Source organism: Siphateles boraxobius, unplaced genomic scaffold (genome assembly GCF_051911475.1).
Source record: "Siphateles boraxobius isolate OS27281-9 unplaced genomic scaffold, OSU_SipBor_1 100, whole genome shotgun sequence".
In the NCBI taxonomy this organism is placed as follows: Eukaryota; Metazoa; Chordata; class Actinopteri; order Cypriniformes; family Leuciscidae; genus Siphateles; species Siphateles boraxobius.
In genome coordinates, this window is record NW_027508701.1 from 2,673,963 (window position 1) to 2,798,479 (window position 124,517).

General features: G+C 41.5%; 2 protein-coding genes and 1 pseudogene across 5 annotated transcripts; all 3 read left to right on the forward strand.

Moving 5' to 3' along the window:
- Window positions 1-10,651: 10,651 nt before the first annotated feature.
- Window positions 10,652-13,663, forward strand: LOC143746696 (uncharacterized). Of its 2 annotated transcripts, XM_077238700.1 has the most exons (6): window positions 10,652-10,750; window positions 11,501-11,784; window positions 11,891-12,225; window positions 12,420-12,839; window positions 12,955-13,109; window positions 13,232-13,663. In XM_077238700.1, exons 1-6 carry the CDS (start codon window positions 10,746-10,748, stop codon window positions 13,494-13,496), a joined length of 1,464 nt encoding a protein of 487 aa, XP_077094815.1. In that variant the 5' UTR covers window positions 10,652-10,745; the 3' UTR covers window positions 13,497-13,663. The 2 variants fall into 2 exon arrangements, with proteins under 2 accessions (XP_077094815.1, XP_077094807.1); XM_077238692.1 differs by lacking the exon at window positions 10,652-10,750 and having other exon boundaries at window positions 11,451-11,784.
- Window positions 13,664-41,255: 27,592 nt separating this feature from the next.
- LOC143746838 (uncharacterized) lies at window positions 41,256-62,846 on the forward strand (annotated as a pseudogene). Its single transcript, XR_013206620.1, has 3 exons — window positions 41,256-41,356; window positions 42,855-42,987; window positions 60,757-62,846. The product of XR_013206620.1 is annotated as an uncharacterized LOC143746838 (transcript).
- A 10,299-nt stretch (window positions 62,847-73,145) lies between these two features.
- LOC143746857 (uncharacterized) lies at window positions 73,146-106,704 on the forward strand. 2 transcript variants are annotated; one of them, XM_077239049.1, is made up of 3 exons: window positions 73,146-73,215; window positions 73,873-74,005; window positions 100,362-106,704. In XM_077239049.1, the coding sequence occupies exons 2-3, from the start codon at window positions 73,921-73,923 to the stop codon at window positions 101,336-101,338; spliced, it is 1,062 nt and encodes a 353-aa protein (XP_077095164.1). In that variant the 5' UTR covers window positions 73,146-73,215; window positions 73,873-73,920; the 3' UTR covers window positions 101,339-106,704. The 2 variants fall into 2 exon arrangements, with proteins under 2 accessions (XP_077095164.1, XP_077095173.1); XM_077239058.1 differs by having other exon boundaries at window positions 73,175-73,279.
- The last annotated feature ends 17,813 nt before the right edge of the window (window positions 106,705-124,517 follow it).

Consider the following 124,517-nt stretch of genomic DNA (forward strand, 5'->3'; position numbering starts at 1 on the left):
CCCATAACTTGTACACATAGTTCTGGACACCTCCAGAATGCTTTCGGTGTGATCAATCAGAATACGTACAGTAATATCCAGTAAAATATAGTTTACTATGTTTTCCATCTTTGGAGTGAAAAGAGACCAAAACTAACATCACTGGTGTTCTTAGATAACGGCGTTTACGACCCAAAGGAATGTTCACAGAACTGTGGCCCTCTCTGAATTCTAACCAAGGAGGAGAAATGAATCCTGTATTCATATATATATATGCTATTATATATCCACTTGAGAATTGTATGAACAATGTATCTAAGTTCCCTATTTCATGAGTTGCCTTTTTGTGGTTTGGTCTATGTTTCTCGACAACTCTAATGCGATAATGTTTTAAACTTGGCCAACTAATGTTTAACCAAATCCATTTGTGGCAAGTTTGGTCTCGATAAACTCCAATCTTCATTCCCCATTTATTAATTGACATTACATTTTGCTAAACTTGTGACACATTAGTATTATAAGAATTGTGAAGATTCTGCTCTTAAACACCCTAATTTCGTCGGTTTCAAATGTCTCTCTCTTAGACAAAGAGCAATAAAAACCAAAGTCCCGCCTGTGAAATTCCAACCCTCTAATTGGCCAAGTTAACAGGAAGAGGCCGGATTTCTCCAAGGTGATAAATGACGCTTCCCCCCTCCGCTCGCTCTCTGTTAGTTCGACTGTCTTCGTGTCATAATGTAAAAGTCTCGCCTCCGGGCGAGCTCTTCGCCTTTCTTTTATTTGTTTCTAGTTTAGTTTGTGTTTTTCAGTCTTAGATAAGTCTCCGTGTTTAATTCCAATCGACGTGTGAAAAGAACACCGCGTGACATATCTCTTCAGCGAATCCATCTACAAGGGACCTTTAAACGAGCGCGCCCTCGTTTTGAAGGAGAAACACGCGCACGTGACCACGTGGCGAGAGACGCACACACGCTTCTTCACCAGCCATGCGAAGATGTGACGTTAACTCCGCGTGATTTCCCCGTAGAGATCTTTATTTCTTTTCTTTGTTAGTCAAAGTTTTGTTTTCCGTAGTCGACTCTGTTCACTTCCACAAAGTGAAACGAACTTAGGCGAACTATTTTCCTTTGGTAATGTTACCCCAAAGACTTGGAAACTCCGTTCAACGCGCGCCAAGCAGCACCCAGTGACGCTTCCTAAAGGACTCCGCTCACGCACGCGCAGGAATGCCTCGACACAGAGAGACCCAGAAACTTAAGTATATCTCTTTATAGAGCTTCTAAGAAGCATTAAGATGATGTTTTCGTGTTGTCACAGGCAGGGGACTGTCCGGGGAATGTTGCCAATGCTCTCTCTCTCTCTCTCTCTCTCTCTCTCTCTCTCTCTCTCTCTCTCTCTCTCTCTCTCTCTCCCTTCCCCTCTCACACGTGTTTCCATTGTCCACACTCTATGCATTTCTCGTTCATCGATGCCTTATCGTGTTTTGTTGTTTATTATGTTTGTAAATACATATATCCCATGTAACCGTAGTAAATACATAAGTAGTTCTGCCTTATTATATTCATTTGATTGATGTACTGCCTTTTTGCTCATTTTCAAGTCCCTTAAGTGCCAAAAGATCTTATAGCAACAAGCTTACAAATTAAAGATACTTTAAATCAATGTGTTTATAGGGCAGGAAACCCAATTCTTGTGGCCACAGAATTGCTTTTCCTGAAATCCTATAAAGTAAGATGATATTGTGGATTCCCACAGATATTAGTCTGACAATTGAGCTAATTAATTTAGCCTGTTTTGTAAGACGTGGTCCGTGTAGGTAATTGCAATCAACTTGTGGTTAAGTGCAAGGATACACAGACATGCATGCAGGTAAAATGACATATCATCCCTTATCAGGAGTTTTATTAACATGTAAGACTGATCTAATCCAAACATGTATGAATAATTATTAATTACCAATTATTAATTATGATATGCAAATTCCCCACGGATTAGATCCGCCCCAGAGTCTTTACATAATTGGTGGAGAATAATGCAGGCACATTTTAAACTTGTTTTTGAGCTTTTTCAGTTTCAATCGATGTCTATATTGTGATTTAATATTGTACGCGCGCCTCGAGTGAGCAAACGCAACGCGAACTCACTGGCTGACTGATTAAAGGCACAAAGCCGAGTCCATTTCAGCACATTAACAGCTGCAAAATAATGTCTAACATTCCTTTTGCCATTGTTAATAACTAAAAGTAAAACTACAGTTTCATAGTATTAAATTTGTCCAACAAAAGACGAAGAAACCTCTTTTGAATTGTGACATTTTAATGTTAAACTCCCCTGTCTGAACGAGATTCTTCTGTCAGGGTGAAGACTAGATTTAGTGAAACGATGCTCTTTCACTATTCTTAAGAAAGGCCTGATATTATAATCGTTAGATTAACGATGAACTCCTGGTTAAACATTGACGTAGCTACTCAATTGTAAAAAACCTAAAGCATATTTAATCATAAGTGCTATTTGATAATATGTCATGGGAGACGAATATTTCCTGTTTTATTTTGCACGACGCAGCGAAGCAATCCCGCCAGACGTGTTTGTTAAAATATAGCACCAAAAAAATCCACAACCTAAAAACATTTTTAATCATAAGTGCTATTTGATAAATGTTATTTGGATCCGAACGACAGACGTATAATTCCTGTTGTCCATATTAGTGTGTGGAATCGAAGAAATCCTTCCGTGCACACGTGTGTCGAATAGAAAAAAACCCGCCGAGGTTTAAAATTCATAAGCGAACACGTGTGAATCATAGCGCTAATTGTTGTATGTGGGAATCGAAAAACCGATGCCAAATTCCTGTTGTCCCTATGTGTGTGTGTAGAAAAAATTCCTGCCACGCCGTTTTGTGAAATATAGCCGATAAAAAAAAAGCCCGCTGAGATTTTATTTTGGATAAGTGTGATCTTACAGTAAACAAAGCGTCTGCACGCCCAAATTTGAATCACACATGGAAGCAGGCTGGTTGTTATTCTGCTGACAAACACTAGAGGGCAGCACTGAGGCCTAAGTGCTTGACAGTTCTCGAATTACGCACCGCCCCCTGACTTTACCCTCCATGAGCGAAATAGCGCCATCTCGTGGACACTAGTAACGAGGTCGTCCTCTCCTAAACAATCTCTCTCATCACAATTTCAGATTTTTCCAGTGAATTTCTGAAATTGTGTTTCTAACTTTCAATGCATGTGCAAGTTCCAGTTTTACTAACATGATTTCACTCCTGACCGTGTACACTTATTTTGAATTTGGTTCAAACCACAGTTGAATTTAAAATTTAAAAGTAAGCAGTAGCAGTTTCTGATGACCACTTAGGAGGAATGCGCCCCTTGTGGCCTGCCCCCTCTACGTCAGCTCATCACTTAGTTCCTAACATCATTCTTTTCTGAAGTGGCTTTCTCCCAGTTGGTTTTATTTTGGTTATTATCATTGATACCTCACCGTAGTCGTGATCATCATCAAATATAATGCCAACCTTTAATTTCCTACACTTAATCAAATTTGGTTTGAAACAAACAAATTTCAAGATCAATTTGAATTAAGTCTCCTCTCCTGTTGGGAATGGTTTTATGGCTTTATTTCTATATTTCCTTTTTCAAATTATTTTTAATAATTTTGATTTGATACGTTACGTTATGTATGTGATACGTTATGACAACTGTATCCTTACTATTCTAGAAGTTACTTAACATCTATGCGTACGCTTGATTTGAATTGTATTTAAACCAGTTTGAATGCAATTTAAATCAAGTTCTCTGTCAGCCAGGTTGACCACTAGGAGGAAGTGGCCCAAACCCTTAGTGGCCCAAACACGCCACTACAGCTTGCTTCCTCCTGTGCTCTTCCTGCTGCACTTAATCTCTTCTCTGAATGGAGGCTAGGTTGTTCTGATAATTAACATTGTCATAATTCCCTTTTTGTTTGTACCATAATTTTAGTAAAGCCGTTGCCTTTGATGATTTTTCTACAAAAAATAGACAGTCAATTTGATTTAGATAGAGAGAGCTTTAATTCACGTTGAGGTTCACTTGTCCTTCATCCTGTTTTGTGTTTGTAGGTAGAAATTTCTCTCGTGCTGTGGTGATTTGACAGTCATCTCTGCTTGGGGTCCAGCAGGCTGGTTCGTCTGACCTGCGTCACCAGCGCTGACTGAGCACGGGTCTCGGACTTTCCTGTATTTCTCCGTTGGTGCAGCCCGCAACACGACATCACCAATTTGGCACTGCCGGTTGTGTTCAAGGTCGGGTTGCGTGAGGGCACACATCGGTACAGATATGCGGAAGGGCCCGGGACACTGCTGTCAAGTGTTTGGGGACGACAGAAAGACCAACCAAAATGCTGACTCCAACCCGAATGACCTCAGTTCACCCCAGGGAAACTAGAAAAGGTATTAAATCCATCACTTAGTATTGGCCACAGAATCTAGAGATTCCCCCGGTCATTGAAGTGTTTGGCTCTCTCCTACTCTCCTAGCCACAAATCGCAGGCTTAGGCCTCCTCTTCCCCTGTAACACTTCCTGTGTACTATTAACGCCATTTCATTACAGACCTTTCCATCTTGGATGGTTGCATGTTACTTAAAACTTTGCTATCTTGCCATTGCTCTTTTCTGTTGTGCTCTGTTCCTTTTAGTTCACTTAGAGACAGAACCTATCTGAGACAACAAGGAACGCTGAATAATAGTTTGACAACCAAGCCGTTAGCATCAACAGGTGACCCCTAAGCTACCGCCCCGTTAAAAATCTTTATTCAGGCCCATGCTGACCTACCCAAATTGTCCTACCAAATGATTTAACTGTCGGCATCAGTTAACCAAAATTTTCATACGCGGCATAGCCCGTATTATAGCTTGTTAAACGTAGAACGAACCTGCATACAGATACAGATAGCTTTATTAATCCCCAAGGGGCAATTTAGTTCCATTGGTCTCTCTGTGTGTGTGTTGTGTTCCTCTCGCCCACAGTGAAGCCAGTATGTTCCGGTCCTACAGTCCCACAACCCGCTGGGACAACCTGGAGACATGGCTGAGATTCATGAAACCTCCATTCCTGACCAAGGTCGCCAGTGACTCAGAGCCCCGAGCCAAGAGCATCGTAGACGTGGACAGGCTGATGGCGCACAAACCAAGCCAAAGCTCCCACGACAAAGACCGGTCAGACACGTCAACCTCACTTGCCAGCTCATCGCACAAGTACGTCTCCACGAAAGGAGCCGCATCGCCCTGGAGCACGAAGTTGCAACGCTAAGGATGCAAGCCGAGGATGACAGCGACCCCGAGCTACAGAAGGAAGTGGAAAGACTTCAAACTGCCCTATCTGAACATAGACCAAAGAGTGCAGTCAGAGAAAAGAACCAGAGAGGAACTCAACGAGAAACTCCGACAAAAGTGAAGCCCCTTGCAAAGAGCAGAGACTGAACTTAAAGAGACTCGAAAGCCACGGCCTGCGAAAGAAACTCGCAAGAGGCCCGTGCTACCATCCACAAGCTCGTTCAGCAGAGACAAGATCTCGAACACGAACTTGACACTGTTCACACAGAGTTGAAACCCTCTTATAGACTGCAGAAGGACCGGGAAGGGGAAACGCACACCACAAAGTTTCCCTGACCAGCCAGTCCGCACCTTTCAGCCAAGAACCCAGAGCTGTACAGGGGGTTGAAAGCCCACTGTTCAAAACATCACCAGCCAGCCCACAAGAACCCCCGTCAGCAGCGAGGGGGGAAGAGCCTTTCCAGGAGAGCCCCGCCCACTAACCACGGCATGGCTCCCAAAAGACTTAACAAGCTGGCCAGAAACATCCCTATGTTCACTCCGAACCATGCAGGAGGCCACAACGTGCAGGCCATCCGCAGGACATTGACTTTCACTTACAAACTGTTACCAACGTCACCGCGTGGGACAGATTGTACCTGCTCAGAATCACGTCCAGTCGTGATGCGCGCAGCTTCCTCGACCGTCAACCAGAGACAGTCAAGTCGGACTACCAGCCGCTGCGGCAGGCCTTCACTAAAGAATTCTCTGATCCAGAATCAGACCAAAGACTAATCACAGCCATGGACCTCAATCAGTCCGGCATGGAGGATGATTTCAACTTCAGAACTTTGTCTCTCCGAAATCTGCACCCCACAGTGAGTCATCATCTAGACATCCTGGCCTGACCACATAGCATGACTACTCAACAGCTAAAAGAAGCTTACACAAAGCAAAAGACTGTGTCCGAAAAGACTTTGAAAAACCCCACAATCTACTCTGTCTCTGAGCCCTACTCAGAGCTGCCTCTAGAGGGCGCCCCACAGCACCATAGCCCTGTTTACAGAGAGTCAAGACCGTTCCAGGCCAACAGAGGGCAGCACTACTGCGATGGTGCTCGTCCAAGACACCAGAGCAAGGGCTTTGACAGATTCTGGGACCTGCAACAACCACCCGACCACCCAAAAGGTGGAGCCACATGGGAAACCGACCAATGGCCCAGAAAGAGCCGAGCCCCATCGACCAGACCATCAAGCCCAGACAGCCCAGAGCGGGACCCCTCTCGACATGCCACTGGTAAGCACAAGTCTGAACCCACATCAGAAAAAAAACAGTGCCGCCACATCTGAGACAGCTGAGACCCTGAAGTCGCTGAAAGAGCTTCTTCACAAAAGACTTTCCAAAGGAGACAAGAGGGACAAGACAGACATCCTATGTCTAAGCGTAAGAGCTGAACCAGGCAACCAGAACACTGCTCGTCAGCCTCAGAGCACAGAGATAACTGTCACATCACAAAAATGACAGCATCACCCAACCACCACAGCTGACAGCTGCACAGCCTGAGCGACACAGCACAGTTTCCCACAGCTGGGTCCAAAAGCCCAAAATACCTAGAAATGCTGCTTGTCTGTCTGTCTCCGCAGAGAACTACACAAGACCGGCCCTAACCGCCCATCGATCACCACACCAGCCCCTACGCTAAGACTCCTGGGGAACCTGATCGAAAAGGGGGGGTGGCCCGGAAACTCTACCTAGCCATCACTTTGGAAAATGAGGTGAGCCTGGAAGCCCTGGTAGACACCGGCTCAGACCTCACTTTAATGTCAGCTCAGCCCTTTGAAAGACTCGGCGCTAAAGCTAAGAGCAAAGATCGAACTCTTATACCCCAAACGTGTGAGCTGAACGTGCAGTCGTACAGCCAGAACAACATCCGGCTCGAACAGGTAGCTCCCATTCACCTGACAGTCTGGGCCCAGGTTCAAGAACCCCTCCCCCTCCAGTCACACGGGTCACCAAAGCCAGACTGGCCGGTCACAGAGGTCACGATAACTACAACAAAGCCAGACTTCAAGGTCACAGAGTTCCCAGGAACTCCAGCAGCCATCCATGGGTACACAGTCTCAGCACCCAGTCAAGATTCAAGTTCGCTACCCTGCACCTTCCAGCTCGCCAAAGACCACGCAATAACCACTCAACGATGCGTGACCTAAAGCAGAAGGCCTCTAACACAGAAGGCCTCCTCAGAAAGAATTCCTAAAACCCCAATGATTTTGAACTGCAAAACCAGAAGACACTGCACGAACACAGTGCACGACTCTGCTAAAAAGGTCCCTGGTCAGCATAAAACATAAAACTTTTAAAGTAGATGAATATGTGTGCTCGAAGAGAAGCAAGACTATGCATTAGACAATTTAGAATTTAACTGATTTAAAGAAAATCTTGAATGGACGTGTATGCCTCACCTGCCAACACACTATGCACAACTTTTTCGAAACAAACATTTGCTACATGCTGGTTGAAATGACACTGCTAAACATTAGTTTCCATGACAATAAAGGGTTACAGGAAACACTAGCTCCAAATAAGGCATACGTCACCTTGACGCCATAGTGTAGGAAAACCACCTGAGTTGAAACTACTGTAAACCTACAGGTGTGCATTTGATCATTGCGATCCAAAGGGAACACAACATGCGATAAGCATTTTGATCACTGGTTGCTGGCTTGTCTAAATGCAGATAAAACAATAGCTGGAATTGACATCTCTACTGTAAGTGAAAGAGTCTTAGATTTCCAACTAATATAAGTAAGTTCAGCAGTAAAGCTTAAGTCTGTTTGACAAAAAAAAAAATCTCATCTCAGCAGCTTGTAAACTGTACCGATATCTATCCTGCTTTGGTTAAAGAAATCCAAATTGCAGTATTGCTAAACCTGTTTCTGACAAAGGAAGCTCAGGACAGTGTTATATATACGTAGACCAGGGTGATGCTCCCCTTTCTACAATGTAAAGGCCTTACAAATTATTGTTAGATTGATGTAATTTACCTAAAAATTTTAGCTGCATCTACAGGCAGAGAGCTACCTAGCGATCAAAACTGTTCACTCGCTGAAGAGCCAGCATTTGTGCATGAGAGGGACGTAACTATAGATGCTTAGACAACCTTTGACTTACAGTAAATCTATTTCCTTACTCGGTAAACAAATAGAATAAGTTGTGTAAAGTAAAGAGAAGAGTTACATGAGTAAAACTAGCAAATGCCAAAACACAGTCGCATTTTACTTAATGTAACGTCAAATTCTCAAAAGACTTTAAAGTATAGGCGCCCCCTTATAACCCTTTTAACCCGTTAAAAGGTGCAGACATTCTTCAGGTACTGTCGAATTGTTCTGACATGCTCTGGTTCCCATGACAATGACTTGTCACAGGAAGTGCTAACTCGTGATGCCACTTTGTAAACAAACCAGCCTAGGTGGCTAAGCTAACCTAACCTAGCGTCCATCCAGCTTAGGCTAAGCTAACCTAACCTAGCACCCATCCATCCAGCTTAGGCTAAGCTAACCTAACCTAGCATCCATCCAGCTTAGGCTAGGCTAACCTAACCTAACATCCATCCCGCTTAGGCTAAGCTAAATAATAACTTCTACAGTTAGCAGTTAGCATCATTTACTTTAAGCCTTAATTACAGCTGCTGTTTATACAGCCCAAAGTATTCTAGAATACTTTCTTTAACCCCAGTTAGGGTTTGTAATTCTTCACTTTCCGTACTTTCAATTCTGCTCAGCTAAAGTTCACCTTCACTAGTTTAGGCATAGGCCTTGCTGAGCACTGTAGGCTAAATCGCCAATTAAACTTAAGCTTAAGTACATGTAAAATGTGTAGCTAGAGAAGAATCTGTATAGTAATGAGAATTTTCATCAGCATGTTGACTAAACCTTTGAAGGGACACACAGAGTGGTCGTGAACACGCAACCGCTGTAACCCACCATGGAGTGTTGGTCCAAGCGAATTCAAAGTTTAGTCACTAGTGCTACTGACTATTCTCACATTCAGATCATTCCCGCTGTTTTGACCACTCACCCACGTTTTATTTTTATTTTTACTTTAATAATAATAGCAGTCAGCTATTACCTTGTCTTTTCGGTCATCTATATGATTCAATTCCATTTCCTCTCTTGTTGGAATGTGGTTCCATTTCCCATAGGGCCCAGAAAGGAAACAGAGACACCTTTATTTGTGATTTTGTTTATTTTCAACAAGTGCACTAATTTTTATGACCCTGCAACACAAGTAATTTCAACGATTACTAGGGCATAACTATAGTCCTGAGGATTGATAATAAGCATAATTTGAATAGGAAAGCTGTCCTTTTTCCCCCTATCATTCACTTCGTCAAGCCGTAGTGAACCACTACAAAAGTCCAGAGAAATAATTTAGTCATAAGAACCATCTTAAGTCATTTATTTAATCTCGGATAGGCCCTTTCCAGGAAATACTATCGGAACCAACATATGTGACCCGTCACGGAAAGCAGTGACACAAGTCGGCAGCACAACTTGCGAGCAAAATGAGAAACAAGCGTTTTTTTCCAAAATTGGTGATTTCCGCTTTTTTGCAGAATCTGTTAGTTGAGATCATGAAGAAGCCTCTCCATGTTTGAGATAACAGTATTGGTATATTCAAAAGCGTACATTTTGAGGTTGAAATCGGCTTGTTTTTCGGAGATTCTAGCATGCAGTAGGGGCGTGTCATTGTCTGTGTGTATTTCCATACTGAATAGCCGCCGGCGCTTTTGCCCCCGCCCCCTAACAGCGTGGCTACTTAATTATGCAGCGCTCTAGTCGGCTCTATCTGATATCAAAATTCAATGAAGATGGACGCCGCAAAGAATGTCGCAGACGAGCTGAACCGTGGCCGTTACAACGAAAATGTTTTGAAGTACTACTTCGACAAGCCGGATGCTTATGAACAAGCGTTCACTGATTCTGAAGACGATCTGAGCGACGATGAAAGTGGCATGATAAGACTGAATAATATCCCTAATCTACAACTGAGCGAAGATGAAGACGAGGAAGAATGTATCGGACTGGTGTCAGACGAGTTGGACCGTAAGATATCAGAGGCTATATCGATAGTAACATTTGATGGGGATATAGATAGAGAAATGGGGAAAATCCGTAACTTTGACTGTAAATGTTACATCAGGAGAAAAGAGAACTCTCTGCATGGGAGACAGTCTTGTAGCCAGAAGCTTTCTCCAGACATTATGTACAACATACGGCTGGATTCTTTAGCTGCGGAAAAAGAGTGGCAGGGCATGCGAATTATTGGACATTTAGAGGCAAACAGAAGCACAGTGCAAACTTCGGAGATGGTTACATCCACAAAGAAGACCCCGACAAAGAGAAAGTGTGCCCGAACGACTTATTTCATTGGAGGCAACGAGATCTGCAAGAATACTTTTCTGTTTCTTATGGGGTGAGTTTCCATAAACATCAAAGTTTGTCGTTTTAAGTTCATTCTAAGTTCAGCTCATGTTTAGTCCATGTTTAGACCTTCCAATACCTACCTATTGTTTTTAGCTAGCTCAGGACTGTCGTTTTAATTGTAACGTTAGCTGCTAATCGTTAGCACCATATCACTTGCCAAAACCCCCATTACTATAATGAGCTTTAAGATGGTAATGTGAGCTTCTGCTATTAATTTGAATAATGCTTCAATTGCTTGAATTGACTGGTGTTAATGACTTAACTTAGCCCAGGTAAACCTGCCTGTTAGCATTCTTGAATTGATTGTGATGCTAATAATTTTAGCCAGTGGTGGAGGAAGTACTACTTAATATTCTTACCAAGGATTTACTAACGTAATCGTAAATGTATCAGATTAAATTCCTACATAAGTAAAAGTATAAAGTATACGTAGCCGTAAAATGTGCGTTATAAGTCAAAAGTAAAAGTATTTATGAAGAGTTTAATGTACAGGATTTTTTTAATCCTTTGACTCGAACCAGGTCTAACCACTAACTGTGAGGTCTAAACCAGGACTAAAACAAGAAGTACAGATACAAGCTCTAAAGTAAGTAAAAGTAAAAAGTATTCATCATAAAATTTACTTCAGTAAAGTAAAAGTACCTATAATTTGTACAATACATTTTGATATAGGTGACAAGATGCCTGTTAGCAAGACCATGATGTTAAACGTTTTTTCTTTTTTCCCCCCTTTTTTCAGCATTGGCAGAGACACCCTGGCTGATATAGTCAAACACTATGAGGAGAATGGGGCAAGACCACGTTTGAGGAAGAAGCACTCACTGCCACGTCCACCAGCCAGGTTCATCAGCCCTGAGGATATCAACAGAGTTGTGGACTTCATAAAAAACTATGCAGAAGACAATGCCATCATGCTGCCTGGCCGACAGCCTGGGCATAAGGATTGGCATGTGAAGTTGCTGCCAACTCATGTGTCCAAGGCCTCAGTGTGGCGTCTCTACGTGAAGTCTGCTAAGGAGCTTGGTATGTGTAAACATTGATTTAAAATTGAGTGCTTATAAAGTGAAATAATGCGGAGCACTATTAGCAATTACAATACAATTAACCATAAGCAATATCTGTTTTTCAGGTGAGCGTGCAGTTTGTAAAACCAGCTTCAAAGCACTGTGGAACCGACTTCTCCCACACATCAAAAGTTGCCGGCCACGCACAGATCTCTGCTGGCAGTGCCAAAGCAATACCGAGCAGCTGATACGAAGTGCAAACCTCCCAGATGATAGAAAGTCTGAAGCAGTAAAGAAGCAACAAGATCATCTTTCCCTTGTGCAGAAAGAGAGGGCTGTGTACAACGACATGACTGCTGCCTGCAAAAAGATTTGCTCTGGCTCTAACCTGTCTTTTGGACCATCCCTACCAGCAAGCAAGAAGATTAGGATGCATTACAGTTTTGATTTTGCTCAGCAGGTAATATTTCACACACATTTACTTCACTTTACTTCATTAATGTCCCTTAAAGGGCGATTTGGTGCATGAGAATAAATAGTGCAAATGCAGAATAGCATCAATATAGTAAGTTTTATCTTTATTAGACAATTATGAATAGATGCAAATTTAATTTAATCTAATCCAAGTTCCCTCTCTCCCTCTGTCTCCTACAGTTACACTTTCCCTCAAACCCTCTCCAGCCAGGACCAATGTACTTCCTGACCCCACGGAAATGTGGCCTATTTGGTGTTTCATGTGAAGGGCTGCAGAAACAGGTGAATTACCTGATTGATGAAGGCATGTCATCTACTAAGGGAAGCAATGAAGTCATCAGCTACATGCATCATTTCTTCGGCAACTTTGGAGTTGGAGAAACAGAGGTGGATCTTTATTGTGACAACTGCAGTGGGCAGAACAAGAACAACTTCATGCTCTGGTACCTTGCCTGGCGGGTTGGACACAAGCTTCACGATAAAATTGAAATCCACTTCCTTATTGCTGGCCACACCAAGTTTTCCCCTGACTGTGGCTTTGGACTCATCAAGCAAGCCTACATGAAGACAAGAGTCAACACTTTGGCAGACATCGCTGAGGTACTTTAACTTTACTTTGCTTTAATGACTTCAGTGCTGTTTTCTGTTCTGCTTCAATGAAACATTTAACTGAGGATCTTTTTTTTTCTTCCTCTCTTCTCTTTTTTGTCATCAGGTTGTGGAAAACAGCTCTCCTGTGAGTCGCCTCAATATCCCACAGCTTGTTGGAACGGCAGAGGGCAAAGTTTTAGTCCAGACCTTCGACTGGCAGCAGCATCTGACTCGCCACTTCCGTAGACTCCCACAGATCAAGAGTTATCAGCACTTCAGGTAATTGAAACTTTCACATTGTGTACATACAATATAACATAGCAACAACATACACATGACAGTTTTTTATAAGAAAATACTTTGCCATGTTTAAAATGTCTTATGTGCTTTTTCTGTCACAGCTTTGAAGCCAAGAGACCAGGTGTGGTGCTTGCAAAAAGTCACCGTGATGCACAACCTGTCGAATATCAGCTACTGCGCGACGGAGCAGATCTGCCCCCTGTCGACGGTCTTCCTGTCCTGGCCCCACCTGGACTGAAAATTGACAGGCAGACCTATCTATATGAAAAAATCATGCCATTCGGTGCTGACGAGGCAAGAGACATCACATGCCCAGCGCCAAGGGTCACAACACAGAAGAGTCCACAGAAGAGGATGCGAATGTAATTTCATTGGACTATGTCACAAAGACCTTTTTTCTTGTTTACAACACCTGCAATGTCACTTTATCAACCAACCACCTGAATTTAGTTTTACATTCTTGTATTAAAAGCACTCTAAACAATGTTTGATTGATTTGATTATGGAAAATAAAAAAAGAATATATCAATCAACCAGTTTATTGCTTATTTTTTATCATTAGCAAAAGTTTGTGTTTCATGTTGCATGAGTACACCGAAGAAAATTCCTAGTCTGTAAAACCTTTCATTGACAATGGCAATAAAATCTATTCTGATGCAAACTCCTATACTGTATGTAGGGACGGACGGGGACTAAAAAACAGCCCTGGACTCTGACTAGGCCCGGCCCAAAGCAATCGGCGCGCAGAAACTCGACAACAACAACAATAACGCCTGCCATGAGTGTCACAAGACTTTAATTGTGGCTCATGGTACTATACCATCCAAATTATAGCTAACAGCATATTCTACAATCTATTCCATGCTGTCTTAAAATGAATTTATTACTTAATAATCTTAATTAATTTATGCAGTAATTAATCTTAGCTACTGCACAAATAATAATACCACATCTAAATGAAAATACACCATTACAAATGTAACTTCTGTATTCAAAATCTTCAATGTTTGTAAGCATTAACTGTAACGTTACCAACATTTTTAAAAGTAAAAGCACAACATATTTCTTAATATTAGCTACTGCCCAGCATATATATATATATATATATATATATATATATATATATATATATATATATATATATATATATATATATATATAAAATCACATAGCACATCCTGTTTCTGATTTTAACATTCTCTAGAGTTTATCTTATTTTTTATTCAGTGTACATAAGAGTTGCCTATACAGTTTTATCGGTAGATGCTAAGAGACGTTTATTTATTACCTGTTTGCAAACTTTTTTTTTTCTTTGATGGCACATTTTCCTGACCTTTTTGCTCCCCCCTGTGCTTTACAGCTTTACAGGGGGGAGCTTTACAGGGGGTATGGCTTATCTAAATGAGATGTAAATGAGCCCTATTGTCACTCCCAGCAGCAGAGAGAGGTGAGAACTGCACAATCTTTTGAGGCTGTTTTCTCCCCTTTTAGCTTTTTTGTGTGCCTACCTTCAAATGGCCACAACTTCTCCAAATATTATCAGATTTCCATGTGTTACACATCGTTGGAAAGCTTTGAGACTACACTTTCAGAATCTGTGAATAACTCAAAATGCCCCAAAACCGACTTGTGTCCCTACTTTCCGTGATCGGTCACATATGTCTTAGCCTCCTAACATCCACAGCTAAGATAAGGATACAAGACACACTTCACTAGCTAGATACACGTGAAACGCATAGCTTTATGCTACATTCCTAGCGAACCCATTAAACCTTGGTTCTGAACTTTTAGGGTCATGCATTAGTCTCACCACAAGTGCGACAAAATGTCACAGAGCCTCTGCTTAACCTGACCTTAACGTTCCAGCTTACCAAAGACTATGACAAACAATGGACACTATGAGAAACCACCTCTCATACCCCTCCAACCACCCACGAACGCCGTCTGCACCCACCGACAACCAATGCCCCAGACAACCGACGTCTACCGGCACATGCTGCGTGCACAAGACAACATTCAGCGTTCTGCACCTGATGCCATCACTGCGCCACAGCTTGTGGTGCCACAGTACAAAAAGGGGGGTCATGACAATGTCTGCCCATGACGCACCATGTGCTGCACACCGCAGCACCAGAGACATTTGCAAGACACCGAACCAAGTGGCATACCGGCGTCCTCAAAAGCGGAAAGACTGTCCTAGCCAACCAAGGACGACACTCGCTGAAATTTTTCCTCCCTTTCTCTTTCTCTCTCCCTTTCACTTTTACCAGGATGCTGCTGTGCCTCCAGCCAACCAGAGGGCAGCCGCAATCGGACATCTCACCAGGTCCGGCATCAGGCATCGTCCTAAGGGAACAACCAGGACTCCTTTTCTGCCGGACCCGCACTCAGAAAGTGTATGTGCCACCTGATCCTCGCAACGCCTACAGAACACAATACAGCTGGGTAGGGGCCGATGGACAGAATACGCCCTCACTCACGCTGAGGCCGATGTCGAGCACATGCTCAACGAACTTGAGAAAATGACCATCACACAAGCGGAGTTAGGTGGACACAACCACCGCTCCAAACAGTTCCGGGGAGCTTTGCCCGGAGCCGCCGCCACTCTGTTTAACACTTGTATGTCCAGTGTGAATACAGTGAACCTAGCCATGAGGTGGCATGCAGCCGAAATTCAGACCGAGATTCCACAGATAAAAGAGCAACTCACAACACAGAGTGCATCCCTGCAGACCACCGACAAGACACTAAAGGGAATTGTGGTAATTGTCAACACTCACAGCGTTCTGCTGACCCAGACAGTGAACTCCATGAAACAGCTGTTTACTGTCTTCCAGAATGACTTTCCTCAAACTCAGCTGGTTACAGCCCTGATGACAGACACGCTGCTGGAGGTGAACTCCTCCATTGACAGCCTAGCCATGGGTAGAATTCCACCGCACCTGATACCCTTAAGCCTTGTGCAAACCGTGCTGGCTTCCGCCATCACCACGCCAGCTGACTCTCTACAAATACACCTTGCCTACTCGCTGGGTAGTGCCAGCCCACTCTGCGTCAACCCCAAGCAGAGAGAAGTGGGTTTTGCTCCTGAACTCGCCCATCATAGAGCCAAGCCGAATCTACCGGCTCAAGAACATTGTCAATGTCAGATTTTGAAAAGTAACACTCACATCAAGATCCGCACGCCGGACGTGGTCGACTTCAACGACAGCTACACAAAGCTGTCTTTAGCTCCGAACCCGTACGTATGCGCATTGACCAAAGACACTCACTATCTCTGCCCTAACAAACCCTTCCTCGGAGACAACACTGACGGAATCTGCAGGCCCAGCGAATTGACATTTATCCTATCGACACAGCCCTCCAAACTTTGTCTCAACTGCCCTACTTAACCACCACACCTGCTGTCCAATCCTGGATTGCGGCCGACCCTACGCTGGGTACCCCTATCAACCACACCCAGACGCTCGACAGTCATCCTGCGCAAGAGGCTCAACGAGGCGCGAACATCTACAGCCAAGCCCACGGGACCCTCAGGAAGAGGGTACCACGCTGGAGGCTGCGTCGAACTTAATCAAGCTGAGCCCTCAGCCTCAGCCTGAGAGCACCTGCTACCCGATCATCATGATTCACCTGTCATCCGTCCATTGTGATGATTGTTGTCCGATTAAGTCCACACAGGGACTTCATCAGACAAAAAGGGGGACTGTAGGGACTGGGCTAAGTGGGTGAATCTGAATAACGAAATACATCCGGCTAAAGACCAAAAATCTCTGAATGTAAATTAACCCAAACACACACAAACACACACAAACACACACATTCCCCCACCAGTGAAGACCACACTCAGGACAGAGCGTGGTGTCCGATTACAAGACATTTTATGACTGATTGGAATGTCCCAAAGGAAGTGGGTTCCAAAGCGAAAAGAAACTTCTTTTCTTTAAAAGACATTTAACCAGATATATTCAATGTGTTTTTATGTGTGTCCATTTGCCCATGGCACATTGGAATGACTATGATTTTATCGTAGCTTAAAGTTAATTATAAATACCTTCATTATGCATTTTAAATATAACTGTCTATTCCCATAACTTGTACACATAGTTCTGGACACCTCCAGAATGCTTTCGGTGTGATCAATCAGAATACGTACAGTAATATCCAGTAAAATATAGTTTACTATGTTTTCCATCTTTGGAGTGAAAAGAGACCAAAACTAACATCACTGGTGTTCTTAGATAACGGCGTTTACGACCCAAAGGAATGTTCACAGAACTGCCACCCTCTCTGAATTCTAACCAAGGAGGAGAAATGAATCCTGTATTCATATATATATATGCTATTATATATCCACTTGAGAATTGTATGAACAATGTATCTAAGTTCCCTATTTCATGAGTTGCCTTTTTGTGGTTTGGTCTATGTTTCTCGACAACTCTAATGCGATAATGTTTTAAACTTAGCCAACTAATGTTTAACCAAATCCATTTGTGGAAAGTTTGGTCTCGATAAACTCCAATCTTCATTCCCCATTTGTTAATTGACATTACATTTTGCTAAACTTGTGACACATTAGTATTATAAGAATTGTGAAGATTCTGCTCTTAAACACCCTAATTTCGTCGGTTTCAAATGTCTCTCTCTTAGACAAAGAGCAATAAAAACCAAAGTCCCGCCTGTGAAATTCCAACCCTCTAATTGGCCAAGTCAACAGGAAGAGGCCGGATTTCTCCAAGGTGATAAATGACGCTTCCCCCCTCCGCTCGCTCTCTGTTACTTCGACTGTCTTCGTGTCATAATGTAAAAGTCTCGCCTCCGGGCGAGCTCTTCGCCTTTCTTTTATTTGTTTCTAGTTTAGTTTGTGTTTTTCAGTCTTAGATAAGTCTCCGTGTTTAATTCCAATCGACGAGTGAAAAGAACACCGCGTGACATATCTCTTCAGCGAATCCATCTACAAGGGACCTTTAAACGAGCGCGCCCTCGTTTTGAAGGAGAAACACGCGCACGTGACCACGTGGCGAGAGACGCACACACGCTTCTTCACCAGCCATGCGAGGATGTGACGTTAACTCCGCGTGATTTCCCCGTAGAGATCTTTATTTCTTTTCTTTGTTAGTCAAAGTTTTATTTTCCGTAGTCGACTCTGTTCACTTCCACAAAGTGAAACAAACTTAGCCGAACTATTTTCCTTTGGTAATGTTACCCCAAAGACTTGGAAACTCCGTTCAACGCGCGCCAAGCAGCACCCAGTGACGCTTCCTAAAGGACTCAACTCACGCACGCGCAGGAATGCCTCGACACAGAGAGACCCAGAAACTTAAGTATATCTCTTTATAGAGCTTCTAAGAAGCATTAAGATGATGTTTTCGTGTTGTTACAGGCAGGGGACTGTCAGGGTGAATGTTGCCAATGCTCTCTCTCTCTCTCTCTCTCTCTCTCTCCCTCTTCCCCTCTCACACGTGTTTCCATTGTCCACACTCTACGCATTTCTCGTTCATCGATGCCTTATCGTGTTTTGTTGTTTATTATGTTTGTAAATACATATATCCCATGTAACCGTAGTAAATACATAAGTAGTTCTGCCTTATTAAATTCATTATATTCATTTGATTGATGTACTGCCTTTTTGCTCATTTTCAAGTCCCTTAAGTGCCAAAAGATCTTATAGCAACAAGCTTACAAATTAAAGATACTTTAAATCAATGTGTTTATAGGGCAGGAAACCCAATTCTTGTGGCCACAGAATTGCTTTTCCTGAAATCCTATAAAGTAAGATGATATTGTGGATTCCCACAGATATTAGTCTGACAATTGAGCTAATTAATTTAGCCTGTTTTGTAAGACGTGGTCCGTGTAGGTAATTGCAATCAACTTGTGGTTAAGTGCAAGCATACACAGACATGCATGCAGGTAAAATGACATATCATCCCTTATCAGGAGTTTTATTAACATGTAAGACTGATCTAATCCAAACATGTATGAATAATTATTAATTACCAATTATTAATTATGATATGCAAATTCCCCACGGATTAGATCCGCCCCAGAGTCTTTACACCTGTCATCTACTGTGTGTGATGAGCTCATTTGTTTAATGGGTGAGAAAGTAAAGAGGAGGATCGCATCCGAACTACAGCATGCCAAATATTTTTCAATCATCACGGATTCAACGCCCGACATGTCACATACTGACCAGCTGACATTTATATTTAGATGTGTCAGTGATGAAGGTGAAGTAGTTGAGCGATTTGTTTGTTTCGAGCCTATTTATAGCCACACGGGAGAAAGCCTCGCTGATTGTGTCGTGAAAATGATAAATGATCTTGAGTTAGACCTGTCAAATTGCAGAGGCCAAAGTTACGACAACGCCAGTAACATGTCCGGTAAATACAATGGCCTCCAGGCTCATCTTAAAAAAAGAAATCCCCTGATTCATTATGTGCCCTGTGCTGCACATTCACTCAATCTCGTGGGGGTGAACAGCATAGAGGACAGTTGTCCACATGCAAGAAATTTCTTCGACTTGCTCCAGTCTCTCTATGTGTTTTGTGCTAAGTCCACACACCGCTGGGATAAAATGTTCCACAACACAGATGTGATCAGGACTCTAAAACCCTTATCCAATACCAGGTGGACAAGCAGAGCGGACTCGACCAAGGCATTGAAGGAAAACTACAAGGCCATCAGAGAGGCTTTGGGCAGATTTTCCATCGATCCGGAGGAGAAGGGGGACGCCAGACGTGAGGCCAGATCACTCTGCACTCAACTTGATAAATTGGAGACCGCGATTATGACAAATGTTTGGGATAGCATACTAACCAGGTTCAAGGCCACTACTGAGACTTTGCAAAAGCATGACATAACTTTAGACAATGCAGAACGTCTTTTGGAGTCACTGCGTTCTTATGTGGCATTGCAGAGAGATCAGTTTGAGAAGTACGAAAGTTACTCACCTATATGAGGAGGAGACCAAAAGAGTCAAAAAACAAAAACATTTTCCAGATGAATCAGGACAAAGTGATGCTCTACTAGGCCTGCATGGAAGCCGACGATTCAAAGTGGAAACCTACAATGTCATCTTGGACAAGTTGCTGTCTTGTCTTGCCAAACGCATCGGCGCATACACAGAATTGAACAAACTATTTAGTGTTTTGTTTAACACCGACGCAGACTGTGATAGTGTGCATAAATGCGCTGCTGCCCTCTCCTCCAAATATTCGGATGATCTGGACAAAGACTTTGGAGAAGAGCTCATCCAATTTAAGACGTTCGTCCAGGAAGAAAAAACGCGATCTCCTAAATCAATGCTACAGCTTCTACACAGACATGGCCTCCAAACCACGTTTCCAAGCGTCTTTGTTGCGCTCAGGATATTCCTAACCCTGCCTGTAACAAATGCTGAAGGTGAAAGGTCGTTCTCCCGATTGAAACGAGTGAAGAATGAGCTCAGGACGACAATGACACAGAAGCGATTGACTGCACTCTCCCTGCTTACCATTGAATCGGACTTGGTCAAAGAAATGGACTTTGGGGAAGTAGTTGACACCTTTGCTTCCACAAAATCAAGGAAGAAGCAGTTCTGCTAAAGGTATCTGACAGATTTATTATTATTTTTGGGCAAACGTGAATTGAGGAATGAATTGATGTACATTTTGAATTGAGACATTTGAATATAGTGCTCACTGCTCATATGCCTAGATGTATGTAGTTGGACAAGTTAGGAAATTACATTTGAAAAATCACCTTGATTATGTCTTGTCTTTTTTTTGGGGTGGGGTGGGGGGGCCTTTTGAGGTATAGTGCCCAGGGGCACCACACTGTCTTAATACGGCCCTGTATATATCTATTCATCAATGCAAATTTACTGCAACTTCTGATATGCAAATTGAATAGGATGTGGAAAAAAAAGATTTGTTATATACAATTTTATTACAGTTATATGAATTCATTAATTGTGTATTTATTATATGAATGATTAATATAATTATGCATTTATATAAATAAGGCTGTTCTATTATTATTTGTGAGTTGTACACTAATACATTGGATTATTTTATTTATTACAGTTTTTCTTTCACTTTTGTAAAGTGAAAAGTTAATATAAATTGTATTTTATTGTTTTGATTTAGAGCAGTGAATAACTGCCATTAAAAGATAACAGGGTATCACTGTTTATTGCTGATTTTAAAGCTTACTGAACTTGAAATGATTTGGATACCTACAGTTCTACATAAATACACAACATAAGAATGGCCCTTCTGTAATAATTGTGGCCCCTCTTGTGCCCCCCAGTTGAAAAAATCCTAGAATCGCCCCTGGCGTGTGATATAAAATATTGTATAGGAATTATAAATAAATAACAAAAAGATCAATTTTCATGTTGCAGATCTCATTTTTTTCTACCCCATTACTTATTTATTGCATGTATTGAGTCTCTTTTGAGAAGAACATGAAACATATATGGGAATATTTGTATTTATATGGGAAAAGTACTTTTAGCAAATAGTAAAAGTGAGATTTGTGGTGTAATTTTCTTTTTTTTGCAGTCGGGACCTTGGAGACTCCAAAAAGACACTAAAAAAGCCACTTTGCCTCCCTTTGGTTTCATAGCAATAACTTTTGAAAGCAAAATGTTAGACACATAATTTTTTTTCAGTGTTTGGTGACATCTAGTGGAATCAAATGGAACTTATGATAGGTAGCTGTTGCACACAATACCAGAGTTATACACTTTCAAAGAAAGATTCAAAGAAAAAAAACACAAAAGCGCCTACTTTTTTGTGTGTTTCTTTTGATATTTTAAACACATAGAATAATTTTTATTACATTTGACACTTGATTTTGTTTGTTTAAAGGGTTTCCTATAAAATTACACCAATTATTTGCATTTACTTAACTGTATGTGGGTATGGGGAGCCATCAGATTTCGTTATGTCCAATTTCGTGCGGAATTCCAAAATAAACCAAAGAGAATGACCAAAAATGACAGAGTATTTAAGTCTATTTTCCTGCTATGTGAAAAAAATCTAGCAAAACGCGCCGGTGCGTTTCTCGACCCCAGAGGGTTAATAAACTGGTAAACTGTATATCCGTAAAACAACTCCTATGAACTGTAATAAAGTGCGCGGTCTCACTTTCATTACTGCCATGATCAATAATGTTAGGCCTATCGCTCCAGTAAATAAACAGAGCTATGTGGATTAATACATCCAGCTACACAACACCGACAACGCTTGGGAGACATTCTCGTCAGTGCAGCAATGGCGGATGTGTACAACTCTCAACTCGCTGTGAACTCGATCAGGGCGGCTCTATGTTAGAACAGCAGTGTCTGTCAACACTCGTGGGCGGGGCCTGTGTCTGTCAACACTCGTGGGCGGGGCCTGTGTCTGTCAACACTCGTGGGCAGGGCCTGTGTCTGTCAACACTCGTGGGCGGGGCCTGTGTCTGTCAATACTATTGGGTGGGGCCTGTGTCTATCAACACTCGTGGGCGGAGCCTGTGTCTGTCAACACTCGTGGGCGGGGCCTGTGTCTGTCAACACTCGCGGGCGGGGCCTGTGTCTGTCAACACTCGTGGGCGGGGCCTGTGTCTGTCAACACTCGTGGGCGGGGCCTGTGTCTGTCAACACTCGTGGGCGGTGCCTGTGTCTGTCAACACTCGTGGGCGGGGCCTGTGTCTGTCAACACTCGTGGGCGGGGCCTGTGGCTTAGTGACGTCACTGAAGCCACATTCTGAAAATTCTCCGTTGGGAGACAGTGCTTATGATTTATGGGGATTTTTAAAAAAGGAGTGGCACACACTGCCATCACACATTTATGTCCAAACACCATGCAAAAGTGAATTTTGCATAATAGGTCCCCTTTAATATACATGTAGATAATGAAAAAGATGCATTGGGATTGGCATTTAAAGACATTGTAAACTCAATTGGAGTTAGACAACACGTGTCAGGACCTACGCATTGTCGTAATCATACTCTAGATTTAATATTATCACATGGAATCAATGTTGATGCCGTTGAAATTCTTCAGCAGAGCAATGACATCTCAGATCATTATCTAGTCTTTGCGTAAATTACATTTAGCCAAGGCTGAAAAGCCGACCCCGAGTTATAAATTTGTTAGGCCTATCACATAAATTATAACTATGCAGCCGTCTACTACAGTATTGCATCAGGGAGTGCATTGTAGTCTCCCGGAGGAAAATTTTGATTCATTCATTGCTATAGGAGAGGAAGAATTTTGCAAACTCGTTTAGTTGGACCATATACCAACTAAACTACTTATAGAGATGCTTCCAGAGGTCATAGATCCTCTTCCTAATGTCATTAATTTGTCTTTGTCTCTAGGATACGTACCAAAAACCTCTAAGCTGGCTATGATTAAACCGCTTGTTAAGAATCATTCAACTACAGGAACATTCTCTAATGTAATATTTTTTCAACAGGGAAAACATTATTGTTGACACTGTTACTGAGATTGCAGACATTTCAGAGCAACCGCAGCTAATGTTGTATTACTCCGGATTATTACACCAATTTTGACAGTCTCAGTCTTTTTTGGATAAAGAAGAGACTATTTCAGTTAAGGTAAAGAACACCTCTACAGTAGTCTGATTCACCGGGGCCCTGTTTTATAAAGCAGGTTTAACAGACTAATCTTAAAACACAGGAGTGTGGGAAGGAGTCAATACTTTAAAAGTATAACATTTTATTCAGCGTAGTCCGCACATTCAGCATTTACTAGAGTCAAATTTCCTTAATAAATGATAAAGTGCTGTATATTATACTGTTAGGTAGTAAGTATGTCCTAAACTGTATGTTGGATTATATTTTTTTAATATATGTATTCACCTGTAACCTGACAGGACAAAATGCTAGTTGCCTTTTTAGGGGCTTTCCTCTCAGGGCGAATGAGAGGATGCTTAATTGCTTTTTATCTGACATCTTAGACAGATGCAATGATTAATGCATCCATGGCCAGGATATAATTATAAAATATGACATGATTTTAAAAGTGACCTATGACATCGGCTATGCAATACACTTTAATGTATTTAGTGCTAATAAAATGATTAAGCCTATTTGGAGAGAGAGATGTTTATAATGTGACAAATATGTCAGTCATCATGTAATAACGAAAATATGACTAGGCTGTAAAACTGTTGAACAGGCTGTAAAACGAAACTTTCGTTCAAAAAAGATGTTTTAGCAGAATCACGTGAACAATTCCAGGATATGCTTTTTTTTCATTGATTATTGCGTTAAATCTTACCCAGATACAATAGTGCTATTTTCTGATTGGCTATTTTGTAGCCCCTTCAACATGACATCATGACTTTGCGTAAACATACACGCCACTTTCAAGTCAAGTGGCGTGTTATCTATACGCATTTTGAGTTATCCGCGTGTATGTCCACGCCGAAATCTTTTGCGTGTATGTCTACGCCATTAAATGTCCGAGTGATTCCGCGTGTATGTGTACGCCGTTAAATGTCCGAGCGAAACGAAGCAAAATCTATATCTACATCTGTGGAGCGATCTTTTTTTTCCTAGGATGGTAGGAGAACACTCATAAATGGTATTAACCCCAGTGACGGGTAGGTTTAGGGACGGGGTTGGGGTAGGTCATATATTTATATATACATAATACATTAATATAACGTTAAGTCAAAGGCGTTGATAAACACGCTGAGAAGTGGTTATGCGTGTTGATAGCACGCCAAAAATGGAAATACGAATTGGCGTGTCATACATACGCCATTTCATGAGATCAGTCTGGCCCCTTTATTTATTTATTTTGATTGGGCATGCTCGACTAACTCCAGGGGAGACGCGCTCGATTCCTGCCGGGTCCACAGTTAGAGCGGTGCGGCCAGAGACATTTTGGGCGCTGCAACATATTAAATATATTAAAAGTAGTTTTTCCGCGTGAGAAATACAATGTGTGGCGGGAGTGCGTGACTAAAGACCGAAATGAGTGACTGTCACGCTCAATGCGTGACACTTGAGAGCCCTGTAGTTGCAATAACTGAACTGAACTGATTGAAATGTCATATTCGGACCAAGAAATGATTGGTAATAGAAGGCACGATGGTGCCAACAATAATTCAACAATCTGAGTATATGCTACACTAGTCTACACTTTGTCTGTATTTAAATAATTTAGAGTACTGCTACTGATCAATGACTTTTCTGTTGTCACTCGAAGACATCATTGTCAGTACTGTATTAAGTGAATTATTTGTTTAATGTAAGAGCATTTTCTTTTTCATTACATTAATTTAGCTGACAATTTTATTCAAAGCGACTTACAATTGCTATACATGTCAGAGGTCGCATGCGTCTGGAGCAACTAGGAGACAATTGTCTTCCTCAGGGACACATTGGTGGATGTGTAGCAGAGGCTTTTCCCTGTTAAAATCACTACCTGCATGAGATCTTCACTGTTCCTGAACACATGCCACATTTGCTGTGTATGCCAGACATATTCCTGGCAGTTCGGATGCTGTGGTTGTTCCATCCCTGGAACAACCAAAAATAAATTTGTATGAGACAAACACTGAATACATGGCTTGTCCAACAGTCTTTCACATATACAAAGAAAAATTACATGATTTTGCACAAAGTAGTCATGAATTGTACGAGATGCCAATACAATGTCAGAGACTGTTATTGATCTCGAAATAAGCAGTTTGTGCAAAAGTAACTCTTACACCACATAGTCACTTAAACATTCTTTTTACCAGGTTACATCATTAGGCTTTAAGTCTACTTAATGATGGTTAAAGTCAATATTTTGATAATCTATGTTTAAAAAAAACAGGGCTTTCTGATGAACATTTTCACCAGCCCCATCTACAAATGGCTGTGTTAATGTGCATTTTTTTTTACATGTTGTTGCAATTCGTTCGGTTCACGTGACGTCACTGTAGCTTTGCGCCGCCATCTTGACGACCGGCGGTCTCAGTAATGCCTGCGATATGTTGTGCAGTTGGGCTGCAACAGCAGCCGCAAGAGGAACCCCGAACTGGTATTTTATTCTGTACCAAAAGAAAAGGATAGAAGAAATGTCTCATATTGTATGAATGTCTAATATTGTATCATGTCTCATCTTTCTATGCGCACACACCCGAGCCGAAGCGTGCAGCCATAGACTCCTATACAGCGCGCGAGTAATGAATTGAGCTCTGTTTCGTGCCTGAATGGACAAATACACACAACATTATGTTTAAATGTCCGTTTTGGAGAGTATTCACGTAAAATATGTCGGTTAAGTCTTAAACAGGGTTGTCATCCAGTCTTTTTGGTAGAGAGAGAGAGAGAGAGAGAGAGAGAGAGCATGCAAATGGAAATTATCGCGGCCGGAAAAATTATCGAGCTCATTTTTTTATCGTGCGATTAATTGATTTATTGACTATCACGACAGGCCTAATCCAGATTAATGACAGCTAGCCGTGAGCCGTGGCTAACAGCTGGCAATCTACCAGCTGAGTCACTTAGCAAGCTAACAACTCGCTACCTAGTCAGAGCAAACTACCACCAAAATCATACATTTGATTTTTTTAAAATACCAACATTTCCCATGATTAAATATAAATCCTTGGTGGTCGGGTGCTGCACTTTAACGTTTGTAACCCATCCAGCCACAGCATATTGATACGCGTCTGTACTCTTTGAAAGCCTTCAAGCGATCCCCACTGTATGGGGAGGGGTTATGCACAAGGTAAATATATATATCATGGAAGGCAAATTGGGGTAGCCTAAGTCTGGGGCAGATGATAAAGGACAAAAGAAAACTGGGGGTAACAAAATAAGGATCGGAGCCTAAAATAAAAATGTTATCCATCTATCTCTGTCTTTCTCTCTCATTCCAATGGGCAGTTTGGGCGGCGCCGGGCGAGATCGGTCGTCAATATGGCGGCGTTCTATTTCTAGTGACGTAGGTGGCATCTATGAATACTAGCATTGCCTTCTGATTATACAAGAAAGTGACCTACCCCAACTGTCTTTAAAAACAGTTGAGAATAAACAAGCATGCGTCCATTGTTGAATGGGTGTTTGTTTATGGATAACAAAGATTGTCTTAGCAGTTATAGATTTTGTTTGAGCGGCTGTGGCTCAGGGGGTAGAGTGGTCGTCCACTCATCAGAAGGTCGGTGGTTTGATCTGACTACCCCACTCTGCATGTCGAATTATCCTTTGGTAAGACACTGAACCCCAAATTTCTCCTGATGGCCATGGGTGTGTCAAAGTGTATGAATGAGTTATTTTCCATTTCTGGTGTCCAGTTGGCACCTTAGACTCTGCTCATTGGTGTGTGTGAATATGAGCTGTCGAAAAAAACTAGTAAGGCGCTATACAAATACAGACCATTTACCATACAGCTTTGCAAATTACACAACACTTGCCTGATTAATTTATGATTCCCATCTATGTGCCACAAGTTGTCCGGAGCAGGTACACTATAGCATCTTATTCTCACTGTGTGAAGCCTCAATGAGCGCTCCATTACTGCTTGAGGATCGTTTCTCCTCATGGATCGTTGAACTCGTAGTGCTGAAAGGCAAATGCAAAAAAAAACTTTTAATTTATTTGAGGCTGTAAACAGTGATTTTGGCCTGTAAATAAACCTGAACTTGTTGAAATGCCCACTCCATAACATAGCTATTGGAAAGATGAACAACATTTTTCCTTCCAGAATATCTTTCTCAAATAACTGGCAAAAGTATTTTCTTGCCCCTTCAAACACAAAAATAGGTTCTTACTTTGGATCCTCAGGCCCAGTCCATTTATACCCCTTTTCCACCAAGCCAGAGCTGGTGCTAGTTCGGAGCCAGAGCCTAGTTTCAATTCGGTTCTTTGGTTTTCCACACGCAAAGCACCAGCTCCGAACCAGGAAAAGTGGTTCTTAAGTAGCACCAAATAATTGCTGGTCTAGAACAGAGCCAAGTAAGAACCACTTGCGTCAGGGGCTGGGGGCGGGGTTACCGTGACCAACAAGACGAATAGAAACTTGTGACCGCCATTTTTAAATAGCAGCTAGTCGAGCTAATAGCAGCTCGATTATAAATATCCGTCTATGTAAGTTACGGCGAGCTGCACAAACGCGTTGGACTCCGATGTATTTTGTAAACCCATGAGCATCCATAGTATTGCAACGTCCGTTATTGTTGATGGCTTGTTCGAGATGCATCGGAGCGGCGCGGACCGATCGGAGCTGCGGGAGTGTTTGGAGAACATACGACTCCTTGTGCTTTTAGATCGCTATCGCAGCGCTTTGATGTCATGCGGAGATCGATCTGCGAGAAGCCGATGCATCTCGAACAAGCCTGGCGTACTGTTTGGCGCTACCGCACTAGCGTTGCTGGGCAACATGAGACGTATACAGTGACGTAAGATTTGGCTCTGTTGTGGCTCTCTAGCCGGTGGAAAGGCAAATCGGTTCTTATTAAGCTCGTCAGTCGAACCCACTCTGAACCAGCTTTGGCTCTGGCTCTGAACCAGCACCCGGTTCTTGTTGGTGGAAAAGGGGTATTAGATGTCCTTGAACCATTTTGTAGCCACAGTTGGGGAACATGTGTTGAATGTCACAAATATTCTTATCAAGTTCTGCATCAGTCATGTCAGCATAGAAGTCTGAAATTCTGAAATATTAAGGAATAGAGTTAGTAACACTCAAAGACTGGTTGATTATGTTAGCAACACTGTGAGAAGTAATGTAACTTTGTAACATAAAAACTAGGACACTATGTAACAAAACATATCGATATTTGGTCTGTGAACAATATGGAATTGATAATCATTTTCTAAAACTAAATAAATGAAAGTTTCCTAACTTTATCAAGTGTGAGTGATAAACTTAACATTTGACCTTATCTTGTGACTGTGGAGCTGATGCTCATGTTGGTTGCCACTCTGTGGCTAAGTTTTTACAATAAACTTAGAAAACACCACTCCCCAGCATAATTGTTCATTAACTGCATGTCATTTTGCACCACTAATCCAGCATCTACCTAATTATATATTTCAATTTTGATCTAGCTTACTATGATGTGCTACAACGCCAAGTGACTCATGCCCGCCACAAAGCTATTGCACACGGTACCATGATGATGGGAGTCTTTGATCGTTGCTTGCTTGTCTTAGTTATGACTTTATGTCCAAACTAGTGAACTTCTGACCCAATAACGTTTATCGTGGTGCAACCAAATTAAGTATCTAGTAACATTTACGAAGCAGCTGTAGAGAATATACAAACGTTAGTTGGTGCAACCCAGTGCAGGGACATTAACATTATTAATAACTGTTCCTGAAGCATATTGTTAACGTTATACATACGTTAGAGTTACAACAATTTACTTTAAACTAAATAAATCTCAGATAGTTAAACTTTAAATTACAAACCTTATGTCGTGGTCTCGCATTCTTCTCCATATTGTTTTTCAGACACCCTTAAAGCAGGTGCTATCTTAGTAACCGGGATCTGCAGCTCAAGATACTTGCATATGACATTAATAGATATTGGTATTGCAGGGCGTCCTGGTCCTGTATGTTCGTCCCGTGTCTGACTTCGATACGCGGTTCCACCTTCAGCTGCCGTGGACATTTCAAGGTGGATAGCCTGTCGAACTGATTCCAATGCAGAAACAAACTCTTGAGGAAACGCTGAGTTTGTTAGAGCTGAGACCTGTCCTATCCTTTCCAACAGCCAGTCAACCCGGTACAATATAAAGTCTGTACTAAATATGGCTTGCTCAGTTTGTTCTGTCAGTCCCAGCAGTTGCTGTCTAACATAGTCCACCATTTGAATTTGGTGCATTCTCATAGCATTTTGATTAGCATCCACTCCCGCCCAAACATTAGATCATGCTCCTGCCTGCATGACCCGCCTTACTCTACCTCTGATTGGCTTAGACTGACGATGACGTTTCTTACGTAGCCCTAAAGCCCAATTTATACTTCTGCGTCGAACTTACGCCGTAGCTAAGTCGTAGACTGTGTATAACGTGCACCTCTCCAAAAATGTAACAACGCGTCAATTCTACGCAGACGCAAGCACTGTGATTGGTCTGCTAGAACCCCTCCCTCGGGGTTCACATGCTCCCTCTGCATGTGTAATTGCGCGTCAACGCGGACAACGACGCAGAAGTATAAATGAAAACCAACGCGTAGTGTATAGCGTAGAGGCTCCGGCGTAGGTCCGACGCAGAAGTATAAATCAGCCTTAAGTTATTGCAGTTCTGCAGTCTTCGTCAAATAAGCTAACAATTGTTCAACCATAATCACTTCTTATAAATGTAGTCCACTTGCACTTGTTCATAGTATAGGTAGTAGCAATTCATTCATGACTTTTTAAGTTTTCCCGGCCCTTGTCCATCCCTACGTATTAACCAGTAACTGGAGCACTGAAATTGAGCATACCTGTCTCCCTCCAGGTGGCTTCACTTTCACCTTGCAGGGAAACAACAATTTTGTATTTCACATTCACTTTCAAAATAAAAATTCTCACATACAAAATGAACAAATACATGTTTATTTTATGTTAACTTTTAAGATTAAAGTCTTACATAACATGAACTTTCAAAGTCTCACCTGAGATACTCAGTTTACTCAGTCACGCAAGGGTCCGGTGGTTCAAAGATTTTGAGCTAAATCATTAAAGTCAATAAAAATGTGTCCACCATATTCCACATTGCAGCTATGTGTTGTATCTAAAACAAACTCACTCACATTACTGAATTTCCATATTTTTATTGAAAATATTGACTTTAACCATCTTCATGTGCAGTTAGCAGGTTTTTCTTTCTATCACATACCTTAACATATGACTATATTTAGACAAACAAACTTAAAGGCAGGGTAGGTAGAATTCCCCAAAAATACTTTTTTCCAAATTTATTTAAACTGTCTTTATATATCAATGCATAATTAAAATGTAAGTACTCTGGAAAAGAAATGATAAAAATCGAGTGTCTGTAGTCCTCTCAGGACTGTAATAAACACAGCTCATTATTCCAATCGGGACGAAAGAAATGATTGGCTGGGGCGACTGTCACTCTCCCTCGCTACCATGGATACCACCTCTGCTGATACAGGAGCAGCCCAAATGCGCGCACCCGTTTGAAGAGGCACGGAAGCTAGTTATAACAATTATGGCAGAGAAAGAACAGTCAAAATTCTCAGTACCTGCATATAGAGGCAGCGAAGTCAAACAAGTTAAAAAAAGGAAGACAGTATTTGAAAAGGCCATGAACAAAAAGTCTTTGGATAAATCAAGAAATCATACGAAAGTCAATATCGCCGTGGCTTTTCCAGCGGTGGCGACAACTGAGGGATCTCAAGGGGCTGAAAAGTGACTCCATGATGGCTTTATTTCTGCTGGACAGGTAATCTTGCTGTTTTCATTTTGATGGCATTTATTTTTTCATGAAGCATGTATCACTAGCACACGTAGCTACCTAATATAGCTACCTAACATTACGTAGCATAACTAACGTTACACTGGCTAAGCTATGACAGTGTAACTTTGGTGTCGACTGGTATAACGTTACTGTTAGTGACCCAGGTTTGAGACGATAAATAAGCAATAGGCCTATCTGCAGTTGAAAGCTGTTTTGTTTAATTTCGCCAAATCTAACTTTAGGTTAAAAAGTTAAGGGGATCTATTTTTATACCTAGCTTTACCCTCTGCCTAAACTTTGTTCCTATGTTCACCTTGAACTCTACCTGCTCCGTTTTTTCACGTTTGGTTTGTTGTTATATGCTCTACATATGTTTACCTATGTCTTTATGTTGTATCTGTATGTGTTATACAATATATGTTGTGTGTGTGTGTTATATTATCTTGTGTCTGCAATGCAGTTGTGAGAGTGTTTTTGAGTGTATGTTACTCCGTTTATCTGTAAACAATACATTTAAAAAATGTGGTGATTTAACTGTTATGGTGATTTGCTTGTTTTTATAGTAATGAGAAAGACATATCAACGTCCACGCCGTCAAAAAGTGGATTTACAAGGCCTCCTCTCTGCTCGGCGCTGGTAAACGCGTCCGACTCTTCCAGCTGAGCGAACGGGAATCGCGAACGGGATCGCACGTTCATGTGTTTTGGGGGCGTGGCTTTGGAAGGAGCCGAGAAGGGAGGGGGTGGGAGTTAATGGAATAATGAGCTGTGTTTATTGCAGTCCAGAGAGAACTAAAGACACTCGATTTTTATCATTTCTTTTCCAGATTACTTACATTTTAATTATGCATTGATAAATAAAGACATTTTAAACAAATTTGGAAAGAAGTATTTTTGGGGAATTCTACCTACCCTGCCTTTAAGCTGTAAAGAAGGAACCAATTGGTTAATTTACTTTCTACAGAATGTGCTTGGAATGTTAACCTGCAGACACTTGGAACTCCATGGCACTTGACCCTGATATTATTTTTGAACCTCTTGTTAAACATATGCACAGAAGAGGATAAATAACCTTGGAATATGCCACATCAGTCCTTAAGCTATTCTTAGAACATTTTTAACACATCATTAGTGCTATACATACATAAACAAGAGATTAACAGTGCTGTGCAAACTTTATTTTATAGTACAATCAGTAATCACCTTAAATGAACGTTGTAAGAAGCACTAGGAATGTTAAGAACAGCAATAAATTTCAAAAATATATTAACATTTCTTAAATGTATCAAAGAGAATGGTCTTCTTGACACATTGCTAAAACTGCTAAAACCCTTACGACATAATTTCTTCTGTTTCTGCAACTTATGGGCTAACAATGAAATCATAACTGTAAATATAGCCATGTTTACATAAGTGCATTGGGTTAAAATGAACGTGTCAATATGTAACACTGCTACATAAAAAGTATAAACCACTCCTTGAAAGTAATGCACACACACACACACACACACACACACACACACACACACACACACACACACACACACACACCGTATCCGTTATTATTCATTAATTTGATTGAAAGCGGCACAGATGAGAATTTATACCTGTTAAGCTTGCAGTTTGGTAACCTGTACCTTCTCCCTGAAGGCATCAGCTCATACTCACTCTACAGTACGTGATTTGGGTCGTTTGTGATTTTGAAACCCTGTTTCCTCACTGCCTCCTCAAAGAGCTCCTGAAGAGTAATCGGTGGCATTTGGCCAATTATTTTCCCAGCCCTTTTCATAAATTTTTGGAGCTGTGATTTTAATTTAACGGACAGGTTACCGAACCAAGCCACAATACCATACCGAACAATAGATTCAATGGCTGCATTGTAAAACAGTAACATGATATCCTTGTCCACTCCATGAACTCTAAATCGTCTTAAGAAATATAGACGCTGACATATCTTTGAGCATTCATACTCCACTTGATGGGGCCACTGCAACTGACAATCTAATTTACACCTAAATACTTATATGTTGTTCCCTGCTCAACGAGTACACCTTCAATTTGAAGTCTGCTATGATCTCCTATAGACCTAGGGTCAAAAATTATTTCTTTGGTTTTATTTACATTAAGGACCAAGTTATGCCTGTTGCACCACTTCACTGGAATAATATAATGCAGAGTTTGGATAATGCAGAGTTTGAAAAGGACTATGAGGTCACTGATGAGGAAGACTCTATTTCAGAGACTTGACAGAAGGACTCCTCTGAATCCCAGCCTGGCAGGTCTCCTTCATCCTCACTGGATTCAAGTAAAAGATCCTGGGTCTCTGCAGCACTAAACATCTTTGTCATTGTGCCGCTCCAGAATCAACTGAATTTGTTACTGCCACTGAGGTTTAAGTAGCATGTTGCAGACATATCTTGTTTGGATGCATCAACAAATCTTGCAACAGGACTATGATCTGACTTTGATTCCAGATAAGAAAGAATGTGTCTTTCAGATCTACTGGTAACAAACAATGTTACAAACATTGTTGTTTTTTATTTTGGTTGTTATAACAGCGGAAGGGAGTGGGCGCACATTCTTTTTTTGTGGGGCAAACTCAGTATTGAAAACAAACACAGCGTCACCAAAGTGAACACATGGGTTTGGGTTAGGGTTAGGGTTGGTCCAGCCTCGGTGGAACTTAGCCGCCTCCTCTTTGAGCCTGAAACATCAGGGATCCCAGGGGTCCAGCACTAACTTAGAGAGGAGCCCCTGGCACCAGGGAAACAGGTAGTGCTTAGCTGGGTGGAAGCGCTGCTTCACCTTGTGTTCTGCCTTGGGCTGAGGCTGAGCAGGCGTGGAAGCTGGCTTGGTGTCTTCCTCTTTGGCAGAAAGTGCTGTATCGCCTGCAGCAACTTCTGGGCCGCTGTAAAAATCTCAGCAAAGCTGTTCACCACAGAACCGAACAGACCAGAACGAGAGACAGGGGAGTCAAGGACGGCTGTCTTGTCGAGGTCGTGCCGTAACAGTTCGACTGCGGGGGAAGGAGGTGCTCTAGATGAGGAGCTGAAAAAGACCAGAAAACAGGCTAGTGGGGCGGTTAAGCGCAAAAATCGATCACTTTTCGATAAAAGCATCAAATTTGGGAGGAAGGCTCACAAAGGGGGTCTGATCAGATTTTGGACCGTATGCGCTTGATATTTGACCCCTGGGGGAAAAATGGCCGCCAAATATGGATTTCGTAATGGGAAAATGGATTAAAAGCTGCCAGAAACATAAATTGCAATAACATATTTCACCATAAATACATGTAAATATGGGCACACTTTCACAATGTGTTTAAACCTTAAAATATAAGACATGTTTTAAAATTTGCTCCTGTAATACTAAATATTACTACACATGGGTTAATGAATGTCTGTAAATTCATGTTATGTGATCAAAATTAGACATCACAGTGACAAGTGATTAAGAGCTGATCTTTCTCTGGTCTCTACCAAAGCAATTCACCAATGGTGAGACAAAAGGGTAAACTGTTTTTAAACAGCTGATATGGAAAGAGACACGCAAGCTAATCCACCACGGCAAGGTGCCAGCTCATTAGGATTAAGGCATTTTTTTGTTGTTGTTTTTGTTGTTTTTTGTTTTTGTCTTTTTAATGAAGGCCTGCATAACAAGAAACAGTACAAAGAACCAGTAGTTCAACTCTTCAGCAGTTGAGCTTTGAATATTAACACAAGATTTAATTAATAACATAACAAATAAGATTATAAAATTCCATGCTGAATTCAATGACCACTTTTATCTCGGTCTGTGTGCAATTTCATGTGCTGCAATGTGCCTACAATTCTTCCCTGTTCCAGTTGCAACCCAGAGTTCAGTGTCACCAAGGCTTTGCACCACAGAAACTGCCAGCACTATGACATCTGTATCAACAGTTCGAATCATGATCTTTTGATGGCCATTCTGCGCAGCATGAGATGCATGCAAAATCATCCTGCTATCTGCTTCCTCATGGTTGCATGGAGATAAAGCACATATGTCAGGCAGCTGTGGCTTGCAGAAGATGTTACCTAATGACAAGTTGCTTCTCTCCATGGTCAAATGACTTAATCAAGATGTCTGAAAGGTATTGAAAAAGATCTGTTTTATTTTGATCCACCCTTAGATATTTCTGCCAGTTTGCTGGCAAAGCTGCTTCAGCACATACACGCCTGAGGATCCCTTTACCACGCTTTGCTCTTGCAGTGCCTTTGATGGAGTCGGCAAAGTACCTGTCCCATACCAAGTCAACATGAGTTGATTTTTGATGACACAAGGAAATATAAGGAAGGAACACTTGATGGGGATACTCTGCAAATCTTCTTGAGCCAGTAGGCTTGAGCATTTGTATGATTGCTGCTCCATCAAGGACAACACAGGAGACATTGGGAGCCCCTGACTTGGGAGGACAACCTTCTTCAAGACAAAACTGGAGGTCACTCTTGGTACATTGGCTGAGCTTGCCATTCTCAGAGAAAGCAGGAGGGCAGGGTTGATTTTCATGGCGGAATAATTCCTCAAGATTTCCATCCCTGTTCTGGCAACCTATGTAAAGCCTTAAAAACAGTTCCATATCATTTCTGAGAGTCACTAATCTATGTTGACTGTTGCTGGGAGTTTTCATAGAACTTGTTCGGAAGACCTTCAATTTATTGTGACAAATGGGATCATAAATGGATTTTGTTCCATTCACTAGGCGATCGAGTGTAAATGCCTTGAATTGATCTTGTCCAATTTGATGAACATTCTGCAGAGTCTTTACCACACAAGGGTCAGCTATTTCTTTTGAACCAAGCACAATGATACCCCTGCTCTCCTCTTCAAATGGGTTCCCAAGTTCTTGGATCACCTTTACAAGGCACTGAACATCCCTAGCAAATTTCACTTGGACACTTGGACTTTGATCATGGTGATGCCTAATTCTGTCCTTAGGCCCACTCTGATGTGCATCTTCAAATTCTTGGATAACCCTAGCCACTTCAGGCCCAGCAACCATCCACTGCCGCAGTGCACTAGGATTGTCTAGCAAGCCAAAAGCTGCACCTGTCTGAGTTATGTTTGCTTACTTGCAGTATTAGCCTACACTATTTTTACTGAGTAACAGTGAGAAACACATTCAACTTTGCCTTTATCTCACTTGTAGTCAAGAGTAAAACATCCCACCAGTTCCCTAGATTTTAAAGAGAATAATATTCAACTGTGGCCATCACAAAATGAAACCTACTGACTGAATAAGGAGGAGTCACTGACAAACTACCAAGTAAAAATAATGCGTATTAGTATATGCACACAATTTAATATTAAATATATTTAGCCGCCCCACTAGGCAGAGATGTCAGACATCGGCGATGTCGGACCAGGGTGGAGTAGATGGTGATAGCATCCACGGAGGAGTGGCCGGTGGAAAGGCACTCGAGGACCACCAATCTGGCCATGGCATGACCAATCACTTGGGCCATAGACTTAGTGGCGCCCACGGCGAGGTCGGTCATGCTGCGCAGCTCGTTGAAGGACACCGGGTCAGGACCAGTTTTATCCATGGTGTGGGATCTTGGCCTGGTAGACTTGAAGGACTGCCATTGTATGAAGGGTAGATCCAGCTTGACCATTCGCGCCATACGCTCTAGCCGTGAGGGCAAATGTAGTCCTGCACGGCTTACCCATTATTTACACTGCACACGTCTGCAGCGCATTATGGCTCCAACGCGGCCACCGGAGCTGATTGTGGCCATTCTAGTTAATGCTTGTGTTTATACTGGCCGTTTCAGAAGCGCCCCAGAAGTGGCTCTCCGCGCTGCTTTGCTAAAGAATGGGTGCATGGTCTATTTTCGATGGACTCCACGTCGTAGGTAGCAAGTTAAGCTACAGGAACATGGCAAAACTAGTTTACTACATTTAAGCTATTTTTTTAAATTTCATTTTTATTTTGAACCAACTTCATTCCAAGTCAATGCTATCTCTATCTAAGTGATCAATAAAACTGTCAGTCAAAAAGAGAGGTGGGGGGAGTTGTTGCTATAGTGATAAACAATTTTTTGTGTGTTGTGGGTATTTAGAAAAATGTTTGTTTCGCTTCGTATATTAAATTTAACAGCATTAGGTTGAATAAGTTCAACTGTGTAACTGGACAGTGCGCATATTTTTGACACTTAGGGCCCTTTCACACCTACCCTGTTTGGTTCGGATTTTCGGACTTGACCCGAATCAAAACTACAGGTGTGAACCTCCCCCGGACCACGGCCCGGACCAAACAGATGAAATTTGGTCCGACGAAAAGAAATAGTCTCGGTCCGGATCAAACTGAACAAAGATTTGGTTTGTTTCTAGTGTGAAAGCATTTTCTGTATGGTTCGGACTTTCAGACCATTTACAGGAAGTTCCGGTGGTTCTCGCAGGATTGCTTGCAGTCTCCTCCTTTCCTGCTGGCGACGATAAAATGTTCATACAATGAGGACGTTCATTTGGCGAATTTGAACTAGCCTAGAGTATAGTTGGTGTTGCAGTAATGCACTAATGCCGTAATAATAACAGTATAGTGGCAACGATATGCATCTGGTTCATTCATTCTTGTCAAAGGTTTTTCTATCTTTTTTTTTCATTCTTGTCAAAGTTACCCGCTGAATTGACAACACCAATCAATGTCAAGATGCAGTCCACATAGATGATGACGACAGGCCGCAAGTATGTCTTGTAAAGTTCTTTAGTGCGCTCGCATAATTGCAATGTGAAACCAAACCAAAACTTACCGAATGTATAAAATGTATCAAAACATGAACTTTGGTTTGGACCTTGGTGCGGACTTTCAGGTGTGAAAACGCCCTTAAATTATGTTCTAAATTACGAATGAGTGAAACACTTTGCAGAACAGTCTGAATCCACTCATATTAATTTGGACTGCTCTCTCATTGAATCCTCTGAAGGGATTTATCAGTCAGTAAAACAAACAGACGGCATTGAGAGAACAACCAGCCCTGTTTTTCACTTGTTTTCCTCTCTGAACATGCACTAATTGGATGTCTAGGGTTGGGTATCGCTTGAACCAACGACAATTCCACATTGTTTCATATCACTCTTTTGTGTGATGTTTGTAAAAGGATCATCACCAAGAACTGGTTTTACATCTGCCTCATGCTCATAATCGTCTCTGTCTTCTTAATTCTGACCTTCCTCTGCCTCAATCTCAATTTCTTCCCCTACTACTGGTAGTATTTATATTTATATATATATATATATATATATATATATATATATATATATATATATATATATATACAGGTCCTTCTCAAAAAATTAGCATATTGTGATAAAGTTCATTATTTTCCATAATGTAATGATAAAAATTAAACTTTCATATATTTTAGATTCATTGCACACCAACTGAAATATTTCAGGTCTTTTATTGTTTTAATACTGATGATTTTGGCATACAGCTCATGAAAACCCAAAATTCCTGTCTCAAAAAATTAGCATATTTCATCCGACCAATAAAATAAGGGTTTTAATACAACAACAAAAAAGTCAACCTTCAAATAATTATGTTCAGTTATGCACTCAATAGTCAATACTTGGTCGGGAATCCTTTTGCAGAAATGACTGCTTCAATGCGGCGTGGCATGGAGGCAATCAGCCTGTGGCACTGCTGAGGTGTTATGGAGGCCCAGGATGCTTCGATAGCGGCCTTAAGCTCATCCAGAGTGTTGGGTCTTGCGTCTCTCAACTTTCTCTTCACAATATCCCACAGATTCTCTATGTGGTTCAGGTCAGGAGAGTTGGCAGGCCAATTGAGCACAGTAATACCATGGTCAGTAAACCATTTACCAGTGGTTTTGGCACTGTGAGCAGGTGGCAGGTCGTGCTGAAAAATGAAATCTTCATCTCCATAAAGCTTATCAGCAGATGGAAGCATGAAGTGCTCCAAAATCTCCTGATAGCTAGCTGCATTGACCCTGCCCTTGATAAAACACAGTGGACCAACACCAGCAGCTGACATGGCACCCCAGACCATCACTGACTGTAGGTACTTGACACTGGACTTCAGGCATTTTGGCATTTCCTTCTCCCCAGTCTTCCTCCAGACTCTGGCACCTTGATTTCCGAATGACATGCAAAACTGAGCAACAGTCCAGTGCTGCTTCTCTGTAGCCCAGGTCAGGCGCTTCTGCCGCTGTTTCTGGTTCAAAAGTGGCTTGACCTGGGGAATGCGGCACCTGTAGCCCATTTCCTGCACACGCCTGTGCACGGTGGCTCTGGATGTTTCTACTCCAGACTCAGTCCACTGCTTCCGCAGGTCCCCCATGGTCTGGAATCGGTCCTTCCCCACAATCTTCCTCAGGGTCCGGTCACCTCTTCTCGTTGTGCAGCGTTTTTTGCCACACTTTTTCCTTCCCACAGACTTCCCACTGAGGTGCCTTGATACAGCACTCTGGGAACAGCCTATTTGTTCAGAAATTTCTTTATGTGTCTTACCCTCTTGCTTGAGGGTGTCAATGATGGCCTTCTGGACAGCAGTCAGGTCGGCAGTCTGACCCATGATTGCGGTTTTGAGTAATGAAACAGGCTGGGAGTTTTTAAAAGCCTCAGGAATCTTTTGCAGGTGTTTAGAGTTAATTAGTTGATTCAGATGATTAGGTTAATAGCTCGTTTAGAGAACCTTTTCATGATATGCTAATTTTTTGAGATAGGAATTTTGGGTTTTCATGAGCTGTATGCCAAAATCATCAGTATTAAAACAATAAAAGACCTGAAATATTTCAGTTGGTGTGCAATGAATCTAAAATATTTGAAAGTTTAATTTTTATCATTACATTTTGGAAAATAATGAACTTTATCACAATATGCTAATTTTTTGAGAAGGACCTGTATATATATATATATATATATATATATATATATATATATATATATATATATATATATATATATATATAAGAAATTTCAATCAGCATTACTGGACATGTGATTTCAGAAACAGGTGTTTGAACCCACTGTGCATTCTAATGGACAGACACATTTGAAAAAATCCTGACTTAAAACTTGCAATTCTACAAATTATTTTTAACTTTAATTAATAAATTCAATCCTTCTATTTTTCAGACAAACTATGAAATACTGGCAAACATATAATAAAATGTAAATAAAACCATAGAAAATGTTGCTTACTTCTGTGTTTGAAGAGAAGTGCTGCCATGCTTCTCTTCAATGTAGTGTTTTTTTAAATTACCACATGCAGAGCTTTACTGCCATTTGATTGGATGACAAAAGTCCAATCTCATGGACTGCAGGCTTTAAACTAAGTAAAATGCTCCAGAAGTGGAAAAAAAAGGGCTGACATGTGATGTCCATTGTAACGGATGAAGGGTCCGAATGAGAAGTCATACAATCGTTTTAACAAGTTATTAGTGATTCTTAATCTTTATCATCACATAATTGAACAACATGTATTAAAATATATATTTCACCATGAATTCCCATGACATCTATTATATATTTCCAGATGTGTAAAGTCCAGGGGTCAGAGAGTAAAAGTCCCGACACATGTTTATTCCACCCATGAACTAAGCCAGCTGAATTCACTAGTTCTATCTCCTTGTCCTGACTGAAATACTTCAAATAAGCAAATCCAGGTGATTGGAACAAAATACTGAGGAGGACTTTTACTTTCTGAACCTGGACTTTACACCTCTGTGTACTGGATATTGGAGAGCAGATTGAACAGGACTTTTATTTTGGTCTGTCGATATGACATCATAAAGCTGCGCCGTGCTCCTGCAACTGTTAAGATTAGACTGATGAAAGGTTTGTGGTTTTAACGTATTTAAAGTGTTTAAATCGATACAGTTCGATTTGATAGTTTTGAAGTGGTTTGTGACCATGTATTGTTTATCTTTGTAATACGCTTAATGTAAGAATATTCAGGGTTTTTTTTGTGAGTAAAGCGTAATAGAATAGAATATAATAGAAATAATATAATTATATTCACATAATAGAAAAGTAACAGTAACGTCTCATTTCGCGCACTATATCGTGAATCAGTTTAGCTATAGTAAACACGGATTCGGGTTTTGGAAAGTGGTGATGGAGAAATGGAGTCAATTGAATCTAATGCTTTGCCAAATGACTCACAGATTCGAAGCGCTTGAATCACCGCGCGCTGACGAATCCTGCCCCTCAAAAGTGTAAAAATACAACGAAAACACAAATATTATTATTAATAATGATACATTTTATGAACGAATCGTAAATGTGTTCAAGACAACATAATCTGTTAAATGTACAAATCATTAATTATGAAGTGTCTATAATTTATTTTATTATTTTTAGTGTTTTGAGTGATTTTTGGCTAATGTCGATTATTAGCCATAAGTCCATTAACTCTCACTCTTACTGACTCCCTCACCAGTGCGCTGAACTACTGAACTAGAGCTGATTGAGACACACTCAGAGATTTACTGTGAATTTATTTCTTTTTCTATTAATTATTCTCATCTTAAAGGGATAGTTCACCCAAAAATGAAAATTCTGTCAGTATTTACTCTCCCTCATGTTGTTCAACCCCGTAAGACCTTCGTTCATCTTCGGAACACAAATTAAGATAATTTTGATTAAATCTGAGAGCTGGATCACTCCTCCATAGGCTTCTTCAGGGATTGAAACTTGCCGGCCTCGAAAAGTTATTAAAGACATCATTAAAATAGTCCAAGTGACTACAGTGGCTCAATCTTAAGTTTATCAAGCGACGAGAATACTTTTTGTGCGCAAAAACAAACAAAAATAACGACTTTATTTCAACTATACATTTCCTTCTCTGTGGGCCTCGAGTCAGTTAACTTAGTGTAATAGCGTAGACCTACGTCACACGTAGGCTCACTATTGGCCGACGCTTGTCATGTGTGTGACGTACAACACAGAAGCGCTGCGCTGTTACACTAGTGAACTGACTCGAGGCCCACAGAGAAGGAAATGAATAGTTGAAATAAAGTCGTTATTTTTGTTTTTTTGCGCACAAAAAGTATTCTCGTCGCTTGATAAACTTAAGATTGAGCCACTGTAGTCACTTGGACTATTTTAACGATGTTTCTAATAACTTTTCAGGGCTGGCAAGTTTCAATCCCTGAAGAAGCCTATGGAGGAGTGATCCAGCTCTCAGATTTCATCAAAAATACCTTAATTCGTGTTCTGAAGATGAACGAAGGTCTTACCGGGTTGAACAACATGAGGGAGAGTAAATACTGACAGAATTTTCATTTTTGGGTGAACTAACCCTTTAAACATGACAAATTGTCTAAACACACAGGAAAACTCCTGGAGAAACATCTGAGATCCACGTGACACTATTATAAAGATGGCGTTGATTAAACAGGAGAGTGAAGACATAAAGATTGAAGAAGTGTTCAGCGTGAAACATGAAGATACTGAGGAACAAACAGGTTAGTTTCATTCAATCTTTATTAAAATGATCTACAGAAATTAATAATATTTATGAAGAATTTCAAATGAGTGTCCTGAATTAAAGCGTTTTTATTTGACGTGGAGCGGGTCTTCTCATGTGGACAGGCATGTTTGTTGAAATCACATGATCAGACAAGAAAGTGTTTCCGCATGAACTTTAGAGCATTATATGGACTAGATAGATTTTTTATATGGATTATAAATCTCTGTGTTGATCCGAAGAAAGGAAATCATATACATCTGGGATGGTATAAGTGAGTAAATAATGAGAGAACATTAATTTTGGATGAAATATCCCTTTAACTATCACCACAGACCCATCAAGTACCTTTCACTAAACCAAAGATTGAAACCAAAAACAGTAATATTAATGTTAACATTTTATGAAAGGTGGCCCTTATTACAATAATACACTTAAAAACAATCAAGTTTGTTGGTGAAAAAATGTTGATATTGCCAAATCATGAGAATAGTTACAATTATTATTTTGATGTATTGACATCCATATTATTTTAAATCCTAAACAAGTCAGTCGTTTCATTTGACATGAGATCACTGCAGTTAGCAAATGACAACAAGCCCACAATCCAAATGTTTCTATTAAAAAATATATATAATTTTTTAGGCAGTTTCACTTGTATAAAAATGAACCCCAAGAAATGACCCACAGGCTCAACCCAGCTTTTGACTTTCCCCCTCAGACAGAGCGAGCGTAGGCTTATGCAGATGTATTTAGAGGTTATGTTTTGCTATTGGCCCTGAACGTTTATATTTTTGAACAATCTGCTTTCTTTAGTTCAAAAGCACTCTGATTTATTGTTTTGCGAGCAGTAAGTAGTAAAACAAGTTTGGAAAAAGTGTATCTGACATTAGGGATGCATGATACAATGGCCACTATATCAGTATCAGCTGATAAATGTTCATTTTTAATATCATCGTTTCGATCCAATAAGAAAATTTGGCCGATATATTAAATCCGATAAATAATGAATTATTTCTTTCAGCTGAGACACTTCAGATTAGGGCTGAACGATATATCATTACTTGCAAAGTTTAACTATCATAGAGTGAAAGTTTATCATTTGCAAGTGTTTTTAAAAGATAAATTGTATTAATTACAGAAATTAATTATTTTTTCATAATTAACTGAAGACTGTCATTTTAAATGTGATTGTTCAATTTCTGTACCTGAACACTGTTAGATATACCTGAAAAACATAAAGCACTGATTATTTAAATTGTATCTTTCTTTTATTGTGTTTATCTATGCTTATAATTTGTTTATTATTTTCTATTCAGATTCACTCCCCTACAAAATCACCCCAATTATTTTAAAATGATTCATTATTTTAAAATAGACCTATTCAAATCATCTGGTGAAACTGGTTTTATATCACAATACATCAGGTCTGCCAACTTTTGAGTTTAGCTTGGAGTGAGAATTATGGATGGAAGGAAGGAAGGGGGATGTAAAAATCAACAACAACCCTGCGTCACAATAAGTGTAGGCTATTGAGATTGTCAAAACATTTGGTAGCCTAACTACACATAATTTTATAAGTTATAAATATAATACAGTGTTTCCCCTACAATGTATTCCGCAGCGCCGCTGCAAAGTCTTTCCATGATCAGCAATATCACGACATTCTCTTCATTCACGTACACACTTAAAAACACTGAGACATGGCGACCGGCGGCGCTGCATGCGGTGGCTCTGAATCCACTTGTTAACAAGGAGGAAAGAGCCACATATGGAAATATTTTCGATTAGACTAATGTCACGTTGCCATAAGGGGCCGTTCACATAGCACGTTTTTTTGCGCGTGCAAATTTCAAATGCGGCCGGCGCGCGCGTTTTTTCAAGCGCGCCTCTGTTCATGGTTGCATAGCAACGCCAGACGCCACGGGAGAGCAAGCGCTTGTGGAAAGGAGAAAGCGGTACGAACTGCGCTCTCCATGAAGACGAGGAAGTATCACCTACTGCTCACAGTCCTGATAGTTAACGTTAAATCATATTTAATTTTTCAGATGAGTCTACTAAACTTGTTGGTGTCCTTCAGAAATCATTCTAATATGATGATACGTGATACTCTTTTTTTTTTTTTTTTTAAAGATTCTTTGATTAATAAAAAGTTAAAAAGAACATCATGTAATAATATTTCACTATATTAGGCTACTGTTTTTTCTGTATTTTTGATTAAATAAATGCAGGCTAGATGAGCATAAGACTTCTTGCAAAAACAAAAAATACCCCCACAATCATTCAATTACCAAAGAGCCTTAGAGATCTTCTATGAAAAGCCCAGAAAAATTAAGTGCTCACAGATTGGGTGTGGCCTTTCCCATTAACATAACATTTTCAATAAATTGTAAATAATCTTTTTCTGGGTTGTGCCGTTTCATTTTTCCCCTAAACAATTTCTACCAAGCTGAAAATGAACACAAAAGAAAAACATGAATAATCCTGTCTAAAATTATAAAATTAAGGTTTCTGTTTGTGACTGCAGTTCAAGGTACGTGCTGCAATAATCATGCCTTGAATCAGTTGATGGTATGTCATATTTGTTTTTCTCAAAATGTCCATTTCTATCCACAAAACTTGCCAGAAGTCATGGTTTAAGGGGTTATTTTTAAATATAATAATTTAATCTTACAGGGTGCATGCCACCGGACCCCACCACGCGCGGCTTGGTAACAACCTCGGGCACACAACAGCACCGCTGCTGGAAAAATTTCTAGGGGAAACACTGTAATACGTTTAGTGACAGCATGGTGCAATAATTGGTATAGGCGTACTGCTTGTATTGTTGTTTGATACTTTTACAATTTCAATTTGAAGAGCTCTTTTCCAAAACTCGATAAACGCCATTTAAAAAAAAAAAGAGTTTGTCACGTCATTCTGTTGTATACCGAGCCTACTCACTGCTCCATAAATGTTTCTAACCAAATCGCTACATATCCCTGTTTAAATTGTACTGAAAGGTGTCGTTTTACTCCAAACCGCGACAGCCGCTACACTCGTTTCGAGTCACAGTGCGACATATTCTCTCGGCCAATCGGAGTCTTCGAATAACTGTCATGCGTGAGGTGTATGTGAGGCGTGAGGTAAACATCGTCAGTGTGTATTAAATACGTCGGAAAAATGAATGTGTTGACTGTGATAAACACTTTTGATGGGTCCGAAGAAGCTGTTAAGCCCGCGCCAGGTGGAAGACGACGGCGTTTAAACGAAGACAACCACGAACGTCAACAAACTAAGAAGATACGCTACTCTGGTGGACGACGGATCCCCACCATTGGATGTAAACACACCTCAGCTAAATGCTTTTGCCAAGCAGATAGATTGACACCCGATGACCTTGTCATGAATTTTCAGAAGTTTCATGACAAACCTAATAAGGTGGATCAGGACGCGGCACTTCTTCACCTGATGAGCGTATCTGAGGTAAAACGGCAGCGTCAGAATGACGAAAATCGACAGAAGGGGAGGAATGTCACCGTGAAATACAGCCTGCTGTGGGATGAGCACCCCAACAAATTGCCAGTTTGCAAGGCCACATTCCTGTCAGTTTTGGGTGAGTAAAGTTTTCATGGTTTGAATAGTTGAAATCCGTTTTGTATGTGATTTTCCTTTGTAGTTACACTGATGGGCGTCATGTTTTATGCTATTAGAAGGATTGTTTTTTGGCTACTTATCAGAGAAAAGTAATGATGATACACAACCCTTTATCTGTGTAGTGGATGGCTAAAGCCATTTCTAGACAAAGCGGTGCTAACTGTTTGTAAACTCCAGGGGTGAAAGTGTTCATGTCTTACTGGTGCTACTGGTCAGACGCTTCATGAAATGTAGTAGGAAGGTGTGTGTGTGTGTGTGTGTGTGTGTGTGTGTGTGTGTGTGTGTGTGTGTGTGTGTGTGTGTGTGTGTGTGTGTGTGTGTGTGTGTGTGTGTGTTTTTCTGCTTGTCTGATGGCATTGTGGAGGAGACTGGGGCTGAAAAGCGCTGTTCAGGGAAGGAATCAAGGGGCAGGGGGGAGTGCACACACACACTGTGTGTGTGTGTGTGTGTGTGTGTGTGTGTGTGTGTGTGTGTGTGTGTGTGTGTGTGTGTGTGTGTGTGTTTGTTTATTTGGTGACAGTCCAGGAGGCTTTAAAGTGGTGTTAAGGGAAGCAAGGGGAAGAGGTGTGGTAAAGGGAACGTGTGTGTGTGTGTGTGTGTGTGTGTGTGTGTGTGTGTGTGTGTGTGTGTGTGTGTGTGTGCGTGCATGCATGCGTGTGTGTGAGAGTCTTTAAAGTGGTGTTGGTGGCAGAGGGGGCGGTATGGTATAGGGCAGGGGTGGGGTGGGGAACCTATGTTTCGAGGGCCTGTCCCCGGTATAATTTTAATGTTGTGCAGCTTCACATGAAATTACATATTTTGTAAAGAAATTACATTTGCAATACAATTAAGTTATATTTAGGGATCCTAGAGAATGAAAAAGGTTCCCCACCCCTGGTTTAGGGAGTATGGGGAAGGGGAAGTTTGGGATGTGTGTGTGTGTGTGTGTGTCACGTGTCGTTAGCAGAGCAGAGCAGAGCAGTGGTGCAGTGTGTGTGTGTGTGTGTGTGTGCGCGTGCGCATGTGTGTGAGTGCGAAATCTACATTATTGGGTGTCAAAAAAGGTTGCGAGACAATGCTCTAGACTACTTCGCTAAAACTAAGCTACTTGGAACATCAAAAGAAGTGTTTTAAGTTGATTCTGTACTGGACTATGTGTATAGTGCGTGTAATGATGTGTATGCATGTTGGTTTTACATTGAATCGATCTAATTCATTAATTTACCTTCACTTTACCACAGGAATCAGCAAAGACCGGGCCTCCCGGGTTGCCCGGTATTATGCTGAGACTGCAGAGGCTCGTCCGGAGAGAAGAGGTGGTGCGAGAAACATCGAGGGGAACGACAGTAGAAGGCAACTGATCATAAATCACATCAAGACCTTCACGTGCAGGGCCAGCCACTATGGGCGGAGGGGAGCACCTGGGCGCAGGTATCTGCCAGCTGACCTCAGTGTGCGCAGGATGCATGGGCTCTTTGAGGCTCTAAACCACGCACACACAAGCTACTCCCTCTACTACTCTGTTTTTGCCAAAAATTTCAATCTTGGCTTCGGCCACCCAGCAACTGATGCATGTTCTGATTGTGCCAAATACAAATTCAGAATCACAGATCCAAATATGACAGAAGCAGAGAGGCAGATAGAATCTGCATCATTCATTTTGCATCGTCGTAGAGCTCGTGTTTTCTATGACCTACTAGGCAGAGTTGCGAAGGATTCTGTGTCTGTCTGCTTTGACATGATGCAGAATCTGATCCTTCCCAAAACTCCAATAGGGCAGGCCTACTACTCTCGTCAGCTGTATCTCTACCTGTTTGGTGTTGTAAGACAACATGGAGAGAATAGTCGGCAGCCAAAAGAGGATGTCCATCTCTATGTGTGGCAGGAAAATCAGGGTCCCAAGAACAGCAACATGATTGCATCTGCTTTGTATGACTGCTTCACAGTTCGCCTTGCCAGTCAAATTCGCAGATCCAAGGGGCTTCGGCTCTTCAGTGACTCGTGCTATGGACAAAACAAAAATATGACCATGGTCTCCATGCTCATGGAGCTAAGGCAAACCTTCCCCAATCTTTGCATCGAGCACACATTTCCAGTCAGGGGGCACAGCTATCTCCCCGCAGATAGAGTTTTTGGCAGGATTGAGCAGAAAATCAGAAGGATCGACACAATTCTCCTGCCACAAGAATACCATGCCCTCCTGCAGCAGTTTGGTAATGTGTACATTTACGGCACAGACTGGAAGGCTTTTGATTACAAGTCAGCTACAAAAGAGTGCGTGAAGGCGCAGAGAAGCTTCAAGATCAGTGAAGCACGCATGCTGGATTTGAGTACCAACAAGGTTGGTATAAAGGTGGCATACAATGGGGAGTACTGCTTCCACAGTGTGCTGAAACGGGGCAAACGGTGGGCTGACCTGAAACCTGCCATTCTTGAAAGCCAAACCACAGTGAAGAAAGCAAAGAAGCAAGATGTGGTTGCACTCCTGAAAGCAATAGGTGTGTCTGAGGCAGTGAGCGCATTTTATAGTGATGCACTATCTGATGTGAATGAAAACGCTCACCAGAGTGACCCAGAATAAATTCCTACAGTGTAGTGAATGTATGTAATGCAGTATTAAATTTTATCTTTGTTTTATTGTTACAAAGGTTATGCACTTCAAGCAACAACATTTTAATTGGTTTCTCACTTAATATTGCACTAATTGGCCATTTGTTTTGTATGTGTGTTATGTTTTACTGTGTCTTTACTGTGAATAGCGAGCGCTCCATAGTCTCATATAGAGCTCATGATATTGTATGTTAACTTATTTTAAAAACAGACTGAAAAAAATGAATGGTTTTATAACATTTTTGAGCAAAGAACACATGGTGGATATGTAGTGGAGAGTGGATATGTAGCGTTTTGAAAAGAAATATAATAAACTTTGGATTTATGATCATTAACAATCTTGTTTGATTTCTCAATTTTTGCTGATGTTCAGACTGACCCAAAAATGATTTTTAACTATATAAATTAAATACTTACAAAATATGTAGGTCTGGGTAAATAATTGTCCTTTATCTCAAAACAATCAAAATGGATATATAGCGTTTTGGAAAAGAGCTCTTCATTTAATTCTTGTGATTTTATTCCAATCTTGATTCAATTTGGACACATACAGTAGATGTTAATTTTTCTCAAGAAAGGAAATCTCACCTAATGCTGCACATGGACTACAGAGAGCCCTGTCAGCTGGTATTAAAGGTTGAAAATAACAACTCAAATTAAATATAGGCCTAATGCAGTTGTTATTACAACAACTTTATAATATTTTAATACAGTGCACATATTTAGCAAAATATTCATTTATACTTGGCTAATACTAAATATGTTATAAAATTAAAAAAATTCTAGGCAACTTACGTGCTATGGTCATTAAATGGCTTTCCTGAGGTAAATGTAACGTTATGTGACATTGTAGTCTACTCCCGCTATTTTATTGACCTCTTTCCGCGGTTGAAAAACACTTATTGGTAGGGGTGTGCAAAAAAAAACGATTCACATTTGTATCGCGATTCAAGCTTTACCGATTCAAAATCGATTCATAGAATTCCAAAAATGGATTCATATTTTTTTAATTAATTTTTTTAATGGCGTGCATGGGGAGAGTGGCAGTCGGGAGAGTCAGGACTTTTCCCGGTGGGCCGGTAGTGTTTCTAGGCTGTGAGCGCCGGTCTGATAATAGTTATACATTGCAAGTTCTTAGCAAAACCATCCGGCGGACTAACGTGCGGCCGCTGCCCGCTGGTAATCTGTGCAGGTTCTCTGCTCAACCCGTAAATAAATGCATCGATCCGCAAATTTTGAATTCTTAAATGGTCTAGGAGGGGATCTTTTGCCAAGCGTGTCCGAGGTTACGGGTTCTAATCCACACTCGTATAGTTTATTTTTTCTCTCTCATCAAAACCGAATATGTTCATCAGTGGTTACCGTCTATATCAAGCAGGGACACATTTGTGTGCATTTTATTTAGTGATTTCGCCGGAATGAATAGAGAGTCTCCGCAACGGCGATAGATTGAAGCACGCGTCCGAGTGAAGACTGCGCGAGCCGCAAGAGGACACTGTATCCATGACACTGATCGCCGCGGCAACGAGCGCTCAGCTTGAGTTCAAAAACAACAGATTTAAGCGCTAGATCTCTTATTTAATAGCGAAGTAAATGAATGCTCTGCTAGTTAACTGGATATGTTTTATTTATTTGTATTAGGTACATCCGTGCCTCAATGTTTCAAAAAGTGGTAGGGGACAATATCGATCCTGAGAAAAAGGGGTGGGGACTAGAGATGCGCGGTTGGCAGTTATAGCCGCTGACTCAGCGGATAAAACGCAGATCGGGCGGATGACGTGACGAAAAAAAAATATTTTAATTAAATTCGGGCGGGTGGCGGGCGGTTTCTAGTCTCGCGGCTGTCATCAGCAGCGCCTTGTATCAGCGGATGGCGGGGGGGTGCGGTTTTGAAAATTGGTCAAAAACGTTGGTGCGGATGGATGGCGGACGGATGATGAGTTATGTGATGCGGTTGCGGATGAAATAACTGCCCATCTGCGCATCTCTAGTGGGGACATGTCCCATCCGTCCTACCTGCAAATTACGCCTATAACACGACTTCACTGGATCTAAAAAAAAATCAATCTAACCATTGATGTGACCAGTAGCGGTGTCTTTTTTTAATCTATTTAAAATAATTTTGCAAGGGTTCTATGACATTAGTATATATTTTTTAACGAGTTCAATGTGCCCAGTCGAGTTCACATTTCAACAGTCAACCTGGTAGCTGAAGTACTCCTTAAACCACATTTAGCATAATTGTTTGTTTGATCTGACTACAGCATTTTAAAGCTAAATGTAAAAACTTTTTATTTAAGTTTTATTTTAAACTTGAATTAAATGTATTTGAAAGCTGGCCAAAGCTTGGAACTTTGCACTTTTTTGTTGCAAAAGTTTTTATTTTTGTATGAAGACATATAAAGTAATATCAAACTACATTTAATTTGTTGTGTTTCTTTTCTTTTAAATTGTGTCTACTGCAATCAATCACATAGGAAAAAGAAAACTACATTTACATACTGTGAATCGTTTTTGGAATTGAGAATCGTTTTTGAATCGAATCTTGAGCCTAAAAATCGATATCACGGAGTGGATCCGTGTCTCAGGTTTCTGACGCCCGATGACACACAACTTTAGCGTTTATTGGACGAAGAGCTCTGGAGACCTGATTGTGCAGAATGTTCTCACGCCCTTCAGAAGCTCGTGAGAGTGCTGGAAGAGGATGTGTTTTCACTTACAATCAGCCCAAGAGAGTTGATGAGGGTGAAGATGATGTACAACCTTGAACCCTCACAGCCGCCCTGCTGATGAGCTGTTGAGTGTTATGGAGCGCGTGAGGGAAGGCTTGTTTACGGCAGGCTTGACGAACGGTTCCTTTCTGACCATAATTCCCCATCTCCAGTGAGCCTTCCATTCCTTCCTGATCTACACTGAGAAGACATGAAAGAACCTCTACTCAGCATGCATCGTCAGCAGCAAGCCGCCACTTAAACTTTGAGCGTGGATGGGGTTCTGCCCTTATCCAGTAGCTCTTGAAGGAAGGAGAGAACTTCCGTAACCCCGCAGTCTAGGGATGAAAAGCCCTGAGCTTGACACCAGCCAGAGAACACAGACCATTTTGAGGAATAGGGACGGGGCTCTAGCCTGTGTGATCGTGTTTAACACTCCCTCCGGGAGGTTAGCGGGTACCCGTTGATGTCCCATGCATGCAGGGACCATAGCTCCAGACAAGGATGCCAAATCGAGCCCTTGGCCTGAGAGAGGAGGTCTTTCCTCATCGGCATCGGCCACGGGGCAGTGCTGGTCAGCTGCATCAGGACTGGGAACCAAGCCTGGTTCGTCCAGAGCGGAGCCACGAGCAGCACTGGGCATCTGTTTTCCCTGATTCGTTCCAACACCTGAGGCAGGAGCGAGACGGGGGGAAAAGCATAGAGAGGGCAGTGGGGCCAGACGTGGGCCAGCGCATCCCTGCTTTTGGAGAAAAACTTTGGACAGTGAGCGTTTTCTTGGGACGCAAACAGGTCCACCTGCGCTCTGCCGAATGTCTCCAACAGCAGTCGGATCGTCTGCGGGTGCAGCGACCATTCCCCTGCTGGAACATTGTTTCTGGACAGACGGTCTGGTCCCAGATTCAGGTGACCAGGCACATGCGCCGCTCTCAGTGAAAGCAGGTTGTGCTGAGCCCAGACCAGGAGGCATTCTGTCAGCCTGTAAAGGTTTAGGGACCTGATGCCGCCCTGGTGAGTTATATAGTACACCACTGACATGTTGTCCGATCGGACCAGGACGTGGTGACCTTTTATTTGGGGACAAAAACGCCTCAGCGCGTTGTTGACTCCCATCATTTCCAGACAGTTTATGCGTAGAAGCTTTTATGCGGTGGAGTTTAAAACGACAGTTCCCATCATTCCACGCTCCTTCACATCGTCATCAAGCTACGCCGTTGTTGTTGTTTGGAATGTAGCGCCCTCTAGCGGCAAACAACTCTTGCATATTGTACCTTTAACACAATTTATAACAGAACCCACCAGATCGGATTCCAAATCATCATCCTTGTTAGACTGAATCTTAGTGTCACATCCAGATAGGATTATTTCATCTGGAGTATTGTCTGACTCATTTAGTGACCATTCTATGATCTACTGTGTCTGGAAAATAAACATACCTCGACTAGGGCTGGGACCCATTGAGTACGGCACCTTATATGGTGCGGCACTATAGCGGGTGGAAGTGCAGACTCGGAGAGAAAAATGCCAGGCGAGACCTCAGAGTCGCCATGGCAATAGCTCGCAATGATGGCAGCCGCCGTCAGCGAGCGCGAGAGCTGCATGATCCTCACCCAGGCAGGAAACGCAGATGAAATGGCGGTCATTGTCGCTGAGTGCGGCTCGGCACGAGCCACAGGAATGAGGCATCTTAAAAAAGACGCTTGCGCTTTTAGATAAGAGAGAGAGTGTGAGTCGCGGCGGCGAACACACAGTCGGCAGAGTAAAAGGATATATACGCCGGAAAGCGTAGCAGGTACGGCGACTGAAGGCTGCGAGATGAAGGCCAGCGGCTTGAGATGCAAAAGCTCGTCCCTCAGAAGGCTTTTTCTCAGACGGCGCGGCTTCTCACTCTGGATCCAGTGATGCGTGAGCTTCGCTGAAGAGATGGAAAATCAGTTTGTATCAGCCTGTCGAGCTATATTTATAGGTCAAGGCCACGCCTATTTCAGCGGGACGTGACGTAGTGGCGTGAAGCGCCCCCATTGGATATGGCGTCACGCAGGGCCACTCTCGATAGGCTGCTGCTGTTGCTGCAGGTCAGATAATATGCCTTGCCTATGTCTGCATGCTGCTGCAACGCGTTTTACATTAATTCAAAATTAAGGATAATTTTTGGCTTCAATATCTTGTGGAAAAGAGGTTTTCCCCATAGCGTAAGATATTACGCAGTACGAGAGAAACTCTCGTAAGAGAACCAGTGGGAGTCAGAGGATCTTTGGTGAATGGAAAGACAAGGCCGCAGCCTGGCACAAGCTTAGGGTCCTTAGAAAACTTCTAGTTCAGCATCATCTTCACATCAAGACTTCTCAGGAAGGACCAAAAGAGTAAGAGAGGGGCTGATCTTGTGATCAGTGATTTTTTAAGTGTGATGTCACACCCTCTGGAGGTGTGTGAGCCAATACGAAGTCTTCCCTTTGGAGGGAGTTTTTACGACCCATTGTGTTCTAGCAGGGCATTTGAATGTGTAATTTCACTGGGTGTTTAAGAAAAGAATCTTCAAGATTCTTATAATACTAATGCGTCACAAAGTTACCAAAATGTAATGTAAATTAACAAATGGGGGAAGAAGATTGGAGTTTATAGAGACCAAACATGCCACACATATGTTTTTGGTTAACCATAGTATGCAAAGTCTGAAACATTAACCCAATAGAGTTTACAAGAAAACATAGGCCAAACAACATAAAGGAAAATCATGAGATGGGAAAATTAGATACATGTTTATACATTTCTCAAGTAACTATAGTATATAGAATATATAGGATTACCAGGGTTTATTTCTTCTCAGCAAGAATTAAGTGAGAGTCACATCTCTCTGGAAATTCCTTTTGGGGTTGTAAACTCTTATCAGTCCTAATGTGTACTGTAACAGGACACCAGGTTCTGCCAGTGTTTTTGCTTCATTTGGGATGTTAGTTTCGGGGGAAGTTTCATAGGCCTTTGTTGGGAGAGTGAGTTTGCTGGATTATTCATTAAATATAATAAATAATTAGTGTTTGTCTGATTGGTCCAGGCGCTAAACTGATCTACCATTCTATTAGGTATCAGGCCTATTACATTCGCATTTTAAGTAGAAAAGAGCTCTGTCACCCCTACATTTCAGCTTGGATCTGGGTACTCGTAACAGATGATTAGACTGTGATCTGAGCAATCTGATTGGTTTGTGTTCCGTCACCAGCTCCGTAAGGTATTGAGGAGCAAGATTACTTTGTGCTTTATACACGAACAGCAAGACATCAATACGATACTAAACTGGTAACCAGTGCAGTGAGCGTAGTGTAGGCGTGATGTGATCCCGTTTGCGAGTGCCTGTGAGCAAGCGGGCAGCTGCGTTTTGGACCAGTTGAAGTCGGTGAATAGATGAAGCAGGTAGTCCTAGATATAGCGAGTTACAGTAGTCAAGTCGACATGAAATAAATGCATGAATTATAATCTCAAAACTGTTCCTACTTAGTATTGTATTTTAAGTAGTTTAAAAATGTTGTACATTTAAAATGATGTAACTCTGCTCTGTTATTTTCTCTTCTTATGTGGTCATTACATGCTTGTATTAATTTTATTTTTATCCATCAATGTGATTAGATAGGGAGAAAGTAAACAGTCTTGTGACTGTCAAATAAAATATTTATTTATAGAAAATGGAAAACATAGAAAACTTTAACCACAGTTATAGATGGTGGCAACAGCTGCTGTTGAAGCACATCCTTCAATCAAGATTTAAGCATTTGATTTGCACCACTTCATCTCTCACAGTCCTGTGTGTGTGTGTGTGTGTGTGTGTGTGTGTGTGTGTGTGTGTGTGTGTGTGTGTGTGTGTGTGTGTGTGTGTGTGTGTGTGTGTGTGTGTGTGTGTGTGTGTGTGTGTGTGTGTGTGTGTGAGCCACGGGCGCGATCGAACAGTGGAAACATTAAAACATATTTCACGTGTTTCTTTTATATAGGCCTATAACTATGATTTTATGAAAAAAAAAAATATTTTATTTTTTATTTGAATCCATTTTCCTTGAATCATCCTGGCAACCTATTTTTGACCCAGGGTTTGAAAACCGCTACACTAGAGGCCAGTATAGCCCTATGTATGACTTTATCTTTTTTATTTATTTAATCAAATAGCCTGTTTTTAACTTATACATACTTCTTGAATTGATAAAAAAAAAAAAAGGGTTTAGTTCTAATATTTGTCTTGACTTCACACTGACCGAGTTTGGTGGCGATCGGATGAATTCCCTAGGAGAAGTATATCAAATTCCAGGGGCATGCGTTTCCAAACAACCCATAATAGCCAACTTCCTGTTGGGCTGGCTTAAAACTTAGAGCACGAAAGTTGTTCGGCCCGATGGGATATATGTTTACCGGGTTTCATATTATTACATCCAAGCATGTTTGATATATGGACAAGTGTTCGGACCCCATTCCAGGGGCGCCGTCGTGGCCCCCTGCCACGCCAGGGTACTAGCTTCAACCCTTTCCTGATGGCCGCGGTTTCTGACCTGTGTGTAAAGTTTCAAGAGTTTTCAAGCACGTTAAAGGGTCCCAAAAGTGCCTGAGAAGTAGAAAAAATAAATAATAATAATAATCCTGAGGAAAACAATAGGGCCTTCACCCTTTCAGGGCTTGGGCCCTAATAATCCTTACGAAAACAATAGGGTGTTTGCCCTTTCAGGGCTTGGGCCCTAAATAACGAAAGTATAGCCAGAATTGTCAACTTTTTCTTTTAAACGGCAGAAACGACAATAAATGCTTAACTGGAGTTGCAGTCTTTTTAGCTAAACATATCCAAAAATCTCTTGTACCCTGTGATATATTTCCTGCAGTTGTGTACTTAAAATATCCCAAAAGTGCCCAAAGATTTTTAATTTCAGAGAAATTCTAATTTTAAATAATGGCTCGTCCCGGACTCCTTGTTCACTTGTCGCCTGTCAATTGTGTAATATCCACGTTATCCCTGCTTTCCGCTCGTACTGTCATAGTAACCATGGCGACAGACGTGGACAACAGCATTACGTCTAGCGGCACGCTCATGCTGTTGATGTTGTTTTGTAAAAACATTATAGACCATGGCAAGCAGACTCTGGTATAAAAGGAGAACTAAAACGAGGACCAATATCAGTGTGGCGCTTTCGAGATGCCGAGAATCACGTCCGCGACTAACTTCGACTTGACAGAGCTCTTGCATGTACTTTATTAGACAGGTGAGCAAATGTACATAAAACTAATCAATGTTCTATAGCTCAACATGATGAAATGTTGTAATATGATCTGTATGTTATTCTAATTTTGATCTAGCTTACTGCTAGTCTCATACAGACAAACTAACACTTTCACCACACTCAAATGCAGTTTAGTGTAGACTAAGAAACAGCGCTGCGTTACCTCACAAGTTTAATTCATGAATTAAACTGTCCTGTGTGAGTAGTAATCCAGAACTTGCGGGTAGTTTGGTCGAATGAAATGTCCTTATTCCTTTATATCCGCTTTATATTAGCAATCGCGCCCTACTTTATCCCACAGTCATGATAAAAACATCAATGTATTCACTCATCCATAACATTATTAGATCCATCAGCTTGACGACAAGTTTCATAATTCAGATGGAATTTTGCGTCATCAACCTACGTCTTTGTTATTGTAAGAGGTTAGCAACCCCTACCAGCGAAGAAAATTACATATTGTAGCTTTAACATGAAAAACATTTAACGGCTAATGTCCTAAGACAGTTATTAAAAGATAGAATTCTGTACACACCTTATTAATAAAGCATACTATATAACCTACAGAAAAGCAGATGAGCCCAGAAATGAACACCACCCTTTTAATTAGCCTACACGTTAAGCATTTTCCTCTGATAGAAAACCGTTATTATAAAGAATAACACGTCTCATAACACCTCTGCGAAGATTCGACAGTGAGATTGGTAGTTGAATCAGGCTCCTCCTATCGAAGCATTGAATCTTTGACTATTCGGGGTCACCCCTAGTGTACAGTGTAAGAGAATTTAAAGCTCATTTACCAGTAATGAAGGAGTTGCTGCTACTGGTGCCTGGCTGTGGATCTAAGGAAGAGCTGAACCCAGGGATGCCCTTCACATTCAACCCAAGGGCCAGCTCTTTTGCCAGGGAGTAACGTAGTAGTGCAGGACCACCACCTTTTGTTCAGCCTTTTTCTTGGTTGCTGTTATAATCAGACACGCACATCATTTATCAGTGCCTTTCTAAAAGAGACTAAGAACAGATATTGGTAAAGATTACCATTTTGTAGAATATTCTTGTACTTTACTTGTTCCGATAATAATGGGTGTTGGCTCTGAATAAAGTAATTATGAAATTATTAAAATACAAAAATATATACTGTAATAAGTGATAGAAACATTTAACATGGTCACCACTAAGGCATTTAATTTATCTGCTACTTTTTGCTAGCCCTCTCTCATGGCACACTTTGAGGTATTCCCTGACATTTAAATTAAACTTTCAAATTCCGCATAAACTTCGACTATTAGCTCTTGCTCTGCTCTGAGAAAAACTGTGTGCGCTCTTTGACCATGGTGAGCAGCCAATAGCAATGTTGCTGTTTAATGTTTCTACTATCAATACATATAACCTTTTAAACCAACGCATGAACGCGCAGTTATGCACAGTTATCTCAGATAACACAATCCAGCGATACTAATCATTAGGGCTGGGTAAAAAATATTGATTTCTCGATTTTAATTGATTCTCATTTTTACGAACCGATATCGATTCTTAAATCCCAAGAATCAATTAGGCTATAGTCATAGTTGATGAATGAATGGAACATTGTAGCGCGCATTCCATTCAATAAACACAATAATCTTTGTGCTTTGTTACTATTGATATGAAACTATTGGAAACCTTTTCTTCTAAAGTGTAGGCAATTCAGAAGCGAAGACCAGGAGACGTTGGGATATCTTTCAAGCAGGTTCCTTTATTGAGAACACGAGCTGTTGGTAGCTGCAGTCATCAAGACTCACAGCGCTGTAGTCTAATTCGTCCAAGTCTGAACTCAATAGCTCAGCACAGTGTTATATCCTTTCAAAAGGGGAGAGATTTACACAGAGGTGGAGGCAATCTGAACAAAGCATGTAAATGAAGTACAGAAGTCAGCCCGTTCCCGGAAATTCCCCAGACTTATAACATCAGCATGACATTGTAACTCAGAGCCTCTGAAACAAAGCAGGTAAATAAAAGACAGAAGTCAGCCTGTTCCCGGAGATTCCTCAGACCTGCATTATCATAGAGACCAGCTGTTCTTGTGAAGTAACAAAAGGTTAATGTCATCATCTATGCCTCCAAATGGTAAACACTTGTGTGCACTTTCTCAGGTAAAATACTGTTGAACCTTAATTAAACATTTAATAAATTTGTAACACTACAAAACAAAGTCTCAGATTTCAAATTACGTCCATTTTCTTACAAAATTCAAAAACAAACACCGTTTTGGCGCTGTGGCGGGAGATCGCTCTGGCGCAGCTCAAGAGAAGCAGCAGCGCGGGCGCGGGCACATCTTATCTTCCGCCTTAATAATACTAACTACATTTGCGAAATAACACACAGTACACACGCGAAATAAACATTCATGAGCATCTGGAAGTGTTTTAAAAGATAGAGTACAACTTTTCGAATTCCGTATCACTTACATGGAATCGCTCAATCAGTGTTTCAATCGTGGAAAGACGTCAGTGAAAACAATAATGTAAACAATGTCATGTAACGTCACATTTACCTCCGATAAATGTCCATATCCATAGCCAGTGACCATAAACTCGTTAGTCAGCTAGAAAAATTAACTCTAGACAGGAGCATTTTGCTAATATATGCACCATATTACGTATTCATTTTAATTTTTGATGTACTTCAATATTTAATGTATGTTTGAAAAATTCTGGCAAGTTTTTATGACATCCACCATTTAAATATTTCATATAAAATGATTATTAGAACAATAAATTAAAGTGTAATTTAAGTGTTTGTATACAAATCAGTTATTTTTTACCTACAATATTATAGTAGGCTAATGAAAGCCTATAGGCTACAACTGACTCCCATAGTTTACAGCATTAGTTAAGAGATTTGTTTTCCTTGAGAAAATTTGCCATGTATTGTACTTGATATCCAAATAATCAATATTGAATCGAATCGGAATCGAATTGCAAGCTTGAATTGAAATCGAATCGAATTGTGAAATTTGTGTCAATACCCAGCCCTACTAATCATAACAACAGGTGTGTTCGAAGAAGCTATTTAACCAGATCATGATTAGCACGATGATATCATCTTGGATGTGCCATTTGATCTCGGATGTATTTAGTGACGTACGAATAACTGACCCCTGGCTTCTTGCAGCTTTGTTACCGTTCGGTCAGACAGAACTAGAAGTCTTCCAAACACCTCACCTGCTGAGTTTCATCTTGTTTTGCACAATTGAATGAGCTGGAGTTTCGGAAATTGCTTTTGTTCTTGTTTTACCTCCAGTGCCTTGCATGTAGGGGTGCTGTGGTTGAAGTGCCTGACAAGCTGCCCAGCTGTAATGATAACCCGATGCACAAACGCATTAAAACTATCATTAACCACCAGCTGAAGTGTATGCGCAAAACAAGCTACTTAGTCCCATTTCACCCATCCGGGAGAGTTTGCTGCCACAATGTTTGTGAATTATCGTAAACGCATGCAGACACTTTCCCAGTAAGTCATCAATTAGTTAAGCTGTGAAGGTGTCAGCTGTGTGTTGCCATTAAACTGGCGATAACTTGTATTTGTCTTTTTTCGATTTAGACCTGATGCCGCTGAAAGAGGAGAGTCAAGAACTGAATAATATGGAAGATGAACATCATGACTTCAAGACTGAAGAGAAATCAACAAAGATGGAAAAGACTCAGAAGACCAAACCTAACAGTTATTTCACTTGCCTTGAATGTGGAAAAAGTTTCAGTCAAAAACGAAACCTTAAATCCCACATGAGAGTTCACACTGGAGAGAAGCCTTTCACATGCCAACAGTGTGGAAAAAGTTTCACTCAAATACAAAGCCTTAAAGTCCACATGAAAAATCACACTGGAGAGAGGCCTTATATTTGCTCTCATTGTGAACAGAGTTTTGTTCATAAACACATCTTTAATTCCCACATGAAAATTCACACTGGAGAAAAGCCTTTCATCTGCCAACAGTGTGGAAAAAGTTTCTATCGAAAACGAAACCTTAAATCCCACATGAGAGTTCACACTGGAGAGAAGCCTTTCGCATGCCAACAGTGTGGAAAGAGTTTCACTCAACAACAAAGCCTTAAAGTTCACATGAAAAATCACACTGGAGAAAGGCCTTATACTTGCTCTGATTGTGAACAGAGTTTTGTTCATAAACACATCCTTAATTCCCACATGAAAATTCACACTGGAGAAAAGCCTTATACTTGCTCTCATTGTGAACAGAGTTTTGCACATAAAATCACACTTAATTCCCACGTGAGAATTCACACTGGAGAAAAGCCTTTCACATGCCAACAGTGTGGAAAAAGTTTCACTCAAAAACAAAACCTTAAAGTCCACATGAGAATTCACAATGGAGAGAAGCCTTTCACCTGTCAACAGTGTGGAAAGAGTTACTCTCAAAAAAACAAACTTAAAGCCCACATGAGAATTCACACTGGAGAAAAGCTTTACAACAGTTGTAAATCTTAGGTATCACATTATCATTCACACTGGAGAGAAACAGTTTATTGGAAGAAAAATAACGTTCACATGTGATCAGTGTGGAAAGAGTTTCACACGTAAAGGAACCCTTGATTGCCACTTGAGGATTCACTCAGTAGAGAGCAGTTTTATGTCATCACTGTGGAAAGAGTTTCAGTCGTAAAAGTTGCCTCAACACTCAAATGAGATTTTACACTGGAGAGAAACGTTTCATCTGTAAACTGTGTGGCAAGATTTTTTCAAAAAAAGGAAATCTTAAGGCTCACACAAGTGCTTGCACAGGAGAGAAGCAGTTCACGTGTTGAAAATGCTGTCTTGCTGTGAAATGGCACAATGTAACTGAATGTTTATACATAAAATTACAAAAACTGAATGAAATAAGCACATTACACAGCATTATTTGCTTCAATTTTAGTGAGAGAAGGAATTGGTTTTGTCTTCAAGCTGGACTTAAATATGTGTACTGTTGGGGCTATGGTAGATTTTTATATTACGCACCTGACCTAAGTCTACCTGGGTCTCGTGTACAATCGACGTCCCCATTCATGTCATATGTCAAGAGACTGATCTAGTTTTGATATTGTCTAGCCAGCATCTCAGAATTTTCCACTGGTTTCGAATCAATCTTCAGAGTACATTTTGTTCAAGTGTTAGAATGTTAGGCCTAAAAGAGAAGTAAGGTTAGAAGCTAGAGTTATAATTAGTTTGATATACAGTTTACTATTTTATTCATTAAAAAATCCGTCACAGGGCTCATCTGGAAGTTTGTTAGAGCTGCAGGTGCCTCACCACTGATCCTGCCTATTCCCCTTCATCCCTTCATCACGGACACTATATCACCCCAGCACAGACACACAGTCAGCGTCTGGTCTCTCAATTGTATTACTGTCACATTCACCTCCTTCATCGTCTTTGTCATCACCACACTTCCCAGGATCCCGCTTGTCTCCTCACCTGAACTCACTCCCTCATTATCCACCTGTTCCTCGTCATCATCATCTGTCTTCACCTCGTTAGTGGTCATTTGTACTTGTATTTAGTCTCCTTCTGTTCAGTTAGTCCTTGTCGGTTCTCGTCTGTAAATGTTACTGTGTTTTGTGTGTATTTACCTTCTGCCCGTCAACCTGCCTAGACCTGTTTGTTGTTTTTGGATTTTGAGTAAATCTTTGAATTGGAGCTTTTTGCCTCAGCCTCTGTCTTTATCTGCACCACACCCGTAACAGCAGAACCGACCAAAGAGACATGAGTTGGGAACTCGCTGGACAGATCGCGGCGATCGCTCAGGACAGCCACGATCTGTTCGAATACATAGAGGCTTTTTACCATCTCACCATCACCTGCAGCTTGGGGAACGATGTGATCAAGGCGTGTTACCGGCTGGGGGCAAATGTTGTCGACCCGAGGGAAGTCCCAGATCTCTCCGGGCTGGACTGGAGAGCGGCACTCTCCAGTTGTCTGGAAAGCTTCCTCCCATGGCACGCCATGTTACCACCAGATCTGCACGTTTCTCCTCCTGTCTTCATTCCAAGCCCAGAGCCTTCACCGCTGGTCCCGTCCAGCAAAGAGCCTTCACCGCTAGTCCCGTCCAGCACAGAGCCTTCACCGCAGGTCCCGTCCAGCACAGAACCTTCACCGCTGGTCCCGTCCAGCACAGAGCCTTCACCGCAGGTCCCGTCCAGCACAGAACCTTCACCGCTGGTCCCGTCCAGCACAGAGCCTTCACCGCTGGTCCCGTCCAGCACAGAGCCTTCACCGCAGGTCCCGTCCAGCACAGAACCTTCACCGCTGGTCCCGTCCAGCACAGAGCCTTCACCGCTGGTCCCGTCCAGCACAGAGCCTTCACCGCTGGTCCCGTCCAGCACAGAGCCTTCACCGCTAGTCCCGTCCAGCACAGAGCCTTCACCGCAGGTCCCGTCCAGCACAGAACCTTCACCGCTGGTCCCGTCCAGCACAGAGCCTTCACCGCTGGTCCCGTCCAGCACAGAGCCTTCACCGCTAGTCCCGTCCAGCACAGAGCCTTCACCGCTAGTCCCGTCCAGCACAGAACCTTCACCGCTGGTCCTCGTCCGGGATCCAATGGAGTTCGACTTAATTGACTTTTTTATAGAGCCTTCACCGCTGGTCCCGTCCAGCCCAGAGCCTTCTTCACCGCTGGTCCCGTCCAGCCCAGAGCCTTCTTCACCGCTGGTCCCGTCCAGCCCAGAGCCTTCTTCACCGCTGGTCCCGTCCAGCCCAGAGCCTTCTTCACCGCTGGTCCCGTCCAGCCCAGAGCCTTCTTCACCGCTGGTCCCGTCCAGCCCAGAGCCTTCTTCACCGCTGGTCCCGTCCAGCCCAGAGCCTTCTTCACCGCTGGTCCCGTCCAGCCCAGAGCCTTCTTCACCGCTGGTGCCGTCCAGCCCAGAGCCTTCTTCACCGCTGGTCCCGTCCAGCCCAGAGCCTTCTTCACCGCTGGTCCCGTCCAGCCCAGAGCCTTCGCCGCTGGTCCCGTCCAGCACAGAGCCTTCGCCGCCGGTCCCGTCCAGCACAGAGCCTTCGCCGCTGGCCCCTCTTCTCCGCTGAGTCCATCCTGTCCAGAGGCTGTCACTCACCCCAAGTATTTTTTTTGGGGGGGGGGGCAGTAGGCCCTCGCCGTGGGCGCCCAAGAGCCCACGGTCACTATAAAGGTCCTTACCGCCACGGTCACTATAAAGGTCCTTCACCGCCACGGCCGCCCGCAGGGCCTTCACCGCCAGGGGTGGTCTCCTACTCTGCCATGGCCCCCTGACCAGTCTGCTCTGCCGTGGCCGCCTGGACCATCCTGAAGTCCGTCCAGCTGCACCCGGTCCGCCTCACCGTCAAGGACTCCAGGATGCCCACCCCCCCTCCCGTGTTCTGTCTTCTTCGGCGCGGGTCGCGCCTAGCGGGAGGGGGGAGTTATGTCACATTCACTTCCTTCATCATCTTTGTCAACACTACACTTCCCAGGATCCCGCTTGTCTCCTCACCTGAACTCACTCCCTCATTAACCACCTGTTCCTCGTCATCATCATCTGTGTCACCTGTCTTCACCTCGTTAGTGTTCATTTGTACTTGTATTAAGTCTCCTTCTGTTCAGTTAGTCCTCGTCGGTTTTCCTCTGTAAATGTTACTGTGTTTTGTGTGTATTTACCTTCTGCCCGTCAACCTGCCTGGACCTGTTTGTTGTTTTTGGATTTGGAGTAAATCTTTGAATTGGAGCTTTTTGCCTCAGCCTCTGTCTTTATCTGCACCACACTCGTGACAATTACCCTGTCAAACTGTACGAGAAACTGTTTTAAACGGGCACAAAAAAAACAACAACTTCATGACCAATTTGAAACTTCCAGTGTATTTATCTGGATTTTCGTGTTCATTAAGATCCGGGGAGTTGCCTGGCCACAGACCCAAAATGTCAAATGTAATGAACACCGAGTCACTTTATTATGATGTGATGTGACTTGACATGAAGTCATATGAAATATGTGACACCTCTAAATATTATACTGATTATGAGTTTAATGTAAATGTTAATTTAAGGGACAGTCTGTCGCTTGTTCATTTCAACATCAGAAGTCTTTATGCAAATTTCAACAAAATGAAGTATTATAGTCGATTCAAAATAATATCATTCTCTGAAACATGGATTAGCAATGAAAAGGGTGTAGACTTTGAAATAGAAGGTTACAAGCTATACCACATAAAAAGACCAGAAAAAAGAGGAGGACGTGTTGCGTTGTATGTTGATAGTCATCTGAAATGCAAACTTGTCAATTGTGTATGAAAAATTTCTATTGCAATCAAGGGAATCTTTGAATGTGTAGCTGTTGAAATTGACATGGGAAAAAACAGGAATGTGATTGCTGTTTGCATTTACAGAGCTCAAGGATCCAAAATATACGTTTTTCAAGACAAATTTGAACAATTACTCGATACACAGAATAACCACAAAACATTTTTAATAAGTGGTGATTTCAATATTGATTTTCTCAATCAATCTAAATGTAAGTTTACTTCAGATTTCTTAGATGCATTGTATACAAGATCTCTTTTTTCATTAATTACACAGCCTAGCAGAATCACAAGCTCGTGTGCCACATTAATTGACAATATTGTCACAAATGATGTTCAAAAAATTGTTCAAAGTGGATTACTGATAAATGACTGATAAAAGGGGAAATGAAGCAGTCAGTCAAGTTTACACAATTTACAAGATGGATTTCCACTATAATCAAAAATTATATAAGAAACATGACAAATGTTAACATATAAAATAAAAAAGAAACACCATTATATCTTTCGAGGCAAGGGCACTGCCATTGTGCAGTATTATAACCGGTGACATCACGGCTTGGTTGGCTTTAAAGGCTCTGGGCTGAGTACAGTAAAACACACTAGCTGCGTTTACATGGACCCTTTTAATCGGATTTAAGTCTAAATCTGATTAAAAACCTTCATGTAAACACCTTAATTGATCCGATTGAGCTCGATCTGATTGAAATTTAGATCGGATTGAAAGGGGTGGTTTAAACCTTTTCTAATCCGATCGAGAGAACATGTAAACACTTAATCGGACTGAAAACCAAATCTGATAGGAATGCGCATGTGCAATGACGTCGAATGACGTAATCACGCGCGGTTGTTGTTGACGGGAAGATGGCGTGCGGCTTCTAAAACATACTGGTATTCTAAAGTTGATTGCATTGACTGGAAATATGCATTGTTGCTGCCAAAAAAATATTGCATAACAAATAAGGTGAGAGAAGTACATTTTAAAATACTTCATCTGGTGTACCCAGTAAAAACTCTTTTTCTAAGATTTCGTACTGATGTAGATGTTATATGTGATTTCTGTGGGACAGAGAAAGAAAATGTTGTCCACTTATTTTTTAATTGCATTTATAGCTAAATGTTTTGGGTGGATATGGAATGTTTTCTTTGTAAATGGTTAGGAATGAAAGTTTTATTTTCTGAAAAAGATGTCTTTTTTTATTTTAATAGACAAAGTTTACCACCAAATGTGGCCTTTGTTGTTAATCTCTGTTTGATTATGGGGAAATATCATATACACAAACAAAAATGGGCTAAAGGAAAACCCAATTTTTTTATTTCAGATAGAAATGAAAAGTTATTGTGAGTTACTACTTGGGTTAAAAAAAAGTAAAGCCATACGTACTAGGTTTTTATGTGAAGCTTTTATGTTATTTATTTCATGATCTCATACCTGTCCTTTTTTATTTTATTTATTTTTTTCATTATTTGTATTATTATTTTTAAATTACTTTATATTTTCTTTCTATTTGCTGTAATGTATAAATATTCAATTAAAAAAAAAAAAAAAAAAAGGAAGCTGGCATGCGGTAAGCAAAATTGGTCTGTAGCAGAAACCACGTTTTTGCTGAATATTTTGAACGAAGAAAAAATAGTTGAAAGACTAGACGGTCGTAAGTCACGCAATAATGACTTGTTCAAGCAGGTTTTTGAAAAAATGCAACAAGCCGGATTTAACAGGTCAGTCGAGCAAATAAAAACCCGCTGGAAAGGGCTTAAAAGTGGGTACTATAAGGCGAAATCCCAAAACAACAAAAGTCGCGAATCTCCGGCTAATTTCCCATTCTATACCATTATGGATGAACTACTTGGAGAAAGACCACTGGTGAACTTCACAGCACATGGTGTGGATGTCGGCTTCCCTGAAGAAGATTGCTTTGATGCGAGTGCTTCTACCGTCCCGGAAGACGAGACTGGTAAGTTTTGATTTCACCGCAGCCGCGTAACACATGCAGAGATGTACACACTAACATTTCATGTACACTGATTGGTCATAGAGTTAGCTTTTATTCATAATGATTTTTATATATGTAGATGTAGATAATGTGAGCAACTTTGAGGAAGCGGGAATGAGCAGCTCTGTACACCGAGAAGAGGAGACAGCTGAAGGCAATCGCGCCCATGCTCTACCAAGTTCTGCAAAAAAAAGTACGTTTCATGCCAAATCATTCATTATGATAAAAAATAACTTGACTCCAGTGCATTTAACTGACTTTAATTGTATGGATTTGAGTTTATGCCTCGACTAATGCTTTTATTATTGCATTATTAATTCCGGTGTTTGCCAGCAATCCAACCCATAACCTTTGGCATTGCTAGAACCATGACATTTAGTAACCGAACAACAGGCATGTTTTAGTGACACATTTGGAAATATGTGAACATCCTTGTTTTGTTTTTAAGTGTTTAATAGACTGGCAGACTTTTTTTTAGTAATCTCTCAACAACAACTGAAAATACTAATAATAACATGCCTAACTAAACTTGCATGTTAACTAGAGTTTTACACAAGTTTTGTTTAAAGAAGAACACACACTCACACACTCACAAGTAACGTCTTTAATTTGGGGTTTGTGGAACATTTTTGTTATGATTGTACAGTAAAAACATCTACATGTTTGTTTATCTCTGCTTACTCTCATTTTTTTTAAAATCTGATGTCTTAGGTCTTTAAAGTAATGTAACTTTCACATTAGGTTGAATGTAAATAATGCATATCTTTCTGTTCATTTAGGACGAAAGACCTCATCTGGTTATGCCAAACTAATGCTCGTTTGGTCAGCTGAACAAAGATCCTTCTTGGATAGAATTGAACAACACCAAGAAAGAAATCAACAACGTGACGAGATGTTACTCTCAAGGTTTCTGGAAGAAAGCACTCGCTCAACTGAACGTCTGTTAGGACAAATATTTGAGGGTCTCAGGAGTATTATTAAGCAGCTCCTCATAAGCATAAGCAGCTCCTCATAAGCAGCTCCTCATTTCCAGGCACAAGCTCCACCACCCAATCCTTATAGGCAGCCTCCGCAGCACTACCCAGGCCAATTTTACAACAGGCCAGTGCATTATTCTGCCAATGTCCCAAACGCCGGTGGAACTAGTAGCTCTGACGGCAGCCTGCATGACCTAGGTTAGACTGCAATAATAAAACTAATGCTGTCAAATGAATTAATCACATCTAACATAAGTCTGTTTATGTGATATATATATCAGTTGCTGTAGGATATTAACTACTAATTGAACAGCATGGATTTTCAACTTGAGTCAGTGTCAAATATTTGTGAATGACTAAATGTAAATGTTATAATCATTTCATTTAAATGAACATAATGCTTTTTCAACTTCTGTGTGAGATAAACTTCCAAGGTCCTCAGCAATGCGGAGGGAGGGAAATTCCTGCTTCTACACACACACACACACACACACACACATACATAGACGCTCGCTCGCTATGTTTTTTGAGACAGTGTGATATCATTCATACATTGGATTGTTTGCAATATTTTTGTGACTCCATTTTATTCAAACTTTTTGTGTGAGGTTTTATTTTATATTCTTTTACAGAACAGATAAACTTCCACCATTTTTTCTTATCACTTTCACGGCTGACCCATTTATACATGCTGCTGCTCAGGAATGCAGGGGACGGTAACAAAACACCAGCTTCAAACAATCAAACTAACTGTCACCATCAAAGCCAATACATCTCAAACTAACTGTCACCATCAAAGCCAATACATCTCAAACTAACTTTCACATCACTTTGTAACTGTAACATCAAAGCTTATGTTAACATCAAAGGCCAATACCTCCCTTTTCTTGATCAAATTAACTTCAAACGATCAAACTAACTGTCACCATCCATCATTTTGACAGAAGCTGTAAATGCAAGGGGTGGAACTAGATCAAAGGTCATCATCCATCATTTTGACAGAAAGTTTAACCGGAAGGGGCGGAACTAGGTCAAAGGTAACAGGAAGGGGCGGAACTAGGTCAAAGGTAACAGGAAGGGGCGGAACTAGGTCAAAGGTAACCGGAAGGGGCGGGACAAGAAGGGGAGGAACCGGAAAGGGCGGGGGAAGATCAAAGGAAAGCCACGCCCACTTGTCAATCAATCATTTTGACAGTTGCAGTAAGATATTAACTACTGGCATTAAAAGATTCTTGTTCAGGGGTCAAATGCAGTGCATAATTTATGTATCCTTTCAAGAGCCAGTCAAGGAGGGGGTACGCAGGGTCCCCAACTATCAAAAGTCTAGTGTCTTGTACCTCGATGTTCTTCACACCCTAAAAATGAGTAGTAGTATTATTTAATAAATAGTCTTATTTAATTAATATTCCATTTAAAAAGGAAAGCGGTCACAACCCTCACCTTTGGTAGCAGATGAGATCTTTGGAAGAGGTCAGACTGGCGTAGAACATTGGCATCATGAGAACTGCCTGGCATTTTACAGCTGATGCTCCAAAAACTAAACAGAAGTAAGTATGTATATATATATATATATAAATATATAAATCCACTTAAAGTATGCACAGTTTATATAATTGTCTACATATATGCAGTTTATAAAACTAGCATGATATGTTATAAATCTTACTTATTACATTTTTGACTTATTAAAAAAAACATTTCAAGTAATCCATGATAAAAATTATTTGGCTTACCATAATTTGTGATCTACAACAGCTTGCAAAACGTAAGAAGGCCAGCCTTTACGGTTAAGAAAATCTTTGTATCCTTCTGAAGGTGGAATGCTGGGAATATGTGTTCCGTCTATAATTCCCATTATTTGAGGAATGTTGTGCATCTCCTCAAACCTCTTGGAGATCTCCAGTTCTTTCTCCTCATTTGGCACCTGGATCAGCTGTTTTATCGGACCTCTCACCATGCCTTTGCAGAACATGTAGATGAATTTCTTCACTGTGCTTTTATTGACGCCAAATTGATTCGAGATGACACGGTATTCCGCACAGCTGCCGAGTTTGTACAGGACGATTGCGACTCGCATTGTTAAGGGTATTGGTGCCCTCACCGTAACTTCATCGGGTGCCATGTACCCCTCTACCATTAAACATAAGGTCATAAATGATTGTCGTGTCATCCTAAAATTTTCCTTCCACTCCTCGTCCGTGAAGTGGTGTAAGACAACGTTGTCCCACCAGTCCTTGCTTCGGACTTTCATCCACAAACGCCGTGTTCTGGGCTCTGGCATGGGCATTTTAATGGCTTGATAAATACAAGCAGCACGGCACAAAACACCACGCGCTCGTCGTCTCCTAATTAGCAGCTGAAATAGACTAATGTTAATTCTGAGATTTAAAACAAAAAAAGAAGCAATGGTAAGAGGGTGATTGCTGTGCGCATCGTGGAACCACGGGAATCGTCAAGTGCACTGCGCATAACTGCGCATGTGTAAAGATTGAATCAGATTGAAAGTTTGTGACATGTAAACGCGCACATCAACCCGATTACTTTTTGTGTCGTCCATGTAAACACCGCGTTCGGATTCATTAATCAGATTGATTTTAATCAGATTGAACCATGTAAACGCGACTAGTGAAAGATGCATGTAAGCTGGTCGAAATAAGCGAACAACTAACGTTAGGTACAGTCATTGTTAGCTAACAGCTGTAAGCATGAACTAGCTAACGCTAACTTAGTGTTTAGCTAGTGAAGTGTATTAGTAGCCTACCAGACAAAAAGACGACGTCTAACGTTATATTTTAACAAACTGCACATGGACAGAGACAAGGAAACGCGCAACTGTGGACCTCATAAAAAGTGAACTCTTTGTGAAAGTGAACTACAGCTACACCTGCCAGGAGTTCTACAGACACATTATAAATGAGAAGGCCCTACTCGAAGCTGCCAGATCAGACAAAAAATATAAATTCAAGATGCACTGAATCCGGTAAGAACGCATTTAGTCTTTCCTAATGGAATTTATGTGCTTATTTGGAAATGTGCTTTTTAGCAATTGGATAATTATTTTCACTGAATTATTTAGATTGAATAGACCCGTGCTGCAACTTTTTTCCGCCACCTCGCAAACAACAAAATTAATAAATAAATGCCCCAACACGTTCTTACTGAACGAATCAGTAGCCTATTCGAACGAATCGTCTGAATTAATGATTGAACTCACTCGTTAAGACGGTGGCTTGGCACCACCTTCTGGCTGTTTTAGTTTCATACTTATATAATTTCATCGATTCTACCATTTCATATTTCAATATTCAAAATGTTATATTAAAAAATGAATCTCATAGCATTATTTAGGCCTACTCATTTGTAATTGCAGTGTAAATGCATCCATGGCTCCTCTGCATTAACAGTCTGTGTAAATAATATCTAACGCCATTCAGAGTCAGCGTCACACGTCCCACATCTGCAGTGCGAAAATGGATTTAGTTGAAACTGATTTTATTTTACTGGTAACAGCCCTATAGTAGTGCCTTATTACCTGAATTAATCAGTTAAACTTAAGAACTTATAGGCTACATGATGATGCATACAGTCTATAATAAGGTTTTAAAAAATGCCCCAGGAAATCTATTTATGTCATAAAATGTGGTTAATAGTGGATAATTTGACGCGCTTCCGTGTTATCTGCGGACTCTGTTCATGTTTGGCCAGACATTTTAGAAATCCCGACCTGCTGATGTTTTACACCCATGTCCGGAATAAAGAGTAGGCCTATGTATGGTAAACCTATATAGCTGCATACAGTTAGGGCATATTAAAGGACATAAACTCTGAGATAAGATTTTGGCCATATTGCCCATCTCTACGTCATTTATTACGTCACTGCCTGACCTGTAGTCCACAAACCTCTTGCATGTTGTTTGGTCACACCACAAGGTGTCACTGTGGCCTTAATGCTTCAGCACTGCCACTAGGCAAACCCCAATAAATGTATAAATAAATAAATGCATACATAAATAAATGTAGACATAAATACATATATACATAAATAAATGTGAAAATAAACAAATTCGAAAATAAATAAATCAAAATATAAATAAATGTGGAAAAAATATAATTATAAATAAGGAAATAAAAGTATAAATAGTCATTTATTTATTTATTTTTACATTTATTTGCATATTTATTCATTTTTAATTTCTTGCGGGTTTGGTCCTCCATACTGTAATAAGTGTTAAAAACATTTAACTTGGTCACTCAAACTTAATTTGTCTGCTACTTTTTGCCAGCCCTCTCTCCTGGCTCTTGCACACTTTTGAGGTGTTCCCTGGTGTTTAATTAAGCTTTCAAATTCAGCATAACCTTCAAGCAATAAGTCTTGTTCTGCTGCGGAGAAAAACTCATATCTATGAGAAAAACTGAGCGCGCTCTTTGGCCGAACAGCCAATAGCAGCGTTGCTGATCAATGTTTCTACTATCGATACATATTCCCTTTAAAACCAGCGCATGAACGCGCAATTATCTCAGATAACTCAATCCAGCTATACTAATCATAACCGGCAGGAGTGTTCGAAGAACCTAATTAGCCGGATCATGATGAGCACGATGATATTATTTTGGATGTCTCGTTTGATCTCGGATGTTTTAAGCAACGAAAGAAGAACGAGCCTCGCTCTTTACACCTCTGTGGACTGGATATTGGACAGCAGATTGAACAGGACTTTTATTTTGGGCGATATGACATCATAAAGCTGCGCCGTGCTCCTGCAACTGTTATGATTAAACTGAAGAAAGGTTTGTGGTTTTACGCATTTAAAGTTTAAATCGATCGACGTCGATTTGATAGTTTTTACAAGAGGTATGTGACCATGTATTATTTAACATATCCTTGTAATATTAATGTATGAATATTCAGGGGTTTTTTGTGAGTAAAGCGTATTCATTTCGCGTACTATTTCGTGAACCCGTTCATCGTAAACACGAATTCGGGCTTTGGAAAGTGGTGATGGAGAAATGGAGTAAATTGAATCTAATGCTTTGCCAAATGACTCACTGATTCAAATCGGTTGAATCACCGCACGCTGACGAATCCTGCCGCTCAAAAGTGTAAAATTACAACGAAAACAAAAATATTATTATTAATAATGATACATTTTATGAACTAATCGCAAATGTTTTCAAGACAACATCATCTGTTAAATGTACAAATCATTAAACATGAAGTGTCTGTATAATTTGTTATTTTATTGTTTTGTAGTGTTTGTTTTGAGTGATTTTTGTTTAATCAGTTGATTTAAGTCCATTAACTCTCACTCTGACTGACTCCCTCACCAGTGCGCTGAACTACTGAACTAGAGCTGATGGAGACGCACTCAGAGATTTACTGTGAATTTATTTCTTTTTCTATTAATTATTCTCATCTTAAACATGACAAATTGTCCAAACACACAGGAAAACTACTGGAGAAACATCTGAGATCCACGTCACACTTTTATAAAGATGGCGTTTATTAAAGAGGAGAGTGAAGACATAAAGATTGAAGAAGTGTTCAGCGTGAAACATGAAGATACTGAGGAACAAACAGGTTAGTTTCATGCGAACCTTATTAAAATGATCTACAAAAGTTTGGTTTTTTTAAATGTAATTAATTAAATTAATAAATTAAAATTAAGATGGTTTTATTTCACATGGAGCGGGTCTTCTCATGTGGACAGACATGTTTGTTGAGATCACATGACCAGACAAATGGAAATAAAGGGTTTCCGCATGGACCAGTACACTTGCAGTATATGGACTAGAGGGATTATTTATATAGATTATAAATCTGTTATTCCGAAGAAAGGAAATCATATACATCTGGGATGGTATAAGTGAGTAAATGATGAGAGAACATTAATTTTGGATGAAATATCCCTTTAACTATCACCACAGACCCATCAAGTACCTTTCACTAAACCAAAGATTGAAACCAAAAACAGTAATATTAATGTTAACATTTTATGAAAGGTGGCCCTTATTACAATAATACACTTAAAAACAATCAAGTTTGTTGGTGAAAAAATGTTGATATTGCCAAATCATGAGAATAGTTACAATTATTATTTTGATGTATTGGCATCCATTTTATTTTAAACCCTAAAAAGTCAGTCGTTTCATTTGACATGAGATCACTGCAGTTAGCAAATGACAACAAGGCAGTTTCACTTGTATAAAAATGAACCCCAAGAAATGACCCACAGGCTCAACCCAGCTTTTGACTTTCCCCCTCAGACAGAGCGAGCGTAGGCTTATGCAGATGTATTTAGAGGTTATGTTTTGCTATTGGCCCTGGAACGTTTATATTTTTGAACAATCTGCTTTCTTTAGTTCAAAAGCACTCTGATTTATTGTTTTGCGAGCAGTAAGTAGTAAAACAAGTTTGGAAAAAGTGTATCTGAAATTAGGGATGCATGATACAATTAGCCTGGTCCTACTAGACTCTCGTACATTTCATTTGTACAGAGAGTCTGGCCACTCTCCATTGTCAAGCATTAACTTCCTTGAAGGCAGGAACTCTGTTGAAGTTTAAAACTATTGGATCTGCCCAGAGTCACTCTCTGGATCTGCCATAACCCATCGCTAACGTTTGGTGGTGACGTAACCCTACAACTCAAACTGTCATCTTTCTCAGCCACTCCCTCTGTTCGCTGATTGGACCGGTAAAAATTTGTTCGGAGAAAACCTGAATATACTGCAAACCCAGACGGAGTACTGAAGGAAAATGAAAATTGAGCGGAAGTACTTAGGAGGGCGGAGCCAGGCTACGATACAATGGCCACTATATCAGTATCTGCTGATAAATGTTCTTTTTAATATCATCGTTTCGATCCGATAAGAAAATTTGGCTGATATATTAAATCCGATAAAAAATGAAGTATTTCTTTCAGCTGACACACTTCAGATTAGGGCTGAACGATATGTCATTAATTGCAAAGTTTAACTATCATAGAGTGAAAGTTTATCATTTGCAAGTGTTTTTAAAAGATAAATTGTATTAATTACGGTAATTAATTATATTTTATAAATACTGTGAAAACTGTCATTTAAAAAAAATAAAAAATAATAATATGTTTATTTTCTATAGCGCCTTTCAAGAACCCAAGGTCGCTTCACAATGCAATACAAAAAACAAATAGCAAACAAACAAGCGAACAAATACAAAGGCCATCTGCTTACGAGAGACAAAACAGATGGAAACAAGCATACACTGGTTTGCATGAAAAGGAGATGTTGCATTTTACATGCGATTGTTCAATTTCTGTACCTGAATACTGTTAGATTTACCTGAAAAACATAAAGCACTGATTATTTCAGTTGTATCTTTCTTTTATTGTATTTATCTATGCTTATAATTTGTTTATTTTCTATTCAGATTCACTCCCCTACAAAATCACCCCAATTATTTTAAAATGAATCATTCTTTTAAAATAGAGCTATTCAAATCATCTGGTGCAATTGTTTTTATATCGCAATATATATTGCAGAAAAACAAAATATCGCAATGTAACTTTTTTCCTATATAGTGCAGCCTTATTTCAGATGTGCGCTGTACGCCATGATGGATGAATGATGAATTGCTTGAAATATGATTGGAATCACTTCGAAAAGAAAAGTACACTAAAGTGCAACAACTGCAGCACAAGTCTGTCATATAGGCTTCATAACATCATAATGAGAACAAAACTGTAAAAGGATGATGTGAATTCATTGCTCGCCCGTGTTTTAGCTCAAGCTCACTTTTACGAGAAGAGCGCATCCACAACAGGAGTTACACATTCTGACCAGCACGTAACTTTGTTCAAGTTCACTTGTGCATTCGTTAGGGCTGGGACGGTTACCGCAATACCGCGGTCACGTGACTCCAACCGCGGGTCTGAGCTCGTCACCGCCATCACCGCAAAAAAATAAAAGTGCCTTGGCCTGCACATGTGTGCACGTTGTGTATAATGACATGGATTCATTGAGTCTAACGACATGGATTATGTATAATGATATTGTGGCTTACATGGATTCAAGGTTTTCTAAACAAAACTTATCATCAAAAGATGGCGCAAATCCAATCTTTCACGAGTTGAGGAGCGCAATGTTCCATGACACATAAAACATTCCATTCGTATTAGAGATGCGCGGATGGGCTATTATTATTTTATCCGCAACCGCATCACAAAACTCATCATCTGTCCGCCATCACCCGCACCAACGTTTTTTGAACAATTCCGAAACCGCATCCGCGGCGCTGACTGTTTTAAGGTCTATGAGCAATGCGAGGCGCTGCTGCCGCGAGGCTAGAAAGCTCTTGGCTGTTCAAGAAAGATCCAATGCAGCAAAGATATTTAAAGGCTAAAGTCCCTAGTATATTGGCTATGTTGTATCCCCAGAATATCAGCAGTGAACTCCGTCTCCGATCGACGCCCAGGGATAAATATGATTAAGTAAATGGCCTATAACGCACATCAGCAAACCTGACCTTACATGAATAGGCTACTGTAGACTAAAATTTTATCATTTCGTTTTGAATTTTGTTTAAAAGTAGACCTTTAGGCCCAGCCTACGCAGAGTTTCGGTTCATTTATGAGACGAGCTCCAGTTCACCCGCAAGAGACCGAACCCGCGCCTCCACGTCCTCCTGATTATATGTCTGCTATTTGCTTCTTATTTCTTAATTCCAGGCAATTAGTTAATGAAACAGTGATTAAAATTAAGGTACAATTTATACAAAACGAAATTTAATTTAAGGAAAGGCTTTCTACAAAACAAAACTTAATAAAGTGGTCAAAATCGTGTCTGACCCATCTTATGATCCTATCTTACTCATGCTGTTCACTCTTCATATAATCGACATAGATTAAATAAAAAATAACACTATATTATGTAAACATAAATATGGAGTATAATATTTGTAATTAAGACATGTTGCAATAGGTGTTCTTTCATTTCCAATGTGAACATCATAATGTATTCTCCTGAAAATGATGAATTCAATGCGAATGTATCTGAGAATATTCTTAAATAAGGAAATCTATTCAGTGATTGGTTCATGCCAGATTACTGCTTGATGAAAATGTGACTATTTCAAATTGTGCTCCTTTTTTTTCGGATGTAGGTGACAATATTTAACAAAGTCTGTCTAGCAGAAACGACTTCTGGTGCGTGCGCGAAAGTCTGTGTTGGGGAGGGGCTGGCTATTTAAAGCAGTTTACCGCCATACCGCGGGAAAATCTTGCTTTTCAACCGCGGTTAGAAAAAATCCTTACCGCCCCAGCCCTAGCATTCGTTTCATTTTGTGCAGATATAAGTTGTAATATGTTTATGTGGTATAAATATCTGATTAGCGTTTGTTTCATGAGTTTATTAACCTGTTAATAAAGCGCTTCAGTTTCTCTCTGTTCATTCAGCTCTTCAGCTTCAGCGCAACTCAAACAGGAATTATGTTATTTGAAACAGTAATGCTAATTTTATGTTTCTTTTTCAAAAACAATAAACATTGATGCATTATTAATAATAATAATAAGCACTTTTTTCTTGTATTATTTTTCAAACAATATTTTTCTTTGTAGAGAAAAAAAAAACTTCTGTGGCTCAGGTAGAGATTTGAGAGTTTGAGTATACTCCTAAATGGCTCGTTTCCACCGAGCGGTACAGTACAGTACGATTCGGGACGGTAAACCCTGGTTCGGGACGGTAAACCCTTATCCGGCTTGCATTTCCACCGCTAAGAGTACCCTTACTTGATAAGCGTGGTGTAGCCTATGCCGGAAAGAAGCGATCAACGTCATTTTCGTGCGAAGAAGAAAGCGACATAGTAAACAACAATGTTGTTTACAGAAGATCTTGTTCTTGCTTCTCGGCATGTGGCTGTTTGTCACAAGAAGCCAAGCGCCGACATTAGGCGTTTCTCAATACCATGTACGCAAAGGTCGGACTTGCCAAGTCCGACTCAGGAGACTGACTCCCGGTAATTCTGCAAATGGAACAGCGCGTTCTTGAAAGCGTCACTCAGCTCGCTCTGCTGAGCGGTTATCTCTGTACAGTTTGGGCAACAATAAAACGAAATATGTAATAAAACACCACTCTGCCTCTTCGTTTTCATTTAAAGAAATCTTAAACATTAGCCACACAAATGTGCTTCAGGCAATGCGTATTGATTATATTGATTATACTGCATGTATAACGTTAGCCTATTTATAACAAAACTAATTATAAACCAAACTCTGCCTCTTTTCATTTAAATTTTAAACATATTAATATGTTCCAGGCAATATGTGCATTTGTACTCTTGTCATTTTTAATTTTATTATAGTGAAGATGATCAAACTCAACCCTGTCTCTTTTTGTTCAATTTCAGTTTTATCAATAATAGCCATTATAAAAGTACAAGTAAAATGTACAAGAATTGTACAATAAGAAATAAAAACAAACAATTCAGTCAAACATACAAAGTCAGAGCTTAAGTCTAACGTAACAATGGAAAATTTAAATAGCCTAAATATACAGGTGCTGGTCATATAATTAGAATATCATCAAAAAGTTAATTTATTTCAGTAATTCCATTCAAAAAGTGAAATTTGTATATTATATTCATTCATTACACACAGACTGATATATTTCTAGTGTTCATTCCTTTTAATTTTTATGATTATAACTGACAACTAATGAAAACCCCAAAATCAGTATCTCAGAAAATTTAAATATTGTGTTTAGGTTCAATATTGACACCTGGTGCCACACTCTAATCAGCTAATTAACACCTGCAAAGGCCTTTAAATGGTCTCTCAGTCTAGTTCTGTAGGCTACACAATCATGGGGAAGACTGCTGACTCTACAGCTGTCCAAAAGATGACCATTTACATCTTGCACAAGGAGGGCAAGACACAAGTCACAAGGCAAGTCATTGCTAAAGAGACTGGCTGTTCACAGAGCTCTGTGTCCAAGCACATTAATAGAGAGGCGAAGGGAAGGAAAAGATGTGGTAGAAAAAAGTGTACAAGCAATAGAGATAACCGCACCCTGGAGAGGATTGTGAAACAAAACCCATTCAAAAATGTGGGGGAGATTCACAAAGAGTGGACTGCAACTGGAGTCAGTGCTTCAAGACACACAGACGTATGCAAGACATGCTTTTCAGCTATCGCATTCCTTGTGTCAAGCCACTCTTGAACAAGACAGCGTCAGAAGCGTCTCGCCTGGGCTAAAGACAAAAAGGACTGGACTGCTGCTGAGTGGTCCAAAGTTATGTTCTCTAATGAAAGTAAATTTTGCATTTCCTTTGGAAATCAAGGTCCCAGAGTCTGGAGGAAGAGAAGAGAGGCACAGAATCCACGTAGCTTGAAGTCCAGTGTAAAGTTTCCACAGTCAGTTATGGTTTGGGGTGCCATGTCATCTGCTGGTGTTGGTCCACTGTGTTTTCTGAGGTCCAAGGTCAACGCAGCCGTCTACCACGAAGTTTTAGAGCACGTCATGCTTCCTGCTGCTGACCAACTTTATGGAGATGCAGATTTCATTGTCCAACAGGACTTGGCACCTGCACACAGTGCCAAAGCTACCAGTACCTGGTTTAAGGACCATGGTGTCCCTGTTCTTAATTGGCCAGCAAACTCGCCTGGCCTTAAACCTATAGAAAATCTATGGGGTATTGTGAAGAGGAAGATGCGATACGCCAGACCCAACAATGCAGAAGAGCTGAAGGCCACTATCAGAGCAACCTGGGCTCTCATAACACCTGAGCAGTGCCACAGACTGATCGACTCCATGCCACGCCGCATTGCTGCAGTAATTCAGGCAAAAGGAGCCCCAACTAAGTATTGAGTGCTGTACATGCTCATACTTTTCATGTTCATACTTTTCAGTTGGCCAACATTTCTAAAAATCCTTTTTTTTTGTATTGGTCTTAAGTAATATTCTAATTTTCGGAGATACTGAATTTGGGATTTTCATTAGTTGTCAGTTTTAATCATCACAATTAAATGAAATAAACATTTGAAATATATCAGTCTGTGTGTAATGAATGAATATAATATCCAAATTTCAGTTTTTGAATGGAATTACTGAAATAAATCAACTTTTTGATGATATTCTAATTATATGACCAGCACCTGTATAAAGTTATGAAACTTGACTTAGCCCTCAGCCAAAACGATATGCCAGGGAACAAATTATAGATTCACGAGTCCAATGATCCCGTTAGGTCTACACAAGACGAATTATATCTCATGTTTAACCACTACAGAGATGTCAGGGTCGGCGGCAAATGTCAGAGCAACTAGCCGAGGAAAGGCTGTTCCAGGCGGTGTACATGAGCGCCGAGCGCCCGGGGATCGCCTGGAATGGATCTCACAACCTGGATCAAATTTTCATAAATCTTTATAAATAAACCACAGATTTGAGCTTTAAACAACTACATTCTCGCCTGAAAAACTCTTAAAACTACATTTTGTGATACAATAACAGTAGTATTACATTTCAACTGTATATTAAAAAATGGCACTTCTTATGTTGTCATTCCCCTTGTAGCTTGCGCCAGTGACGATTCTCTGTCAACCAATCAACGTTCTGCCGTGAGTCTAGCTCCACCCTTTAGGTACCCTACCACTGTGTTAGGTACTCCAACGGAAGGGTAACGAAAAGTGGTATGGTACGGTTTGGCATTTTGGTATCATTCACAACTTTTGACAGTGGAAACGGAAATAATTGCGTACTGTACTGCACTGTACCGTACCGCTCGGTGGAAACGGGCCATTAGAGCCTAATCACTGCCCGGGCTGATGCTCTCGATAGTCGAAGCTGTAGGCCTTCAGTAGGCCTCCTCGATAATCCGGTAGTGTATGATTGTATTCCCCTTGTTTAAAGGGTCAATAGCACTTCTGCTGAGTACACTGCCTGTTGGCGATGTAAACTTAGTATAACCAGGCCCACAGAAATGTTTGTGAGAGCACCTAAGAATGTCTGGGGATAGCTTTGCTAACACGGATTGCTTTCAAGTAGTCAGGCCTTCACAGGCCTCCTTGAAGTCGGTTCCCTTAACAAGTTGAATGTTTAGCATTAATTATCATGTTGCAGGCTCCCTTGGAGCCTCCCTGCCTGGTCAATATATATCAGGTTGAGCATAGTGTTCCAGAGACTACCTGAGGTTCGCTCTGTATGAATATGTAGCTCCCTAAAACTGGTCGGAAGGTCAATGGACTGACACGAGGCCTCCCTGTTAGATCAGCCTTAGAGCTGGAGACGCTCCCCTTTTTAGAGTGCCCAGCCTCCACAATGCTTTAAAGCACTGTGTAGATCCAGGATTGAGTAGAGTTACTCCCCTCAATGCTGAGTTCGTCAAGTCAAGTCCAGTCACATTTATTTTTATAGCACTTTTTTACAATACAGATTTTCAAAGCAGCTTTACAGAGATGACAGGAAAATAATGCAAAAAAGTTGTTGTTGTTTCTAGAAGAAAATAGCATCACATTTTAAAAACGTTATCAATTTAGTTCATTTATATATATATATATATAGCTCTGGTGTAAACTGTGATGTCATCGTCCAGCCCCGTTCTTGTATAATAGTGTCAATGCATGCAGATCAATATTATTGTTGAATATTCAATTAAATGTAACATTTAATGTCCCCTACTAAGCAAGCTAAGCCAATGTCAACAAAGGTGGAAAAAGGCGACAGTGCCAAGGAACCAAAACTCCATCAGGTGGCAGAATTGAGAAAAAAAACCTTGGAAGAACCCAAGCTCAGCCGGGGGGCCAGAATATTATCCAGTTCCGTCTGGTTGAAGATCGGAGTCACGCCGGTATGGAGACGGGTTTGTGGAGGATCAGTGCCAATGGCTGTAGTGTCGATGAGGCCTTCACAGTGGAGAGTATAGTTGACACAATCTCTCCTGACACTTCATGAGTTGTGGTTGTGTCTAGGCACAGGTCCACCATCTGATCTAGATGGGCGTGAAGAAATATAGAGCTGGATATCATCAGCATAGCAGTGAAAACTAATCATGCTTCCTAATGATATCTCCCAAGGGTAGCATGACAGAGTGAACAGCAACGGTCCTAGTACTGAGCCTTTTGGTACTCCATACTAAACTTGTGATCGATAAGAAGAAATCGCTAGTTAATACCACTAACAAGGCTCAAAATAGCCCCACACTAACACAGTAGCTTAATGAGGGTCTCTACATAGAAACCGAAGCAGTTTTGGTTTGGTTTGGTTACTTTATACCCGTAGGTCAACTGGTTTTACAGTGTAAGAGGCAGGAAATCCTTAGAACATTGTTGACCACAACATGACATACAACACACAAAACATTAAAACATATAAAAACAGGCAATAAAAAGAAGGAACCGAGAACAGTACATGACCAAAGTGCTTGTGCGTTTTGTGCAAATAATAATTTTACAGCTTGTTTAACAGTGTGATTGCTGCTGGTACAAAACTTTTTTTTTAAAAACGAGTGGTTCTACAAATAGGGACTTTTATCCTCTGTCCCGAAGGGAGACTCTGGAATTCCCTATTCAAAGGAATGTAGGAATTGTAGACTATCATTAGTGATAGCCATAGCTAACCTCTGTAATTGTTTTGCATACAGAGTCATAGGGTGCAGCTGGGATTCCCCAGTCAGCTTACTTGACCACTTAACAATTTGGTTTAGGCGATTCTTGTGCTTGACTGAGACACAACCAAACCATGCCACCAAGTCGAATGATATAATCGTTTCAATAAAAGACTTATAAAATAAGGTCATCATAGTCTTATCTATATTGAAATGATGTAATTTTCTCAAACAGTATAGGCGCTGTTGTCCTTTTTTACAGACAGCCTCACAATTCTCCTGGAAATTTAATTTAGAGTCAATAATTGTCCCTAGGTATCTATAAGATTGTACTTGGTCCACTAGTTGACCGTTTATAATTATTGCCTCATATCCTGGAGTTTTTCCAAAGTCAATGTACATATCCTTTGTTTTGGATATGTTCAATTGAAGGTGTGACTCCTCGCACAATCTGACAAAGTCTTCAATTATTGGACCATGGCCTCTTTCATTTTTATGGAGCAGACTCACTATGGCGGTGTCATCAGCATATTTTATAATGGTCCTATTTACATATTTGCTCTGACACATATTTGTATATAAAATGAACAGAAGGGGTGAAAGTACACACCCCTGTGGTGAACCTGTAGAAGAGCAAAGCTGACCAGATAGAGCTCCATTCACCTTTACTCTCTGTGTCCTGTTTGTTAAAAAATCCAGAATCCAACCAACAAGATTAGAAGAAAAATCAAATTGCTCAATAAGACGATTAGCTAAAATGTATTGTTGGATTGTATTAAAAGCAGATGAAAAATCAATAAAAAGAATTTGTGCATAGGACCCACTACCCTCGAGATGTATAAGCAGCAAATGAAGCAGAGTGAGAGTGGCATCTTCTACACCCCTGCGTGGCCTGTAGGCAAATTGCATGGGATCCAATGCATGTTCAGTTATCCTTAAAATGTGTTGTTTTATCAAATTTTCAAAACTTTCCATTAAAATTGAAGTGAGAGCGACAGGTTTTCACTGAGTGTTTTAGAATTACTACATTTTGGAACTGGGACCACTACCGCATCCTTCCAAATTTCTGGTACATGTTGCGTCTGCAAGGATTTATTAAAAATATATTGGAATATGTGACTCAGCTCTTTTGTACATGTTTTGATCACACGCCCACAAATGTTATCAGGTCCTTGACTCTTATTAATCTTTGTCCTACTAAAGACATTTTCAACATCCTTATATGTAATGTTTAAATGTTGATTATCATCCTTGAGCTTATGCTGGAGTGCTTGAACCTCCTGACTAAAATCAGACTTGTCAAAATGTGTAAAAAAAGAATTAAAAGCATTGGCAAGCTCAACATCTGATCCCAACCCCTCTGGAAAAGCATGACTACTATTTCTGTGCATCTGCATACCGTAATTCCTCAAATAAAAACCGGTAGTCAATTAAACGCCGGGCCTCTGATAGTGGCCGGGGGCGGGGTCAACACAGACAAATAAAGGCCGGTCTCAAATTAAGGCCGGGGAAAATTTAGTGTTGATAGGTAATCTCCTGTGCCTTTCATATAATGACATAACGTAACATACTCATTTTCCACTAGATATTTTCCTCTACATGTCATCATAGATGTCGGCCCGCTCTGACGCGACATAACTGCCAGATTCAAACTGTGCTTTCACGCTGAGCTAAAGACAGACTTTCAGCGCTTGTCACACCGTATATCGCAACTATTCAGTGTTTTTAACCACATCATGTTTATTTTAGGTTTCAGACATTTAAATACATATAATTTATAGAAGAACAATACATTTATAGTTTGTAAAATACACAATAGTATCTATGGAAGCGGCAATAACAATTCATTCAAATATATTTGCCGAAGTGTTTTATTCATATCACAGTGCAAGTAACTATTAAGTTTACTCTGTTCTTCTCCCAGTTCACCGGCCACTTACTTTAATGTATTTCGTGAGAAACTGATGAATTCACGTGCTGTAATAAATCCAACAGACAGGAATCTCTGAACTGCGGCCCAAACAAACATCTCACATTACAGATCAAGATCATTTATAACGTTAAAGTTTTTTAAACGACACAACAAACTTGCATGTATTTGAGAATCGGAGTTTGGAAGGTTAAGTAAGTTTGTTAATATTTAGAAAAAAAGTGCTACATATGTCATACAGCGCTATTTTGGCTGTGGTGAATCGAATTTTTTGAGATAGGGATTTGGGGTTTTCATGAGCTGTATGCCAAAATCATCAGTATTAAAACAATAAAAGACCTGAAATATTTCAGTTGGTGTGCAATGATTCTAAAATATATGAAAGTTTAATTTTTATCATTACATTATGGAAAATAATGAACTTTATCACAATATGCTAATTTTCTGAGAAGGACCTGTACTAGGAAGGTTCCCAGTGCTAAGATAAAGCAGTTGATCTCTACTGTACTGTGTTCTTCCTTGGGTAGCTGCCTGCGTTTGAGTCCTGTGCAAGCAGCAGACATAATAGAATCCAAGTTACAATCAAGTAAAGAGGTTCCATTTTCAGTTTAACGCCTAGTTACTCAGTAGGAGGTCTCAGACAAAAATTTGTACAAACTTTTAGACAAAACTAGACACACTTGACGACGTTTACAAACAAACAAATCGGACGCCAACTCTCTCACTGCCAGTCGCACGCGTGCGCATGCGCCAATGTTGCGATGCACTGAGAACTTTGTAAGTGTACAGACATTTTAATAATAATATACTTTATAAAGACAGTACCATCGCGGAGCCATCTTTGGAAAACAGTCTCAACCAGTCGAACCACGAACGCCGTGCTACGAGCTGAACTGTGACTTGGAATCTCACAGTCCAGCTCACTTAGCACGGCGTTAGTGGTTCGACGGGTCGAGGCTGTTTCCCAAAGATGGCTCCTGCCTGTATATGCGATGGTACTGTCTTTATAAAGTTTCACGGATTGTGTGGATTGAGGTAGGCCTGCTATTTATATTTGACGAAAAAACTTAGTCTGACAGAGAAAAAAATTGCTGGTTTTTCAAAGCTTCAAACTGATAGTGTTTTCTTTTTTGTCATCTTAATTTGTGAATTATAATATAAGTTCATATATATATATATATATATATATGTAAAAAACAATATTTAGTGTAGGCCTATTTTATGTTTTTTATTTACATTATTTTATTCTGTTTTTCTCTGTTGTCACTGTCAGAAATATGGAGGACCAGCTCTACCATATTTAAAAATAAATACAGAAATAAATAAATGCTCAATAAATAAATAAGCATAAAATTAATTGCCCCAAAAAATACAATAAACAAATAAATGTAGGTAGAAATTAAATTATACAGTGAGACATAAATGTATATATCTCTTATTTAGCTTCTTTATGTATTCACCTTTGTAATAATTACCTTATTTATTTATGTGCATGTTATACTATTTTTGTCTGTTTTATTCTTTCTTTAATCTTTTTTTACCCTATTTATTTCTTCAATGCTATTTATTTCTGCCTGTCGTTTTTACATTTCTGTATGCATTTCTGCCTCATTATGCAAATGAGGAGGGGCTGTGTCTTAAGGGGTCAACTTCTGCCCATTGGTTGGTTAGCATTTTACTGTATCGGTCGAATCTACATGCCACCGGCCACAGTCACAACAAAGATGGCTATCTACATGCCACCGGCCACAGTCACAACAAAGATGGCTACCTACGATTAAGTTGTCAGTGAGCTGAGGCATTTAGCAACTGTCAAAAACAGTTGCTAAATGCCTCAGCTCACTGACAACTTCATCGTAGGCAACCATCTTTGTTGTGACTGTGGCCGCATTGGCCGCCGGTGGCATGTAGATTTGACCGATACAGTAAAATGCTAACCAACCAATGGGCAGAAGTTGACCCCCTAAGACAGCCCCTCCTCATTTGCATAATGAGGCAGAAATGCATACAGAAATGTAAAAGCGACAGGCAGAAATAAATAGCATTGAAGAAATAAATAGGATAAAAAATACAAAGGAAGAATAAAACAGACAAAAATATTATAACATGCACATAAATAAATAAGGTAATTATTACAAAGGTGAATAAATAAAGAAGCTAATTAAGATATATATACATTTATGTCTCACTGTATAATTTAATTTCTACCTACATTTATTTGTTTATTGTATTTTTTGGGGCAATTAATTGTATGCTTATTTATTTATTGAGCATTTATTTATTTCTGTATTTATTTTTAAATATGGTAGAGCTGGTCCTCCATACAGAAATGCTGCAGGTGCATACAAATTTAATGTGAATCCAGGTTATTTTGTTGATCTGTTCTGTATGCTGCTGTTTGCACGTTAAAATAAACCCGTGAAAATAAAATGTTTGTATTTTTAACGGTTTACAGACACTCATCACTTTTATTTTATTTAATGCTAATTCAATATTTTAATCTTATCAGTTAATGGTTAATACTCGGATAACGAGCGGTGGTTGTCGGTCTGGAAAATTAACCGAAATGAGCATCCTTACTTTGACTAAATACATAATAATCGGCTAAAATGCATGCGCAGGTAATTTTACTTCCTGAGTGTGCACCTGAGTCCGATTTTTAGTGCGAACCGTGCCCCATTCCGAACCAAACTGCCAGTGTGAAAGCACCCTTATATTATCAATCTTGTAAGTAAAGTTCATGAAGTCATTACTGCTAGGGTCTTTGGAAACTTCTGAAGTAGAAGCTTTATTTCTGGCTAATTTAGCCACTGTGTCAAATAAATACCTAGGGTTATGTTTGTTTTCTTCGTAGATAGTTGAAAAATAAGCAGATGTAGCAGTTTTTAAGGCTTTTCTGTACGCAATCGTGCTCTCTCTCCACGAAATTTGAAAAACGTCTAGTTTTGTTTTCTTCCAGTTGCGCTCTATTTTTCTGGCTGCTCTCTTAAAGGAGAACTCAATTTTTTTGGTAAATATGGAGTGCTGTCAGTACAGAGAACAACGACAAAAATCGGTGTTGCCTACACCGTGTTATCCTCTTTTTAAAATGTGCACCCTGTTGACTTAAATGGGGCAAGTTTAGTCGATTGTCGAGTGCGCGCGCGATCATTGGTAACTAATGGATTGGATCATTGCTTCACGCACTCAACAAATCGAAATTCAATGTTAAAATTGACCGGAGTTTTCCTTTAAGGGCCCGAGTGTGCTCGTCGTACCATGGTGTTGGAGTATTTTCTTTAATCTTCTTTAAGCGCAAAGGCGCAACTGTGTCTAAAGTGCTGGAAAAGAGAGAGTCAAAAGTTTCTGCCGCAATATTGAGTTCTTCTAAGCTATCTGGGATCCTGAGGAGATGAAACTGATCAGGAATATTATTAATAAAGCAATCTTTAGTGGCAGAAGTGATAATTCTAACAGTAGCTTTGCAGCCTTGGCTACATGGAGAATACACAAGATAATGACCTGAGATGTCATCGCTCTGCTGCAGAATTTCAACAGCATTAACATTGATTCCATGTGACAATATTAGATCTAAAGTATGATTATGAAAATGAGTGGGTCCTGACTGTGTTGTCTAACTCCAATAGAGTTCAGAATGTCTCTAAATGCCAATCCCAATGTGTCTTTTTCGTCATCTACATGTATATTAAAATCACCAACAATTGGGACTTTATCAGCAGCCAGTACTAACTCTGATAAAAAAAAATTAGCAAATTCTTTGATAAAGTTTATATGGTGCCATGGTGGCCTGTATTCAGTAGCTAGCACAAATGTCAAGTATGATTTATCATTTACACTAGATAGTGTGACATTAAAGGGACACTTCACCTCTGGGAAGATGAATGTGCATTTAAAATGTGTCATTTATGTAGAAGAAATGTGAAATTATTTTTGAATTTGGAGGTTTCTAGACTGAGAAAATCCAGAAAATGTATTTTTGGCTTATGTGGATGAAAGACAACAACTCCCAGAATGCAATTGCTTCGCTGCCTTAGGAGGCCACGCCTACCGGTAACAGAGTGCAGATGTTAAACAACAAGGCTATCTACTAGTGAGTCTCCGTGATGAGTGTGAGTCTGCCCGGGTTTTCGAGATCGCCCATAATGTCTGGGATTCGGCTTTTGCGTTCTACAGTCGCCATTCATCATGTTTACTGTGGCGTGCAGGACGAGACTGAGGGCCGCGGGAGAACGCGGCCGGTGGTGTGATTACTGATGAGCGACACCTGTGAGACGCACCGGTCTCGTAACTCTCACGGAGGAGCAGGAATTTTCTTAGCAATGTTAAAACGCACATCAACCGATCACTTGTTTAGCGTTCATCACTACATTCAGATTCACCAATCGGAATGAATTCAGTTAGATTGAAACAAAAGGTGTACATGTAAACAATGAATGGCAACTGCAGAAAGCAAAAGCTGAATCCCAGACATTTTGGACTATCTCGACGTACGGGAAAGAGAGGATGGTAACCCCTACCACTCAGCTTTCTCCTACTACTCAGCTTTCTCCACAGAACAAGAGCCTGCTAGCTTAGCTTGCAAAAAAAGATGGCTGGCACTATGTGTACATAGTGAAATGTGTACAAATAAATGAGCATTCTCAAACACACAAGGCAAATAACCAACAACAATACAGTTGTATATCAACAGCATAGATTAATACTTTGCAAATTTGAGTAGAAAAAGGTAACAAACATACTGAATTAAATGCTACATTACATAGCACAGCAATAAAGTACTCCTAATGCTCACTAAACAAAATCAAACAGTCACTTACAGATATTGCATTTCAAAGGGCTTTGATACGCAAGATGAAGCTGGATATCTGCAACCACGTGGAGCACCTTGCACAACTAAAGCTTTGAAGAAATATGGCCTACTTCCTCTTTAAAAGAGGAAACCATTGGAAAACTATGGAAAACTCAAAAATAAGTATCAAAATAAAAGTGCTTGTTTAAACGAAAGTTTAAAGTCCGGCACATGATGATATCTAGCTGAGGAGTCTCTATGTGTTGGGATTTATCTGACCTCAGTGACGTCAGTCAGCTAGTAGACGGTTGGTTTAGCCAGTCTGTCTGCTTACTGACCTGAGCCCCAATACGTGTTAGTGCTCTAAGACTATGTGCCATATTACCAGAGAGAAGACCTTGTAAACCTTTCGAAAGGGAACATCTCAGTTTACGACTGTAACCTATGTTCCCTGAGAATAGGGAACGAGACACTGCGTCTTTTTTACAATGGCTCGGGAATGCCTGCTGAACAGTCCCTTCAGTCGATAAGTGGATGACATGTTCTCTAGTGACGTCATAGGCTGTCGCCGCTCAATAATGATTGCGGTGATTGGATAAGTTTTCAGACACCAGTTCACGCAGAGGCCTTCCCCATTGCGTCATCGATACAGTGTTTTGTTCCCTGTTCTCAGGGAACATAGGTTACAGTCATAATCTGAGGCGTTTTTGATTAAGAAATGATTCACCAGCAGCCATATCACCCTGTAGCCCAAGACTTGTTGCCCACTGAAGCTAAGCAGGGTTGAGCCTGGTCAGTACCTGGATGGGAGACCTGGGAAAATTAGGTTGCTGCTGGAAGAGGTGTTAGTCCGACCAGTAGAGGGTGCTCAACCTGCGGTCTGTGTGGGTCCTAACTTCCCAGTATATTGATGGGGAAACTCTACTGTCAAAGAGTACAGTCCTTTGGATGAGACGTTAAACCGAGGTCCTGACACTCTGTGGTCTTTAAAAATCCCAGGATGTCCTTCGGAAAAAGAGTAGGGGTTTAACCCTGGCATCCTGGACAAATTTGGCCACTGCATCATGGCCTCCTAATCATCCCCATATATTGATTGGCTTTATCACTCTGTCTCCTCTCCACCAATAAGTGGGTGTGTGGTGGGCGTTCTGACTTTGTAATGTCATTATTTCATATAACAGTATGAGAGAATAATAACACAGAACTTAACTTTTAATTTAAATAAAAAAAAAAAACATTTAAATAATTCAGTGATGCTTTGGATGAACAATATATAAAAGCGTGAATATAAAACTGCTTTTTACAGCGCCTGACATCACAAGCTCAGCTTCTTGTTTGTCTTCTCACCGGAGCATGCACAGCAGCGGAGGTGCTTGCGCGTTCACGATAGCAGCTTGAGTTTTGATCTGCTTTTCTTTGGTGAGCAACTTCTATGTTAGGCTTGTTCCAACGGTGACAAGTCAAAGCTCTGAAGAAGAACGATTCAGTGTAATTGCCATTCGATGTCGCTTTATTAACTTCAACTTCAACCTTCAAACTTTTATTGTCATATGTACAGGAAACAGTCGTCATATAGTACAATGCGATTCTTATTCTGCGAACCCTCCCAGCAACATCAGACATCAATTAAACACCCTAACTCATAAATTACAAGTGACATAAATGACAAAGATGCATAAATAACAATGTGCAAAAAGTAAGTAGTTGTGTATGTATATGCCATATAAACATGAGGAATCAGTGCAAATAAGGCAAAGCGCTAACCGCTATCCATGCACTTGAACAGCGTTGCAATGGCTGTTTTCTTTCTGCTGATCTCCTATACCCCCCTGCGCCCCACACTTTGAGCACCACTGGGGTAAATGTTGGAAATTGACACGTCCTTGACATGATGGTGGTTGCACATTTTTGAATTGAATAGAATAAGGTATTTATATAGCGCTTGCATATGTACTACTCTACACCCAAATCGCTTTACAATCATATCAGGGGGTCTCTCCTCAACCACCACCAGTGTGCAGCATCAACTTGGATGATGCGACGGCAGCCACAGTACAACGGCGCCAGTGCGCTCACCACACACTAGCTATAGGTGGAGAGGAGAGAGCATTGATCATTTCAATGGATGGGATTATTAAGAGGCCATGATTGGCAAGGGCCAATGGGTGGAATGTGGCCAGGACACCGGGGTTACACCCCAACTCTTTAAGAGACATGCCATGGGATTTTAAGGTTTCCAACACTGGCACAATGTCATTTTCTGCTAGTATTCATCTCGGATCTCAAGGGTTCTTGGGTCCGTTCTTCGTACGTTGCTAACTCAGTTAGCTGGATTTGATTGTTGACTATTTGGCATGATCTTGGATTGTTTGGTTCTTTGACACTCATCCTGGACTTGCTGTCATAGCAACAGGTGCGTAACCTTAAACCTGCTCGGGATCTTATTTCATGTAAACAGGATTAGATTGCGGCTCTTTAAGCGGAGGTGATACGGGAAGTCCTTTAGCACAGCGCGATAATGTACTTTTTGAGAGATATCGTTTTTCACACATTAAATGTACGACTCGTCGGGCTTTAATAACAGCATAAACTGTGCATTTCCCTGAGATTCTGTGCGAGTGGCACTTTCCTTTACACTTTTGGAGATGCGGAGAACTTGGTGAAAAGTGCTGTCTGTCGTGACATTCGCAAAGTTTATCTGGCGCTCAATGAGTTTTTAGGGGTTTTGTGTTATTTCCAAGCCACGTAAGATTCAAGGTTGTAAAGCAGATTTTTATTTCATTTTTTTTGCCAACGCAGGTAGGCTACATTCTAATTTTTAATGAAGATTGTGCAATCATGACCATGCCAATAAGTATGACTTACAGTATATGTCCCTCAGGCTTCTCTAATGTGATTGGTGCCATAGACTGCACACACATCCCCATCAAGGCTCACAGCGTAAATGTGCAGGCAAGTTACTATTATGATTTTTAATATTCAAAATTAGTAATATTATCCATCCATCTTCCGCTTATCTTGGTCGTGGGGGCAGCAGTCCAAGCAAAGATGCCCAGACTTCCCTCTCCCTAGACACTTCCTCCAGCTCTTCGGGGGGAATACAGAGGTGTTCCCAAGCCAGCCTGGAGACATAGTCCCTCCAGCATGTCCTAGGTCTTCCTCTGGGTTTCCTACTGGTTGGACATGCCCGGAACGCCTCCCCGGGAAGGCGTCCAGGAGGCATCCGGAACAGATGCCCGTGCCACCTCAGCTGGTTCCTCTCGATGTGGAGGAGCAGCGGCTCTAGTCTGAGCTCCTTGCGAGTGACCAAGCTCCTCACCCTATCTCTAAGGGAGCGCCCAGCCACCCTGCGGCGAAAGCTCATTTCGGCCGCCTGTATCCGGGATCTTATCCTTTCGGTCATGACCCACAGCTCATGACCATAGGTGAGAGTAGGAACGTAGATCAACCGGTAAATCGAGTACATCAACCCCATTACTGCAGAAGCTACACCGACCCGTCTATCAATCTCCCGTTCCATCCTTCACTCACTCTTGAACAAGACCCCAAGATACTTGAACTCCTCCACTTGAGACAGGATCTCTCCACCAACCTGAAGTGGGCAAGCCACTATTTTCCGTCTGAGAACCATGGCTTCTGATACTCATCCCAGCCGCTTCACACTTGGCTGCAAACCGTCCCAGTGCATGCTGAAGGTCCTGGTCTGATGAGGCCAACATGACAACATCATCCGCAAAAAGCAGAGACAAAATCATGTGGTCCCCAAACAGGACACTCTCCGGCCCCTGGCTGGAAATTCTGTCAATAAAAACTATGAAAAGAACAGTTGACAAAGGGCAGCCCTTCCGGAGTCCAACATGCACCGGGAACAAGTCTGACTTACTGCCGGCAATGCGAACCAAGCTCTTGCTCCGGTCGTACAGTGACCGTACTCCCAGACTGTTCCACGACTGGGACGAAAACCACACTGATCCTCCTGAATCCAAGGTTACACTATCAGCCAAATTCTCCTCTCTAGTACCCTGGCGTAGACTTTCCCGGGGAGGCTGAGAAGTGTGATCCCCCTGTAGTTTGAACACACCCTCCGGTCCCCCTTCTTGAAAAGAGGGACCACCACCCCGGTCTGCCAGTCCAAAGGGACTGTCCCCGACCACCATGCGATGCTGCAGAGGCGCGTCAGCCAAGACAGCCCCACAAAATCCACAGATTTGAGGTACTCCGGGCGGATCTCATCCACCCCCGGTGCCTTGCCACGAGGAGCTTTTTAACTACCTCTGTGATTTCAGCTTAGGTGATGGACGAGTCCACCTCCGAGCCTTCGGCCTCTGCTTCCTCAAGGTAAGATCCTCGAAGTATTCCTTCCACCGTCCGACGATATCCCCTGTTGAGGTCAACAGCTACCCACCTCCACTGTAAACAGTGTTGGTAGGGCACTGCTTCCCTCTCGTAAGGCGCTGGACGGTTTGTCAGAATCTCTTCAAGGCCAACCGATAGTCCTTCTCCATGGCCTCACAAACTACCTGGGCTGCAGTCCGCTTGGCCTGCCGGTACCCTTCAGCTGCCTCAGGAGTCCCACAAGCCAGCCAGGCCTGATAGGACTCCTCCTTCAGCTTGACGGCATCCCTTACTTCCGGTGTCCACCACCGGGTTCAGGGATTGTCGCCTCGAAAATGGAGGCGGAGAAGATGGTCCACTCAGACTCAATATCTCCAGACTCCCTCGGGATCTGGTTGAAACTCCGCCGGAGGTGGGAGTTGAAGATCTCTCTGACAGGGGACTCGGCCAAACGTTCCCAACAGACCCTCACAGTACGTTTGGGTCTGCCGAGTCTGTCCAGCTTCCTTCCCCACCATCGGATCCAACTAGCCACCAGGTGGTGATCTGTTGACAGCTCCGCCCCTCTCTTCACCCGGTTGTCCAAGACATATGGCCAGAGGTCGGATGAAACGACCACGAAGTCGATCATCGATCTCCAGTCTAGGGTGTCCTGGTATCACGTGCACTGATCGACACTCTTATGCTTTAATATGGTGTTAGATAGTCTAGCCTCTCTCAAGGAGTGTGGTTCTAGAGCCCAAGCTGTGAGTGCAGGTGAGGCCAACTATCTCTAGTCGGTATCTCTCTACCTCCTGAACAAGCTCAGGCTCCTTCCCCTCCAGCAAGGTGACGTTCCACGTCACTAAAGCCAGTTTCCGTGTCCAGAGATCGGGTCATTGGGGCCCCAGCCTCCGACTGCCACCCGATCCTCTAAGCACCGGCCCCTTACGATCCCTCCAGCAGCTGGTGAGCCCACGGGAGGGCGGTCCCACGTCACTTTCGAGCTGAGCCTGGCAGAGCCCAGGCGATCGCTTTCGAGCCCCAAACCCGGGCCTGGCTCCAGGGGTCATGTCGGGCGACGTCTCGGCCCTTGATTTATCCTTCTTCATAAGGTTTTTTTTTTAACCGCTCTTAGTCTGACCTGTCACCTAGAACCTGTTTGCATTAGAAGACCCTACCAGAGGCATATAGCAGGGACAACATAGCTCCTAGGATCATTCGGTTACTCAAACCCCTCAACCATAAGGTGACAGTTCAAGGAGGGGTAGTAATATTCTGTCAACACATGCCAACACATGCCTCATGCAACAAAAATAAAAAGGAAAAGTACAACACTGCCCACCTCTATATCATTTCTCTGTGCAGACTCTTTCAGGCTCTAAGGACAGCGCAACATCCATGCACCAAAACATAATCAAAAATTAATTTACAGAATTAAATTAGAACAGAATATACCTTTCTAATGAATACAAAAAAAAAAACGATATAAGTCAGAATTAAGTCACAAGATGTAGAACGAATGTGTGCTAAATGCCTAAAGTGCAGGGGAACATATATTCAAACCATAATCCACAAATAGTTAAATTAGATAACCCTGAGTGAGCAATAAATACAATTTAAATAAATAAAATTGAAAAATAACAAAAGTATAGCCAGAATTGACAACTTTTGTCTTTTTAACTGCAGAAACAGCAACAAATGCTAAACTGGTGTGGTAGTCTTTTTAGCTAAACATGTTCACTGCATACAAAAATCTAATTAGAACCAGGTGAAATGTTTTGAAATCACCTGTTCCCTACCCGATCGAGAGAGAAAAATCCACTCTTCCAGCCTGTGTCCTTTTGAGTCTTTTCAAATTGTGTGCACGGATAAACATTGGATCTTCTGGACACACCTTATTAATTGTAGGGTATCTGGACTGTGTCAGGACGACTCATGCACTTATACATGTAAGAATGATTTTAACCTCTCTGACTCTGGTTCATAACTCAGGTTGGGCACCACAGAGTCTGCCCCTAATGGCGTTCATTGACACTTTCATTGCGAACTGAGTAAAAACCAAGCCTCCCCTTTCCAACGAGAAGGAACTTGTGTACGACACACAGCAGGGGGTCAGGCCTCAAAGATGTTATCTCCTCAGAGCCAAGCCAGAATGGAGACCAGAGCACATTCAAACACACACAAGAACCTTTCTCCAATATCCTCACTGTAAGGACTGGGCGAGGGGTGAATCTGAATAACTAAATACATCCTAGCTAAAATCCCATTGCCTTCAGGCCCAAAAAGCCTGGATGTAAATTAACATACACACACACACACACACACACAACCACACACGCATCCCCCACAAGTGAAGCCCGCTCAGGACAGAGCATGGTGTCCAGTTACGAGACATTTTTATGACTGACTGGAATGTCCCAAAGAAGGTGATTCTAAAGAGAAAGAAACTTCTCTTTTTAGACATTTAACCAGATATATTCGATGTGTTTTTATGTGTCCATTTGCCCATGTCACATTGGAATGACTATGATTTTATCGTAGCTTAAAGTGAATTATAAATACCTTCATTATGCATTTCAAATATAACTGTCTATTCTTGTACACATAGTTCTGGACACCTCCAGAATGCTTTCGATGTGATCAATCAGAATACGTACAGTAATATCCAGTAAAATATAGTTTACTATGTTTTCCATCTTTGGAGTGAAAAGAGACCAAAACTAACATCACTGGTGTTCTTAGATAACAGCGTTTACGACCCAAAGGAATGTTCACAGAAATGTGGCTCTCTCTGAATTCTAACCAAGGAGGAGAAATGAATCCTGTATTCATATATATAAATGCTATTATATATCCACTTGAGAATTGTATGAACAATGTATCTAAGTTCCCTATTTCATGAGTTGCCTTTTTGTGGTTTGGTCTATGTTTCTCGACAACTCTAATGCGATAATGTTTTAAACTTTGCCAACTAGTGTTTAACCAAATCCATTTGTGGCAAGTTTGGTCTCGATTGACATTACATTTTGCTAAACTTTGTGACACATTAGTATTATAAGAATTGTGAAGATTCTTCTCTTAAACACCCAATGAAACTAGAGATTTAAATTAAAAATCCAAAAGAAGGCGGAAACGTCAGGTCTTCAAAAGGACTGAATACCAGTTTATCCCTCTCTTACCCTCTTGTCCTCGTGTCATAATGTAACGTCTCGCCTCCGGGCGAGCTCTTCGCCTTTCTTTTATTTGTTTCTAGTCTAGTTTGTGTTTTTCAGTCTTAGATAAGTCTCCGTGTTTAATTCCAATCGACGTGTGAAAAGAACACCGCGTGACATATCTCTTCAGCGAATCCATCTACAAGGGACCTTTAAACGAGCGCGCGCTCGTTTTGAAGGAGAAACACGCGCACGTGACCACGTGGCGAGAGACGCACACACGCTTCTTCACCAGCCATGCAAAGATGTAACGTTAACTCCGCGTGATTTCCCCGTAGAGATCTTTATTTCTTTTCTTTGTTAGTTTTGTTTTCCGTAGTCGACTCTGTTCACTTCCACAAAGTGAAACGAACTTAGCCGAACTATTTTCCTTTGGTAATGTTACCCCAAAGACTTGGAAACTCCGTTCAACACGCGCGCCAAGCAGCACCCAGTGACGCTTCCTAAAGGACTCCGCTCACGCACGCGGCCAGACAGGCCGCGCAGGAATGCCGCGACACAGAGAGACCCAGAAACTTAAGTAAATCTCTTTATAGAGCTTCTAAGAAGCATTAAGATGATGTTTTTGTGTTGTTACAGACAGGGGACTGTCAGGGTGAATGTTGCCTATGCTCTCTCTCTCTCTCTCTCTCTCTCTCTCTCTCTCTCTCTCTCTCTCTCTCTCTCTCTCTCTCCCTCTTCCCCTCTCACACGTGTTTCCGTTGTCCACACTCTATGCATTTCTCGTTCATCGATGCCTTATCGTGTTTTGTTTGTTTATTATGTTTGTAAATACATATATCCCATGTAACCGTAGTAAATACATAAGTAGTTCTGCCGTATTAAATTCATTATATTCATGTTGATTGTTTACTGGCTCTTTGCTCATTTTCAAGTCCCTTAAGTGAAAGACCTTTAGCTACAAGCTTACAAATTACAGATAATTTAAAGAGTATTTGTTTATAGGGCAGGAAACCCAATTCTTGTGGCCACAGAATTGCTTTTCCTGAAATCCTATAAAGTAGGAATATATTGTGGATCCCCACAAATATTATTCGGACAATTGAGCTAATTAATTTTGCTCGTTTCGTAGGACGTGGTCCGTGTAATTAATTGCAATCAACTTGTGGTTAATTGCAAGGATATGCATGCATGCAGGTAAAATGACATATCATCCCTTATCGGGAGATTTATTAAAATGTAAGACTGATCTAATCCAAACATGTATTAATAATTATTAATTACCAATTATTAATTATGATATGCAAATCCCCCACGGATTAGATCCGCCCCTGAGTCTTTACATAATAATGCATACTATATAGCCTACAGAAAAGCAAATGAGCCCGAATTCGAAAACAACCCTTTTAATTGGTGTACACACTAAGCTTTTTCCTCCCATAGAAAACAGTTAATTTAAATAAAACGCTCTACGTGACCTTCTACAAGAGTAACGCATTGCGTTCCTTTTTGGGTTCATCTGCTTATCTGCACATAGTATGGTTTCTGAATAAGGTGTGTACTGTGTACTTATATTAAGCCGCGTAAAAGTGCCCTTTAAGCATTTTAAAAGCTTTTTTCACATTAAGCGTTTTAGAATGTCCCGAGGAAAGCCAACTTGTTAACGTTGGCCGGCAGAAGTGTGATCATGGTTCTCTTGATGGTAAATCCAGCCTTGGAGAATATCCTTTCTGATGGTGTGCATCCACACTGTAGATTTTTAAAGATTTAAATCCCTGCCTCCAAGATGCTCTTCTGTCGGTCACGGATCATGGACACTTAAATCTGTCACAGTTGGATTTATTCACACACTTTAAAAATATTTATTAAAAGCTTATTTCTTTGCACATTTTTATTTAGAGCATTATCATAATAGGCTGTATGTTAACGTATTGACAGAAAACCTGTAGATCTAATAAAATCAGACATTGAGCACCCTCATATAGCCAAAATGGCATGATCCTCATTTCATAACACCTCTGTGAAGATTCGACAGTGAGATTGGTAGTCGAATCAGGCTCCTCCTATCGAAGCATTGAATCTTCAACTATTCAGGGTCACCCCTAGTGTACAGTGTAAGAGAATTTAAAGCTCATTTACCAGTAATGAAGGAGTTGCTGCTACTGGTCCCTGGCTGTGGATCTAAGCAAGAGCTGAACCCAGGGATGCCCTTCACATTCAACCCAAGGGCCAGCTCTTTTGCCAGGGAGTAACATAGTAGTGCAGGACCAACCCCTTTGTTCAGCCTTGTTCTTGGTTGCTGTTATAATCAGACACGCACATCATTTAACAGTGGCTTTTTTAAAGAGATTAAGTCTAATGGTAAAGATTAAAATTTTGTAGAATATGCTTGTACTTGTTCCAATGTTATATGGGTGGTGGCTCTGACATTAAAAATTAATAAAGTAACTATGAAATTATTAAAATACAAAAATATATACTGTAATAAGTGAATATAGCCAATAGCAACGTTGCTGATTAATGTTTCTATCAATACATATCCCATTTTAAACCAACGCATGAATGCGCATTTTAGCACAGTTATCTCAGATAACTCAATCCAGCGATAGTAATCATAAACAACAGGTGTGTTCGAAGAAGCTATTTAACCAGATCATGATTAGCACGATGATATCATCTTGGATGTGCCATTTGATCTCGGATGCATTTATGACGTACGGATAACTGACCCCTGGCTTCTTGCAGCTTTGTTACCGTTCGGTCAGACAGAACTAGAGGTCTTCCAAACACCTCACCTGCTGAGTTTCATCTTGTTTTGCACAATTGAATGAGCTGGAGTTTCGGAAATTGCATTTGTTCTTGTTTTACCTCCAGTGCCTTGCATGTAGGGGTGCTGTGGTTGAAGTGCCTGACAAGCTGCCCAGCTGTAATGATAACCCGATGCACAAACACATTAAAACTATCATTAACCACCAGCTGAAGTGTATGCGCAAAACAAGCTACTTAGTCCCATTTCACCCATCCGGGAGAGTTTGCTGCCACAATATTTGTGAATTATCGTAAACGCATGCAGACACTTTCCCAGTTAGTCATCAATTAGTTAAGCTGTGAGGGTGTCAGCTGTGTGTTGCCATTAAACTGGCGTTAACTTGTATTTGTCTTTTTTTGATTTAGACCTGATGCTGCTGAAAGAGGAGAGTCAAGAACTGAATAATATGGAAGATGAACATCATGATTTCAAGACTGAAGAGAAATCAACAAAGAAGGAAAAGACTCAGAAGACCAAACCTAACAGTTATTTCACTTGCCTGGAATGTGGAAAAAGTTTCAGTCAAAAACGAAGCCTTAAATCCCACATGGTAGTTCACACCAGAGAGAAGCCTTTCACATGCCAACAGTGTGGAAAGAGTTTCACTCAAATGCAAAGCCTTGAAGCCCACATGAAAATTCACACTGGAGAAAAGCCTTATACTTGCCCTCATTGTGAACAGAGTTTTGCTCATAAACACATCCTTAAATCCCACTTGAGAATTCACACTGGAGAAAAGCCTTTCACCTGCCAACAGTGTGGAAAAAGTTTCAATCGAAAACAAAACCTTAATGTCCACATGAGAATTCACACTGGAGAGAGTCCTTTCACCTGTCAACAGTGTGGAAAGAGTTTCAATCAAAAACAAAACCTTAATGTCCACATGAGAATCCATACTGGAGAGAGTCCTTTCACCTGCCAACAGTGTGGAAAGAGTTTCTATCAAAAACAAAGGCTTAAAGACCACATGAAACTTCACACTGGAGAGAGTCCTTTCAACTGTCAACAGTGTGGAAAGAGTTTCACTCAAAAATACAACCTTAATGTCCACATGAGAATTCACACTGGAGAAAAGCCTTATACTTGCTCTCATTGTGAACAGAGTTTTACACATAAAATCACACTTAATTCCCACATGAGAATTCACACTGGACAAAAGCCTTTCACATGCCAACAGTGTGGAAAGAGTTTCACTCAAAAACACAACCTTAATGTCCACTTGAGAGTTCACACTGGAGAGAGTCCTTTCATCTGTCAACTGTGTGGAAAGAGTTTCACTCAAAAATACAACCTTAATGTCCACATGAGAATTCACACTGGAGAAAAGCTTTACAACAGTTGAAAATCTTAGGTTTTACAGTATCATTCAGGCCATCCTTAAAAATATTCTTATTTGCCGTAACCCGACCAACCCTGTCAATTTAGGACCGACCCAATTATTTTTACCCTTTTAGTCTGATCGACTTGCCGGTTGTAAACTTGCGTTAAGATTGACCGATTTTTATTTATTTTTTACTCTTCAAACAACTAATATAATTGCAATAAAATAATATTAATTATATTTTAGTAAGTATTGTGAATAAAATTGCCTAGGCTACATAAAAACGTAGGCTACGTTCTTTCTTTTAAATTAAAACCCGTGGTGTCATCTATGATTATGTTTACACCATTGGTTTACGCACACTATGGCCTGTACGTTCGCTTCGTTTCATTCACTGTCAATGGTTCGTGCTTGGTAATGACAGCTGCGGCTGCAGTAAATAAAATGTTCGCTGTCACCGTTCAAAGTCATACGGGTTTGGGCACCATAATAAATCTAAAAAATGCATTAAAACATCTCAACACCGCTTTAACTTGGCACGATGTTGTGGAAAAACTGTGCCCAGATCTTTTCTCATCCCTTCTCACCTGTCTAATGGTGACCGTGTCGACTGACCTGAAGGATGTTTTTCATTGATGTTATGGCACTCCACCCTGCTTAATGTCTTTTGAGAATTTTGCACTCCTGTTTATCATTGTGCATGAAACTTAACGCCAATAAATCATCAGAAATATTGCTGACTTGTGCGGGTCTCAAGCGCCCTCTTTACGTTTGTATTAATGCCTGTTAGTTGTCCGTGGATTTGTCTATATTTGGCGTTGAAAATGGAAAAGTCTTTAGACATGGAAAATCGATTTTACAATCGATTCAATGAACACTTATGTCTCAAATCTAACAGGATTTTTTCACAAAAGTGACAGACAATTTTTTTTTTTTTTTTTTTTGCTGTTGCTGTTGCTGCAAACCAAAATATTTTTAAGGATGGCCTCACACTGGAGAGAAACCGTTTATTGGAAGAAGAAAAAACGTTCACATGTGATCAGTGTGGAAAGGGTTTCACACGTCAAGGAACCCTTGATTGCCACATGAGGATTCACTCAGGAAAGAACAGTTTTGTCATCACTGTGAAAAGAGTTTCAGTCGTAAAAGTTGCCTAAACACTCACATGAGACTTCACACTGGAGAGAAACATGTCATCTGTAAACTGTGTTGCAAGAGTTTTTCACAAAAAGGAAATTTTAAGGCTCACACCAGTGCTTGCACAGGAGAGAAGCGGTTCATGTATGAAAAATGCTGTCTTTCTGTGAAATGCCACTATGTAACTGAATGATTATACATAAAATTACAAAAACTGAATGAAATAAGAACATTACACCACATTATTTGCTTTGATAATGTCTTCAATCCGGACTTGAATATGGCTATTGTTGGGGCTCATCTGGTGACATCTAGAAGTTTGTTAAAGCCTCACCACTGATCCTGACTCACCGCTAATTGCATGATGGGGACTACTTCCAAGTAGTATTTGCCCATTGCAAAATGTGTCCAGAGAACAAAGAGATAACAAACGCAATGTTTGCTTGAATCTTGGGGAAGGGATCCGGCCGCCTCTCCATCTAGAACGAAAAATGTAGCAGGAAGCCACTGCAATCCACCAACACACCTATCATCATTCATGCCAACCCCTACCTCCCCCTTGTGGTGGAAGTGGATGTCGCCACCACAGGTATTGGAGCAGTGTTGTCTCAGCAGCAGAGGAATCTGTCCACACACCTTCCATGCACCTACTTCATAAAGCTCTCCCCAGCAGAGCAGAACTACGACATTGGTGACTCCTTGCTATCAAGTGTGGCGCCACTGGCTGGAGGTCCTAGTGATCACGGACCATCGCAACTTAGAACACCTTCATAACACCAAATGGCTGAACCTTTAGGCCCAGTTGGGAATTCTTCATGTGATTCAACTTCACTGTGTCCCACTGTGCGTCCAAGAACACTATTGTCAAGATTACACTCTCCTGACGCTCCCAGCTATACGTCACTCACACTTACCAAAGTTCTAATCAAGCTTACCTATTTCCCTTCATCACGGACACTATATCATCCCAGCACAGACATACAGTCAGTGTCTGGTCTTTCCATTGTATTACCCTGTAAAACTGTATGAGTAAGACAAAAGAAAGACTCTTCATGAACAATTTGAGACTTCCAATGTATTGTTTATCTGCATGTTCATGTCCTTCATGTTTCCTCGTCTTTGCTCTTACTCGCTGCAAAATGTACAACTCTGTTACTTCCATTTCAACATGACATCATGACTTTGCGTAAACATACACGCCACTTTCAAGTCAAGTGGCGTGTTATCTATACGCATTTTGAGCTATCCGCGTGTTTGTCCACGCCGAAATCTTTTGCGTGTATGTCTACGCCATTAAATGTCCGAGTGATTCCGCGTGTATGTGTACGCCGTTAAATGTCCGAGCGAAACGAAGCAAAATCTATATCTACATCTGTGGACCGATCTTTTTTTTCTTAGGATGGTAGGAGAACACTCATAAATGGTATTAACCCCAGTGACGGGTAGGTTTAGGGACGGGGTTGGGGTAGGTCATATATCTATATATACATAATACAGTAATATAACGTTAAGTCAAAGGCGTTGATAAACACGCTGAAAAGCGATTATCAAGTTGATAGCACGCCAAAAATGGAAATACGAATTGGCGTGTCATACATACATACATTGGCGTGTCATGAGATCAGTCTGTCCATTTAAATATTATCCTCAGTTTCTGTTGTATTCCACCAGTACCTGATGAGTTTTGTGCACTACAGCTGTGGCCAATATATTGGCAGTGACAAATGTGTTTCACACATTTTATTTATAGATTAAAATTGCAGATTATATTTTTCACATGTTTCTATGGTATACTGGAAAACAATGGTGAGTATTCCATAACTTTTAATGGCTTTTATTAGCAAAAACTATGAAAAGAGTCAATATTTACAGTGTTGACCCTTCTTCATGACCTCTGCAATTCAGTCTGGCATGCTGGATATAAGCTTCTGGGCAAAATCTTGATTAATGGCAATCCATTCTTGCCTTATTAGTGCTCAGAGTTGATCACAATTTCTGGGCTTCTGCTTGTCCACTTGCCTTTTGAGGATTTACCACAAGTTCTCTGCAGGGTAAGATCATGGGAGTTGCTTGGCCATTTATATAGCACTTTTAACCATATAGATTTTTCAAAGCAGCTTTACAGTGATAATAGGAAATTAAAGTAACATAGATTGTTTTGGCTTTACAGCAGCTCTAGAATAAAGTTATTGTCCAGCTAAAGTTAGTTTTGATTATTTTACTTCCGTTGCAAAGATATTTAGTTATTAACTTAGGGGCAGCTTATACGACCTTAATGCCCACTCATTCGCACAACAACAGTGCCTGGTGGCTCAAGAACGCAAACCTTGAAATAGGTTCCAAGGTGAAAGCATTGAACATTTTTTAAAAATGTTATCATCTGCACGTAAACTTCAAAAACGCGAATCTATGAAAACGCTGACAGCGTGCACATGCTTATTATGTTTAGTCTATATGTGCGTGTTTGAATATATATGTGCGCAAGCGTGTCGTTTTTCTTTACAAATTGACCTCAACAAATGACTTGTCTGGCCTTAAAGTCATAATACCAAATTTATTTGTTGCTTCCGTGTATCCATGTGAACTGGAATCATTTTGACAACGTTTTATCTGTACAGAGGTAAAGGGAAGGGAAGGAGGCCTTCACAGGGGAGAGACTAGTTGACACTTCAGGACTGCGTTGTCATCGTGTCCAGGTGCATGTCTTTCATCAGATCTGGATACAGCTTGGAGCCTGCGGACTGCGGTAAAGCTCGGGATAAACAGAGAGACTAATATAAGCGTAGATGCCATTCTTCTTTTGATGTAACGAGTGCATCAGGATTTATGGGAATGTTTCCGGTTCCGGCTGACCTAATATATGCAGCCTAACGTGTCTAGGCTGTGTGTGACAGACCATAAGAATGTGTCTGCTTCCTAAGTTTTGGTGCTAAATAGGAAAAGGATTTACCACCAGCAGTAGATTTATATATTTTTGGTATTATCAATAGGCCAGAATTTTGAAATCGCAATAGACGTGAAGGACTAAAATACGTAAAGAGCTCGCTCAAGTACTGGGGAGCAAAACCATTTAGTGCTATGTAAGTAATCAGCAATATTTCGGACCTGCATTTGGACCAGCTGTAGTTTGTTCATTAAGCATGCAGGGCAACCACCCATAAGAGCATTACAACAATCTAGTCTTGATATCATGAACGCATGAACTAATGGTTCTGCATTTGTCATTAAAAGCATATGTTGTAATTTAGATATATTTTTTTAAGATGGAAGAATGCGGATTTACAGATTCTAGAAACGTGACTTTCAAATGAAAGATTGGTATCAAAGAGTACACCCAGGTTTCTAACTGATGACGAAGACTTGACAGAGCAGCCATCAAATGTTAGACAGTATTCTAGGTTAATATGTGATTAAGTTTTTTGTCCAATAATTAAAATCTCTGTTTTTTCAGAATTTAGTAGGAAATTACTAGTCATCCAGTTTTTTATAACAGCTATGCATTCCGTTAATTTTGTGAATTGTTAAGTTTTGTCAGGGCGTGAAGATATATAGAGCTGAGTATCATCAGCATAACAGTGAAAACTAATGTCATGCTTCCTAATAATATCTCCTAAGGGTAGCATGTACAGAGAACAGCAATGGTCCTAGTACTGAGCCTTGTGGTACACCATACTGAACTTGTGATCGATAAGACATCTCTTAATTTACTTCTACGATCAGTCCGATAAGAATGCTTTAAACCATGCTAATGCAATTCCATTATTGGCAACATAATTTTTAAGTCTATTTAAAAGAATGTTGTGGTCACTGATATCAAATGCAGCATAAGATTGAGTAACACAAATAGAGACATACAACCACGATCGGATGATAAGAGCAAATCATTTGTGACTCTAATGAGAACCCGAGGTTCCACCTTGACTCAGTTCTAGAGCTCCTAAAAATCAGGTCCATCGGAGACATCCAATAGATTTCTTAGGCGCCGAAATAACACCACAGACACAGTTTAATCACCATGGGAAAATCTCAGAGTAAAACTGGGAGTTGTGAAAAATGATACATTAGTGTTTTGCCAGGTGAGAAGTTTATCTATGTATCATCTTTTTACTCTTTTAATTCATGTTATAACTGTTTTAATTTTCCTTGCTTTTATTTTGTGATTATTTTAATTCCTTTCTATAAAGCACTTTGAATTGCCATAGTGTATGAAATGTACTATATAAATAAAGTTGCCTTGCCTTGCCTAATGAGAGCTGTCTCAGTACTATGGTATGGTCTAAATCTTGACTGGAAATCCTTGGAGATACCATTTCTTTTTAAAAAGGAACAGTTGTGAGGATACTGAGATGGTCTCAGGATGCTTCACTGTTGGCACGACACATGACTCATGGTAGCGTTCACCTTTTCTTCTAGTGACAATTGATTTTCCAAATGTCCCATACAGTTTGAAGGGGGGTTCATCAGAGAAAATAACTTTGCACCAGTCTTCTGCTGTCTAACCCTTGTACTTCCAGGAGAATTGCAGTCTTTCCTTAATTTTTTTATATTAACATATGAACAGTTTAATTAATGTATTTTCATACATTTTAAAAGATCAATTTATAATTTCTAAATTAAGTGTTACATTATTTACAAATCAGTTATTTAGTGGTTGGACTAAATCAGTGGTTCCCAACTCCAGTCCTTGGGACCCGCTGCCCTGCACATTTCGAATGTCTCTCTTATCTGACACACTCAGTTCAGATCAAGGAGTCTCTCCTAACGAGCTGGTGATCGGAATCAGGTGTGTTAAATAAGGAGACATAAAAAATTTGCAGAGCAGTGGGTCCCGAGGACTGGAGTTGAGAACCACTGGACTAAATAACACTGGTTGGACTTTGTTTTCAGTTTGTACCTTTTCCCAGAGTTCGTTTGTTGTCACGGTTGTTGATTTGATTGTCATTCTGTTCAGCTGTGCACACCTCGTTATCATCAGTATTTAACTTCATGTATTTCACTCTTTAGTTTGTCGTGTGTGCGCGCGCAAATGTTGCAAAGAGAAGATAGCCAATATCCTTGCCCCATTAGAAATGACGGTGAAAGATAGTGTGAGAAATATTGGCGTAATAGTCGACTCATCGCTTAGCTTTGATAAACACATAAATTCTGTTGTAAAGAACAGCTTTTATCAGCTTAGAGTGATTTCTAAGATAAAACCCCTTCTCACCTTTAAAGATCTGGAGGTCGTCGTCCATGCTTTTATTACATCAAGACTAGACTACTGTGTCACAAGTGACAAAAGAAGCGGAACAAATGTCCGCTGGAAATGCGTTCCCCCCGGAACAATATCAGTGAAACACCGAGCCGATTCCGCTGGTTGTTGGTTTCCATGACAGCGGCGGCTAATGAGGCAAACTGTATCAGGTGCAGGCGATTGGTGTGAGGATCGGCGATAGGGCTACGGGGCCGAATGAAGCAGTTAAAAGGAAAAGGAATAGGAGATTGGGTGTGGTACTCCCCTTGAGAAATCGTTCTTCGGCAGTAGCTGGAATTCGTTGGGATCTTTTGAGAGGGCTGTGAGAATTTGGCTGGATTACGGGTGCAACGGTGACTTATGTGAATACAAGCTGGAAGCGTGAACTGGATGGGAAGTAGGAGAATTGTGGAGATACAGTTAAGACTGGAGTGCGCCATCATTCCTGAGAGGAAGTTAAGTAATGAAATATCGGATCTGTGTGAATGCATGCTTTTGCGCTGAGTTGAATAAGGAATTGTGAAGTGTATTGATAACGAGTATAACTGCCACTTAAGAGTGCGAACTGAGTCATCATTCAAATCCTGATATCTTCGTCTGAGTGTGAGAGAGTATTGAAGACGCTATTTTCCATGCTGTGAGAAGTCATCTGCATCTCTTCATCTCGTGAGTGCTGCTTCAGCGTAACATTGGAAGGACTGATTATTAGGTAAGTGCTGGGCCTTATTGCACTGAGAGTGAGAGTGGATATGCAGTGCCCGAACTGAAGTGTCACACAGTATTGGATTTGATGTGAAGTTGCAGTGTGTGAATGTATAAGTATATTTAACTGCCAGTATTCTTCAGTTTATATTCTCACCCAGTGTTTGCTGAACAAAGCCTCCGTGTTGAATGTGCATGCCCCGCTCGGGCTATAAATCCCCGCTTCGATACTGAAGAGAAGTGTGCTTGCCCCATATAACTTGTTCTGTCTATTTAAATAGAAGATTCCCCTGTTACTGTCTTCTTGTGTGATGCCCGTCTGAAGAAGGGATCCACCCTTGTCTCAGCACCGTCCGTTTGGAGTCACCAATCCAGCCGTAAGCCCGATTTTCCATCCTACAGAGCGTGCCTGCACCTGTATAAATTACTCTGTCTGTTCAACTAGATGGTTCTTCTGCTACTGTTTTCTTGTGTGATGCCTGTTTGTAGTAAGGACACACCCTGGCCTCAGCGCTGTCTGCTTGGAGCCACACAGTCTAACCGTAAGCCCAATTCTCCATCCTACAGAGCGTGCCTGTACCTGTATAAATTGCTCTGTCTGTTCCACTAGATGGTTCTTCTGCTACTGTTTTCTTGTGTGATGCCTGTTTGAAGGAAGGACACACCCTGGCCTCAGCGCTGTCTGCTTGGAGCCACACAGTCTAGCCGTAAGCCCGATCCTCCATCCTACAGAGGCGTGTGTTTGCACCTGTATAAATTACTCTTGTCTGTTTTAAATAGATGATTTCCCTGTTGCTGCCTTCTCGTGTGATGCCTGACTGAAGCAGAGGCCTGCCCTGGCCACATTGTGTCAGTACAGCCATCCGTCCCAGCCGTAATTCCTTGCCCTATTGTAAAGGGAAGTGAGTGTGTATAAAAGAAACTGTCTCTGTCTTGGAATAGAGGATACCTCGGATAACGACTGAACCCCGCCGAAGGAGAAAGAGACACGAGGGACCCCGCACCTGCTGTCCAGCGACGACACGGGAGTGCGCCCTGCCCTGAGGAGATATACGTATCCATCTACCCACCTGTCCTCCAGTGAGGCTTCTCCACCCTGCTTGTCCTTTGGAGAGGTATACGTCCCTGCCACTCACTTGTCCGGTGGAAGAGTCCCCACCTAGTCTTTAGTCCCTGTCCAGGCCTGTCCGGACATCTGTCCACCTGTATCACGCCCAAGAAGGTTGACTTACCAAGATACTTACCTGCTTGTTGGAACGGCGGTCGAATCCCTCCTCCTCTGTGGTTGCCGGTGGCACGGATCAGTGTGGCGAACTCCTCGCTTCCCAGGGTCCAAAAGCGTGCCCCCTTTCCTGAGAAGAGACACCAAATCCACGTCAAGACTTTTTAATTCCCCTTTTTAGATAAATAAAGATTGTTCATTTTAATTCTACTTGTCTGTTTGGTCTCTGGTACGCTCCTCGAGGTGGTCCTGGGTTTGAGGGGTGGGTGCAGTCTGGTTTGGCCCCCCCCCCCCCCCGACCTGTGACAGATTTGGCGTAGTCGGCAGGGTACCACCTTGAGTTGAGCGGCCAGAGACCTAGATGGCGGACGAAGAAGCACCTGTGGTGCGGCAGCCAGTTATGCCAATCTTCATGGGAGCACCATGGGCCCAGAAGTATGGAGGCCTATGATCGGAAGTGAGTTTGTCGGCATGGAAGACCCAGGTTGAATACCTGGTAGGACTCCAAGGCTTAAGTGCCCCCCAAGGAGTGCAGTTTGTTTTAAATTCACTGGAGGGAGAAATAAAATATAAAATATCCGGGCATTCGCACTGCAGCTGAGGGAGCAGTTCTCCAGGTTGAAGAAGAGACAGGATCATGGCCTAGGAGGTGAGGAGGTCCTGCTGCGAGATCAGTTCTTAATGGGATTGCTGGAGGGTCCCGTGTGGCAAAATTTGCGGATACAGCTCCGACGAGAGCCAGACCTCTCTTTTGAAGACCTTCGGAGGGAAGCCTTAGCACTTGAGCAAGACCATGCCGAGAGTATAGTTCCTCCCCACTTCATGGCCGCGAATGCTGTTAGTAGACCTCCGTCCCCCGTCATGTCTGATTGCAAGCAGGCCTTCCGTGAGGAACTGAAGAGGGATGTTCGTGAACAAATGTCCTCATTGACTAAATCCTTTATGGAAGAGCTTCGCCGAGAATACCATTCCTTGTCCTTGCCGAGGGAGCGGGCCTATTCGGAGGGGAATCGACCTCCAGCACACCATCCACCCCGACCAGCCGGGTCCTGATTTCAGTGGGACGAGCAGGGGCGCCCCATCTGCAATGGTTGCGGAGAGCCGGGACACTACCTTCGCCAGTGCAACTCTCGCCGTGCCTTACAAGGGGGTTTTTAGTGTCACCGGCCACTGTGGGTCAAGTGGTCGGGACCCCTTTGTTGGACCCATGTTTGTCTGGGACTTCCCAAGAGAGTTTGGTGGGGCGTTGCCCCGTGGTGATGGTCCAGGTAAATGGCCAGAAAGTACAATGCCTCCTGGACACGGTATCGAAAGTCACTCTCTTCTCAGAAAGTTTGTCTCAGGAGTTGTTTGGTGCCCAGGACCGGCCCATGACAGAAGCCCCATGGCTGACCTTGCGGGGAGCCTACGGACTCGACATCCCGTACGTAGGATATCTAGTAACCGACCTGGAGATACATGGGATTGTTGTGCCTAAGAAGGGAGTGGTGATTGTACGGGATACATGCCTGGGGTCACACCGCGCGCTGCTAGGCATGAATGTCGTTTCGGAGTGCTGGGAGGAGATATTCCGGAATGGACCAAGTCGAGCAGTATCAACCTTGGAGGGCCGAGAGTGGAGTCGTGTGGAAGCCGATTGTCGTCGGGTCTGCCTGGCCGAGTCACAGGGGAACCGTGAGAGCACCGGGAGAGTGGCTTGTCGCTATGCTCTGAAAATTCCAGCTCGGAGTGAGACCGTGGTCTGGGCCAGGCTGCCTTCCCGACTCTATCGCTCAGAGGAGTGGGTCTTGGTGGAACCCCATTCAGATTGCTCCAAGGTGGAGGTCGCCCGGGGATTGGCGTCCACACGGAGAGGCCGGGTCTTCGTCAAAGTCAGGAACACGAACCCCTTCCCTGTCCACTTATATCCCCACCAGCGTTTAGCCCGAGTTACCTCGGTGGGGGTACAGCAAGTGCGAGAACCAGGAGAAGTCAAATTCAGCCGGGTGAGTCCGACAGCAGTGGAAGTGGCCCTGGCACAGACAGATCAGTACGTAGAGGAGACTGGAGAGAGAGTCCCGGCCCATCTTGAGGGAGAGTCACTGTGGGGAGAAGGTCTAGAAGGAGGCCAGACTAAACAGCTTCAAGGCTTCTTGTTGAGATGGCAGCACTTGTTTTCCACCCATGACGAAGACTACGGTCGCACGGATAAAGTCAAACATCAGATCCCGACTGGAGATCCCGCACCTAGTAGAGAGCGCTACCGGCCTGTACCCCCTACCTTGTACTCCGAGGTCCGCACCCTTCTGCGGGGGATGCTGGATAAGGGAATCATCCAGGAGAGCAGTAGTCCCTGGGCCGCGCCCATTGTCTTAGTGCGGAAGAAGACTGGCTCCTGGCGGTTCTGTGTGGACTACCGGAAGTTAAATCTGGTAACTAAAAGAGATGCTTTCCCATTGCCCCGAGTGGAGGACTCCCTCACGAGCCTGACACAAGCTGCCTGGTATTCTACTCTTGATTTGGCCAGTGGGTATTGGCTGGTGGAGGTGGATGAGCGGGACAGGGAAAAGACGGCGTTCACTACCCCCTTCGGGCTCTATGAGTGGGACCGGATGCCGTTCGGCCTGTGCAACACTCCAGCCACATTCCAGCGGCTGATGCAGCGTTGCTTGGGCGGCCAGCTGATGGAGTCCACCCTAGTATACCTGGACGACGTGATTGTTTACTCCCCAGATTTCGAGTCCCACCTTCAGCATCTCGAACAAGTCTTTCACTCCTTGGAGAAATATGGGCTGAAGCTCCAGCCGGAAAAATGCCAGCTCTTGCGGAAGGAGGTGAAGTTCTTGGGGCATATCGTGAGTGCTGCAGTGATTGCGGTTGACCCAGAGAAGGTATCAGTCGTCCAGGGGTGGGCAGCGCCCAAGACCGTACGCCAGGTCAGATCCTTCTTGGGCTTCGTTGGATACTACAGGCGGTTCATAAAAGGCTTCTCTCACATTGCCAAGCCCATAAACCAGCTGTTAGGGGGCACTGGACGGCACCGGGGCCGGGGATCTCCTTCAATCCAGTGGGATTCAGCCTGCGAAGTTGCCTTCCAGCAGCTCAAGCAGGAATTACTGCAAGCCCCGATTCTAGCCTATGCCGACTTCACTCAACCCTTCATCTTATACATGCCAGCAATCTGGGTCTGGGAGCTGTACTGGCTCGAGGTGGTCCTGGGTTTGAGGGGTGGGTGCAGTCTGGTTTGCCCCCCCCCCACCCCCCCCCCCCCCCCGACCTGACACAACTGCAACTCTCTTTATGCAGGGATCTGAACGTAAACTGCGTTGTCTACAGCTGGTGCAGAATGCCGCAGCCAGGCCTCTAACTGGCACTAAAAAAAGGGACCACATTACTACAGTACTACGCCGTCTTCATTGGCTACCGCTTCATTTCAGGATTGAGTATAAGATTTTACTAATGGTTTTTAAAGCGATGCATAACATGTCCCCAAACTACATTGTTGACCTTTTAGGATCGTACAAATCAGGCAGGACATTAAGATCAACGAACCAACTTCTGCTGACAGTCCCTTATTCCAAAAAGAAGTCAAAGGGTGACCGAGCTTTTTCAGTTGTGGCTCCCAAGCTGTGGAACAGTCCTTCTCATATCCGGCTAGCTCAGACAATAGAAAATTGAAGTCTCAATTAAAAACGTATCTTTTTAACCTAGCTTTTAGTTAAGTGCATTGTACATTGTAGATATAATTTACTCTCTTTTAGTGTTCACTATTTTAATTGTTTCTACAATGACCTCACTATATTTTTATGCGCAGGCCCGTTGCGACAAGGCAAGCAAACCAAGCAATTGGTTAAAACGACTGGTTAATAATAAATTGCAACGACAAACTGTGTGAGCGCTCCTTTGATAGTCAATGCAGTAAAGTGCAATGACACTGTTATCGGGATCCCCCTCAAGGGGGCCCCTCTCAGTAGTCGCTGACAGCAGCCAGCCAACCACGTGATCTCTGCTGCCGGCAAAATACAAACCTCCTCGGCAGTCATCATGAAGCGGAATAATGCTTCTGGAAGCCATAAAAGAAAGAAGAGAAAGGAAGAGGAGGATAAGAAAAAACAAGATAGTGGTAAATGATAAATTACACTGGATAAAATAGCTCTACTTGTCTTGTACAAATGGTGTAATTTTGCAGCAGGTAGGCTAGCAAAAATATGTTTATGTTAGCTAACGTTACCTGCCTGATGGCAAATGCTGCTTGTGACGAACAGTTAGTGCAACTTTTTTTTTGAACGGACTGCATATGGTTACATACTGTAATATGTTTTTTAACGGGATAAGGAAGACGCAGATATGTTCCAGAATCGCTGTTTATCGTATTTAATGACATGACATTTCTATAGCTTTGTAATAGGTTTTTATGAAAGTGGCATAGCATGCTAACTATTCCACCGTGATATCTATTTACCAATGAGGGTTAGGAAAACCACACAATAAATTACGTGCATCAAACATTAGCTTGTTTTATGTTTTTAAGCATTGGTAGTGAAAGCAGCTGCATCCCTTCCCTTCTAATATCAAAATTTGGAAATGCTAACATATCTTTGAGTTTTTGGTAACACTTTATAATAACCATCATTAATAGATGGTAAATTGTTAGTTATTTAATCTTTAGTTAATTGTAACTTAACTGTTAGCAAACTGTCTTTTTACTTAATAAATACTTTGTAACCTTACCCATCTATAAACATTATTTAACCAGAAAGAGGAACATGATTTTTATGTATTTGCACTGTAAACATTTTTTATTTATGCACAGTATATGCAACAGCTGTATTTGCACTGTAAACCTTTTTTATTAATATAAAGTGTGGGTTAAATTAAACTGTATACCTATGCTATGGTTCCTGTAGGCTTTGCGTGCGTGCGGGGGGAATCTGTCGGGAGTGGGGTTGGGGGGCCTCCATGACCATTTTGCTCGGGGCCCCCAAATTCCTTCAAACGGCCCTGGTTATATGAGGGGGTATGTCTAAAAGTGTGTGGTCTTACCTTCATATATGCTTTTATGCATGAATGTCTTACTGTTTTCAGTTAACTGTGAAGCACTTTGGGCAACAACGTTGCAATTAAATGTGCTTTATAAATAAATATAAGTTGAAGTTGTGTGTATGTATATACAGGCGCTGGTCATATAATTAGAATATCATCAAAAAGTTTATTTATTTCATTAATACCACTCAAAAGGTGAAATTTGTATATTATATTCATTCATTACACACTGATATAGTTCAAATGTTTATTTCATTTAATTGTGATGATTAAAACTGACAACTAATGCAAATCCCAAATTCAGTATCTCCGAAAATTAGAATATTACTTAAGACCAATACAAAAAAAAGGATTTTTAGAAATGTTGGCCAACTGAAAAGTATGAACATGAAAAGTATGAGCATGTACAACACTCAATACTTAGTTGGGGCTCCTTTTGCCTGAATTACTGCAGCAATGCGGCGTGGCATGGAGTCGATCAGTCTGCGGCACTGCTCAGGTGTTATGAAAGCCCAGGTTGCTCTGATAGTGGCCTTCAGCTCTTCTGCATTGTTGGGTCTGGCGTATCGCATTTTCCTCTTCACAATACCCCATAGATTTTCTATAGGGTTAAGGTCAGGCGAGTTTGCTGGCCAATTAACAACAGGGATACCATGGTCCTTAAACCCGGTACTGGTAGCTTTGGCACTGTGTGCAGGTGCCAAGTCCTGTTGGAAAATGAAATCTACATCTCCATAAAGTTGGTCAGCAGCAGGAAGCATGAAGTGCTCTAAAACTTCCTGGTAGACGGCTGCGTTGACCTTGGACCTCAGAAAACACAGTGGACCAACACCAGCAGATGACATGGCACCCCAAACCATCACTGACTTTGGAAACTTTACACTGGACTTCAAGCTACGTGGATTCTGTGCCTCTCCTCTCTTCCTCCAGAATCTGGGACCTTGATTTCCAAAACAAGACGCTGTGTCTTGTTCAAGAGTGGCTTGACACAAGGATTGCGATAGCTGAAAAGCATTTCTTGCATACGTCTGTGCGTGGTGGTTCTTGAAGCACTGACTCCAGCTGCAGTCCACTCTTTGTGAATCTCCCCCACATTTTTGAATGGGTTGTGTTTCACAATCCTCTGCAGGGTGCGGTTATCTCTATTGCTTGTATACTTTTTTCTACCACATCTTTTCCTTCCCTTCGCCTCTCTATTAATGTGCTTGGACACAGAGCTCTGTGAACACTCAGCTTCTTTAGCAATGACTTGCCTTGTGACTTGTCTTGCTCTCCTTGTGCAAGATGTCAATGGTCATCTTTTGGACAGCTGACAAGTCAGCAGTCTTCCCCATGATTGTGTAGCCTACAGAACTAGACTGAGAGACCATTTAAAGGCATTTGCAGGTGTTTTGAGTTAATTAGCTGATTAGAGTGTGGCACCAGGTGTCAATATTGAACCTAAACACAATATTTAAATTTTCTGAGATACTGATTTTGGGGTTTTCATTAGTTGTCAGTTATAATCATAAAAAATAAAAGGAATGAACACTTGAAATATATCAGTCTGTGTGTAATGAATGAATATAATATTCAAATTTCACTTTTTGAATGGAATTACTGAAATAAATCAACTTTTTGATGATATTCTAATTATATGACCAGCACCTGTATAGCTCTCTCTGTAGCTCTCTGTTTTGGATTTATGTCTGTGGATTAATTAAAGACTGACTTTTCTCTTCATGATCTTGTTTGTGTTATGCTTTTAATTTCATTTTCGTTTTGCACCATGGACATCAACTACTTTGCCTTGAACAGGGAAATCGCTCCCTTGAGGAATATTTAAAGGGTTAGTTCACCCATAAATGAAAATTCTGTCAGTATTTACTCACCCTCATGTTGTTCCAACCCCGTAAGACCTTTGTTCATCTTCGGAACACGAATTAAGATATTTTTGATGAAATCTGAGAGCTGGATCACTACTCCATACTAGTCCATAGGCTTCTTCAGGGATTGAACTTGCCGGCCTCAAAGTTATTAAAGACATTGTTAAAATAGTCCAAGTGACTACAGTGGCTCAATCTTAAGTTTATCAAACGACGAGAATACATTTTGTGCGCAAAAAAAAACTAAAATAACGACTTTATTTCAACTATTCATTTCCTTCTCTGTGGGCCTCGAGTCAGTTCACTAGTGTAATAGCGTACACTTCTGTTGTTGTACGTCACACGCATCACACAAATGACCAGCGTCGGCCAATAGTGAGCCTACGTGTGACGTAAGCTCTACGGAATCACACTACATTAACTGACTAGAGGCCCAAAGAGAAGGAAATGAATAGTTCAAATAAAGTCGTTATTTTTGTCTGTTTTTGCGCACAAAAAGTATTCTCGTCGCTTGATAAACTTGAGATTGAGCCACTATAGTCACTTGGACTATTTTAACGATGTTTTTAATAACTTTTCGGGGCTGGCAAGTTTCAATCCCTGAAGAAGCCTATGGACTAGTATGGAGGAGTGAGCCAGTACTCAGATTTCATCAAAAATATCTTAATTCGTGTTCCGAAGATGAACGAATGTCTTACGGGGTTGGAACAACATGAGGGTGAGTCAATACTGACAGAATTTTTGGGTGAACTAACGCTTTAACAATTATTTGGATCTCGCCCATCAAACCACCTCCCTGGATGACTGCCTGTGCTTGTTCCCGGACACCAGCCTCAACACCACCACACGAGCGCAGTTGTCCGGGAGGCGACTCAAGGAAGCTTCGCCACATTTGTGGAGTTGGTGCTGGTTTCCTATGGATCAGCATTCACTGTCGAGGACACTGTCAGCACCACTCCCAACCCAGTGCCACCCGACTTCAAGGAACAACAGTACATGCCCACCGCAGATGGAGAGAACACATTGGCCGCGATGTCAGAGCCCGTGTCAGAAGGAGCAATCGAGCCTGACATCATACCTGAGCATGAGGGGACCCCGTCTGACCAGGTTTGTGAACCGACTGACTCATCCATCGCCGTGGGATTCCTCATGGACTATGAGGAAATGGAAACGAGCCCCGACCACCCTCCCGCCACTGAGAGTGAGTATATAGCCTGGAACTTACGGACAGTTTGTGCTGACGCTGCTGTCAGGATGTACGGCGGTGTGGGGAAACCAACATCTGTGCTGTTCCTCGTTCCAGACACTCTCGGAGGAGATAAAGAGGATGTTTGATCGGGCAGTCGCGGGTCGAGAGGCGTCTCGGCAACTCACAGATCTTTGTCAGGGTAACAGACCGGTCTCCGATTACTCGATCGAGTTTCGTACCCTTGTCGCTGAGTGCCGTTGGAACGAGGAAGCGCAGTGGGACATGTTCCTGCATGAGTTTGCTGACCGTATCCAGAGGGAAATTTATACCCTGGATCTCCCGAGGAAGCTGGATGAACTTATTGAACTGGCTCTACGGGTGGACTCTCGTCTTCATCGTCTGAAGCAGCGAACACGTGTGCCCTTGGCTCCTGGGAGTTTCGAGAGTCCTCAAGCCAGTGGCAATGATACGGTTAGCTCCGTTTCAATCACAAACCCATGCAGGTGGGTAGAGCTCGGCTTACCCGGGAGGAGAGAGAATTCCGGAGATCCAAGGGACTGTGCCTCTACTGTGGCGGAGCTGGTCACTTTCTGAGCACCTGTGCCGTAAAAGATCAGGCATGGCAGTAAGTATGAGGCTACTACCGGGTGGGATCTCCAAAGGAAAGACCTCATCTTCAACTCTTCCCCTAAGACTGCTATGGGCAACCCGGTCTCACCTTTGCCAAACCTTACTGGATTCAGGGGCCGAAGGAAATTTTATGGACTTATCTTTTGCTCGTCAACTTCAGATTCCTATCACATCTCTCACTAACAAGATTTCTGTTAACGCACTAAATGGACAAGACTTCCCACTGTAACGCTCACTACCGGCCTTTTGACACTCGTCATATCAGTGAATCATATGGAGGAGTGTTATGCGTCTTGTCTACTGTCTGCTTGTTTGTCTGTGTCTGGGTCTGTTTTGCAGGAGAAGTCGGTGAATTTGTCAAACGTGCCCGCGGAGTACCTCGACCTGAAGGAAGTGTTCAGAAAGTCCCGGGCTGCTTCTCTTCCTCCGCATCATCCCTATGACTGTGCTATAGACTTACTCCCAGATAAGTCTCCGCCTAAAGCCAAGTTATACTCGCTTTCTGCTCCGAAAAGGGAGGCCATGGAGAAATACATTACTGATTCTCTAGCATCCGAGTTCATCCGTCGTCCTCCTTCTCCAGCGGGGGCGGGGTTCTTTTTTGTGGGGAAGAAGGATGGTTCCCTGCGACCGTGTATTGATTACCGAGGGTTGAATAACATCACGGTAAAGAATACTTACCCTTTGCCATTGATGTCTTTAGCCTTTGAGCGGTTGCAGTGAGCCTCTGTCTTCACAAAATTGGATTTACGCAATGTAAATGTAAATTACGCATATCATTTGGTTCGCATCAGGAAGGGAGATGAATGGAAAATCACGTTTAACACCCCAGGGGACTGTCCAACTCCCCAGTGGTTTTCCAGGCACTCGTCAATGACGTGCTGTGAGATATGGTAGACCAGTTCATATATGTCTACCTGGATGACATATTGATTTTTTCTTCTTCTCTCCAGGAACATGTTCAGCACGTCAGACAAGTGCTTCGGAGGTTGCTTGAGAATGGGCTTTTTGTCAATGCGGAGAAATGCACTTTTCATGCACAGTCTGTTCCTTTCCTAGGTTACATCATCTCGTCTGAGGGAGTGCGTATGGATCCTGACAAGGTTAAGGCTGTGATAGATTGGCCAAGTCCAGATTCCCGTAAGGCTCTACAGAGGTTTCTGGGGTTCGCCAATTTCCATCTACAAATTAAACGCAACTTCAGCCAACTAGCCGCTCCTCTGACTGCCTTGTACTCCCCCAGAACAACATTCAGGTGGTCCAATATAGCCGAAGCTGTATTCGCCAACCTAAAGAGCCGCTTCGTTTCAGCTCCCATCTTGATAGCCCCTGATCCTTCACGTTCGTTCGTGGAGGAGGTCGATGCGTCAGATGTGGGGGCAGGTGCAGTTCTGTCCCAACGCTCTCCCACAGACGACAAGATGCACCCTTGATTTTGGGTCCCATCAACGATGCCCCACAACGATTGTGTAAGAATGCCCCACAACGATTTTGTCCCATCGTTTATCACCTGCCGATCGGAACTATGACATTGGTAACAGAGAGTTGTTAGCAGTCAAGTTAGCATTGGAGGATTGGCGTCATTGGTTAGAAGGGTCAGGGGTACCTTTTATCATTTGGACCGATCACAAGAACCTGGAATATATTAGATCTGCCAAAAGACTCACCTCCAGGCAGGCTCAGTGCGCACTTTTTTTCCGGCCTTTTTGATTTTTCCCTCTCGTACCGCCCGGGTTCCAAGAACATCAAACCCGATTCTTTATCTCATATTTTTGATCGATCCGAACTGCCGCCTACTCCCGAGTGCGTTTTACCCGAGACCCTATTTATCTCCACAATAGAGGTCAACAGATTCATCGGTTTTGCAGATACATCGGTACCGATTGGTGGAAATATTGTTATTGGCAAAAATCCCCACCGATAGTTTTTCCGGGTTGCTTCCATTGCTGGAGCGGCTGAGAAGTGTGTGGAGTCATTACACCGTATGAGGGCGCTGAGAAGAGACTAATGGCATTATACAGAGCGAGAGCGACCTCTAGAGGAATACATCCTTGTTAACAAATGGGTCTTGCAAAGTGTTAACTATGGCTACATAGGCTAGGTTTCTAGGTTATAGCTAAAGAAACACAAATTTGACCTGTAGTATTTTAATGTTTAAATTATTTTCGTTATGTAGAACTTCTCATTTGAATATAATCATATCTATATATTTATTTCATTTAGCACTTTTTTTCTCCACATTTTTAGCACAGTTTTACTTGGAGTGTTATGTTTGTTTTTAATCCCACTATCCATTTTAAAAAATATCGGTTGAATAATCCGTTATCGGCATGTATGGTAAAACCTAAATATCGGTATCTGTAAAATCCGGTAGCGGTAAAATCCACTATCGGTCGACCTCTACTCCACACTCACATGGGAGGTTGAATCAAAAGTCAAGACAGCCTTAGAAGGGGTAACGCCTCCGTCCGGTTGTCCACCGAGTCGGTTGTTTGTGCCGGAGGGGTTACGGTCCGACGTTATTCGATGGGGTCATTGTTCCAACGTGTCGTGTCATCCAGGAGTAAACCGCACCAGTTTTTTTGGTCAAACAAAGGTTCTGGTGGCCATTGATGGCTCACGACATTCAGAATTTTGTTTTGGCTTGCTTCAGGTGTGCTACTGGTAAGACTTCTAATCGACCCCCAGATGGGTTAGTCCTACCACTGTCTGTCCCTTCGACACCCTGGTCCCACATAGCGCTAGATTTTATCCCCGCCCTCCCAAAGCAAGACGGTCGTTTTGACCATAGTGGATTGGTTCTTGAAGGCGGCTCATTTTATTCCCTTGCCCAAATTACCCTCTGCCACGGAGACACGGTGACTGTCGTAGATCACATCTTTCGCTTGCATGGCCTCCCGATGGACGTGGTTTTCGACAGGGGGCTCCAATTTGTGTCCAAATTTTGGCAGGAGTTTTGTAGATTATTGGGAGCTACTGTCAGCCTGTCTTCGGGTTATCATCCCCAAAGCAATAGCCAAACCGAGAGAGCCAACCAAGATTGGCGGTCCCCTCCGCTCACGCCTTTGTCCAGAGGTGTCACCTCACATGGGAGGTGGGCGCGCGCACCAAGGCTAAGGCTTATCGACTCCGGTGTATACGTCGTTGGTCAAAAAGTGTGGCTTTCAACAAAGAACACTCCGCTCTGTTCCTTTTCTTACAAGTTGGCTCCCAAATTCATTGGCCCGTTCACTGTCACCAAAGTCCGACTCAAACTTCCTCCTGGGTAGCGGAGAATTCATTCCGTTTTTCATGTCTCTAAATTAAAACCTGTGTTTCATTCTCACATTAATCCGCTGGCTCCTGTTCCCCCACCGCCGTGACTCGTAGATGGGGAACCTACTTATTCGGTCAATCGTATCCTTGACTCGAGACTGAGGGGACGCGGATTTCAGAACTTGGTGGACTGGGAAGGTTACGGTCCGGTGGATTGAAGTTTGGTTCCTGCTAGGGACATTCTAGATCACTCCCATATTGATGGTTACAATCAACGGGTAAGTTCTTCGGGGAGTGCCAGGAGGCGCTCCTAGAGGGAGGGGCACTGTCACGGTTCATGAATTCTCTGACTCTTTCTCGCCTTGTGTTGTTGTGTGTGCGTGTGGGCGTGGTCACTGACCACTACCGCTCCAGCGGCTCCAGCTGCATCTGATCAGCGGCTCCTATTTAAGCTCACAGTTTTCGTCTTGTCTTTGTCAGATCGTTGTTGAGTTATTTATTGGCCAGCGAAATGCTGCAATACATTCATAAACTCATTTTTTGTATTTTTAACCTGTCTGTGTACCTTATTACCCAATCTTATTCTCCTGGGTGATTTTAACATTCATATGGATACTGCCAGTAACCCACTCACAAGGGATTTCAATTCGTGCTTAGACCGTTGTGGTCTTCAGCAATATGTGGACTTTCCAACTCACTCTAAAGGCCACACTCTGGAGCTTTCCTGGAGCTTACACCTCTGGACTGTACTGCAGATGTAATACCCATATCTGAACATAAATTGCTTTCCTTTAATGCTAATGTTACACTCTCTAAATCTAAACAACAACGTGTAACGAATGGCCTTAATCAAAATGGCCTAGTCATTAGAAAACCTTCCCCCTCTCCCCTGTTGTCATCGGCCCTAAAACCAGTTCTCTTCAAAGGCCGTTATCACCTCGGCTCCACTGAATGATCTCAACAAGAGACGGTGTCTACAAGCCTCAAAAGACAGAACAGGAGACACTAACCATTTGGTAAAAGACTTTAGAGACAAACTCCAATACACAAAGGACATTTACTCCATTCTTACCCACAAACTTTCCCAAATGTTTATAGTATTTATCCTGTGTTTTATGCACGCCCCTATGTTTTATTAGTTATGACTAGTTGTGATTCTTTAGTTATGTAAGAGTAACTTTCAAATGTTGATATCCAAAGATGATGTATCAATGCTTTATGTCTTCGAATCCCCATCTTTCTTGGTATCAAAATAATCCTCTTTTGATTTTATAATCAGTGGTGTACAATATGTTATGATAAATTGCATCATTATATTTTTACCATACTTTTGTGTAAAGACTGCACAAATTCTCCATGTCAGCATGAACATGCAAATGGAGATAAGATGGAACAAAGACTTTCTCCCGGTCATCTTTGATTGGTCACCTCACCAAATAGGTGTGAACTGAGAGGACTTTTATGAGTGTCTGATTAGTTCAGATCTCTGCTCAATCTCTTTGAGACAACATTTCCTGTTTTCTTCCGGCAACTTCACCTTCAAGTTAACTTCTTTGGATTCGACGTGGACCAAGTTAATTTCTTTGGACTCAACGTGGACCACCCCAAGAACCCAAAAGAACGCTTCAGCGCACTCCTGGCAAAATCATCAAGAATCTCAAGTATCTCCTGCATCTGGACTTATTCAGCAACCGAAGTCAATGTAAGTACCCGTTCGCAGCCTTTAGATGTGTCTAAAATGATTGTGCCCCCTTTGAGGTGACCCTGATTCTTTGATGTTTCTCATAGGTTGTGGTTAACTGATTGTAATCTTGCCATTCTCTTTTCTTATCTCTTTCTTTCTTCACTTTTCTTTACTTTCTTGTTTATGTATACAATATTTGCTTAGTTTAGTTGTGTGTGTAGCCTACCGTAGTTTCATTTATTAAACCAGTATATCCAAGTTTGATTGTCTCTGTGTTTGCCACTCACAAAAAGACCAAAGTCACTTAAAAGTCTTGATCTAGCTATAGCTACCTATGCTATTATCCTGCTAGTATTTTATTTATTTTGAAAAGGGTCATTCTTTCTTGGCCAGGAAGATAATTTATTTCCTAGAATTGATAATTGATTATGCTTTCTGTTCATTGGATGAACTGATTAAATAATTATACTGTTAATTCCGCTACAGTCAATTCTAAAACGTTCAAATATTTAATATTATTTATAATTTGTTATGATTTATTATAAATATCTTTTGAGCTAATTTGCTACAAACGCTTGATGACATTTCAGAATATAAAAAAGATGGACCCCTCAGTTTTGACTGCTGCGATTAATGATCTTCCACTCAGTGACCATCTCAGTTCTTCTGACAATTTGGTCTCCTTTTATAACTTTGAACTACAGGAGCTCCTTCACACTCATGCACCTTTAAAATCTCGGACTGTATCATTCACTCACTCTGCGCCCTGGTTTACTCCTGAACTTCCCCAGCTCAAAACCAGAGGCCGGCGATTGGAACGCCTTTATAAACGAACTGGACTTGTGATACATAGAGAGCTGTATTGTGAACATATTCATCTGTATAAAGATGCTCTTTATGCTGCCAAAAATGTTTTTTATCCACATTTAATCGAGTCTGGAGATTGTAATACTAAAGCACTGTTCTCAACTGTAAATCGTATTCTGAAACCTCCTGAAGCCTTGTTTATACTCGACACGACGGTCGTGCGCGTTGGGTGCGCAAGACCCTATGTCGCCTGGCGGTGTGCACGGCACTTTTTGTAACATCGCGCGTGGCGCTGCATCCGAAGATGAACGACTTTGAGGCGACTTTGTCTGAGCTGGTACGTCTGTACCAGCATGTTTATGATCCTTCTATACACATAGAGACATTTGCATTGATGGGCGACCATAAAAGCCTCTCATTTTGTGAATAGGAACACATTTGCATTAAGCACCCA

What these genes read in the sequence shown, in the direction of transcription:
- LOC143746696 (XM_077238692.1), top strand. Translation starts at nt 11,460, where the DNA reads ATGATGTTAAACGTTTTTTCTTTTTTCCCCCCTTTTTTCAGCATTGGC. An exon ending in GAAGTCTGCTAAGGAGCTTG is followed by an intron (nt 11,785 to 11,890) that starts GTATGTGTAAAC and finishes TCTGTTTTTCAG; the next exon opens with GTGAGCGTGCAGTTTGTAAA. An exon ending in GTTTTGATTTTGCTCAGCAG is followed by an intron (nt 12,226 to 12,419) that starts GTAATATTTCAC and finishes TGTCTCCTACAG; the next exon opens with TTACACTTTCCCTCAAACCC.
- LOC143746857 (XM_077239049.1), top strand. Translation starts at nt 73,921, where the DNA reads ATGGCGTTTATTAAAGAGGAGAGTGAAGACATAAAGATTGAAGAAGTG. An exon ending in AGATACTGAGGAACAAACAG is followed by an intron (nt 74,006 to 100,361) that starts GTTAGTTTCATG and finishes TTTTTGATTTAG; the next exon opens with ACCTGATGCTGCTGAAAGAG.